Genomic DNA, 101228 nt, shown 5'->3' on the forward strand with positions numbered 1-101228 from the left:
GGAATGCTTTGATGGTGTTTCCTGCTTGGCAGGGGGTTGGACTGGATGGCCCTTGTGGTCTCTTCCAACTCTAGGATTCTACGATTCTATGATTCTATTTGTATGATTTCCCATACCCTGTGCCGATCCATGACGTATCCCTGTGATTCCCCCACTCCACCCAGAGTGGCTGGGGCAACCCAGTCAGAGCGACGGGGTACAAATAATTAAATTACTAATTGCAGTAGCATTTAAAAGGGTATAGAAATAGCCTGGCTGAAAGGGAACCTTTTCACTTGGCAGCTAAAGAGAGCAGAGTCCAAGGAAAAGGGAGAAATTGGGGGTTTCGGAGTGGCTACGGAAGAGACCCATTTCTCTCTGGGAGACCCCCCTCCTCTGATATCTGGAGGGGTCGGTGGGTGGGTGGGTGGAGACCACCACCACCTGCAGGTTTCAAATAAGGGGCCTGGCCTGGCTGTGTGGCTAGTGGTTAGAGCGTCAGAGACCAGGGTTCAAATTCTAAGGCTTGGCCAGCATGCTGCCTCTCTGCTATTGTTGTGGGGAGGAAAACTTTGTACTGCCCTCCTCGAGCTCTTCGTTGGCGTAGAAATAAAATCGATAAGAGGGAAATAAGAAAAGGTGTCACATCAGCAATAAGTTTCTGGTGGTGAGAGCCGACTTTCCTTCCTTGGAGGCTTTTCGGCAGGGGTCAGGTGACCCTCTGTCTTCGATGCTGCAATGGAGATTCCTGCATTGTGGGGTGGGGGGTTGAACTGGATGACCCTTGGGTGCCCCTTCCACCTCTATGGTTCTATAACAATATGAATCATAATCGGGGGCCTCCCAAGCCCAAAAGGCCTGGGCACGACTGCAAGTGCCGTGTTGGGCCCAGCCTACCTCGCAGAGTCTCGGGGGAGGGGGAGGAGGACGTGGACGAGGGTGCAACCAGCAAATGGTTGGCCTGGAAACGATGCCTTATGAGGAACGGCTTAGGGAGCTGGGTATGTTTAGCCTGGAGAAGAGAAGGTTAAGGGGTGATATGATAGCCATGTTCAAATATATAAAAGGATGCCATATAGAGGAGGGAGAAAGGTTGTTTTCTGCTGCTCCAGAGAAGCAGACACGGAGCTATGGATTCAAAGTACAAGAAGGAAGATTCCACCTCAACATTAGGAATAACTTCCTGACAGGTGTGCATGCACACAAAAGCTCATACCAAAATAAAAACTTAGTTGGTCTTTAAGGTGCTACTGAAGGAATTTTTTTATTTAACTTCCTGACAGTAAGAGCTGTTCGGCAGTGGAATTCGCTACCAAGGAGTGTGGTGGAGTCTCCTTCCTTGGAGGTCTTTAAGCAGAGGCTTGACAGGCATATGTCAAGAATGCTTTGATGGTGTTTCCTGCTTGGCAGGGGGTTGGACTGGATGGCCCTTGTGGTCTCTTCCAACTCTATGAAATGCAGAAATAAATTTAGGAACAATGAGCAACGTGAAGGGCAGAGGCGGGTTGCTGGCGAGGGAGGGAAGAGGGAGCCCGGGAGGGGCGGGTGTTGCTGCTGCTGCTGCTGCTGCTGCTTTAACTGTCACTCAGAGATGAGTAAGAAGATTGCATTTCCTGAAGCCGGTCTTAGCAGTGCGTCTCTAAGTGTCTGTGAAGGTCAATTCTGGGTCCACGTGTCCTTCCCCAGTGGGGACAAAGGTTTCCGGGCGGGAGCGTAACACGCGGAGGGTTTGCCAAGGGTGCCTTCTTCTGCTGGGCGCGTTTCTCCAGTTCGAGCACATTCAAAGTCCACGACACCGTTGGCAGAGGCTGTTCTCCAGTCGGAGCGCACGGGGGCCAGGAGATTCCCACATTTGCCTTGGCACAGGGCGGCGGCGGCGGCTGCTGCAGCAACTGCACCCCTACGCAGCTGTCCTGGGAGCCGAAGGAACTTCCCCTTGCAGGATAGGGAAAGGTGAGACCGGGTGGGGATCGGGCCCACGGGGTGGGGGTGGGGGGCTCCAAGCAGCAGGAAGCGGCGGCGGCTGTGGGGGATTTGGGGAGGGGGCGCGGGCCGGGCTGGCATCCCATTCTGGCGCCCAGACGCCTGGGTCCTTTGTATATTATTATTATTTTGGGGGGTGGGGAGGTGGCTGGTGGCGCACAGCGCAAGGTGGGAGTTGGGGGTGCAGGCGGAGACCCCCCGCCCGTATTTCTTCCTCTTCCCTCCCCCCTCCCTTTTCATCCTTCCTCGCCCTCCTCCATCTTCGCTCGTCTCCATCTCTCCATCCTCTCGGCCTGGCGCGCCCCTCCCTCCCCGGTCTTAAGAGCAGGGATGGGCTGCGGGGAGAGGAGGGAGGGGGCTCAGGTTGCAAGGCGGGAGGGGGAGGGACAGGTGGGGCTGGGGGGGGTTGCGATTCCAAGGTGGAAGGAATTGGGGGGAGGGGGTCAAAGGGAGAACGCATCGGATGAGAAAGCCACCACAATCTGTTCTCTCTCTCTCTGCGCGTCTTGCCTCCTCCCCACCCCCCACCGGCAATGGCGTCGCTCCATAAGGCACCCGGAGGGCAGCGGGGGGATCTTTTGGCAGGCAGGGGGGCACGAGGAGATTGCAAGGTGGCAGGGGCCAAAATCTCAGGGGGTCTTGAGCTTCTCTCGTTTCTAGAAGCGCTATCAAATGTTGCACAAAATTGTCTTCATTTAACTTAGGCTCCTGATGAATAGTGGGCAGATTCATGGACATAGAGCAGCTCCCTTTCCTATGAGAAACCACTCTTTTATATATATAAAAGTAAACACCGCACTTCAAGCGTAGTCTGAGATAATGCTGCTTCCTTAACGCTGATTAAGGGTTATGAAAGGCTGATGATGCATTACAGTTTTTTAGCATTGTTTCATTTGCCTTTCTTAAAAATTTGGAACACATGGAGGGCAGGAGAGAATGTAGGAGATGTTAAAATAAGAGCAGGTCTTGATTGATGTCTGCAATATTCCTTTCTTCTTCTCTTGAGCTTGCAAAGGAGGAAGGAAACCTACTTGGTGTGAGGGCGGCGGCGGCGGCAGGATGAAGCCCCTCTGATATCCAGTCTCCTTTTCCTGCGCCTTGCAAGGTCTTCTCCTCCCTGCCCCCTTCCTTTACCCCTCCTCCCTGCCCCCTTCCTTTACCCCTTCCTTTACCCACCCTCCAACCCAGCCCTTTCCTGGGTTGGAGGGTGGGACAATTTGCAGAGACAGGGGCGTGGAGTGGGGGTGGGGGAACCCTCTGCAATTTGTGCCCCTGCGGGGGGGGGCAGCATAGAATGGGTGGGTGGGGTGCTATTACATGTGGGGCTGTGAGACTGCAAGCCGAGAGAGGCCCAAATAAAACAGGCAGGGGTCGCAGAATGAAGCTCATTCCATCTCTCCTTCTTTTCTCTCTTGCAGCGCCTCCCTCCTGAGCCTCTTGCGCTGCTGCGCCCCTCAACAGGATGCCTCTGCCCCCCTCGCCCCTCCCCCGCCGCCTCCTCCGTGGGTGGGCCCCGCTGCTGCTGTGTGGGGCGTCGGCCCTTTCGCTGGGGGTCCTCTTCCTGGCCGGTGGGGGGCATGAGGCGCTGCTGTCGCGCTCGCTGCCCTACCTGCTTCCTTCCAGCAGGGGGCGCCCTTTCTCCTCCTCCTCCTCCAGCTGCGCCCCCCTCCTGCCCTCACCCGAGGCCTTCCTGCTGGCGCCCGTGGGGAACCCCTGCGCCCTCCGCTCGCCCTTCCTTCTGGTCCTGGTGCCCAGTGCGCCAGACCACGCCGCCCAGCGCCAGGCCGTGCGGGAGACCTGGGGAGGGGTGCTGTGGGCCGACGGGCGCCCCACAAGGACCCTCTTCGCCCTGGGGGTGCCCTCCGAGCCCTCCCAGCAGGCCGCCCTGGAGCGGGAGGCGGCACAGCACGGAGACCTCATCCAGGGGCGCTTCCTGGACACTTACGCCAACCTGACGCTCAAGACGCTGGCACTCCTTGGCTGGGCGGCCACATGCTGCCCGGGCGCCTCCTTCGTGGTCAAGGCTGACGACGACGTCTTCCTCAACCTGCCTGCCCTGGCGCGCCACCTGGGTGCCCTGCCCAGCCCCCCGCCGCCCTACCTTGGCCGCATCCACTGGTGGGTGCGCCCCAACCGCGACCCTCGAAGCCGCCACCACCTCCCTGCCCCACTCTACCCAGACGACACCTTCCCCCCCTACTGCAGCGGCACCGCTTACGTTCTCTCGGGGGAAGCCGTGCCAGCCCTGCTGGGGGCAGCGCGCCATGTCCCCCTGGTGCCCCTGGAGGACGTCTTTGTGGGGCTGTGTGCCCGCCAGGCCGGCCTGACCCCCCAGCACCTGCCCCACATGGCCGGCTCGCAGCACTTCCCGCCAGACACCTGCTGCTACAGGGAGGTCTTGTTCAGCGTCCATGGCGTGGCGCCCGCTGCGATGATGGCCGTTTGGGAGGAGGTTGGCACCCACGAGAGGGCATGCAGCGCCTGGCAGAGGGCCCTGGGGCTTGTCCGCTGCAAGGCCCTTGCGTGGCTGGCAGCGTGAGGAACGCCAGACCCGCAGGAAGGCAATCCGCGCCCACTGGGCTCTGCCAGAGAAGCGCCAGCCAAGCCTCAGAAGCTTGGCCACCAGGAGCAGCGCCCGCCAAGCTCATATTACTGTGAGCTGAAGGGGCAACTGGTTTTGCAGCATCAGAGGTGGGGACCCCAAGGGGTCATCTAGCCCCACCCTCTGTCTTCGACGCAGCAACTGATTTATTAAGCAACGTACAAAGTCAGCAGCCATTCTCCAAGGACATGCCCAGGTGCAGCAAGAAGCAGACAGAATTGGACAATGAGATGGGACCCTCAAGGGTCATCCAGCCTGCAACGCTGGAATCTTAGCCAAGACTCCTTTTGCAGCAGGACTTCTGCCATTGGATTTGGGGACCTGGGACATTCCACCACCTTCCCTGGATGCTTTTCAGTTTCAAAACAACAGACATGTTACTAGCCCTCATGGATTTGGAAGCAATATCCGAAAAACATGGGTTTTGGGGGGGCAGCCTGGGCTGTGGGCGTCACCCTCATGGCGGAGGTGTCAGGGTGGGGATCGGATGCCCACCAGCCCCAGCGGTTGTCTTCACTGACGGGCAGCCGCTTTCTCTAGGCTCCGTCAGAGGAGGGCCATTCCTTCTCAGCCTTATTATCCTCCATCAATTCACCTGCTATGGCATGCTCTGGTCCATGGGGTCACAAAGAGTCGGACACGACTAAACAACAATTCACCTGCTCGTCTTTGCAAGCCAGCCATCGCTGCCTCCAGTGGGAGGGAGTTCCATAGGAAAAGTGCCTGCTGGATCAGGCCAGCGGGGACCCATCCAGCCCACCCTCAGAGAGAGAGAGACATATTATGGGAAGCCCATATGAAAGGCTGGCGATGGCCTTGATATGGAAAATTGCCCCTAAAATGCGCAGCCTTTTAGGAAGGACAGACGCGGGTCGGAAGCTCCAAAATTGGCACTAAGTTCAGCTCCGCCGGGAAATGACAGAGACCACACGATCCTGTCAGGAAAAACAAACTGATCCTTTTATTACAGAAAAGAAAGAACTACAGCTGTAGGGTCCCTGCCTCAAAGAATGTAGGAAGGACCCCGGGAAATGGTGAGGCTCCCTCTTATACCCTCCTGTCCCCACGTGAAAATCCTTTTACTGGGAGGGAGGGGAAGGACAAGGAGGATGGGTGGTGATGGGATTAACTGGGTGCAGAGACGACTATTTCTTCATATGGTGAAATGTCCATTGTTCTCCTCCGTTGCTGAAGGGTTTCCCTTTGTTTGATCGGTCTAGATGGGAGTTGAGGTGGGGCCGTTCCTGGCGATTGCCGAGGAGTTGGGGTCCATCCGGCAGGTGTTTCCCCCCAGGTCACGCAAAGATGATCCCTGGGATTATGCAAAAGGTGACACTTCTGGAGGTTTGAATAAACTGTCCCAGTTAATCCATCTTTGTCCATGGGCGTCTTTTGAATCAGGGTGGCGATGGGGCAAGGTTCAGGTGGGCTGGGGTCACGCACGGTTCATGCAGCATTTCCTTTTACAGGAGACATCTCCAATACAGAGAATTCTATGCAAAAGGTAGTAGTCCTGATATATAAAGGTTCCGAGACATAAATCAGCAATTCTAATACAGAGAGAATCTAGCATAACTTAAGGCAAAAGGTTCTGTGGTGATAATCTAAAGGAGTCTGGGGTGGAGGGGAAGGTGGAGAAGGGAAATGTGTGAGTTTATGCTAACTGTTGTGCATATGCAGATCCTTAAGCCTTCCTTCAGGGAGGGTCTCGTCCAAGCAGGAGGGGTGAAGGTCTTTGAAGCAGAGCGGAGACTGGGAAGATGGCATTGAACAGGATTCTGGGTAGTTGCAGCTGTCAAATTCTGTCACCCCTCTCTGTTCATTGATAATGGTGTCCTGCTCCCCCTCCCATATAATTTTTATAACAGCCTCATAACTCTTCCCAGTTTGACGGCCACCAACAACTGCTCTTCTAAGAGCACATTGTGTCGTCTTTCCTCCTCAGCATTCTGTTAAAACTCACCTGAAAGCTCAGGGTCAATTAAGCAAGGGCATTTGATCCCTCTTCAAATATCTCAAGGTCTGACTCTGACACAGGGAGCAAGCCTCTTCTCTCCTGCTCCGGAGGGTAGGACTCGAACCCATGGCTTCAAGTTACATGAACTCAACATACAGGGAAAAAACCATTCTGACAGCAAGAGCTGTTCTCACAGTGGAAAGGTCTCCCTTAGGAGGTTGTGGGCTCACTTTTTTGGAGGTTTTTAAGCAGAGGTCTGTCGTGGATGATTTGGCTTTGATTCCTGCATTGCAGAGGGCTGGACTAGATGACCCTGGGGGGTCCCTTCCAACTCTACGATTCCCTGAATAGCAGCACCTATCTGCTTCTCAGCTTGTTAATTCTCATGGAAGCAGTCAGGCTGAACTTAGTTTTTCGCACACAAGTTTCCCGTTTGGCTTTATTTGTCTAAGGGCCTCACGCGTTCTCCAAGATTTCTCAAAGATAATAGACAAAGGTTACATCTGCAAGCTCCTTTAGTCCCCTTGGGTGCAGCCCATCAGGCCCTGGAGATCTGAACTCCTTCAAAGTAGCGCCGTGTTTATCTCTATTCCTATCTTGGGCTGCAATAACAATACCTTTATTGTCAATGTAAAACCTGTGTACAATGAAATTAACAAGCCTCCCTCCCTCCCCACCCACACTCAACCGCATTGCACTCTGTGTGCTTGTTGCACAACCATTCAGCAGCCTAACAGCCCATGTGTAAACAAAATAAAAAAAAATCCTTCCAGCAGCACCTAAGAGACCAACGAGGTTTGTCATAGGTATGAGCTTTCGCGTGCATGCACACTTCTTCACATACACTGAAAGAGAAGTCACCAGACCCTTATGTATAGTCAGAGGGTGGGTGGGTGATAGGAGTGGTAAACCTGTGGATGACTGTTAACGACTGCAATTGGTCTTGCAGGAAAAAGCAAGGGGTGAGATGACTAAAAATAGCTCTATCATGTATAATGAGTTAAGAATCCAATGAGACCTGGTCTGAATAAAGACATTGGATTCTTATCTAATTATACATGATAAAGCTTGTTGTTGTTGTTTAGTCATTTACTCGTGTCCGACTCTTCGTGACCCCATGGACCATAGCACGCCAGGCACTCCTGTCTTGCACTGCCTCCCGCAGTTTGGTCAAACTCAGGTTTGTAGCTTCGTGTTTAATGTTTAATGGATTATTGTGTTGTATTTTTCTGTTGGAAGCCGCCCAGAGTGGCTGGGGAGACCCGGCCAGATGGGCGGGGTATAGATAATAAATTATTATTATATTATTATAATAATGTATTTTAATCTGTATTTTAATTAATTGCTTTTTATGTTTTATTGGTGTTAGCCGCCCTGAGCCCGGTTTTGACTGGGGAGGGCGGGGTATAAATAAATTATTATTATTATTATTATTATTATTATTATTATTAGAACACTGTCCAACCATCTCACCCTCTGCTGTCCCCTTTTCCTTGTGCCCTCCATCTTTCCCAGCCTCAGGGTCTATTCCAGGGAGTCTTCTCTTCTCATGAGGTGGCCAAAGTATTGGAGCCTCAGCTTCAGGATCTGTCCTTCCAGTGAGCACTCAGGGCTGATTTCCTTCAGAATGGATAGGTTTGATTTTCTTGCAGTCCATGGGACTCCCAAGAGTCTCCTCCAGCACCATAATTCAAAAGCATCAAAAGCATTTTATGATAAAGCTATTTTTAGCCATCTCACCCCTTGCTTTTTCCTGTAAGACCAATTGCAGTCGTTAACAGTCGTTCACAGGTTCACCACTCCTATCAGCCAATCACCCATTCCCACCCCCCTTCTGAGTAATACCCCTCCCCACCCTCTGACTATACATAAGGGTCTGGTGACCTCTGTTCCATGTATCGGAAGAAGTGTGCATGCACACGAAAGCTCCTACCTATGACCAAAAAAATAATAATAAAATAAAAATTTATTAAAAAACTGCGTCAGACCAACACGGCTACCTATCTGTAACATACCTATGACAAACTACTGGAAGGATTTTTTTATTTTGTTTTGAATACCTTTATTGTCAATGTAAAACCTGTGTACAATGAACTTAACCGAGCCTCCCTCCCCACCCACATTGCACTCTGTGTCCTTGTTGCACAACACACCAATCCCAAAAGTCTTATTGGTATGGCTGATTATTCTTTTATATTTCCTGCCGGAGGGTAGAAGATTAAAGAGGTGCTGGCCGGGGTGTGAATCGCCCGATAATTTTTCTCGCTCTCTTAAGGCAACGATCCCTTGCGATGTCATCTAGCGCAGCGTTTATCAACCGGTGTTCCGCGGCACAGTAGTGTGCCGCGAGACACCGGCTGGTGTGCCGCGACGTGCGGCGAGGAAAAGGGCGCTTTGCATTGCTGACGGACTTCCGGCGAGGCAAGATGGCGCGCGGCACGGCAGCGCGAAGCTCCAGAGAGCGACCAGCGTGCCCGTGCCGCCAGCCTAGCCTCCGGAACCGCCGCCGTGAACCCGGCGGATCGACCGGGGAACCGCTGGAGGCCCCCCCCCCGCGACCCCACCGGAGCGACACCGAAAGCGCCCGGCTGGAGGATCGACAGACCCCTGGGCTCCGCGGCAGCCGTGTGGGCGTCGGAATCGCCCGGCGGATCAAGCGGGGAGCCGCTAAAGTCCCCCAGCGAGCCCGCCTGTGGCCGGGAAAAGCTCCGAAGCCCGGGACCTCCCACCACGTGAGGGCCCTGCCTCGTCGCCGCAGCCGTCGCCACCCCAGCCGCCCCAGGAGAAGAGGAAAAGGAGGGAGGCCCCCCCTAGGTGAAGGAAAAAGGGAAAGATAGGGAGGCGAGGGCCCCTCGCCACCCCCCAACCCATGGTGTGCTGCGGGATTTTTTTTCATTGAACAAGTGTGCCGTGGCCCCAAAAAGGTTGAGAAACACTGATCTAGCGGACTCAGGGAACAGCCCATATTATCATGCGCTGTGTTTGCCACCCTCTGTAAATACTTTCTGTCCATGGCTGTCACGAGTTGTTGCTCACCTGAGGTTGTACTTACCTAATTTTAAGAGCTGCTAAGGAATCATAGAATCCTAGAGTTGGAAGAGACCACAAGGGCCATCCAGTCCAACCCCCTGCCAAGCAGGAAACACCATCAAAGCATTCTTGACATATGGCTGTCAAGCCTCCGCTTAAAGACCTTCAAAGAAGGAGACTCCACCACACTCCTTGGTAGCAAATTCCACTGCCGAACAGCTCTTACTGTCAGGAAGTTCTTCCTAATGTTTAGGTGAAATCGTCTTTCTTGAAGTTTGAATCCATTGCTCCGTGTCCGCTTCTCTGGAGCAGCAGAAAACAATCTTTCTCCCTCCTCTATATGACATCCTTTCACATATTTGAACATGGCTATCATATCACCCCTTAACCTTCTCTTCTCCAGGCTAAACATACCCAGCTCCCTAAGCCGTTCCTCATAAGGCATCGTTTCCAGGCCTTTGACCATTTTGGTTGCCCTCTTCTGGACACATTCCAGCTTGTCAGTATCCTTCTTGAACTGTGGTGCCCAGAACTGGACACAGTACTCCAGGTGAGGTCTGACCAGAGCAGAATACAGTGGTACTATTACTTCCCTAGATCTAGATGCTATACTCCTCTTGATGCAGCCCAGAATTGCATTGGCTTTTTGAGCTGCTGCATCACACTGCTGACTCATGTCAAGTTTGTGGTCTACCAAGACTCCTAGGTCCTTTTCACATGTACTGCTCTCAAGCCAGGGGTCTCCCATCCTGTATTTGTGCCTTTCATTTTTTTTTGCCCAAGTGTAGTACATTACATTTCTCCTTGTTAAAATTCTGCTAAGGAACAGGTGACCGTTCTTATTTCCTCATATGTAAAACCATAGAATTTAAAGAGGCTGTACGTTATTTCCCCCACAACTGTATATATATTTGGGGGGGGGGCAAAATCCTCTAAGCGCTTAGGGCAGACACCCCCAACTTTCAGCCCTCCAGATGTTTTGGACTACAATTCCCATCATCCCCGACCACTGGTCCTGTTAGCTAGGGATCATGGGAGTTGTAGGCCAAAACATCTGGAGGGCTGCAGTTTGGGGATGCCTGGTTTAGGGCCTCACAAGGTCTTTATCCGGTGCTCCCCATAAACAGGATTCGAACCCAAGATCCTTCTCCCCAAAGCCGTCCTGTGGCAGGGAGTTCCACAGTTTAACTCTGCATTGTGTGAATGTCCTTGTAAAAATATCTGCCCTGGGTCTTCCTTGGATGCCCACCATCTAGCGTCTGGCAAGAGAGGGAAACAACAGATTTCTCCCTCCGCTTTCCCCAGGCCAGGCAGAACTTTATATAAACTGCAATCACATCACCCCCTTCTCCGAACTGAAAAAGCCCCCAGCGCCACAGCCTTCCCTTGCAGGGGAGTCGCTTCTCCCCCTGGACCGTTTGGGAAGATTCGGGGCATGTAAAATCCCTTCTTCCTGCAGCGGAAACTGTGGAACTCCCTCCCACAGGATGGCTTCAATAAACGCGGCCAACTGGGGTGGTTTTACGAGCAGCATCACGCCAATTTGTGGAGGAGGAAAAGGTGACCAATGGCTACCAATACTAGCCACAACCCTCATTGGTAGAAACCGCAGGAGGGGAGAGAGCTCTTGGGTTCAAATCCTGATTGCAGGTTTCCCAATAGGGACATCAGGCTATGAGGATTCCCCCCCCTTTCGGCCTGGTCCAGCAGGTTCTTTTCATGTCCATGTGGAGCCTCCAGGTGGAGGGGCAGTCTACCTTGATCCCAAGGATATTAGGTGCCTGTGTGAAGACCGGACACTGGACTAGGTGGGTCCCTGGCCTGATCCAGCAGATACTCTCCTTACGTTCCGATAGCTGGCAGCTGCTCAGAACGGCAGGGTTGGTGGCGACCCCCAATGGGGCATCTTGCCAAAGGGGATCTCTGCCCCGATGGATGTGCCGTTGGGGCGAAGAGCCTGCCGGCAGGGCCTGAACCCCAAAATCCTTCCCAGCAAACTGGACTCATCCGGTGGCATTCACTGCCTCCAACGGCAGAGTCACAGCATAGCCATCGCGGCCAGTTATACAGTCGTGTTAATAAATAATTTTTATTTATTATAAATAAATAAAATAGTAAGAAATGTACCTAGGCGCAAAATAATAGAAGAATGGAAGTATGCGCAAAACTATCTGGAAAAAGAAAACATAGAAAATAATTTAGTAACGTGTCTAGAATAAAGATATAAAAGGAGAGGAGGGAAATACAGTCAATAGAAAAGAATATAAATAAAGGAGTAGAGAGATATAGCAGAAAAAGCGATTAGGAGAAGGAAAGCGTGCCGTAAATAGTAGGAAGAATTTCTTTTTTGTTTCTATTTTTGTCTTTGCTTTTTTAATGTGTTTTCCTTACTTTTTTCCTTTTTTCTTATTTTTCTTTATGTAAGCCAATTTTGTACTTATTAGTTATAATAGGTCGGATGACTGGTTTTGAAACATTTATGATTTATATGATTTATTCAATTTTTATGTTGAATGAATGGATTTGATATATATGATTTATATGATTTAGTAAACATTTTAAAGATCAATAAAGTAATTTTTTTCCAAAAAATTTTTTTAAAAAAAATTTCATTATTTGTACCCCTCCTATTTGTACCCCTCCTATTGCGCGCAGAACAAACCCAATGAGACTTTTCCAGGAAGGGTTTTATATTTTATTTTACAAAAAGAGAGAGAGCACAGGTCCTTCGCGGGAGAAGCCCAAAGGCCATCTAGGGAGAACCGGAAGGGCGGGGGGCATTGGGAGGGGTTTCAACCCCACAGTGCCCCCATCTCTTCCTCGCAGAGGGAACGCCAGCAGGTCCTGCCGCTGAGCGGGGGGCCAAGAGGGTCCCTTCCACCCCATGGGAAATGGGGGGCTTCTTCTCTTCCGGCCAGGCAGCCCCACGCCCTGTTTCTACTTCTGGAAGCGGTCTAAGGCCGACCTCTGACCTTGGGGGGCTTTGGGGGCCTGCGGACACGGCGGCCGCCGCTCTCCTTGGCGCTGAGAGACGCTCTTCCGAATGGCAGCCTGGGCAGAAAGGAGAAGAGGAGGGGGAGACGGGGGTCATGGGCGAAGGAGGAGGCAGAGGGGATTCTGGGAAAGAGAACCAGAGGGGATTCTGGGAGGCACTTACGCGCTGCTCCTCGGCGGCCACCTTCTTCCGGCGCCTGAGTCTCCCCACGGCAGAGTCGCGGCCTTTCGTCCGCTTCCGGGGGCAGAACTTGACCTTGGCTTGGGGGTCGTAGCCCTGGAGAAAGTCGGAAAGACAGGGGTACCTTAAATCCGTTCCGGAAGTCCGTTCCAAAACCAAAGCGTTCCAAAACCGAGGCCCGCTTTCCCATAGAGAGGAATGCAAAACGGATTAATCCGTCCGGCAAGTCGAAAGAGTGCGGAGGGAAGTGTAGGGGGGGGAGGGGGAGGGGGAGGGAAAGGGCGGGTAAAGGGAATTTTGTATTTATGTACGTGATTGATTTTATCATTGTTTAAATTTGTTTTTCTTTTTGCTGTATATTTTAAAGATTCGAAATATTAATATTTAAAAAAAAATCCATTCCGGAAGTCCGCTCCAAAACCAAAGCGTTCCAAAACCGAGGCCCGCTTTCCCATAGAAAGGAATGCAAAACGGATTAATCCGTCCCAGACTTTTAAAAACAACCCCAAAAACAGCAATTCAACATGATTTTTACTACCTAACGAGGCCATTGATCCATAAGATGAAAGCAATAAGCAATGTACTGCGGCCACACAATCAATCGATCAGTAGCTGAACTGGGTTCCACAAAGTCACAAAAACCAAAACCAAAAGGAGCCGGAAAAACGAAAAATAAGTAGCAAAAACAGACAGACCTCAACGTAACACTCAAATTGGAGCACGTTCGACTTCCAAAAAAAAGTTCACAAACTGGAACACTTCCTTCCGTGTTCACAGGGTTTGGGTTCCAAGTTGTTTGAGTAACAAGGTGTTTGAGAACCAAGGGACCACTGTACCCGTTATTAAATATACAAAAGAAACAGCACATGGACAAGAACGAGAACGTACAACGGGTATTGACAAAGGACACGGGAAAGCAGGCTCCGCTCACTGGCTCCACATCTCCCAACTTTATTTACTGGAAAACTCTTATTATTATTTTGATCTTTTAAATCTGTATACAGTGGGACCTCGCAAGACGAATGCCCTGCAAGACAAATTTTCTGCAAGACGAACGCGTCTTGCGATCTGATGGTGACTCGCAAGATGAATTCGTTTTGCAAAAAATTCGTATTGCGAATCGCAGTTTCCCATAGGAATGCATTGAAATTTAATTAACGCGTTCCTATGGGCAAAAAAAGAAATTTCAATGCATTCCTAGGGGAAACCGCAATTCGCAAGACGAATTTTTTGCAAAACGAATTGACTCGCGGAACGAACTAAATTCGCCTTGCGATACACCACTGTACTGCCCTTCATCCAAAAATCTCAGGGCATAAAAATACAGAATATAAACACAAAATGCTGCAAACCCTCTCACTATCATGTACAGTGGTACTTCGGCTCTCGAACGGAATCCGTTCCGGAAGACTGTTTTGAGGCCCAAAACGTTCGAAAACTGAGGGGCTGTTTGCAAATTCAATTGAGAAAATAGAAAAAAAAAGGCAGTGGCTTTCTGAGGCGCGTTCAAAAACAGAAGCCGTTTTCGGGGTTCGGTTTCCGAAATGTTCACCAACAGGGACGTTCGGAAACCGAGGAATCGCTGCACTGTAAAATGCGCCTATTTACAGGTGAAACTCGGAAAATTAGAATATCGTCCAAAAGTCCATTTATTTCAGCAATGCAACTTAAAAGGTGAAACCAATATATGAGATAGATGCATGGCAGGCAAAGCAACATAATGTCAAGCCTTTATTTGCTGTCACTGTAATTATTTGTCGTTAGGGCAAGTCAATTATAAATGGAATGTAATTTATGAAATGTCATAGCGATGTTTATTTTTGCATTATTGTCACTATTTGTTTTATTACTGTGGAATTTCCAAAAGAAAGCATTTGTAAAAATTAAAAGAAAAAATAACAAGTTGCATTACTGAAATAATTGCACTTTTGGACAATATTCTAACTTTCTGAGTTTCATCTGTAAACATAAAAATATGTTTAGCATTTTACCCCCTTTTGCGGTTAGTCACGTTGTATTTCATGATTGACACGTGTACAGTCTCATAACACACATACACACACATGTACAGTGGTGCCTCGCTAGACGAAATTAATTCGTTCCACGGGTCTTTTCTTACAGCGAATCCCATAGGAATGCATTGACTTTTTTTTTGCCCATAGGAACGCATTAATTGAATTTCGATGCATTCCTATGGGAAACCGCGATTCGCTAGACGAATTTTTCGTAAAACGCATTCGTCTAGCGAGGCAACCTCCGCTCGAAAAATCCTTTCGTTAAGCGGAAATTTCATTAAGCAGGGCATTCGTTAAGCGAGGCACCACTGTATAGTTTTTTGAAAAGGGGTCTCAAAGCCGCCAGGTTTTGGGCCAGCCTCCCGCCCCCCAATTCCCAGCCTGTCCTCCGCTCTCAGGCTCCCCAGTCCCCCAGGACAGACCCCCACCCCAAATCCCCCCTCGCCCTGGAAGACTCACCAGCCTCTCGGCACGCTCCTTCTGCCGCTGCTCCAGGGAGACCCGGTCCACGGTGCCCAGCTGGCCGGGATCCAGCGAGATCAGCTCGTGCGGGATCTGTCGGAGGGAGGAAAGGAGAGAGTGAGAAGAGGCGAGGGCCCTTGCTTTGCTTAATCTGCGGAACTCCCTGCCACAGGGCTAGCGGCTGCAAAACAGTCGGGGGAAATGGAGCCTCTGAGTTCAGAGGCAGCCTATCGGAGTCACGGCAGGAAGAGCTGTGAGAACAGGGCCCCGATCCTCCTCGGGTACCTTCTCCAAGAGAGCCTTGACCTCCCACTCCTGGCGCTGCTTCCGACTCCGGAAAGGGTTGCTCTCCAGGGCGTCAAAATTGGGCTCCCCGGCTCCTGCGAGGCGAGAAAAGAGGGGGTGAGTCAGGAGGAAAAGCTGAGGGGAGGTGACTCATTACCCCCTCTAAGGCAGTGGGGCAGACCCAGCCCACCTGCTCCACCCTTCCCCTTGGGCCAATCACAGGTGCACTGCAGGGGGTTGAGCTGGATGACCCCTGGGGTCCCCCTCCAACTCTGCAATTCTAGCATTCTACCATTCTTTCATAGAATCATAGAATCCTAGAGTTGGAAGAGACCCCAAGGGCCATCCAGTCCAACCCCCTGCCAAGCAGGAAACACCATCAAAGCATTCTTGACATATGCCTGTCAAGCCTCTGCTTAAAGACCTCCAAAGAAAGAGACTCCACCACACTCCTTGGCAGCAAATTCCACTGCCGAACAGCTCTTACTGTCAGGAAGTTCTTCCTAATGTTGAGGTGGAATCTTCTTTCTTGAAGTTTGAATCCATTGCTCCGTGTCCGCTTCTCTGGAGCAGCAGAAAACAACCTTTCTCCCTCCTCTATATGACATCCTTTTATATATTTGAACATGGCTATCATATCACCCCTTAACCTTCTCTTCTCCAGGCTAAACATACCCAGCTCCCTAAGCCATTCCTCATAAGGCATTCTTTGGCGGTCAGGCGGACATCTGCCAGGGATCCCCTAGCTGAGATTCCTTCCTTGCAGGGGGTTGGGCTGGATGACCCTCAGGGCTCCCCCTCCCACCCCCACCCCTTACCTGGCACCAGGAGGCTGGCAAAGCCTTCTCCGTGGCCAGCGCCCAGCACGTCCTCAAAGGGGCAGAAGCGCAGGGCATGAGCTGGGCGCGGAAGGGAGTGGCACAGGTAAGGCTTGGTGGGCGGGCAGGAGACAATGTCCTTGTACACCTGGAAAGGGAGAGAAAAAACAGATTTGGGGTGGCTGCTATGGACTCCTGGGCTCTATGGGGGATGGAGCGACGCCCCTGCGAGGAACGTCGGCAGCTTTCCAGTCAGGGCGAGTGGCGAGCGAAGAGGAAACTTGAACAATTACACCAGGCAAGGAGAAAGTGGAGAGATAAATCCCCCCTCTGGTGCAGCACTCGAACTCGTGCCCATCCCAGGAAGCTGAACATTGGGAGATTTCGGGACAGGTTAAGAGAAAGTCCTCTGTGCGGTTAAACTGTGGAACTCCCTCCCACTAGAGGCAGAGAGAGAAAAACACCAACTCGGATGGTTTCGAAAGAGGATTGGAAAGATCTGTGCAGAAGCCTGTTGATGGCTGCTGGCCAGGGTAGTCCTGATCTTGAGTTCGAATCCTGATTCGGGGGCATCTAGGTGGCCACTGTGAGAAGAGGGGGCAGGACCAGGTAGGCCTGATCTAGCAGGCTGTGACTTTTGAGATTCTGGCTTTACCTCCATCTGATCCAAAAAAAGCCCCTTTTCAAAGCATTTGCAAAAGCGCAAAACTCAGCTGAATCACAGAATGGGAAGGGGACACTGGAGGGTCATCCAGCCCACCCCGCTCAGGGCAGGATCCTGCAACTTGCTGTAACCCTGATGATCACTTAGGACACCTTGATGGTGATGAAGATTTATTAAACTGTATGCCACCCTACCCCTGTGAGTCCCAGGGCAGTCACAACATAAAATCACAAAATACACCATAAAAACCCACAATACCCCCCCCCTTAAAAAACACAATTACTTCTGCACACTACTGCCTGGCCAAGAGGATTCCGGCTGTATGAAAACAGGCCGTACTAAGGAACACAAAAATAAACCAGGCCAGTCTTGTCTGCATAGGAGCCAAATACCCCCAGGAACAGAGGAATCAAGGTATACTGCTCCTAGACCAGGAGGCTCCACAAGGACATAGGAAGAGCCTGCTGCGTTATGCTCCAAAGCGACAGGCTGTCTCCGCCTTGCCTGAATTAGAACCCGGTGCCGGATGTGGGGCAGGGGGCTGACATTAAGCAGGGAAAGTGTTGCTTTAGAAAAATTCAAGAAACCCCTCAGGCTTGAGGATTTGCGGGAGATGGAGCTGTGAAGCCCACCAAGCTAGGAGGAAATTTGGGGGGGGAGTTCCCCCCTGCCCCCCGCCCAGTTACCTGGACGATCTCCTGGCATGCGGCCCCCAGGAGCCCCCGCTGGCTGAAATCTAGCTGCCCGGCCCCGGTGGGCAGCAGGAGGGAGTGGAGGCGGCGGTAGGAGCGGAGGTCGTAGATGTGGAGCTTCCGGTCCAGCCCAGAGGTGGCCATGTAGCTGCAGGGAGAGGAAGCGGAGAGTTTGTGGGGCAGGAAGGGAGCCCCAGGGGTCCTCTAGTCCAGCCCCCCAAAAGAGGACAAATAGAAAGTCAAGGCTGGGGGGAAATGGGGGAGAAACGTACGTTGGAAACGTCTATAAGAGTAAAAGAAAATTATTAGCAAAGGGAGATAACAGAAATCACTGGGTTAAAGCTGACCAAAAGTCCAGACAAAATAAAAAAAATTCCTTCCAGTAGCACCTTAGAGACCAACTAAGTTTGTCATAGGTATGAGCTTTTGTGTCCATGCACACTTCTTCAGATACACTGAAACAGAAGTCACCAGACCCTTATGTATAGTGGGAGGGTGGGGGGTGGGGGTGATGGGAATGGGTGATGGGCTGATAGGAGTGGTAAACCTGTTGACGACTGTTAACAACTGCAATTGGTCTTGCAGGAAAAAGCAAGGGGTGAGATGGCTAAAGAAAGCTTGATCATGTATAATGAGATAAGAATCCAATGTCCTTATTCAGACAGGTCTCTCCATGGTTTTAAGCTTGGTAATGAGTTGCAATTCAGCAACTTCTATTTCCAGTCTGTTTCTGAATTTTTTCTGTAATAAAACAGCTACTTTGAGATCTTGTATAGAATGTCCTGGGAGATTGGAGTGTTTCTCTGTCTTGTGATTCCTGATGTCAGATTTATGTCCATTTGGAACCATAGAATCATAGAGTTGGAAGAGATCACAAGGGCCATCCAGTCCAACCCCCTGCTGAGCAGGAAACACCATCAAAGCATTCTTGACATATGCCTGTCAAGCCTCTGCTTAAAGACCTCCAAAGAAGGAGACTCCACCACACTCCATTGGCGTAGGGTTTGGCCTGTTTGTCCAATATAGAGAGCTGAAGGGCACTGTTGGCATTTGATGGCATACACAATGTTAGAAGATGAGCAATTAAATAGTCCTGAGATGGTATGTTGGATGTTGTTGGGGCCAGTAATGATGTTGTCCGGGTGTATGTGGCAGCAAAGTTGGCATCTGGGTTTATTGCAGGCTCTGGTACCAGTGTCCATGTTAAGTCTGGTGGTTGTATTATTGTGGGTGAGGAGTTGTTTAAGATTGGGTGGCTGTCTGTAGGCAATGAAAGGTCTTCCTCCCAGAGCTTGAGAAAGGGAGCTGTCATTGTCCAGGAGAGGCTGTAGATCTCTGATGATGCGTTGTACTGTTTTAACTTGGGAGCTGTATGTGATGACTAGTGGTGTTCTGTTATTTTCTTTTTGGGGTCTGTCTTGCAGCAGGTTCTCCCTAGGTATCAGTCTGGCTCTATTGATCTGTTGTTTAACTTCATTGGGTGGATATTTTAGTTCTAAAAAGGTTTGCTGTAGGTCTCTTAGGTGAGAGTCAATGTGTCGCAGGGACAAGAGAGGTTTGAGTGGGTAGGAGTTTAGGAAACGTCGTTCTAAATCCACCATGACGAGGTAGCACTATTATCAATTTAGGATGGGGTGGGAGGTTCACAGGCTATGAAGGACTTGCTCCTAAAATTATTGGCAGCTGTGCGAATTATTATAGCCAGGAAATGGAAGCGGCAAGCAGAATATAAAGCGGAAGAACGGTATAAAGAGGTGTGGGATATAGCTAGGAATGATAAATTGACATGTGCCATTAAGGTAAGACAGAGAATACCGTCTGCAGGAAGAAAGATTTTGAGGAGGAGAACTTTGCCGTGTGTTTCAGCCTGTTTTCGGTTTACTCCTTCAGCTGCCGCCGATTCCATTTTTTGCTATCATTATTTATTGCATTTGCACACACACAAACACCATTTGCTGTCATCGTTGATTGAATCTGCACTCCGGAGATCGCGGGGCAGTTCGCAAAACGCAGCAATGCGGGACGAAGCAGAAACGAGGCAAACCCGTAACCCCCCCTCCGCCCGATCCTGCAGAGACATTTAAAAGGATGCCAGAAGGAGACCAACCAACCACCTTAGGGACGCCACTCTCAAATTGTGTAGGGTTTTCAGAAACCACCTCCTTGACTGCGGGACCCCTTCTTGGCCTCGCCAGAGCCTCTCTTCTCACACAGGAGAAGCCCCACCCACCCACCCAGGGTCCGAGACCCATCGGTTGCCTTCACCCGCTTTCGCCGGCCAGTCAAAGCCGTTCCCAGGATCGTGGCCGCTGTCACACGCTGACGGTTCCTGGCAGCCGAGGGCCGAGTGCGGCTGGGGAGACGAAAGGTGCAGAAACCGCCCCAGCCAGACAAGAGCAGGACTCGCCTTTTGCAAATTAAAATAAACGATCCTTTCACTCACGTGCCCGAGCCGTCGACCGCCAACGCCCTGACGGCCCCCTGGTGGCACAGCATCCGAACGAGGGGCTCCTTCACGTTGGGGCTCCAGAGGGTCACTGTGCCTATTTGGGGTGGGAGGGGGAGAGAAGATCAAACCAGGGAGGGTCCTGCCGGCCGCCGGCTCCTTCCCTTTTCGTCAGTGGCTAAACACCAGCTACAAACTGGGGCCCCCCCACCTGCCCCACAAGTCCTGCTTGCAGGATCCCAGAACGGTCGGCTCGGAAGGGACCCCCAGAGGCCATGCAGCCCACCCTGCCGCAATGGGAGCCTCACCGTTGCTGTGTCCCAGGTGGACGATGGCGTTGGAGGGGTTCTGGGCCATGACCCCCAGCCGGCCCCCCTTGGTGCAGATGGTGGCCACCTCCGTCCCCACAGAGATATCCAGGTACTGCAGGAAGCCTGTCTCGCTCTGGGAGGGGGGGCCCCCACAAAAAACAGAGGAGAGAGCTTTGTAATAAACAGACCCTCGGATCCAAGGGGCTTCTCTTTTCCGTGGGCAAAGGCACCCACCCAGGAGAGACCAGGAGCTAGATCAAGTCTGGGGGGGGGGCAGTTCTTATTTAGGAGAGGATCTTGAACCCCCCCCCCAAGATTGGCCAGCCAGACCCACAGCCGCTCCCCCCACCTGGTAACAAATCCGATTGCTCTATATTGGATGTAGAAATTGCAACATCCAATTGAATATTAGAGATTAGGACTTCGGGTTTTTAATTGCATTAAAGCTTCGGAGAGATTGCATCGAGCTTCCAGGCAAGCAGAGATTTAAGAAGGGCTCCTTCTTGGGGGAAGAGTCCGGAAGGCGACCTCCAAGTTAGCATGGTTAGGAGGATATATATCAGGGGTTCCCAAACTAAGGCCCGGGGGCCGGATGTGGCCCAATCGCCTTCTAAATCCGGCCCGCGGACGGTCTGGGAATCAGCATGTTTTTACATGAGTAGAATGTGTCCTTTTATTTAAAATGCACCTCTGGGTTACTTGATCTTCCTGGTTTCCTGGGGCATAGGAATTCATTCGTATTTTTTTTCAAAATATAATCCGGCCCCCCACAAGGTATGAGGGACAGTGGACCGGCCCCCTGCTGAAAAAGTTTGCTGACTCCCGATATATATCATGAATTAAAGAAAATGTTTAACAATACTTTTGTTAAAAAAAAAACCAGCAGCTTTTTCGTTAGGAATACTAGGTGAAGAGATACAGAGGGAGGAAGATAAAAGACTTTTCATGCGTGCAACAACGGCAGCGAGAGATGGAAGGAAGGAGAAGTACCAGGAAAAGAAGAATGGCAGGTGAAACTGATGGAGGATGCGGAGATGGCGAAACTGAAGGGGAGGATCCGAAACCAGGAAGATCAAGTCTTTACGAAAGACTGGAGGAAATTTGTAAATTTTTTAAAAGACCACTGTAAACAGTTACAATCTATGGCAGGGATGGAATGACACGTGTAATGTGGAATTCTTGATGATCATTATGGTGATTTAACACAGTGTTTTTCAACCTTTTTCACTTCTTATTTGTGTTTTCTGTTGGTCAATTAAACGACAGTGGAACCTCGAAAGCCGAATGCCTTTGAACCAGAACGTTTCGGCGCCTGAATTATTGAAACCGCCCTGTGGAATGCCCCCCTCCATCAGATGTCAAAGAAATAAACAACTATAAGGCATTTAAAAGACATCTGAAGGCAGCCCTGCTTAGGGAAGTTTTTAAGGACTGATGTTTTAATGTAGTTTTAATACATTTTAATACATTTAATACGTTTGTTGGAAGCCGCCCAGAGTGGCAGGAGGAACCAGATGGGTGGGGTATAATTATTATTATTATTATTATTATTATTATTATCCCAAAGTGATTGTTCCGATTTTTGAATGCTTTTCAGAAGCTGAACGTCAGGCGTGGCTTCCAATTGGCTGCGCGAACGCTCTTTTAATGTTTGATGGATTTCTGTATTTTAATGTTTTGTTGGAAGCCGCCCAGAGTGGCTGGGGGAACCCGGCCAGATGGGCGGGGTATAAATAATAAATTATTATTATTATTATTATTATCTTGTAGCCAATCAGAAGCCACGTTTTGCAAGCCGAACCAATTCTGTTTGACTTCCAAGCTACGACTGTACTCTTAAAGGGGGGGGAGGGGGAATGCACAGACTGTAAGACCCTGTAATAGAGTAACAGATTTGTAGAGGGAGAAGGGATACCCAAAGGTCCTCTAGCCCAACCCCCTGCAAGGCAGGAATTGCAGGTAAAGCGTCCCTGGCAGATGGTCCCGTCCCCGTCCACCCGGCAACCTCTGATGAACAGTTCTTGCTCTCAGAATCGTATACCTGGAGGGTCAGAAGGGACCCCCTTGGGTCATCCAGTCTGACCCCCTGCAACGCCAAACCTTCCCAGATCAGTCCTTGCCTGGAAGTCCAGAGAGAGGGGATTGTTGGGGGTCAGGAGAGAAAGATAACCCCGCCCTTCCTCACCGCTGTGGCCAGGAGGAAGTGGTAGGGCAGGAACTGCATCCTCTGGACCCCGTGGAAGCGCTTGAGGCAATTGAGCTCCACCCCCTGGTTGTCGTAGACGTAGAGCCACTTCCGCTGCGCCACCGCAAACATGGTCTCCGTGTGGAGCCACCTGGGGAGAAAGGGGGCGTCAGGGGGAAGAATGGGAGGGCTGTTGGGAGGGGGGGACCCCAAGGTCATCTAGCCCAACCCCCAGCAACGGCGCCGCTGCAGCTCAGAAGTGGAAAGAACCATAGAATCGTAGAGTTGGAAGAGACCACAAGGGCCATCCAGTCCAACCCCCTGCCAAGCAGGAAACACCATCAAAGCATTCCTGACAGATGGCTGTCAAGCCTCTGCTTAAAGACCTCCAAAGAAGGAGACTCCACCACACTCCTTGGCAGCAAATTCCACTGACAAACAGCTCTTACTGTCAGGAAGTTCTTCCTAATGTTAACCGGGGGCAGGTGCAAGGCAGCCTGGTTATGGGCAGGAGCTACGAGCCAGAGAAGTGCTGCCCCAAATTAAGTTGTGAACCGCCCTGCAATCTTTGGTTGGACGGCAGTATGCAAATGTAACAAATCATCATCATCCTATATAATAAAGTGCAAGTGTCTCTGCGTCCAGATTCCCTGTGTCCGCGCTACTGCGCATGTGCCCCACGGACACAGGGATTGGATGCAGAGACTGCACGCACACACACACACGCTCTCCCCACCCCCCCACCTACCGTTTCCCTGCGGCCGCCAACCGCTGCTCCCAGCCGGACTGAGCGTTGGCGGGGGGGGGGGGGAGAGAGCGTGTGCGTCCAGCAAGGACAGACCCCGGGGTTCGGAGAAGCGCTGTGCAAGCACTTCTCCGAACCCCGGGATGTCTCCTTCCTATCGTTCCTGTCCCCCTGCCGCCGACAACAAGGACAGGTCCCGGGGTTCGGAGAAGAGCTGCGCAAGCGCTTCTCCGAACCCCGGGATGTTCTAGCGCCCGTTTATTCAACGGGCTGAATTACACTAGTAATGATAATAATAAAGAAATTTCATGGGCTGGGCAGCTTCCCTAGCTGACTATGCATTCGACTTCCAAAATGTTCAGAAACCAAGGCGCGGCTTCTGATTGGCTGCAGGAAGCCAATCGGAAGCCGCGCCGGACGTTCCGAGATCCAGGGTACGACTGGACTCGTTTCAAACGCACGTTTTGAGATTTTCATCACTGAGCTGGGGGGAGGCAGCTACAACCTGGCCTGGAAGGTGGGAAGCCCTTGCCCTATGTCTGCAATGGGGAGACAGGAATGCCTCACAAGGCTGTCGCAGGTATTTGCCGATGGCAAAGTGTTTAAACCGTGGAGGAAGCGGCTTGGGAGGAGAGACGAGGGAAATGGGGTGGGAGGATCATAGAATCCTAGAGTTGGAAGAGACCACAAGGGCCATCCAGTCCAACCCCCTGCCAAGCAGGAAACACCATCAAAGCATTCTTGACATATGCCTGTCAAGCCTCTGTTTAGATAAGAAACTGCTCTGAGATCTACAGATAAAGGGCAGTATACAAAATAAATAAATTATTATTATTATTATTTTATTTATACTCCGCCCTTCCCAGTCAAGACCGGGCTCAGGGCGGCTAACAACAAAAATATCAAAGCAAACATAAAAGAAACAATTCAATTAAAATTCAGATTAAATACAATGTTAAAATTCAATTTTAAAATTAGGAATCTACAAGTGGAACCTCATTGAAATATCTGTAGGATAAAACCTTAGGGGAGGGTAACCCCGGGGTCAGACTGAGTCAGTCCAAAGGCCAAGCTGGGCCCTAGTCTCCTGAGAGAGAGCATTCCACCAGGTCGGGGCCAGTACTGAGAAGGCCCTGGTCCTGGTCGAGGCCAGTCTAACTACCTTGTGACTTGGGATCTCCAGTATGTTATTATTTGTGGACCCTCATGTCCTCTGCGGGGCATACCGGGAGAGGCAGCCCCGCAGGTACAAGGCTCCTAAGCCGCATAAGGCTTTAAAGGTCAAAACCAGCACCTTAAACCTGATCCTGTACTCCACCGGGAGCCAGTGCAGCTGGTAAAGCAGTGGATGAATGTGATCCCGCGGCCGGGACCCCGTAAGGAGCCTCGCCGCGGCATTCTGCACCCGCTGGAGTTTCTGGGTCAGTTTCAAGGGCAGCCCCGCGTAGAGCGAGTTACGATAATCAAGCCTGGAGGTGACCTAGATAATAGATGTGAAATTCCTGCTAGCCCCCCCCAAAAAAACTCAACACGGCACCCCCACGCGTTTGCGACTCACGCCACGTCTGTAACGGACTCCATGACGTTGATCTCGCACATCAAGGCCTTTGTGTGCCAGTCGAGGGCCGCCACGTGGCCCCTTCGGCCCCCCAGGAGGAGATGCCTGCGAAGAAGAAGAGGAGTTTGGATTTGATATCCCGCTTTATCCCAACCCGAAGGAGTCTCAAAGCAGCTAACATTCTCCTTTCCCTTTGTCCCCCACAACAAACACTCTGTGAGGTGAGTGAGGCTGAGAGACTTCAGAGAAGTGGGACTAGCCCAAGGTCACCCAGCAGCTGCATGTGGAGGAGCGGAGACTCGAACCCGGTTCAACAGATTATGAGACTACCGCTCTTAACCAATACACCACACTGTGAAGGAGGAAGAGGAATCATAGAATCGGAAGAGACCCCAAGGGCCATCCAGTCCAATCCCCTGCCAAGCAGGAAACACCATCAAAGAATTCCTGACAGATGGCTGTCAAGCCTCCGCTTAAAGGCCTCCAAAGAAGGAGACTCCACCACACTCCTTGGCAGCAAATTCCACTGCCAAACAGCTCTTACTGTCAGGAAGTTCTTCCTAATGTTGAGGTAGAATCTTCTTTATTGTAGTTTGAATCCATTGCTCCGTGTCCGCTTCTCTGGAGCAGCAGAAAACAATCTTTCTCCCTCCTCTATATGACATCCTTTTATATATTTGAACATGGCTATCATATCACCCCTTAACCTTCTCTTCTCCAGGCTAAACATACCCAGCTCCCTAAGCCGTTCCTCATAAGGCATCGTTTCCAGGCCTTTGACCATTTTGGTTGCCCTCTTCTGGACACGTTCCAGCTTGTCAGTATCCTTCTTGAACTGTGGTGCCCAGAACTGGACAACAGTACTCCAGGTGAGGTCTGACCAGAGCAGAATACTGTGGTAGTATTACCGGTACTTCCCTTGATCTAGGTGCTATACTCCTATTGATGCAGCCCAGAATTGCATTGGCTTTTTGAGCTGCTGCATCACACTGCTGACTCATGTCAAGTCATAGAATCATAGAATCATAGAGTTGGAAGAGACCCCAAGGGCCATCCAGTCCAACCCCCTGCCAAGCAGGAAAGTCAAGATTCCTCAAGGCAGGAATCTCAGCTCAATCCTACAAGGCAGAGGGCCGCCCAAGGAGGGAGACCGTTCCGCCGCCAAACAGCTCTTGCTCACTCACCTGCCGTTGCGCGTGTAGTCCACCCGGTATGGGCCAAACTGGTTCAGCCGCAGCTCAAAATGCTGGTGAGAGGAAAGCAGGCCGGGGTCAGGCCCTGGGAGGAGATCCCCACATTTTCCCCCTTCCTCAAAACCCCTTCCTCATTTCCCCTTCCCCGCCTACCTTTGCGCCGGCGGCCAGGTCTACGGCCTCCGCGATGTCGGCCTGGGCGATGGTGCAGGTGTCCTCCCCCTCATCTCCTTCCAGGAACCTGGCGGGGCAGAGAGAGGAGAAAGGGAGGCAGGGTTAAACCCCGGAGGTAACAGCCCCCGGGAGTCATGATGCCGGACCTCTCAGGAAATGAAGGTTTATTGGAAGAAATTTGATGAATATAAAGCAAAAATTGTGGAAAATGCTGATCTTTTAGCAGACAGGTGAAGGGCGGAGTAAAAATATATAAAAGGAATTTAATATGGAAAAGGCACGCAAAAAGAAATTTGGATATGTAAACCGAACCAGAGAATAGGCTGGAAGTTAGCACAGGGTGGAGGGTGAGAAAGGGTGGCTAAGGGGTATGTTTTCTTTTGTAAGCAGTTTTATTTTTTTCAGTAGCACCTTAAAGACCAACTAAGTTTTTATTTTGGTATGAGCTTTCGTGTGCATGCACACTTCTTCAGATACCACGAAAGCTCATACCAAAATAAAAACTTAGTTGGTCTTTAAGGTGCTACTGAAGGGATTTTTTTTATTTTGCTTCGACTCAGACCAACACGGCTACCGACCTGTAACTAGTTTTATTTTTGTTAGCAATAGTCTGCTATTTGAATCTGTACTTCTTTTTGAGTTTGTATTTTGTAAATGAATTTGATCTGAGTTTAAATTTGAATTTTGTAAATTAATGAAGATTATTGGGCAAGGGATATTGGGCAAGGGATATTGAAAGGCGTGCATGGGAGAGACTGTGGAAGGAGGATTAAAAACCTGCGGCATGTTATAAACCAGGAATGTCCAACAGGTAGATCGTGATCCACCGGTAGATCACTGGAGGTCTGTAGTAGATCACCGGCTCCCTCCGAAGAAGCTCAACAACTTCGGCTCCCCTAAAAAGAAGCTCAACATCTTTGTCCTGCACCTCAAAAAACAGGACTTTCCTCCTCCCTAAAAATGCTCAACAACTTTGACCTGCACCCCCAAAAAACAGGGCTTTCCTTTCTAAAAGTACTCAACATCTTTGCCCTGCCCCCCCAAAATGGGGGTAGATCACTGCCAGTTTCTAACTGTGAGTAGATCGCAGTCTCTTGAGAGTTGGCCACCCCTGTTATAAACTAAAAGAGAACTATATTCAAAGTGTTGGTGCTGACCTTTAAAACCCTAAACAGCCTCGGCCCAGTATACCTGAAGGAGCTTCTCCCTCCTCCCCATCATTCTGCCCGGACACTGAGATCCAGCACCGAGGGCCTTCTGGCGGTTCCCTCCCTGCGAGAAGCGAGGTTACAGGGAATCAGGCAGAGGGCCTTCTCGGTGGTGGCGCCCGCCCTGAGGAATGCCCTCCCATCAGATGTCAAAGAAAACCATGGGTAGACAAACTAAGGCCCAGGGGCTGGATTCGGCGCAATCGCCTTCTAAATCCGGCCCACGGATGGTCCGGGAAGCAGCGTGTTTTCACATGAGTAGAAGGTGTCCTTTTATTTAAAATGCACCTCTGGGTTACTTGTGGGGCCTGCCTGGTGTTTCTACATGAGTAGAATGTGTGCTTCTATTTAAAATGCATCTCTGGGTTATTTGTGGGGCATAGGAATTTGTTCACCCCCCCAGAAAAAATAGTCTGGCCCCCCACAAGGTCTGAGAGACAGTGGACTGGCCCCCTGCTGAATGTTTGCTGACCCCTGAAATAAACTATCTGACTTTTTGAAAAAATCTGAAGGCAACCCTGCTTAGGGAAGCTTTTAATATTTGATGAATCATTGTACTTTAACAGTAAGAGCTGTTCGACAGTGGAATTTGCTGCCAAGCAGGAAACACCATCAAAGCATTCTTGACATATGCCTGTCAAGCCTCTGCTTAAAGACCTCCAAAGAAGGAGACTCCACCACACTCCTTGGCAGCAAATTCCACTGCTGAACAGCTCTTACTGTCAGGAAGTTCTTTCAAATGTTGAGGTGGAATCTTCTTTAAAACAATAAAGGAAATGTTTTTTAAAAAAAACAAGGAAATGAAGATTCCTTGGCACCATTTGCCTGAATTGAACCAAGGCTCACCCACCACCCACCTGCCTCTTAAATGCAGGTGTAGAAACTACATTACCCAGCATCCTCCAGGAGGAGCATCTCCATCCGGGCCGCCTGCTGGGCTGCTGCCTGGGTCTTCTGCTCCTGCCTGGCCAGCTGGCGCTTCAGGCGCTTATCGGACACCGTCCCCTGTGGGATATGGGAAAGGGGGGGTCAAAGATGATGGTGGCACGCAGCTCCCCCCCCTAGACACCTAGGGAGAACATCAGCCCCCCCCCCAGGAAGGCCAAAGCGCCTCACCAGCTTGCCCCCGGCTCCTCGCTGGAACTTGCGCACTTGCTCACGGCTGACGGAGGCCGGGCCAGGAAACGGGTCCACCTTCTGAAAAAAAAACCACAGAATCGCAGCGTCAGAAGGGGCCCCCAGGGGCCATCTAGTCCACCCCTCTGCAAGGCAGGTATTGCAGCAAACGCCAAAGGGTGAACCAGGCGGCTATGGAATGGGGGAGATTGGGGGCATGTTGTATCCCCTTCCCCAGACTTCAGACTTCCTGAATTTGAAGGGACCCCCCCACCCAAGGGCCACCTAGCCCCTCCCTCCTGCAATGCAGACCTACTTCCCTACCTCCCCCCCCCCCCGCTTCCCTCCATACCCCTGAGATCCACTTCTTCCTGCCGGGACCCATCGGCTTCCTTGGGGAGGCCTCATCCTGCCACGGCTTCTTGGGATCCCGAGCGCCACTCTCTTCTGTGTCGGCTTGGGGGGCCTCGCCCTCCCAGTATCTCCTGACGACCTTCTTCTTCTTTGGGGTGGGGGAGAGAAAGAGGGAGGTCTGTATGTAAATTACAACCTTGCAAATGACTCTTAAATGCATTTAAAGCACACACACCCCACCCCCACCCTGGGAACTGCAGTTTAAGGGTGCTGGGAACTGCAGGAGATGATAGATAGATAGATAGATAGATAGAAAGAAAAATAGATAGATAGATAGATAGATGGCAGGGCGGTTCACAGCATAGAATATATGAGACAAAAGACGAAAAATGCATAATAAGGACAAGAACAAACCAAACCAATAAATAATAATATAAAAAAATTATTTGTACCCCGCCCTCCCCTGTCAAAACCAGGCTCAGGGCGGCTAACACCAATAAAATTACAATAAGACATAAAAGAAAAGAAAATTAATTAAAATTAATTAAACATTCCCCCCCCCTTCCAAAAAACACATGTAAAAGGACATAGGACAAACTGGCTGGAGAAGGAAAACTACGCTTCCCAGAATCCTTTTCGTGAGGCGGAGGAGAGGATGGGCTTCAAAGGGATGCCTTGTTTGGGGGGGGGGTTTAGGCAGCCAAAATCAATGGATGGGGGGGGGCGATTCCCAGCGGGCCTGGAGCCCCTCTCGAACTGGGACGGATTGGGCTTCGTGCAGAGACAAGCCCCAAGGTCCCAGTCACCATGGAGACCCAGAAGGGTAGAGGCGGAAGGGCCTCCCAAAGGCCATCCAGACCCACCTCTTGAAAGGCAGGAATGACCTGCTAAAGAACCACACGATCCCAGAGCTGGAAGGGACCCCCCAAAGGCCATCGAGGCGACTCTCCCCCTTTGCAAGGCAGGAACCACAAGCTCCACACTCACACAATGGTCTGGGGGCCCCAAAGGGCATCTGTCCCACCCCCTTGGGGGAATCCCGCTCTCCCCCCCTCCCTCCCTCCCCAGGGGCCCCTCTCCTCACCTTCTTCGGGTCTCCTGCGTCCTCCCGCGCCCCCCGCCCAGCTCCCCTCCCTCCTTCCATGGCTGCTGCTGCTGCTGCCGATCTCCTCTCTCTCCCAAACCCACGTGGACGGCCAGGCAGCCGGCTCAATCCTCCCACTTCCGGGTGCTCTCTTCCTGCCGCCCAATCCCTGCTCCCAGAGGGCCCCGCTCTCCTCCAATCCCCTCGTTAGGGGGGCTGTCCCGGAAGTGAAGCCGCTGCGGAGGCCCAGGAGGCGCTCTGGGAAAAGAGGAGAGGCCATGTTGAGTCAGGGCAGCCGCTCCTTCCATGTTTGGAGCGGGAGGAAGGGCCCGTCGCGGCCATCTTGAATGAGGGCAATTTTTGTGCCTCTCTGTTGTCTATCTCTCAAACCTGGCGCTGGTTTGGAGGAAGAGACGTATTTATTCTCCAAGTTGGCTCTGCCCCACGGGGCTTACAGTCCACAGCAGAATCGACACAGAATGGGGAGGGGGCAAGTTTTGGGCTCTGGGGGGGAGGAAGGGGGGCAGGTCCGTGTTCGAGGGGGAATCATAGAATCAGAAGAGACCACAAGGGCCATCCAGTCCAACCCCCTGCCAAGCAGGAAACACCATCAAAGCATTCTTGACATATGCCTGTCAAGCCTCTGCTTAAAGACCTCCAAAGAAGGAGACTCCACCACACTCCTTGGCAGCAAATTCCACTGTTGAACAGCTCTTACTGTCAGGAAGTTCTTCCTAATGTTGAGGTGGAAGCTTCTTTCTTGTAGTTTGAATCCATTGCTCTTCCTAATGTTTAGGTGGAATCTTCTTGAAAAAAGACTGAAAGCTGTTCTGCATGGCCGTCTCTGCAGGGACGTTGTGGTCTGCAAACCTTTCTTTCTCGGATCCCAGAGTGAGCTTTCAAGGATGCTCCCCATATGTGTTGAATGTTTCATCAAGATTCATAGAATAAAAAGTTGAACAATATGTAGCTGTTTCAAAGTACGGATCCATCCAACCCCCCCGGTCTCCCTTGTGGTCAGTCTGGATCAGATGTGGGCTCCCCTCTGGGCAGAGATGGAGGAGGGGGGAGAGAAGGGGAGCAGAAGCAGGAAGGGAGAAGGAGGGGCCGGCTCAGTACTCTTGGCTTTGCAAAGGGTTAAAAGGAGCAGAGCTGCATTCCTAGAAAGGATAGGAAAGGAAGGGGGAGGGGGCAAGGTCCTCCACGGCTAAATCCCCTCCCTCCCTCCCACATCCCTTCCTGCAAGCAGAGAGGAGGCTGCTTGATTCTCTCTCCTTTGCAAAAGCTTCCTGGGTGCCCCTCCTGGAATCCGGTGAGTCTCCCCTCTCTCTCTTCCCCTGAGGGTGCCATGGGGAGAAAGGGGTCCCAGGGGTGCAGGGAGGGTGAATGGGGGTCTCTGTTCAGATCATGCCTGGTGGGGGGAGACCCCCAAGTCAGGGAGCAGAGGGTCCTCCCTTGTCCTCTCTGCCAAGCCAGGGAGGGGGCCAGTTCGCGAGAGGTCTGCATCTCTGCTCTTCCTTTGGGTCCAGATGCTGCCTTCCTTTTGGGGGAGGGGGCTAACTGGGCATGCAAATGAACCCCCTTCAGATGGAGGGATAAGTCACATTTGCTAACAGAGGGTGAAGACAGATGGGAACATTTCCACATGGGAGGAGGAGCACAGGGATGTTATGGAAAATCCCGGGTTGAGAGACTACTCAACAGTCCAGCTCGTGGGGTACAAGTCCCTGCGGTCAGTAAAAGAAGGAAATTCCAGCCAAGCAATTTGGAGCCAAACAAGTTAAACATTAGGAAGAACTTCCTGACAGTAAGAGCTGTTCGGCAGTGGAATTTGCTACCAAGGAGTGTGGTGGAGTCTCCTTCTTTGGAGGTCTTTAAGTGGAGGCTTGACAGCCATCTGTCAGGAATGCTTTGATGGTGTTTCCTGCTCGGCAGGGGGTTGGACTGGATGGCCCTTGGGGTCTCTTCCAACTCTACGATTCTATGATTCTATAAGTGTCAGTAGACTTAGATCCCTTATTGTTGGGCAACAGGTTCAAACAGCAGCAAGTGAACCTAGAGCATGGGGTGACATTCACTTTTAAATCTTTCCCACCATGTCCCAGAATACAGTTCGCACAGCATCGTCGACACATCATCTTTACAAGCAAAATAAGAAAATTCCTTCCAGCAGCACATTAAAGACCAACTAAGTTTTTATTTTTGTATGAGCTTTCATGTGCATGCACACTTCTTCCTTCCAGCAGCACCTTAGAGACCAGCTAAGTTTTTTTTATTTTGGTATACCAAAATAAAAAACTTAGTTGGTCTCTAAGGTGCTGCTGGAAGGATTTTTATTATTATTTTGTTATGTCCAGGCAAGTCCTTGGTACAAGATTAACATAAGCAGACACATCAGGGCAAGACCCAGGTATAACAAGAGAAGAAGAAGAGTTTGGATTTGATATCCCGCTTTATCACTTCTCTAAGGTGTCTCAAAGCGGCTAACATTCTCCTTTCTCCCCCCCCCCACAACAAACACCCTGTGAGATGAGTGGGGCTCAGAGACTTCAGAGAAGTGTGACTAGCCCAAGGTCACCCAGCAGCTGCATGTGGAGGAGCGGAGACTCGAACCCGGTTCCCCAGATTATGAGTCTTAACCACTACAGCATAGGCAAACACCTTCTGAAATCCCACCACCCAAAGTACAATAGAACGTCCCTTGCATCTGGACCCCTAGGCAATAATAATAATAATAATAATTTATTATTTGTACCCCACCCAGGTTGGGCTTCTGCAGTGCTTGCCAGAGGTTTCTTTTGCTTGCAGGGCAGATTCTGTTAGGAATCAGCTACTTGGGGTTGTAAAGATTCCTTCCACAGTGGTACCTTGGGTTACAAACACCTCGGCTTACAAACACTTCAGGTTACAAACTCCGCTAACCCGGAAGTAGTACCTCGGGTTGAGAACTCAACCTCAGGATGAGAACAGAAATTGCGCGCCGATGGCAGTAGCGGGAGACCCCATTAGCAAAAGGGCACCTCAGGTTAAGAACAGATTGAATAAGTCTTGCATTGTATAGTAAACATATATAAACTCAAATGTTTCTATCTCATTTTTTTCCTTTCCCTTTTTTCTTTCTTGTTCCAAGGAAGATTTAAGAAAACAACTCAAAAGCAGGATACCGTATCCTATATAATAAAGTCCAAGTTGTCCCTGCGTCCAAGTTGTCCCGTGTGTCCCTGGGGTACTGCGCATGTGCGCCAGGAACACAGGGATTGGACAGCAGAGACTGCATGTGCGCACTCTCCCCCCCCCCGCCTCCTCCAACCGCCGCTCCCGGCCAGAACGTCAGGGAAGCGAGGGTGGAGGCCGGCGGAGACCTCCTCCTCACAACCCTCCCTGGCCCGTGAGAGGAGCGGCGGGAGGCCGCGAAGCAGCGGCGGCGAGGTAGGGGTTTGTGTCCCGCGTCCTTCCTGTCAGCGGCTGCGGGAGAGGAAGGAAGGAGGAGAAAGCAGCGCTTTCTCCTCCTCCGTTCCTGTCCTCCTGCCGCCGACAGCAAGGACAGGTCCCAGGGTTCGGAAAAGCGCTGCGCAAGCGCTTCTCCGAACCCTGGGATGTCTCCTTGCTGTCGGCGGCTGCGGGAGAGGAACGGAGAAGAAGAAAGCAGCGCCGCCGACAGGTCCCAGGGTTCTGAGAAGTGCTTGCACAGCCGTTATGGAACGGGCTGAAATACACTAGTCAAATATAACAAGTGTGATTTAGTCTTTTCTTGAGAGCGATCAGAAGTCTTTTTAAAGCTCTTTTTAATTGTATTCTCTTTTTGCCTTTTTTCTGTTGTAAGAGAAGGAATACAAAATGTAATTTAAAGTTGTAAAGTTGTATAGGTTTTTAAAGTATGTATAATAAAATTATTATTATTTTATTAATAATACTAATGCTATGGTCCATGGGGTCACGAAGAGTCGGACACGACTAAACGACTAAACAACAACTAAAAGAACAGTTTCAGGTTAAGAATGGACCTCCAGAACGAATTAATTTCTTAACCCGAGGTACCACTGTATACTACTGGTACGGAGCCTAAGAAGAGTCACTCTCTGCATCACATCCACTATTATCATTGTTGCTGCTATTTAGTCGTTCAGTCGTGTCCAACTCTTCGTGACCCCCTGGACCAGAGCACGCCAGGCACTCCTGTCTTGCACTGCCTCCCGCAGTTTGGTCAAACTCATGTTCGTAGCTTCGAGAACACTGTCCAACCATCTTGTCCTCTGTCGTCCCCTTCTCCTAGTGCCTGTCAAGCCTCTGCTTAAAGACCTCCAAAGAAGGAGACTCCACCACACTCCTTGGCAGCAAATTCCACTGCCAAACAGCTCTTACTGTCAGGAAGTTCTTCCTAATGTTGAGGTGGAATCTTCTTTCTTGTAGCTTGAATCCATTGCTCCGTGTCCGCTTCTCTGGAGCAGCAGAAAACAACCTTTCTCCCTCCTCCATATGACATCCTTTCATATATTTATCATATCACCCCTTAACCTTCTCTTCTCCAGGCTAAACATACCCAGCTCCCTAAGCCGTTCCTCATAAGGCATCGTTTCCAGGCCTTTGACCATTTTGGTTGCCCTCCTCTGGACACATTCCAGCTTGTCAGTATCCTTCTTGAATTGCATTGGCTTTTTTAGTTCATAACTAAATCCTTTCCTTTTACAATTGTATAAAGTTACATTTAGTTGGAAATATTGTTGTTGTTTAGTCGTTTAGTCGTGTCCGACTCTTCGTGACCCCATGGACCATAGCACGCCAGGCACTCCTGTCTTCCACTGCCTCCCGCAGTTTGGTCAGACTCATGTTGGTAGCTTCGAGAACACTGTCCAACCATCTTGTCCTCTGACGTCCCCTTCTCCTAGTGCCCTCAATCTTTCCCAACATCAGGGTCTTTTCCAAGGATTCTTCTCTTCTCATGAGGTGGCCAAAGTATTGGAGCCTCAGCTTCACGATCTGTCCTTCCAGGGAGCACTCAGGGCTGATTTCCCTAAGAATGGATAGGTTTGATCTTCTTGCAGTCCATGGGACTCTCAAGAGTCTCCTCCAGCACCATAATTCAAAAGCATCAATTCTTCGGCGATCAGCCTTCTTTATGGTCCAGCTCTCACTTCCATACATCACTACTGGGAAAACCATAGCTTTAACTATACGGACCTTTGTCGGCAAGGTGATGTCTCTGCTTTTTAAGATGCTGTCTAGGTTTGTCATTGCTTTTCTCCCAAGAAGCAGGCGTCTTTTAATTTCGTGACTGCTGTCACCATCTGCAGTGATCAAGGAGCCCAGGAAAGTAAAATCTCTCACTGCCTCCATTTCTTCCCCTTCTATTTGCCAGGAGGTGATGGGACCAGTGGCCATGATCTTGGTTTTTTTGATGTTGAGCTTCAGACCATAATTTGCGCTCTCCTCTTTCACCCTCATTAAAAGGTTCTTTAATTCCTCCTCGCTTTCTGCCATCAAGGTTGTGTCATCTGCATATCTGAGGTTGTTGATATTTCTTCCAGCAATCTTAATTCCGGCTTGGGATTCATCTAGTCCAGCCTTTCGCATGATGAATTCTGCATATAAGTTAAATAAGCAGGGAGACAATATACAACCTTGTCGTACTCCTTTCCCAATTTTGAACCACTCAGTTGTTCCATATCCAGTTCTAACTGTAGCTTCTTGTCCCACATAGAGATTTCTCAGGAGACAGATGAGGTGATCAGGCACTCCCATTTCTTTAAGAACTTGCCATAGTTTGCTGTGGTCGACACAGTCAAAGGCTTTTGCATAGTCAATGAAGCAGAAGTAGACGTTTTTCTGGAACTCTCTAGCTTTCTCCATAATCCAGCGCATGTTTGCTATTTGGTCTCTGGTTCCTCTGCCCTTTCGAAATCCAGCTTGCACTTCTGGGAGTTCTCGGTCCACATACTGCCTAAGCCTGCCTTGTAGAATTTTAAGCATAACCTTGCTAGCGTGTGAAATGAGCACAATTGTGCGGTAGTTGGAGCATTCTTTGGCACTGCCCTTCTTTGGAATTGGGATGTAGACTGATCTTCTCCAATCCTCTGGCCATTGCTGAGTTTTCCAAACTTGTTGGCATATTGGGTGTAGCACCTTAACGGCATCATCTTTTAAAATTTTAAATAGTTCAGCTGGAATATCATCACTTCTATTTTCCCGTCTATTTTCTCTTACTTCTTCAATGTCTTTTAATTTTAATTGGTTGTCGATTTCTGTTAACAGCTCTCTCTATATGGCTGCCAATTTATCTTTATATTTACTTTTTTCTAAGATATTGCTTCTAATGGGGAAAGCCACCGTGGTGTTTTCTGTTCTAATAAATCTTTATATTTCTCCCAAACTTTAAGAATCAAGTTTTTATGATTACAAAAACTTTTATGAACATTTGCCTTATAACCATAGATAAGCATGCCTCGTGTTGTAGGTAAAAAGGTAAAGGAACCCCTGACCATTAGGTCCAGTCGTGACCGACTCTGGGGTTGCGCGCTCATCTCGCATTATTGGCCGAGGGAGCCGGCGTATAGCTTCCAGGTCATGTGACCAGCATGACAAAGCTGCTTCTGGCAAACCAGAGCAGCACATGGAAACGCCGTTTACCTTCCCGCTGGAGTGGTTCCTATTTATCTACTTGCATTTTGACGTGCTTTCGAACTGCTAGGTTGGCAGGAGCTGGGACAAAGCAACGGGAGCTCACCCCGTCACAGGGATTCGAACCACCGACCTTCTGATCAGCAAGCCCTAGGCTCAGTGGTTTAACCACAACGCCACCTGGGTGTTGTAGGAGCTTCTTGTTTATTTTCTGCCCATGCTCTGGGGTTGCAGTTTTCAGGCTTGGGGACAAGATGGTGACTCGCTTTGGCACCAAGTTCTGTCCATAAGCCCCACTGAGTTCAAGGGGATCTATTCTCGGGTCACTACTGTGTAGACCATGCCAGCCTTACAAAGTGGGGTGAGGAGCAAACATGAAATTAGAACCACTGGAGATGTTTAGAAATGGGGCTTCTGTTGGGAAGGGGCTGCCCCATTTGGGCAGGAGAATATCTAGGGCAGGAGAATCCCTGCAGGGCCTCTGAGGCTCCCTTTGCTTCTTCCTCTCTCCCAGGACCCTGAAGCTTGTTTGGGCTCTTCAACTCCTCAGGAAGTATGAAAGAGACAGATCCTGCAAACCTAACAAGGATGGAAGGGGGACGATGGACTGTTGACCTGGTCAGGTTGCCTCCTGCATCCCTCCCCACAACCTCTGAGTGTTCCCTCCCTGGGACCTGCGAGAGATCTGGTGAGTCCCAGGGGAGTGGAGATGGGGACGTGGAGGGATGGAGCCGAAGAGGTATTGGGGCATCCTCATCTTGGGGGGTGGGGGGAGGCAGGCAGGCGGATGGAGATGGAGAAGGGGAGCACGTTTTCGGGCTCCTCCACCTGCCTGCCTGCCTCTGCCTTTGTCCTCTTCAGGCAATCTGAGCTAGGAATACATCACAGCTCCCCGGCCACCCCAATGTATTGGCAGCTCAAAAGGTCTAAGACCAGTACCGTGATCTGAATGCCCAGACAACGCACTGATCCATCGCGCAGCACTAGAAGGCACGACTCCTTAAAATACCAGTAACCTGATTCTGCTTTGCAGTTTGAACGCAGATGGGGCCTCCGCGTGATGCCTTTTTATTTTATTTTCGGAATAACCTTCTATTTCCTTTTAAAAACAAGGAACATAGGAATAATAAATAATGCAAACATGTAAACCATGTCCTCTCATGTTATTTGTATATATAACAGCAGAATAAATTTGCCGGAATATCTATAACATATGGTTCATCAATAGTGACACAGAGCAATGGATTCAAACTACAAGAAAGAAGCTTCCACCTAAATATTAGGAAGAACTTCCTGACATCTATGATTCTATGATTCTAGGTTGATAAGAATAGATATCCCCTTCATGGATCAATGCCTTGTCGTGGCGAAGGGGCTTGAATAACTCAGAGAAGCTATGAGCTATGCCATGCAGGGCCACCCAAGATGGACAGGTCCATCTTATATGCAGAATTCATCATGCGAAAGGCTGGACTAGATGAATCCCAAGCAGGAATTAAGATTGCCGGAAGAAATATCAACAACCTCAGGTATGCAGATGACACAACCTTGATGGCAGAAAGTGAGGAGGGATTAAAGAACCTTTTAATGAGGGTGAAAGAGGAGAGCGCAAAATATGGTCTGAAGCTCAACATCAAAAAAGAACTTACTAATATCACCAAAATAAAATAAAAAAATTAAAAGCAACAAGCAGAATGAAAAGCCATTCAACCATAAAGAGAAAAAATAAATAAATAAACACCAATAAAAAACCCCTATACTTCTTCCCAAATTCTTGTTTTAATATTGCCTTGCCTAGTCAACACCTTATAGATCAGTATATCTATTCTTGTTGTTGTTGTTTAGTCATTTAGTCGTGTCTGACTCTTCGTGACCCCATGGACCAGAGCACGCCAGGCACTCCTGTCTTGCACTGCCTCCCGCAGTTTGGTCAGACTCATGTTTGTAGCTTCGAGAACACTGTCCAACCATCTCATCCTCTGTCGTCCCCTTCTCCTTGTGATCTTTCCCAACATCAGGGTCTTTTCCAGGGAGTCTTCTCTTCTCATGAGGTAGCCAAAGTACTGGAGCCTCAGCTTCAGGATCTGTCCTTCCAGTGAGCACTCAGGGCTGATTTCCTTCGGAATGGATAGGTTTGATCTTCTTCAAAAGCATCAATTCTTCAGCGATCAGCCTTCTTTATGGTCCAGCTCTCACTTCCATACATCACTACTGGGAAAACCATACCTTTAACTATACGAACCTTTGTCAGCAAGGTGATGTATCTGCTTTTTAAGATGCTGTCTGGGTTTGTCATTGCTTTTCTCCTAAGAAACAGGCGTCTTTTAATTTTGTGACTGCTGTCACCATCTGCAGTGATCATTGAACCCAAGAAAGTACAATCTCTCACTGCCTCCATTTCTTCCCCTTCTATTTGCCAGGAGGTGATGGGACCAGTGGCCATGATCTTGGTTTTTTTGATGTTGAGCTTCAGACCATATTTTGCGCTCTCCTCTTTCACCCTCATTAAAAGGTTCTTTAATTCCTCCTCACTTTCTGCCATCAAGGTTGTGTCATCTGCATATCTGAGGTTGTTGATATTTCTTCCGGCAATCTTAATTCCGGCTTGGGACTCATCTAGTCCAGCCTTTCGCATGATGAATTCTGCATATAAGTTAAATAAGCAGGGAGACAATATACAACCTTGTCGTACTCCTTTCCCAATTTTGAACCAATCAGTTGTTCCATATCCAGTTCTAACTGTAGTTCTTCGTTTAGTCATCCCTTTTTAAACAATGACCAGGCTTGTCTGAACCACCCAGGCCTTCTTAAATGCGGGCTTCAGAGTTTTTAGGGAAATTGAGGTACCTTCTGTCAGGTTTGTTGTTTTGGCATCTGTTCGCATTTGATTGACCAAAGAGGTGCAATATGTCAGTTAATACCAGCCAACAAAGGCAGTGAATAGTAAGGCCTCACATATAACCTTCTTCAGTTCTTCCTCTCTCACAAGCATTCATTAACTTTGTTCAATAATGGATGTGAACCATGTATGTCCCCTTCGCTTTGAGTAGGGTTAGGGTCCGGGGCAGCGATGCAGAGTTAGCAAGATGTACGCTAACATGGCAGTGCAATTGCTTGGGGGGGGGTCCAGGTGGTGGGTTTGATGGTTCTGTTTCAGCTGTGTCCCAGTCACAGTATGCTGGCAGTGGCGTCCCGCTGGTTTCAAGAGAGTCGGGCGCCCCACAGGTGTGCTCAAATGCTGGCGGGTCAAAGACACCACACATTGAAAATGATATGAGGTTAGACTTCAAGGAGGTTGAAACGAAGCACTCTCAAGTCTTGCAGTGAGGTGGGGGGGGACTTTGTTCAATAATCTGGAGCTCCATTTATTCCTGAGGCTCTAATTGGCTTCTCTCTTTATTGCAGATGGTGATGAATTGGAAGGGAAGAACAAGGGGGAAGGGAAGAACAGAATCCCCATAGTGGAGAAGTCCTATAAATATTCAGAGTGTGGAGAGAACATCCGTCAGAGCTCCCAGTCCACGTCCCATCAAAGAAAGAGCTTCATTCGGAGGGATAGCTTTAATTCACATGAAAGAACACAGAGTAGGAAGAAATTGTATCAGTGCAGAGAATGTGGAAAGAGCTTCAGTTTCAAGAACAATCTCACTTCCCATCAAAGAATTCATACAGGGGAGAAACCCTATCAGTGCTTGGAGTGTGGAAAGAGCTTCAGTCGGACGGATCATCTCACTTCCCATCAAAGAATTCATACTGGGGAGAAACCCTATCGGTGCTTGGAGTGTGGAAAGAGCTTCAATCGGAAGGAACATCTCACTTCCCATCAAAGAATTCATACTGGGGAGAAACCCTATCGGTGCTTCGAATGTGGAAAGAGTTTCAGCAGGGGGATCTATCTCACTTCACATCAAAGAATTCATACAGGGGAGAAACCATATCAATGCCTGGAAAGTGGAAAGAGCTTCAGTGACAGGCTGATTCTCACTTCACATAAGGAAAATCATTCAGGGGAGAACCCCTATCAGTGCTTGGAATGTGGAAAGAGCTTCACTAATAGCTCCCATTTCACTTCCCATCACAGAATTCATACAGGGGATAAACCCTATCAGTGCGTGGAATGTGGAAAGAGCTTCAGTCAAAGTCACCATCTCACTTCCCATCAAAGAATTCATACAGGGGAGAAACCCTACCAGTGCGTGGAATGTGGAAAGAGCTTCAGTCTCAAGCACAATCTCAATTCCCATCAAAGAATTCATATAGGGGAGAAACCCTATCAGTGCTTGGAATGTGGAAAGAGCTTCAATCAAAGCAGCGCTCTCACTTCCCATCAAAGAATTCATACAGGGGAGAAACCCTATCAGTGTGTGGAATGTGGAAAGAGCTTCAATCAAAGCAGCTCTCTCACTTCCCATCAAAGAATTCATACAGGGGAGAAACCCTATCAGTGCTTGGAATGTGGAAAGAGCTTCAATCAAAGCAGCTCTCTCACTTCCCATCAAAGAATTCATACAGGGGAGAAAACCTATCAGTGCTTTGAATGTGGGAAAAGCTTCCGTGAGGGGACTGAGCTCTCTTCCCATCACAGAATTCATACAGGGGAGAAACCCTATCAGTGCTTGGAATGTGGGAAGGGCTTCACTAAAAGCTCCAATCTCTCTTCACATCAAAGAATTCATACAGAGGGAAAACCAAATAAGAAAAGTAATAAAGCAAAAATTATTAAACAACCCTTATAAAACCCAATTGCATAGAAAATAGGAAGTGGGGGAGAATAATTAAAAATACCCTTTATCACTTTTGTATCATATATCATATGATTTGTCAACACATAGGAAGGCAAGCTCCCCAGCTCTCCCCTGGGTGCCCCCTTCTTCTCCCCATCTCCCACCCTGAGAGATCCTTCCTTCCCTGTGTTCCTTGCAGGTCCCTCCCACCTCCAACACTCCTCTTCCTATGTGTGTCCTCCTTAATTCAAAATAAAGGAATCTTAACATTAAAAATATAAAAAGTAGATGAAAAGGAAACTCCCGTCTCCATCTGAAAATCATCTGTTGCAACATTTATTCAGAATATGCACTCCAAAATAAACCCAGTTGTATTTAGTATCCAGCCTTTTCCCCTCCCCTTCAGCAAGATGACCCTTTTCCTACATTTCCCTCCCTAGCCCAGCCTTCAAATCTTAACCACTCAGACAGTGCAATATGACTCTTATAATGATTGTCTCATAATCCACATTAGTATTTATCCAGTTTCTAGGGCCAGTTTCTATGAAGCCTTTTTAAAACCGTTCCAACAAATCTCAGGCAAGTCACAATACAAAATTATTGTCTCTTTGAATGTTCATCCAATCCTGCTTCCTTTTCTTTCTTTTCCTAATCTTTGGACACTTTAATCCACTGGGGATGGGGAAGAAGGCATCTTAATTCCCTTTCCTCAGAGTTTCCCTCTACAAGACCATAGCTTGCTTTGTGAACAGTTCTGCCTCTCCCACGGACTCCTTTCCAACGACATCCCCCTCTGTCTCTTTTTCTGGGACCCGTCTGTTGAAGATTCATTCCCAGGGTCTGCAGTCATGGGATTGTTGTCTATCACATGACGGTGTATGTTTTTCATTCCACAGTGTGGGAAGTGACGGAGGCAGGATGTTTGTGATACTGTGATCAATGAAGTGGGACTATTATCCTTTGTTCTTTCTCTTTGTTGAGAGAGGGAGCCATGTTGCAGTGCTCAGAGTGTATTATATGTAAATAATGTAATTAGCCAAAAGGCTGAGTTGCTGAGGCCTGTTAAGCAAACTGTGAAGACTTTGCGGATCCCTAAGTGTGCTGATGTCTCCAAGGCATGAGTCGCTGTGATGTCCAGGTTCGAAAAAGCTTTTGAAGCTCTCGATCGATTAACCAGGAGGGAGAGAACATGCCAGTCGGAAATATGTCTTTACCAAGGTCATACTCATGTGTGGGGACACTCCTGTAACACCGTCTTGGTCTTCAATGTGAAGGCGCTTCATGTCTGGATGGAGAACAGAGCTGCAGAAGCTTCTTTGGAGTGGATGCATCTGGTTCTCAATAAATCACGCAGAGGGAGGCAAAGTTCATTGGCAAAAGAAGAACTTTCTACTGCAAATTTTTCAGCTTTGTTACTGATAAAAACTTCAGGAAACTTAGCAGACATGAAAGTAAAAAAGAGAAACCAGCCCACTGAGCTGACAGATTTATCTTTCTGGCTCAGCGTGGTCTTGAGATAACAAAAGGCAAATCATAATATATCCAGCTGCCTCAGCAGAAAATAACAGAACCTTCCGGAAGGAACCAGTATTTTCCAGCATTTTCTGGTTTCCGCCCTCAAGACTTTAGCCATGACATTTTGTCCCATTGCCAGAAAAACATATTTAGCTCCCTAGTTTCTATGGCAACACTTTTGGGGATGTGGCTCTTTCAGGCCCATTTGTTTTTCAATAAAGGCCTATCTTTCCACTTGGAGACTTCCTCCTTCTCTTGAGGGTTTCTGTGGGTAACCTCCAGTCTAGAAACCACATTTTGAATTTCCCCTACATATACATGACTGAATTTTTAAAATAATTCTAATAGTGATTTATAATGAGACTGAAACACTAAAATTATTGGTAGAAACAACTCTACTGTGAAGTTCAGGTTACAGATGGTTTGGGGGGCGGGGACAACATGCCGAAGCAGAGCCCATCTTTTTCACAGGATTCTTTTTAAACTTGGGAATCTCTGGATGTGATCCCATCTCTACAGCTCCCATAAACACCACGGAGAAGGTGGCCGGAGCCTGAAAGGCGAAATCCTTGGCCTCGAACGCAGGCCTCAGGGATGCTCCCCCCGTTTCCCCCATGGAGACCTGGGACCCCTTCTCCTTCTGAAGGGACCTCCGAGGAGGAAGCCAGGGCAGATCAGTCCCTGGACCTTGGAGGCGATTCCTAGACTCATCTGGAAAGTGCCATATCATGTTCCTTTCCCCATTTGCCAGGAGCCTATTTGGGGTTCCTCCTTCCACACCCCAAGGTTCCTCCAAGGCCCTGGGGAAGGAAACTGAGGCAGACGTAGCGATGGCAAGAGGAAGAGCTCTGGTTGATCCCCAGGGTGGATCTGGCCATTGCAGCTCCCAGGAAGCCTTGAAAAAAGGCAGGAGACCCTCAGCAGAGAACAGCCAAGTTTGGTTCTCCACAATGGCTTCCATTGGAGAGCCAGTGTGGTGTAGTGGTTAAGAGCTCGTAATCTGGTGAACTGGGTTCGCATCTCCGCTCCTCCACATGCAGCTGCTGGGTGACCTTGGGCTAGTCCCACTTCTTTGAAGTCTCTCAGCCCCACTCACCTCACAGAGTGTTTGTTGTTGGGGGGGGGGAGAAAGGAGAATGTTAGCCGCTTTGAGGACATCCTGAGCAAGTTTGCAGATGACACCAAATTGGGAGGGATGACTAATACCCCAGAGGACAGGATCACACTTCAAAATGACCTTAACAGATTAGACAACTGGGCCAAAGCAAACAAGATGAATTTTAACAGGGAGAAATGTAAAGTACTACATTTGGCCAAAAAAAAAAATGAAAGGCACAAATACAGGATGGGAGACACCTGGCTTGAGAGCAGTACATGTGAAAAGGATCAAGGAGTCCTGGTAGACCACAAACTTGACATGAGTCAACAGTGTGATGCAGCAGCTCAAAAAGCTAATGCAATTCTGGGCTGCATCAATAGGAGTATAGCATCTAGATCAAGGGAAGTAATAGTACCACTGTATTCTGCTCTGGTCAGACCTCACCTGGAGTACTGTGTCCAGTTCTGGACACCACAGTTCAAGAAGGATACTGACAAGCTGGAACGTGTCCAGAAGAGGGCAACCAAAATGGTCAAAGGCCTGGAAACGATGCCTTATGAGGAATGGCTTAGGGAACTGGGTATGTTTAGCCTGGAGAAGAAAAGGTTAAGGGGTGATATGATAGCCTTGTTCAAATATATAAAAGGATGTCATATAGAGGAGGGAGAAAGGTTGTTTTCTGCTGCTCCAGAGAAGCGGACACGGAGCAATGGATTTAAACTTCAAGAAAGAAGATTCCACCTAAACATTAGGAAGAACTTCCTGACAGTAAGAGCTGTTTGACAGTGGAATTTGCTGCCAAGGAGTGTGGTGGAGTCTCCTTCTTTGGAGGTCTTTAAGCAGAGGCTTGACAGGCATATATCAAGAATGCTTTGATGGTGTTTCTTGCTTGGCAAGGGGTTGGACTGGATGGCCCTCGTGGTCTCTTCCAATTCTATGAGACTCCTTCGGGAAGTGATAAAGCGGGATATCCAATCCAAACTCTTCTTCCTCTTCTGAGAGCTCCCTCTCTTTCTTGTCTGGGCTGGACTGAAAGGGCCCCAGTTCAGCCGGTTCCCCAGAGTCTCCCCACTGGGCTCCAGTGTCCTCATGAGGCCCACAGGGATCAGGAGTGGGAGCGATTTCTCCTGTTGATCTACTGCCTGAGGCGGAGGAACAGATGTCTTGGCCCATTTGGGTGGTAAGCGAGGGCCATCCAAATAGGGCTCCTGGGGCCCCGAGGGCCAGAAGGGGAGTCTCCAGCCTCATCTGGGGAAGAGCCCCGCCTTTCCCCTTGGCCTTGTCTTAGCATTGACTCTTGGGGTGACCAAGGAAGCTGGTCCGGAGTTTAAACTCCCCTGAGGGAACCCTCCACCTCTGAGGAGATGAAGCCATTATTATTATTATTATTATTATTCTCCTTCTTGGGCCTCCGAGACAGAGAGGGCCTTTCCCTCCTGGCCCCCTTCGCCTGTCCTGGCCCAGAACCTGGCGGATCCCCCAAGGCTGCTTGCCTGGCATCTCCCAATGGAGAGAGAGGCCTCCTCTGTTGGGCCATCATGACAGGAAGGCGGCTGAGGACCCAAAGGTGCCGCCCTCCTTCAGCCGGGAGGAGAGAGAGACCCCAAGAGTGTGGGACCCACGGGGCCCACAGGGGAGCCATGGCGTCTCTGGGAGCGGCTGAGGCCTCCGGATGAAACAAGATGGCGTTCCCGCCTTTTTCGAAAAAAGGCGGGAAACACTGCCGTCTGGCCCTGCTGCCTCCGTGGGCTCCTCCTGGGCCTGCCTGGCCATAGGGGGGGAATCTAGCTACCCCCCAAATAATGGGGGGGGAGGAAGAGGAGGAAGGAGAAATGAAGGAGAAGCCGGGAGGGGGAGCAGCCAAGAGAAAACTCAGGGGGGAAACTCCCTCAGGAAACCGGGCGAAGGAGAGGAGGAATCTGAACGGGGATTGGCCAGCTGTGCAATGGAGAGGCTTCTGATTGGTCCATCCCTGCTCTGGGGTGGGAAATGGGGTCATATGGTTCTGGGAGCCCCGTATAAACTGGGTTTCTGCCTGGAGAAACAGGGAAAGGATGGCAGGGGAGGGGTCCCTCTTGCTTTGAACTGGGGAGAGTCCCAGAGGGAGGGGCCGCCCCCCTGAGCAACATGCGCCCCCTCCCCCTCTGCCCACTTGTGGGCTTATCCTTTCCTGCCTGTGGGGCTTTTACGGGGGGGCCTTCCACATCTGCCCCCCTTGAACCCCCCCCCCCCCCAGGATCGCATGTGCGTTTCATTCCTCGCATGGGACACTTTCTCTTCTGTCTCTTGACCTGGGATGAAAAGAACCAGAAGCGGGGGAAATGCTCGGCAGGGGGAGAGATTGCTTAAGGGAGGGGAGGGGAGGGATCTCCTGGCTCTGAAGCCCCCCCTCCATTCCTCACCCCCTCGCTGAACTGGAGGGGTTTTTACAGGGGGTATCTTGACGGAGCCATTTCTGAGCCCAAGGCACCTCCTGCCACTAGGCAGACTTTCCCCTCTTCTCCATCCCAGCCTTTCCTTGGGATCCAGGAGCCTCTATATTGGCGGAGGGGAAGAGGCAAGGTAACCCCCCCCCCCCGTCTCCCTTGCGGTTAGTTTGGTTAGATGTGGGCTCCTTGGGGCAGAGTCCTTGACACAGAGGGAGGAAGTGGGAGGGAAGGGGAGGGCAGCCCCTTGAGCGCAGGCGCAGAAGCAAGAAATCTGCAGGCAGGGAGAGGGAGGGGCGGGTTCGGTGCCCTGGGCTTTGCAAGGGTTAAAAGGAGCCGAGCTGGATTCCTAGAGAGGACAGGAAGTGAAGGGGGAGGAGGCAAGGTCCTCCCTGACTCAATTCCCTCCCCCCCCTCCCGCATCCCTTCCTGCACTTTCTTCTCTCCTTTGCAAAAGCCCCTCCTGGAATCGGGTGAGTCTCCTCTCTCTGCCCCTGAGGCTGCAATGGGGAGAAGGGTGCATGGGGGTCCCTGTTCAGATCATGCATTTGGGGGGGGACCCCCAAGTCAGGGAGCGGAGAGTCATGGCGGGAGGGCAAAGGAGACCCAGCAGCGAAGGGGAGAAACCATTTTGGTTGCCCTCCTCTGGACACGTTCCAGCTTGTCAGTATCCTTCTTGAACTGTGGTGCCCAGAACTGGACACAGTACTCCAGGTGAGGTCTGACCAGAGCAGAATACAGTGGTACTATTGCTTCCCTTGATCTAGAAAGATGCTATACTCCTATTGATGCAGCCCAGGCTTGACAGGCATATGTCAAGAATGCTTTGATGGTGTTTCCTGCTTAGAATCATAGAGATGGAAGAGACCACAAGGGCCATCCAGTCCAGCCCCCTGCGAAGCAGGAAACACCATCAAAGCATTCTTGACATATGCCTGTCAAGCCTCTGCTTAAAGACCTCCAAAGAAGAAGACTCCACCACACTCCTTGGCAGCAAATTCCACTGCCGAACAGCTCTTACTGTCAGGAAGTTCTTCCTACTGTTTAGGTGGAATCTTCTTTCTTGTAGTTTGAATCCATTGCTCTGTGTCCGCTTCTCTGGAGCAGCAGAAGACAACCTTTCTCCGTCCTCTATATGACATATGACATCCTTTTATATATTTGAACATGGCTATCATATCACCCCTTAACCTTCTCTTCTCCCTGCTTGGCAGGGGGTTGGACTGGATGGCCCTTGTGGTCTCTTCCAACTCTATGAGTCTATGATTCTGTCCTTTCTACGTCACGTCCACTCTGTGGGAATGAAAACACATAAAGTCGAATGATAAACAATAATCCTATGACTGCAGGACAGGGAATGAATCTCAACACTCCCTTGTCCTCTCTGCCAAGCCAGGGAGGGGGCGAGTTTGCAAGAGGTCTGCAGCTCTGCTCTTCCTTGGGATCCAGATGCTGCCTTCCTTTTGGGGGAGGGGGCTTTGGGTCAAGGAAAACTGGGCATGAAGATAAACCCTCTTTAGATTGAGGGATAAGTCACATTTGTGAACAGAGGCTGCAGCCAGATGGGAACATTTGCAAATGGGAGAAGAAAGAAAAGCCCTTCTGCATCTGCAGGAGCATAAACCCGACCACTTCCTCTGTCCCAGATGCAACAAAACATGTCTCTCCCCTATTCAGGCTAAACAAGTGGAGGAACTAATGTGAAAGCAAATTTCAGATCTATCCTCAGGAAATGCTAAAGCAAGGATAAAAGACTCCTCCCAACATTCTGGGACAAATGAAGAGTCATCGAGTGGCTTGTCCTAATAACAGGGGACATGGAACACATAAATCCTTTTTGGCTGACTGTAATAAAATTATTACCATCCTGAAAGATACTTGTAAAACCTTATGGAAAAAATATAGCTGAGGGTCTGTGGGGTTTGATAAACAAGAAATGGAAGTTGGTGCTGTCTCAAAATAATCTACTTCTGTCAAGCTACCCTACACCTTTGGGAATCTTGTCAGAAGAGGAGCGTAAAAGCTTTAAAAAAGTTTTTAAAGGGCCTCCATGCCTGGTGTTCTTAAGAACACAGCAGATTTAGGACGTGTGGAAGATCTATACTTTGATGGCTTCCATGGAGACTTCCATGGAGGGCCTTCTCGGTAGTGGCACCCACCCTGTGGAATGCCCTCCCACTAGAGGTCAAAGAGAACAACAATTACCAGACCTTTAGAAGGCATCTCAAGGCAGCCCTGTTTAGGGAAGCTTTTAATGTTTAATGGATTTCTGTATTTTAATGTTTGAGGGATTTCTGTATTTTAGAATTTCTGTTTTGTTGGAAGCCGCCCAGAGTGGCTGGGGGAACCCGGCCAGATGGGCGGGGTAAAGGTAAAGGTAAAGGGACCCCTGACCATTAGGTCCAGTCGTGACCGACTCTGGGGTTGCGCGCTCATCTCGCATTATTGGCCGAGGGAGCCGGCGTTTGTCCGAAGACAGCTTCCAGGTCATGTGGCCAGCATGACAAAGCTGCTTCTGGCGAACCAGAGCAGCACATGGAAACGCCGTTTACCTTCCCGCTGTAGCGGTTCCTATTTATCTACTTGCATTTTGACGTGCTTTCGAACTGCTAGGTTGGAAGCCGCCCAGAGTGGCTGGGGGAACCCGGCCAGATGGGCGGGGTATAAATAATAAATTATTATTATTATTATTATTATTGCTAAGATGGTGTATAAGCACAGGGAGTATCAAAGGAGGAGGGGTGCATTTGTCTCAAGATCATTCAGAAATGTGGCCTCACCAACTCCTCTGCTTCCACATACAGATTTGGTCCCCATGCAACCCCAGACAGAGGCAAATATGGCCACAGCATCTGCCAGGCTTGCCATGAGAGAGCTCAAAGAGCGTCAACAGGGCTCTCCCTACAAAGCACCTAGCATGGGGGCACCTACATGGAAGAGCTACTCGTCTGTTTTCTGCCCATGCTCTGGGGTTGCAGTTTTCAGGCTTGGGGACAAGATGGTGACTGGTTTTGGCACCCAGTTCTGTCCATAAGCCCCACTGAGTTCAAGGGGATCTATTCTCAGGTCACTACTGTGTAGACCATGCCAGCCTTACAAAGTGGGGAGAGGAGCAAACAGAGGAAATTAGAACCACTGGAGATGTTTAGAAATGGGGCTTCTGTTGGGAAGGGGCCGCCCCATTTGGGCAGGGGAATATCTAGGGCAGGAGAATCCCAGCAGGGCCTCTGAGGCTCCCTTTGCTTCTTTCCTCTCTCCCAGGACCCTGCAGCTTCTTTTGGCTCCTCGACTCCTCAGGAAGGATGAAAGAGACGGATTCTGTCAAGCTAGAGGGGATGGAAGAGGGGAGATGGACAGATGACCTGGTCAGGTTGTCCCCCGCATCCTTCCCCACAACCTCTGAGCGTTCCCTCCCAGGGACCTCCGAGAGATCTGGTGAGTCCCAGGGGAGTGGAGATGGGGACATGGAGGGATGGAGCCAGAGAGGTATTGGGACTTCCTCAGCTTGGGGGTGGGGGGAGGCAGGCAGGCGGAGGGAGATGGAGAAGGGGAGCAATTTTCAGGCTCCTCCACCTGCCTACCTGCCTTCACCTTTGTCATCTGTAGGTAATTTGAACCAGGATACATCACAGCTCCCCAGCCAACGCAATGTATTGGCAGCTCAAAAGGTCTAAAACCAGTGCTGTAATCTGAATGCCCTACCAATGCCAGACAACTTTCCGATCCATCGTGCAACACTAGAAGCCACAACTCTTTAAAGTAACCTGATCCTGCTTTGCAGATTGAACGCAGATGGGGCCTCCATGTGTTTCCTTTTTATTTTATTTGTGGAATAACACTTTCTTTGCTTTTAAAAACAAGGAAGATAGGAATAATAATGCTACAAACATGTAGTCCAAGTCTTTGCATGTCTTTTGTACATAAAATAGCAGAATAAATTTGCTGGAATCTCTATAACATGGTTCATCATTAGTGGTCAGTGTATGAGTTCTGGGTTCATGAATTTGTATAAATTGAAACATAAAAGGGTAAACAGCGGAGAACAGAGAACATTCAACATTGCAAAGCCGAATGCCTAGTCAGGATCTCTTGTGGCCATTTTGCTTAGATTAAGTGTGCGTCATAGTCATTTTCCCTCTTCTATCACCAATGAAAGAATACAGAGTTGGTCTCCTCATGAACATGGGAAGGGGTGGGGGGATCAAAATAAAAAAAGAGATTTACGGGGAAAAATAAATTTTGGCCAAATTTAGATTGAGGCAACAGCTGGTGGGGAGTGTGCAGGTGAAGATGTTGCTGTTTCTTTCACAGACGAGATGTGGACGTTGCTGGATCCTGACCAGAGAGCTCTGCATAAGGAAGTCAAGGAGGAGAATTGTGGGATCATGGACCCTCTCGGTAAAACTCCCTGTTGGATCATAAGATCATAGAATCATAGAGTTGGAGGAGAGCACAAGGGCCATCCAGTCCAACCCCCTGCCAAGCAGGAAACACCATCAAAGCATTCTTGACATATGCCTGTCAAGCCTCTGCTTAAAGACCTCCAAAGAAGGAGACTCCACCGCACTCCTCGGCAGCAAATTCCACTGTCAGGAAGTTCTTCCTAATGTTTAGGTGGAGTCTTCTTTCTTGTAGCTTGAATCCATTGCTCCGTGTCCGCTTCTCTGGAGCAGCAGAAAACAATCTTTCTCCCTCCTCCATACGACATCCTTTGATATATTTAAACATGGCTATCATATCACCCCTTAACCTTCTCTTCTCCAAGCTAAACATACCCAGCCCCCTAAGCCGTTCCTCATATAGCATTGTTTCCAGGCCTTTGACCATTTTCGTTGCCCTCTTCTGGACACGTTCCAACTTGTCAGTATCCTTCTTGAACTGTGGTGCCCAGAACTGGACACAGTACTCCAGGTGAGGTCTGACCAGAGCAGAATACAGTGGTACTATTACTTCCCTTGATCTAGATGTTATACTCCTTTTAATGCAGCCCAGAATTGCATTGGCTTTTTTAGCTGCTGCATCACACTGCTGACTCATGTCAAGTTTGTGGTTTACCTAGACTCCTAGATCCTTTTCACATGTACTGTTCTCAACCCAGGTGTCTCTCATCCTGTATTTGTGCTATTCATTTTTTTTGCCCAAGTGTAGTACTTTACATTTCTCCTTGTTAAAATTCATCTTGTTTGCTTTGGCCCAGTTGTCTAATCTGTTAAGGTCATTTTGAAGTGTGATCCTGTCCTCTGGGGTATTAGCCACCCCTCCCAATTTGGTGTCATCTGCAAACTTGCTCAGGATGCCCTCAAGCCCATCATCCAAGTCATTGATAAAGATGTTGAATAAGACTGGGCCCAAGACAGAACCCTGTGGCACCCCACTAGTCACTTCTCTCCAGTAGTGAAGAAAGAGATTTACAAAAAAAAAATTAAATTTAGGCCAAATTTAGATTGAGGCAACAGCTGATGGGGAGTGTGCAGGTGAAGATGTTGCTGTTTCTTTCACAGACGAGACGTGGGCGTTGCTGGATCCTGACCAGAGAGCTCTGCATAAGGAAGTCAAGGAGGAGAATTGTGGGATCATGGACCCTCTCGGTATAACTCCCTCTTGGGTCATAAGATCAGTTTTGAAATTGCAGACATAGCTCTAGTTGATGAACCTCCACTATTTGGATGGAGATGAACGGCATCTGGGATCTCCACCATAAATCCTGAATGGAGGGATATCAACTGTTTCCTCTGTGAATATTCTTCATCTAGTCATGCCTTTTTGCTGTAGCAGAATAAATTTGCAGGAATAACATGTTGTTCATCGTTAGTGGTCAGTGTATGAGTTCTGGGTTCATGAATTTGTATAGATTGAAACATAAAAGGGTAAACAGCGGAGAACAGAGAACATTCAACATCGCAAAGCCGAATGCTTAGTCCGGATCTCTTGTGGCCATTGTGCTTAGATTAAGTGTGAGTCATAGTCATTTCCCCTCTTCTATCACCAATGAAAGAATACAGAGTTGGTCTCCTCATGAACATGGGAGGGGGGGTTCAAAATAAAGAAAGATATTTAGGGGGAAAATTAAATTTAGGCCAAATTTAGATTGAGGCAACAACTGATGGGGAGGTGACGATGTTGCTGTTTCTTTCACAGACGAGACGTGGACGTTGCTGGATCCTGACCAAAGAGTTCAGCATAAGGAAGTCAAGGAGGAGAATTGTGGGATCATGGACCCTCTCGGTAAAACTCCCTGTTGGATCATAAGATCAGTTTTGAAATTCCAGACATAGCTCTATTTGATGAACCTCCACTATTTGGATGGAGATAATAATAATAATAAATTTTTAGTTACAGGTACGGCTGTGTTGGTGTGACGCAGTCAAAATAAAAATAAACAGTCCTTCCAGTAGAACCTTAGAGACCAACTAACTAGATACCTATGACAAACTTAGTTGGTCTCTAAGGTGTTACTGGAAGAATAATTTTTTATTTATACCCCGCCTTCCCCAGTCAAAACCGGGCTCAGGGCGGCTCACACCAATAAAATTACAATAAAACATAAAAAAAACAATTAATTAAAATACAGGTTAAAATACAATATTAAAATGTAAAATGCAGCCTCATTTTAAGTAGTCCATGAATCCAAGCCATGAGGAAGGAAAACACAGGGGTCAGACTAAGTCCAACCCAAAGGCCAGGCGGAACAGCTCCATCTTGCAGGCCCTGCAGAAAGATGACAAATCCCGCAGGGCCCTGGTCTCATGGGAAAGAGTGTTCCACCAAGTTGGGGCCAATACTGAAAAGGCCCTGGCCCTGGTAGAGGCCAATCTAGCCATCTTATGGCTCGGGATCTCCAGAATATTGTTGTTTGTGGACCTTAAGGTCCTCCGCGGGGCATACCAGGAGAGGCGGTCCCGTAGGTACGAGGGTCCCAAGCCACATGGGGCTTTAAAGGTCAAAACCAGCACCTTAAACCTGATCCTGTACTCCACCGGGAGCCAGTGCAGCTGGTAAAGCACTGGATGAATGTGATCCCACGGCCAGGACCCCGTAAGGAGCCTCGCCGCGGCATTCTGCACCCGCTGGAGTTTCTGGGTCAGCTTTAAGGGCAGCCCCGCGTAGAGCGAGTTACAATAGTCAAGCCTGGAGGTGACCGTCGCATGGATCACTGTGGCCAGATCAGGGCGAGAGAGGTAAGGGACCAATTGCTTGATCCCACCTTAGCTGTGGCTGCAACCTGCGTCTCCATGGAAAGGGGGGCGTCGAAGGTTACACCCAAACTCTTGACAGATGAACAGCATCTGGGATCACCACCGTGAACTCTGAATGGAGGGATATCGACTGTTTCCTCTGTGACTGTTCTTCACCCAGTCATGCCTTTTTAAACAATGACCAGACTTGTCTGAACCGCCCAGACCTTCTTAATTGTCGGCTTCAGAGCTTTAAGGGAAGTTGAAGTAACTTCTGTCAGGCTTGTTTTTGCTGTAGCAGAATAAATTTGCAGGAATAACATCATGTTCATCATTAGTGGTCAAGTCAGTGTATGAGTTCTGGGTTCATGAATTTGTATAGATTGAAACAAAAAAAGGGTAAACAGCGGAGAACAGAGAACATTCGACATCGCAAAGCCGAATGCCTAGACAGACACTCTTGTGGCCGTTGTGCTTAGATTAAGTGTGAATAATAGTAATCTTTCCTCTTCTGTTACCAATTAAACAATACAGAGTTGGTCTCCTCATGAAAATGGGAGGGGATTCAAAGTGAAGAAAGAGATTTACGTATAAATTTAAATTTAGACCAACCACATTGAGGTAACTGCTGATGGGGAGTGTGCAGGTGAAGATGTTGCTGTTTCTTTCACAGACGAGACGTGGACGTTGCTGGATCCTGACCAGAGAGCTCTGCATAAGGAAGTCAAGGAGGAGAATTGTGGGATCATGGACCCTCTTGGTAAAACTCCCTGTTGGATCATAAGATCACTTTTGAAATTCCATACATATCTCTATTTCAGGGGTGGCCGACTTCAAAGAGGCTGCAATCTACTCGCAGAATTAAAAACTGGGAGTGATCTCCCCCTGTTTTTTAGGGGTTCAAGTCAAAGTTGTGGAGCTTTTATTAGCAACTCACCAAAGTGCGGGGGGGGGGGAACAGCCTCCAGCCTCTGTCTGTAAACTCCGTCTTCCGTTCTCCAACAATGGAGGGAGGGGCCAGAAGGGGGCCAGTGATCGACCGCAATTCACCAAAACCTCGCAGGGATCTACCAGTAGATCACAATTGACCTGTTGGACATCCCTGCTCTATTTGATGAACCTCCACTATTTGGATGGAGACCAACAACATCTGGGATTCTAACATCCCCACCGTGAACCCTGAATGGAGGGATATCAACTGTTTCCTCTGTGACTGTTCTTCGTCTAGGCATGCCTTTAAACAATGACCAGGCTTGTCTGAACCACCCAGGCCTTCTTAAATGTGGGCTTCAGAGTTCATAGAGTCATAGAGTTGGAAGAGACCACAAGGGCCATCCAGTCCAACCCCCTGCCGAGCAGGAAACACCATCAAAGCATTCTTGACATATGCCTGTCAAGCCTCTGCTTAAAGACCTCCAAAGAAGGAGACTCCACCACACTTCTTGGCAGCAAATTCTACTGCCGAACAGCTCTTACTGTCAGGAAGTTCTTCCTAATGTTTAGGTGGAATCTTGTTTCTTGTAGTTTGAATCCATTGCTCTGTGTCCGCTTCTCTGGAGCAGCAGAAAACAACCTTTCACCCTCCTCTATATGACATCCTTTGATATATTTGAACATGGCTATCATATCACCTCTTAACCTTCTCTTCTCCAGGCTAAACATACCCAGCTCCCTAAGCCGTTCCCCATAAGGCATCGTTTCCAGACCTTTGACCATTTTGGTTGCCCTCCTCTGGACACATTCCAGCTTGTCAGTATCCTTCTTGAACTGTGGTGCCCAGAACTGGACACAGTACTCCAGGTGAGGTCTGACCAGAGCAGAAAACAGTGGTACTATTACTTCCCTAGATCTAGATGCTATACTCCTATTGATGCAGCCCAGAATTGCATTGGCTTTTTTAGCTGCTGCATCACACTATTGACTCATGTCAAGTTTGCGGTCTACCAAGACTCCTAGATCCTTTTCACATGTACTGCTCTCAAGCCAGGTGTCTCCCATCCTGTATTTGTGCCTTTCATTTTTTTTGCCCAAGTGTAGTACTTTACATTTCTCCTTGTTAAAATTCATGTTGTTGAATTAGCTTCTCTCTTCATTGCAGATGGTGATGAATGGGAAGGGAAGAACGAGGGAGACCACAACAGGATCCACATAGTGGAGAAGTCAAATAGATATTCAGAGTGTGGAGAGAACATCCACCAGAGCTCCCAGTCCACCTCCCATCCAAGAAAGAGCTTCGTTTGGAGTGATAGCTTCATTTCACACGAAATAACTCAAAGTGGAGAGAACTTGTATCAGTGCAGAGGATGTGGGGAGAGCTTTAGTCAGAAGGAGAGTCTCACTTCCCATCAAAAAATTCATTCAGGGGAGAAACCCTATCAGTGCTTGGAATGTGGAAAGAGCTTCAGTCAAAGCGCCCATCTCACTACCCATCACAGGATTCATACAGGGGAGAAACCGTATCAGTGTTTGCAGTGTGGAAAGAGCTTCAGTCGGAAGGATCATCTCACTTCCCATCAAAGAATTCATACGGGGGAGAAACCCTATCGGTGCTTCGAATGTGGGAAAAGCTTCAGAAAGAGCTCCCATCTCACTTCCCATCAAAGGATGCATACGGGGGAGAAACCCTATCAGTGCTTTGAATGTGGAAAGAGCTTCAGCCAGGGAAACTTTCTCACTTCCCATCAAAGAATTCATACAGGGGAGAAACCATATCAATGCCTGGAATGTGGAAAGAGCTTCAATTACAGGGCAAATCTCTTTTCCCATAAAAAAGGTCATACAGGGGAGAAACCTTTTCAATGCCAGGAGTGTGGAAAGAGCTTCAGTCACAGGCAGAGTCTCACTTCGCATCAAAAAATTCATTCAGGGGAGAAACCCTATCAGTGTTTAGAATGCGGAAAGAGCTTTGGTCACAGGCAGAGTCTCACTTCCCATCACAGAATTCATACAGGGGAGAAACCATATCAGTGCTTGGAATGCGGAAAGAGCTTCCGGGAGGGGACTAAGCTCTCTTCCCATCAACGAATTCACACAGGGGTGAAACCCTATCACTGCTTAGAATGTGGAAAGAGCTTTAGTCAAAGCGCACATCTCACTTCACATCAACAAATTCATACAGGGGTGAAATCCTATCAGTGCTTAGAATGTGGAAAGAGCTTCATTCTCAGGCAAAGTCTCACTGCCCATCACAGAGTTCATACAGGGGAGAAACCCTATCAGTGCTTGGAATGTGGAAAGAGATTCTTGGAGGGGACTGCACTATCTTCCCATCAAAGAATTCATACAGGGGAGAAACCTTTTCAGTGCCATGAGTGTGGAAAGAGCTTTCGTCACAATTCCAGTCTCGCTACCCATCTAAGAATTCATAGCGGGACGAAACCCTATCCGTGCTTGGAATGTGGGATGAGGTTCAATCGAAAGGACAGTCTCACTTCCCATCAAAGAACTCATACAGGGGAGAAACCCTATCAGTGCTTGGAATGTGGAAAGAGCTTCAGCCAAAGCGCGAATCTCAAGACCCACCAAAGAATTCATACAGGGGAGAAACCCTATCAGTGCGTGGAATGTGGAAAGAGCTTCCGGGAGGGGTCTAAGCTCACTAGCCACCAAAGAATTCATACCCAGGAGAAACCCTTATGGAGGCCTCCCCCTCTGGGTACAGGACAACCGTGAAGTGTTCGGCAGCAGTCCCGTATCTCAGCAACTCATACGAGCACACAAACAGGAGAGAAAACGAAAGCTGAGCTGTTGGAAGTATGTAGCATCGCTATAAATCAAAATAAATCAAAGCAAATCATAATATAAATATAGCAACAGTGTGAGGAGCAGCTCACACAGACCTCCTGTCTGTCTGGGAGACAGAACAAAGAGATGAAAAACCAAAGCACCAAAACGGACGTTCTGTGTCCGGGTTTCTGTTCTCACACTTCCAGAAGGTGTGGAATGTAAATAACGATCACATGATCCAGTAATGGGAAAGTGAAAATACTAACATCCTACCCCTTTTCATGACAACCATTGCTGCATATTTAGCTCATGGGCGGCTTATTTATAAACACAGGCAATTGTTTTTCGTTAACAACTTTTGACAACAAAGCAGCAGGAATTTCTTTGACTGGCATATAGGACACACGAGTCCTTTTTGGATACAATCTCTTGCATGATATAATTTGATCTGCAGGTATTTGGTTCTTTGCTTATATTCTTCAGAATTACGCAAAGCTATGCATGATTTGTTGTCTTGGTAAACCTGTATAGGACAATAAACTTTCATCCACAATTGCAGTAACCATTCAACATCCATGAGTGCAGATGTCAGAGCACTAAGTTCAGCTTCACAGGAACTTAAACTTACAGTATGTAGTTTGCATGACCACTCAGACAGACAGTTATTATAACATACATCTGACGTGCTTTTACCATCTATGGAAGGCATGTCCAAAGTCCATTTCAGGGGCCTAATCCGGCCCGGCGGTCAATTTAATTCGGCCCCCATGGCTCAGAGTGCCAACAACCAGTACGTTTCCGAGCACAATTCAAAGTGTTGGTGCTGACCTTTAAAGCCCTAAACGGCCTCGGTCCAGTGTACCTGAAGGAGCGTCTCCACCTCCATCGCTCTGCCCGGACACTGAGGTCCAGTGCCGAGGGCCTTCTGGCGGTTCCCTCACTACGAGAAGCCAAATTACAGGGAACCAGGCAGAGGGCCTTCTCGGTAGTGGCACCCACCCTGTGGAACGCCCTCCCACCAGAGGTCAAAAAGAAAAACAACTACCAGAATTTTAGAGGACATCTGAAGGCAGCCCTTTTTATGGAAGCTTTTAATCTTTAAGAAAATTTTTAATATTTCTGTTGGAAGCCGCCCAGAGTGGCGGTTGTTATTATTACAGTGGTACCTCTACTTACGAATTTAATGCGTTCCGAACGCACATTTGTAAGTCGAAAAAAATTGTAAGTCAAATTCCATAGGAATGCATTGGGAGAAAAAATTCGTAAGTCGAAGCAACCCAAAATTCGTACGTAGAAAAAATCCTATCTAAACTGCATCCAAGATGGTGGACGGACCTCCATTCGTAAGAGGAAACATTTGTAAGTAGAGTTATTCGTAAGTAGAGGTACCACTGTATTATTATTAAACAGGCGCTCTGTTTGAGACCATACAGAGACTTATTGAGACTGCATACCAGTCCCTGCTTTACCTGGTACTGTACGCTTTGACCTTGAAACTTGAAACTAGAGCTGATGAAGAATGAACCGAAGCAGGGTCTTGTCCTGGATTCCCAAAAACTGGATTGCTACTGGAATTTGTCTTATTATTCTCAACCTAAAACTTTCTAAAAATTAATCTACTCCCTGGCCAGAGCTCTTGGAATCTTCTCATTTGATTTTCTCAACTCTCCAAGGACTCCAATTGATTTAGTACACCGTCAGGCGGTAGCATGTAGATATCCCCATCCAGAGTACCATACAAAAATGCTGTGTTCACAGCGTGATGTGAAACATTCAGACCACCTTCAGCAGCAATTTTAAGCATCAGCCTTAGCGGCCCTTTGTGACCTGCGTGCAATAAGCAAATCTTTCGGATCAGGTTTGGAGAAAACTGTCCTGTAGTGAAAAGTAGTACCTCTAAGTCTGTATCAGACTCATCAGATGGGCTAAGACAGGCATCCCCAAATTTCGGCCCTCCAGTTTAAAAAAAGAGGAAAACTCTTACCTGGTGTGCCTGTCCGATGCCGCCGGATTGAGTGGGGGAGGGGGCGCCGCTGCTCCGCGCGGCCTTCCTCCCTTCTCCCAGCGGAGCAGGGTGCCTGGGCAGGCCGGGCCACAGCGGGTTCCTTCCCGCCAACAGGGCGCTGCGTTTCATTGGTAGAGGTGTTGCCATGTGGCGTCACCTCTACCAATGAAATGCAGCGCCGGGGTGAGGGATGACCCTGCCGTTGCAGAGCGGAACAGGGTCCTAGTGCCCCTGTTCCGCTCGCTTCCCTCCCTGCTCTCGCGGCGCGGCTGGTGGAGGGAAAAGGGAGGCCGCCGCGAAGCTCCCCCACTTGCTGGGGCGCCCCTCAGCACCCCCTGATCGCCCAGGCGCCGTGGTGCATTGCGCCACTAGCGTCAATGGGCGAGCCAGGCCTGATCCCTGACCACTGGTCCTGTTAGCTAGGGATCATGGGAGTTGTAGGCCAAAACATCTGGAGGGCCGCAGTTTGGGGATGCCTGGTCTAAGCAGTGTGTTGGCGCTCTTGTAGTCCGATGTGTCTGCGTCACTAACAGAACCCACAGCAGCACCCTCATCATTGTCAGAACCATGATCCAGCAATGGGAGTGAAAATACTACCGTAAGAACCCTACTGCTTCGAATGCCGAAAGAGCTTTCGTCAGAGAGGGGATCTCGCTTTGCATAGAGAGTCCATACAGAGGAGAAGCCCTATCAGTGCCTGGAACGTGGAAAGAACTTCAGTCGGAAAGACGGTCTCACTTCCCATCAAAGAATTCGTACGGAGGGGAAACCAAAAAAGAAAAGTAGTAAAGCAAAAATTATTAAACAACCCTTACAAAACACAATGTATAGAAAAGAGAAAGGAGGGGGAGAATAACTAAAAATACCCTTTATGACATTTGTATCATGTATATCATATCATTCGTCAACACATAGGAAGGCAGGCTCCCCCACCTCTCCCCTGGGTGCCCCCTTCTTCTCCCCGTCTCCCACCCTGAGAGATCCTTCCTTCTCACCTCCAACACTCCTCTTCCTATGTGTGAACAAGGAATCTTAACATAAAAAATACAAAAAGTAGATGGAAAGGGAACTCCCACCTCCATATGAAAATAATCTGTTGCAACAATTATTCGGAATATGCACTCCATAATAAATCCAGCCTCTTCCCTCCCCTTCAGCAATATGACCCTTTCCCTACATTTCCCTCCCTAGCCCACCCTTTGAATCTTAACCCCTCAGACAGTTCAATATGACTCTTATAATGATCGTCTCATAATCCAAATTAGTGTTTCTCCATCCAGTTTCTATAAAGCCTTTTAAAAAACCATTTCAACAAATCTCAGCCAAATAACAATCCAAAATTATTGTCTCATAGAATCATAGTTGGAAGAGACCACAAGGGCCATCCAGTCCAACCCCCTGCCAAGCCTCTGCTTAAAGACCTCCAAAGAAGGAGACTCCACCACACTCCTTGGCAGCAAATTCCACTGTCAAACAGCTCTTACTGTCAGGAAGTTGTTCCTAATGTTTAGGTGGAATCTTCTTTCATGCAGAAGCAAAGTTCATTAACAAAAGAAGAACTTTCTACTGCAGGTTTTTCAGCTTCGTTACTGTATAAAACTTCAGGAGACTTAGCAGACGTAGTATTTTCGAGTATTTTCTGGTTTCTGCCTTCAAGACTTTAGCTGTGACATTTTGTCCCACTGCCAGAAACGCATCTTCATCTCCCTAGTTTCCGTGGCAACACTTTTTGGGATGTGGCTCTTTCAGGCCCATTTGTTTTTCAATAAAGGCCTATCTTCCCACTCGGAGACCTCCTCCTTTTCTTGTGGGTTTTTGTGGGTAACCTCCAGTCTAGAAACCGCTGTTTGAATTTCTCCTACATATACATGACTGGGTTTAAAAATAAAAAAAATCCTTCAGTAGCACCTTAAAGACCAACTAAGTTTTTATTTTGGTATGAGCTTTCGTGTGCATGCACACTTCGTCAGATACACTGAAAACAGAATCCACCAAACCCTTATGTATATTCAGGGGGTGGGGGTGGGTGGGAATGGGTGATGGGCTGATGGGAGTGGTAAACCTGTAGATGGCTGTAAACGACTGCTGATGACTGCAAATGGTCCTGGGGGGGGGGAAGCAAGGGCTGAGGCGCTAAAGAAAGCTTGATCATGCATAATGAGATAAGAATCCAATGTCTTTGTTCATCCCAGGTGGCTCCATGGTTTTAAGCTTGGTAATGATTTCCAATTCAGCAACTTCTCTTTCCAGTCTGTTCCTGAAATTTCTCTGTAATAAAACAGCTGCTTTGAGATCTTGTATAGAATGTCCTGGGAGATTGAAGTGTTCTCCTACTGGTTTCTCTGTCTTGTGGTTCCTGATGTCAGATTTATGTCCATTTATCCTTTGGCGTAGGGTTTGGCCTGTTTGTCCAATATAGAGAGCTGAAGGGCACTGTTGGCATTTGATGGCATACACAATGTTAGAAGATGAGCACTTGAATAGTCCTGAGATGGTATGTTGGATGTTGTTTTGGGCCAGTAATGATGTTGTCCAGGTGTACGGTATGTGCTGCCACTTGGGAATGTCTGGATGTGATCCCATCTCTACAGCTCCCATAAACACCACGGAGGTGGCCGGAGCCTGAAAGGTGAAAGCCTTGGCCTCGAACGCAGGCCTCAGGGACGCTTCCCCCCCCCCGTTTCCCCCATGGAGACCTGGGACCCCTTCTCCTTCTGAAGGGACCTCCGAGGAGGAAGCCAGGGCGGATGAGTCCCTGGACCTTGGAGTTGATTCCCAGACTCATCTGGAAAGTGCCATATAAGGTTCCTTTCCCCATTTGCCAGGAGCCTATTTGGGGTTCCTCCTTCTACACCCCAAGGTTCCTCCAAGGCCCTGGGGAAGGAAACGGAGGCAGACATAGCCATGGCAAGAGGAAGAGCTCTGGTTGCTCCCCAGGGTGGATCTGCTGGCCATTGCAGCTCCCAGGAAGCCTTGAAAAAAGGCAGGAGACCCTCAGCAGAGAAGAGCCAAGTTCGGTTCTCCACAATGGCTTCCACTGGAGAACCAGTGTGGTGTAATAATAATAATAATAATAATAATAATACATTTTTATTTGTACCCCGCCCTCCCCAGTCAAATCCGGGCTTAGGGTGGCTAACACCAATAAAATTGCAATAAAACATAACAAGCAATTACTTGAAATACAGATTAAAATACAATATTAAAATGTAAAATGCAGCCTCATTTTAAGTAGTCCATGAATCCAAGCCATGAGGGAGGAAAACACAGGGGTCAGACTGACTCCAACCCAAAGGCCAGGCAGAACAGCTCTGTCTTGCAGGCCCTGCGGAAAGAGGACAAATCCCGCAGGGCCCTGGTCTCCTGGGAAAGAGCGTTGCACCAAGTTGGGGCCAATACTGAAAAGGCCCTGGCCCTGGTAGAGGCCAATCTAGCCACCTTATGGCTCGGGATCTCCAGAATATTGTTGTTTGTGGACCTTAAGGTCCTCCGCGAGGCATACCAGGAGAGGCGGTCCCATAGGTACGAGGGTTAAGAGCTGTAGACTCGTAATCTGGGGAACTGGGTTCGAGTCTCCGCTCCTCCACATGCAGCTGCTGGGTGACCTTGGGCTAGTCCCACTTCTCTGAAGTCTCTCAGCCTCACTCACCTCACAGAGTGTTTGTTGTGGGGGAGGAAGGGAAAGGAGATTGTTAGCTGCTTTGAGACTCCTTTGGGTAGTGATAAAGCGGGATATCCAATCCAAACTCTTCTTCCTCTTCTGAGAGCGCCCTCTCTTTCTTGTCTTGGCTGGACTGGAAGGACCCCAGTTCAGCCACTTCCCCCATAGTCCCCCCACTGGGCTCCAGTGGCCCCCCTGAGACCCGCAGGGATCCCGAGTCCTGTTGAACTACTGCCTGAGACGGAGGAACAGATGTCTTGGCCCATTTGGGTGGTAAGCGAGGGCTATCCAGATAGGGCTCCCGAGACCCCAAAGGGCCAGAAGGGGAGTCTCCAGCCTCATCTGGGAAAGAGCCCCCCCCTTTCCCCTTAGCCGCCTCCTAGCGCTGACTCTTGGGGTGACCAAGGAAGCTGGTCCGGAGTTTAAACTCCCCTAAGGGAACCCTCCACCTCTGAGGAGATGAAGCCATTATTATTATTATTATTATTATTATTATTATTATTATTATTATCATCATCATCCTTCTTGGGCCTCCAAGACAGAGAGGGGCTTTCCCTCTTGGCCCCCTTCGCCTGTCCTGGCACAGAACCTGGCGGGTCCCCCAAGGCCGCTTGCCTGGCATCTCCCAATGGGGCCATGGGGGGAAATCTATCTACCCCCAAACAATGGGGGGGGGGATGAAGGAGAAGCTGGGAGGGGAAGCAGCCAAGAGGGAAACTCGGGGGGAAAACTCCCTCAGGAAAGGGGGGTCATAGAATCATGGAGTTGGAAGAGACCATAAAGGCCATCCAGTCCAACCCCCTGCCAAGCAGGAAACACCATCAAAGCATTCCTGACAGATGGCCGTCAAGCCTCCGCATAAAGACCTCCAAAGAAGGAGACTCCACCACACTCCTTGGCAGCAAATTCCGCTGTCGAACAGCTCTTACTGTCAGGAAGTTCTTCCCAATGTTTAGGTGGAATCTTCTTTCTTGTAGTTGGTGAAGGAGAGGATGAGGCCCAGGGGAATCTGAAAGGGGATTGGCCAGCTGTGCAATGGAGAGGCTTCAGATTGGTCAAGCCCTGCTCTGGGGTGGGAAATGGGGGGTCTCCCGCCTCCATGTGGTTCTGGGAGCCCAGTAGAAGCTGGTTTCCTGCCAGGAAACAGAAGGAAAGGACGGCAGGTGTCCCTCTTGCTTTGAACCGGCTGCATCCGTAACAGGGACAGGCCAAGCTCAGCGCCACCTCCGACCCCCTCCCCACTTTAAAATCCTTTTTTTTTTTTTTGAAAAGCAATGACTATCAAATATGAAGAAATCCGCACTTCCACCTGCTCAGCACCTTCTTTCCCCCTTGGTTTTCTGGGAGGGATTTTCTTAGTCCCTCCCCCTCCCCCCAATTCAAAAGAAGGGCAGGCCGGCTGGAGACCCTTCCCCCTGACCACCTTATTGTTATTTAGCGGCATCCCAGTTATATGTCTTATATGACTATCAAACTTTTATTAGGCATTTTACTATATGTCTTATATGTATTCCCCTTTTCCCAAAAGTTGCTCCAGGAAGTTCTCCTTGGCCTTTGACCCACGTTGAGCCTGGAGTGTCCTGGGGAACCTTCTGCCACTGGAGAGTCAGACTCAGTCGCCTTCTCCTAGGCTGCCCATTCAGAAGACACCCCCACAAGGGACGGCTCCCCTTGAGCTAGTTTTCAACTTTTTGTGGCGTTATTATGTTGGTTTTTCTTTTGCTGAAAACCACGGTGGTATATTTTTTCAGATACCACTTCTATCAGTTTAATGATCCATCTTTTGAGGCGGTTTGGGCTGAGAGGCAGGGACTGACTGGCCCCAGGTCCCCTCTGAGCTTCTCTCTCCCCCTTCCCAGGTCCCGCTCTGCGGAAGAGAGCCCATAATCCCAGGATCTCTGAAATGAACAAATAAATGGTCCAGCTTGAACTGTTCCAAGGATATAGGTTTGCAACGTCCAAAATGGAAAGTCAGAGCAGAGCAGAGCAGAGCAGGGTCTTCCAAACAGCCGCAGGGCGTTGGGATCGGGACAGAGCCCACCCACCCGACCCATGAGATCCCAGCTCAGGGCAGTTTCCTGCCCTATTGCAGGGGGTCAGACTAGAGGGCCCCTGGGGGTCCCGCCCAACTCTACAAATTGATCCTCTTTCAGCTGATCCTCACTGGTTCGCGTAAACAAAAACCTCTGCCAAGTTTCCTTTGCTAATGCGATTTATTTCCTTCACGGGTGATTCCTGGGTGATATGTCTTCCTTTTGCAGAGGGGTGCAGAATACCGCCCCCCCCCTTTCTCAGCCTCCGCCAGCATATTTGGGTGTGGGGTGAGCAGCGAACGTCTCCTGAACGGTTGGGACAGGGAGTGGCAGGCAGTTCATGTTGAGCGTGAAGAGAAACTTAGGGCTCTGCCGGCAAGGAGAGGGTGGACTACATTGCCTCTGGGGACCCCTTCCAGCTCCCCCCCCCCATTATAGACTTCTATGGCGGGGGGGGGAACTCAGGAGGATGGAAGCCGCATTAGACCCTTTTGCCTGCAGGAGACGGCCTGCCTCTGAACAGACAGGCAGAACTCTGACCGGTGAAGAAGCAGCTCCCCTGTGTCCTTGGGGCAATAGGAAGGGGTGGAAGGGGACCCCAAAAGCTCATCTAGCCCAACCCCTGAAATTCAAGGAGGGAGGGGTACATCCCACTCCCAGGTTCCTCAAGCTGGGGGGGGGTGCAGTTGCTCCAGGGGCAGGAAGAAGACGAGGGGGGGTGGGCGTCCTTGATGGGGGTCGCAAACAATTATTCCTCGAGGGCGGGGCTGCAGCTCAGCTCTCCCTCCGCCTCTCGCCAGACTTCGTTGCGCCTGTTGAAAATCTCCATGGGGCTGGGGGGGGAGAGAGAGACAGAAAGAGGGGTAGGTGAGCTCCAGGAAGAGGGGGGTCCAGACCCCTTCCCTTGTGCCCCTCCCCTAATCCCAGCAGGAAGCACAATGGCCCCGGGAGGGTTTGAACCCTGTTCTCCTGGGAGACCACTCTAACCACTAGGTCATTCTACGCCAGGCACCCCCAAACTTCAGCCCTCCAGATGTTTTGGACTACAATTCGCATCTTCCCCGACCACTGGTCCTGTTAGCTAGGGATCATGGGAGTTGTAGGGCAAAACATCTGGAGGGCCGCAGCTCGGGGATGCCTGTCCTAGCCCTTCGGTCCTGTTTGCTTTCCCCTCCTCTCAGCCAGCGGGCATTCAGAGGCAGCCCCCCCCCCTTCTAGGACGTGATGCTGGACCGAGATCCCTCTCTCCTCCCTCCTGGCAGCAGGCGCCCGATATCTTGAGGCTGCGAGTTCCGCAGGTCAGCCCACGCAGCCCCACCCCTCCCCTCTCACCTGTTGTAGCCAGCGGTGTAGTGCCGGCCGGCCTGCAGGGGGCGCCCGTGCGCGCTCAGCTGCCCGTCCAGGTACTGCAGCTGCGCCAAGCGGGTGGCGTCCGTCATCCAGCCGCCGAAGACGCGCGCATAGACGCGCAGCTCCGGGAAGCGCTCCACGAAGACCTGGCGCCGAGGAGGGAGGAGGAAAAGCGCAGCTCAGTCTGGAGAGCAGCCGCCACGGCCCGGGGGTCCAGACTGGAGGGGGGTCCAGACTCCTCTGGACAGAATAAGGGAAGCGGGGCGACCCCCCCCTTTGCCTCCCTCTTACCGTCTCCTCGGTGGGGGCGGGCGGGTCCCCCCGAAAGGCCTCCGGCAGCATGAAGTAGATCTCGAACTCGCGGCTCTCAGGGGCGTCCCGGAGTCGGGTCAGCACCGGGCCGGTCATGGGGATGTGGACCCCTTTTTGGAGCGGGGAAGGGGGAGAAAAGTCACAGAGGGAGGGGCCGCCGCCCTGAACAAGCATGCGCCCCTCCCTCCCCAATCCTGAAGGAGCCATTTCTTAGCCTCTTGCCTTGTCCATTCCAGCCTTTCCTTGGGATCCAGGAGCCTGGAGGCACTATATTGGGGGAGGGGGAGAACCAAGGTAACCCCCCCCCCGCGGCCACCCCTTTGTCTCCTCCGCCCCCCAGGTTGTTGCTTAATGGAACCTCCAGTCGCAGAGGCAGTCTATCTCGGAACGAACCAGGCAGTGTTTTGGGGTGTGTGTCTGGCTGGGCCTGCCCTCCGCCGGGGGCTTCTCAGCTTGGGGGGAGCGGAGGCGGCTCCCCCACAGCCGAGCCTTCTGCACACGCCCCGAGGCTCCCTTACCCGCCGCGTTTTTCCCTTGGATGTAGCGGAAGAGCCGCCAGAAGCCCTGGATCAGGGCCGGGAGGTAAGCCGAGCCGTCGTTGACGCGGGTCGCCACCCAGACGGAGGGCTGGTAGATCCGAGCCTGGTAAGGGGGCAGGGGGAGATGGGGGGGGTCAAGATGCAGCCGGGGGTCCGTCCCCCCGACAGAGCAAGGGGGCTGGGGTGGGGGGCGGAGGGGGCCGCTCACCTCATAGCCGGAGCCGTTGCAGACGAGCGTGTAGGAGAAGCACTCGCGGCCTTTCTTGCTGCAGGGAGTCACTTCCCTGGAAAGGGGGGGGGGGTTGAATGTGGGGGGGGGGGAGAGGGGCGATATGATCGCCATGTTCAAATATATAAAAGGATGTCATATAGAGGAGGGAGAAAGGTTGTTTTCTGCTGCTCCAGAGAAGCGGACCTAAACATTGGGAAGAACTTCCTGACAGTAAGAGCTGTTCAACAGTGGAATTTGCTGCCAAGGAGTGTGGTGGAGCCTCCTCCTTTGGAGGTCTTTAAGCGGAGGCTTGACAGGCATATGTCAAGAATGCTTTGATGGCGTTTCCTGCTTGGCAGGGGGTTGGACTGGATGGCCCTTGTGGTCCCTTCCAACTCTAGGATTCTATGCTTCCTGCATTTGTATCCCACCTTTCCGCCAGGTGACAATACATGGTTTCTCCACAACAGCCCTGCGAGGTAGGCTAGGCTGGGAGGGAGAGAGTGGCGGGCCCCCCAAGGAGCTTCATCCTCCCCTTTTTGGGAGCAGAGGCGGAATGGCCATCTTCCAGGGACGCTTGAGCTGAGATCCCTGCCCTGAACGGGTTGGGCTAGATGACCCCCGAGGCCCCCTCCCAACTCTGCCATTCTATGGCCCTAGGAGCAGGGGCTGGAATCCAGGTCCTTGGCAGAAGTTCCCAAAGTAGGTGATAGCGCCCCCTGGCCAGAGGGGGGGCAAGGGACTCTTTGGAAAGCTGGTATCACGAAGCGGGGAGGGGGGGGATGCGATTAGCTGCGCTTCCTGCCTTGCAGGGGGCCGGGCTAGATGACCCAGGGGAGTCCCTTTCAAGGATTCTGGGGGGCAATATGCCAATCCCCCCGCCCCACGCCCAGCTTACCTCTCTTCACAGGCGGCAAACCCCACCAGGAGGAGGAGCAGCAGGGGGGCAACTTTGGTCTTCAGCATTGCTGGGAGGGATGGGGGCTAGAGAGGGAGAGACCCCCCCCCAATGGGTTAGGAGACCCAGCGACGGAGGCACAGAGCCAGAACCCCTTCCTCCCTGAGCAGAGCACACACACCCCAGGCCTCGGTTTGGGAGAGACCTTCCCTGCCCCCCCTGAACCCCGACACACCTTCCCTCGATCTGTGGGGCTTCCAGGCGACGCAGATTCAGGCCGTCAGCTGTCCTTTTCCTCTGGGTCGAAGATGCTCCCATCACACCCACCCCGAATTTAAGGCATTTTGTGGTCCCGCCCCGGGGAGGGGGGTCGGTTACGAAACTCCCCTCCTCCCCCCAGGATCCCCTGGCGCAATCCCAGGAATGCAGCCTTGTGTAACGGGGAGAGTTTTGTAAGCTGGAAAAACAACATGCTTGGCTCGGGCCTGCGCTGGGTTGGCAAGAGGTTGGGGGGCTGTCTGTCCGGGATGCTGTGGCCCAGCTGAGCCCCGATCTGGACAGGGGGAACCTAAATTCGGATGTCTATGCTCCGGTGATCTCTAGGTCGGATTCCTGCAATGTGTTATATATGGGGCTGCCTCTGAAGACAGTTCGGAAACTTCAGCCGGCGCAGAATTGGGCAGGAAGGTTGCACCTCACACCGATTCTGGTCCAACTGCACTGGCTGCCCATTAGTTTAGAATCATAGAGTTGGAAGAGACCCCAAGGGCCATCCAGTCCAACCCCCTGCCGAGCAGGAAACAGCATCAAAGCATTCTTGACATATGCATGTCAAGTCTCTGCTTAAAGACCTCCAAAGAAGGAGACTCCACCACACTCCTTGGCAGCAAATTCCACTGTTGAACAGCTCTTACTGTCAGGAAATTCTGCCTAATGTTTAGGTGGAATCTTCTTTCTTGTAGTTTGAATCCATTGCTCCGTGTCCGCTTCTCTGGAGCAGCAGAAAACAATATTTCTCCCTCCTCTATATGACATCATTTGATATATTTGAGCATGGCTATCATATCACCCCTTAACCTTCTCCTCTCCAGGCTAAACATACCCAGCTCCCTAAGCCATTCCTCATAAGGCATCGCTTCCAGGCCTTTGACCATTTTGGTTGCCCTCTTCTGGACACGTTCCAGCTTGTCAGTATCCTTCTTGAACTGTGGTGCCCAGAACTGGACACAGTACTCCAGGTGAGGTCTGACCAGAGCAGAATAGTGGTACTACGGTATTACTTCCAGGCCCAATTCAAAGTTTTGACCTTAAAGGGTTCAGGACTGCAACACCTCAATGACTGCCTCCCCCCATGTAGAGATGCCAGATTGCCAAAGGAGTTGATTATTATTATTATTTTTTGGTAGAATCTGTCCCCTTCGAAAATGAAGTCTTGGAGCTCTTTTTAAGGAAATTCGCCCAAATCGACGGTTGCCATAAATCTGGATTTCCCCGGACATTTAAGCGATTTCCACCCAGACACTTTTCCCGACAGCCGAATCCCAGCTCTGTCCAGGAAATTCCAGGCATAGGGCAAGCCGACCCCCATATGAACTGACCCGGACGCTGTGACCGTCCTCTGAAGCCCTTCTTCGTTTGCCTCGTCCATGAGAGCTCCAGAGGGCGGCAACTGGAGAACAGGGCCGCCTCTGCAATGGCCCCCCCACTTCTGGGATGATGCTCCCCCCCAGGGAGGTCCACCTGGCGCCTTCATTGTGCCCACATTCCTCTTCAATTAACAGTTTATACCCTTTTCAATGTCTTCGTTGGAGGGGCAGCTACTGTTTTGTTTCATTCTTGTTTTTATTATCTATTTTTGTATTTTCATCTTGTAGCTTTATGCTCCGAACCGCCCAGAGAGGTGCGGATGAAATGCGGTATACAAATTTAATAAATAAGCAAAACAAGTAAAGGATCTCTACGCAGTTGGGTTATTCTTTAGCTGAGAGTCCTGCCTTCATAGAATGGTAGAATTTGGAGGGACTCTACGGGGGTCATCTAGTCCAACCCCCTGCAATGCAAGAATCTTTTGCCAAACGTGGGGCTCAAACCCACAACCCTGAGATTAAGAATCTCTACCTCTACCCATGGGGTTGCGCTAGATGACCCTTGGGGGTCCCTTCCAGCTCTACAATCCTAGGGTTCTATGAACATCAACCTCTTGATGGTGAGGATGGAGGTTCCCGAACGGCAGCAGGGTTGGTGGGGGGGACGGGACGGGACTGGGAAGCTGGCGTAGAAATAGAGAAACCATGGTCGGGGCCACAAAAGAGATCAATAAATATTTATAGAGAAGGTTCAGTTCCTTTGTTTTGTTTCCTTTAAAAAAAAGAAAAAGAGAGACTCAAAGGAAGTTAAGTTACAAAAAATCTCAAAGGTAAATGGAGGCAGTCAGAACAAGATGCGGAACGGGGAGGGGGAGATAAACAGCACAACTCTGGGAAGGGCAATGCAGGGGGAAGTATTCTGCACCCCACGTTCTCCTTAGAGGAGCTATAAAATGGGGGGGCAGATAGAGGCCTCCCCCACCCCACAATTATGACAAAGGTCCTGATCTTCCCCCTTTCCCTGGGGGTACAATTTGAATTTCTCTCTCTCACACACACACACAAACACACAAAGACATGTTGGTCGGTGGTGTTCAGCTCAGAGTTGCCACCTTTTCTGACCGCTGGGTGCTCCTCTGCTGGGTTTCTGGCGGTGGGAGGGGGGTGTCCTTGCTCAGCTGGGGAGCTGAGCCCCCTCCCCACCCCTGCCAGGCGGCCTCTTCGACAAAGCGTCTGCTCTCCTGAGCCACGGATACCCACAGGGCAGGCACAAGGGGGGCGGGGAGAGGAAGGGGGCTGGCTGCTACATGACCCCCCCCCTCCAACTGAGCACATGGAAGGTGAGGGGGGGGGCTATTTAGTGTTCAGTCCCTCAGGGGCGCTAGATAACCACCGAGGTCCCTTCCAACACTACAACTCTATGGTTCCCTCCTTGCAAGGCGCAGACATGGGGGACGACATCGACTGACAATGGAGAAGGGGGGGGCTATTTACAAGGAGCAGGGAGGGGTCCCGATCCTTCCTGGAGGAGACGGAGGCTGCAGAGGAGCCGCTTCGGATGGGGTGGGGGGATCAGTCCACTGGGGGAGTTGCATCAAACTTGTCTGGCTTGGGCTGCCCCCCTGCTCCCCCCCAGGACCCCCCTCACATCTTACTGCTCCCCGCAAAGCCCAGTTCGCTGCGGGGGGACCTCCCGGCGCCCCACTCTGCCTCGGCGCCCATCCGGGAGGGTGACGGCGCCTCCTTCTTGGCGGGCGCCGGGCCGCCCCCTGCGGAAACGCCCGCCCCCCCTCCGAGGCGGTGCCTCCTCTCGCAGTGGCCCTTGTGGCGCATGAAGCTGTCTCGCCACATGAACTTCTTGGCGCAGACGTCGCACTCGTAGGGCTTGAGGCCCGTGTGGGTCTTCATGTGCTCGGTCAGGTGGTGCTTCATCTTGAACTTCTTGTTGCAGACGGGGCAGTCGAAGGGGCGCAGGTTGAGGTGCATGTTGACGTGCCGGTCGCGCATGCTCTTGTGCGAGAAGGCCTTGCCGCAGTGGCACATGAAGATCTTGTTGCCGTCGCCCGAGCCGGCCGCCAGCTGCACCGCCCCGTGCTCCACCGGCGCCTGCGGAGGGAAGACCACGATCTGGTTGCCCTGCATGTCCATGGGCAGGAGGGCGCCGCGCGCCGCAAAGGGGGCGGCCTCCTCCAGGCCCTCGTAGGCCGAGGGGAAGTCCTCCGAGGACTCGCAGAAGTTCACCTGCTCCTCCAACTTGCCCCCCGAGCTGCCCCCCCTGCCGGGCTCCGTCAGGGTACGGACGTCGCTGATGCTGAGCGCCGCCTCGGGCGCCGGCCCGGCCACCTCCACGGGGTCCTCGTCCTCCTCGCAGGTCAGCACCAGGTCCTCCTGGGAGCGCTCCTTCTTGACGAAGACCCACTGCTTCTGGGGCATGATGCTGGGGCGCACGTAGGCCGGGCGCCGGCCCTCGCTGCTGTCGCTGACGTCGTCGTCCGTCTCCAGGACGAACTTGCTGCCGGCGGCGAAGGCGTCCGGGCAGCGCGGGGGGCCTTTTTCGGCCTGGAAGATGACCTCCTCGTCGTGGTCCTCGCGCTCTCCCGCCAGAGCCCCCCGCAGCGGGTGGAACTTGCCGTGTTCGGGGCCCTCGCCCGTGTCGCGGGGGCTGAAGTAGTTGCTGCTGCTGGGCGACTGGTTGTCGCTGGTGCGGCTGGAGTGGGCGCGGAAGGAGGAGGACGAGGAGGACGAGGACGGCCCCAGGAAGGCGCCCCGGCGCTCCTTCAGCAGCTCGGTGCACTTGTCCACGATGTGCCACATCTGCAGGACGCTGCCCACCGTCAGGTAGTTGACGATCTCGTCGGAGGCCATGCTCAGCTTGCCCGTGTAGGCCGAGCCCAGCACCGTCTCGAAGGCCACGGGGTCCATGACGCTGGGCAGCACGATGGACGTCATGTTCTTCAGGAGCACCTGGTCGTGGAAGTAGGGCGAGGAGGCGGCCAGCACGGCCCGGTGGGCCCGGAAGACGCGGCCCTGGACGTGGATGGCGATGTCGCACAGCTTGCCCTCCACCCGCTGCTGGTTGAGATTCTCCAGCAGGGCGCTGGTCACCTCGGGGAAGTCGACGTGGACCACGGGGAGGCCAGAAGAGGCCTCCATGGCGCTGGGGAGGGGGCGGCCGTCTCCTACGCGGAACAGGAAAAAGGACACGGGAAAAGGAGCTTTGGTTAGAAGGCTTGGGAAAGGAAGGCGGCTCCACCGATGGCTCGTAGGGGGAACCAAGAGAACCCCTGGAAGCCACATTGGCAATGGACTTCTCCCTCTGGCTGGCCCCTCCAGCTTTCTGAAGCAGGCAGCAGAAGAGCTAATAATAATAATAATAATAATAATAATAATAATAATAATAATAATAATAATTTATTACTTATACCCCGCCCATCTGGCCGGGTCTCCCCAGCCACTCTGGACGGCTTCCAACAGAAAAAGACAGCACGATAATCTATTAAACATTAAAAGCCTCCCTGAACAGGGCTGCTCAGCATTTATGAAAGCATATTAGAATCATAGGATCGTAGAGTTGGAAGAGACCCCAAGGGCCATCCAGTCCAACCCCCTGCCGAGCAGGAAACACCATCAAAGGATTCTTGACATATGCCTGTCAAGCCTCCGCTTAAAGACCTCCAAAGAAGGAGACTCCACCACACTATTATCCACCCCACTCCCCAGTTAATCCCTACAACAACCCTGTGGGGCAGGCAAAGAGGCTGCGACCGACTCCAAGGTCACCCGGGGAGTTTGAATGGGGATCTGAACCCTGATCTCCCGAGTCCGACCCTCTGAGCACCACACCCCCTGGTTCCCTAGAATTCTTCTGCTATAGGGCAGCTATATGTATTAAGTAGGTAAATAAATAAAGACGAAGAAAGCAAAATGTCACCCAGCGAAGGATCGGAAATAGTTTCCTGTGAGATTAATGTCAACAGGCAGGGAGTTCCAAAGCGTATTGTGTTTCTCCAAAAATAAGACACCGCCTTATATTTATTTTTCCTTTAAAAAACACCCCACTATGGCTTATTTTCAGGGGATGTCTTATTCCCCCCGCCCCCCGCTGCGGCCGGCATTGCTACTGCGCCTATCACTATGTCTTATTTTCGGGGTATGGCTTATATTTCTTGACTGCTTAAAAATCCTGCTATGGCTTATTTTATGACGACGTCTTAAAATAGGGGAAACAGGGTAGTTGATGCCACTCTAAAAGATGGGAGTATTTTGTGTGGTGAGGCGATCACAGAATCGTAGATTTGGAAGGGACCCCCACGGGTCACCCCCCCCTGCAAATCAGGATCTCGTAGGTAAACTGGTCCCAACTTGCTCAGATCTCCGAGCAACAAAGGGTGTCCTAGGCCTCACTCCCGTCAGCAAGTGCACTGCAGCATCCTCCCGAGGCACGAGGGTAGCCCCACAGAAAGCGCCTGGCATGAATGGAGCACGTTTACTCAGAAGTACCGTGTTTCTCATATTTTAAGGCATCCCTAAAAAATAAGGCATGGCAGGATTTTCAAGACCTGGCGAAATATAAGGCATACCCCGAAAATAAGACATGCTAGTACGGGCACGCCGCGCCAAGTCCCGACCCAGCGGGACTCGGCAAGGGCAGAAGCGCGCGCTTTGCGGAGCCCCGACTGACGGTATACACGTAAAAATGGTTTCTTCACTGCTGGGGCGAAGCGCGGCTGGGAAAGCCGTCCGCTTCAGCCTCGGCCCACTTGAAGGGTAGGGCAAAGCGCGCGCTTTGCGGAGCCCCGACTGGCGGGAACCAGGAAAAGCAGCAGCCCGCCGCCGGCAGGAACTCCAACAGAGCGTGCGCTTTGCCGAGCCCTGACTGAGCGGGAACCAGCAAAAGCAGCAGCCCGCTGCCGGCTTGGAGCTCGGCAAAGCGCGCGCTCTGTTGGAGCTCCAAGCCGGCGGCGGGCTGCTGCTTTTGCTGGTTCCCGCTCAGTCAGGGCTCGGCAAAGCGCGCGCTCTGTTGGAGTTCCTGCCGGCGGCAGGAACTGGGGGGTACTAGGTCCACTAGGTCCTCCCCCCACTCCGAACACGTCAGGAAGGCTGAGAGCTGTTATTTACTACGGTAAAAGTTAAACAGTAAAACAGACACGCAACAAGTAGCCAACGGGGGGCGGAGCGGGGTAGTTTTGCCGAGCCCCAATGGAGCATGCGCTGCTGCCTTTGCCGGCTCGAGCTCCAAGTCGGCGGCGGGCTGCTGCCTTTGCTGGTTCCCGCTCAGTCGGGGCTCAGCAAAAAATAAGACACCCCCGAAAATAAGCCATAGGCTTATTTTCTTGAGTTAAAATTAATATAAGACATGTCTTAAAATATGAGAAACACGGTACCCCCCCCCCCACCGCCCCGGTCCATGGTGCTTGTTCCCACTTGCACGTGCAATTGTGATATAACATTATTTTATTGCACGGATTGTGACATAACATTATTTTATGTAAGTGCGGAGGAACCAGAGCTGCTTGACTTTTATAACTCCCTGGGCCAGCAGGAGGCTGTTCAGACTCTTGGCAGGAGAGCCGGTGATTCATTTCGCTGGCAAGAGAGAAGCACTGGGCCTAAGGCCACCCGGAGCTCTTCCTCTCTCCCAGCCGCTGTACCTATTCTATTCAGATAATACCGCCAAAGGGGGTGGGAACTTTGAACCTGCTTCTCAAAATATTTGTGATCGATCCAAGGCCTGTGGAACTCCCTGCCTATTGACATTGCCGGGGTCTTTCTGTGGCCTCCTTTAAGCACAGTTATTTGAGCAAGCCCATCCAGACAGGCAGAAGCCCCACGACTTGAATTTCTTCTTAGTTGCTGTCCATTTCAAATACCTGTTTTTTACCCAGCAATTCTAATATTGCTCCTGAGCAAGTTTGGGGGAGTCATCTGCCTGGGCCTGGCTGGCCTTACCCAGTTGTGCCCACTTGTGTTTCTACCGTGGTACCAGGCTAGACTGGGAGGCCGAGGAGAGGGTGTTGCTCACTACCTCCTTGACCAGGGAGCCTCCTGACCTTGCGATGGAGGAAGGATCAAAGTCTCTTCCAACTCTAGGATTCTGCGGGCTTGAAGGGCCTGGGATGATGCTGCGCCAGATAGACCGGGGGGGGGGGAGTTCTGCTGCTCCCCCCGCCGCCCCCGGTTGCCTGGCAGCACCCCTGATCTGGCTGGCCAAGGCAGTCGCTAAGGGATTCTTGGGGGACCCCCAAAACAATAATCCTGGGTGACTTCAGTAACCAAGCGGAGGGTCCAGAGAGCAGCATCGAGAGGGGGGCCTTTCGGCCCCCTGCCAGCTGCGCTCTGGGATGCCGCTGGGAACTAGATCATCTCCAGTCTACTGTATTTAATATCTACATGAAGCCCTTGCCAGCAGTCATGAGGAATCATAGAAGGCACCCCAGGGGTCATCTAGTCCAGCCCCCTGCAATGCAAGAATCACAGCCAAAGCATCCACGACAGATGGACATTGAACCTCTATTTAAAAGCCTCCAAGGAAGGAGAGTCCACCGCCTCTTGTGGGAGTCTGTTCCCCTTCCGTTGCGTTCAGTCGCAATCTTCTCGCTTGTAACTTGAGGCCACTGGTTCGAGTCCTACCCTCCAGAGCAGGAGAAAACAAACGATCTCCATCTTCCATGGGACAGCCCTTGAGATCATATCTCCTCTCCTTTTCTCCAGGCTAAACACAACCAGCTCCTTCAACCTTTCCCCATAAGGCTTGGTCTCCAGACCCTTCATCCTCTTGGTTGCCCTCCTCTGCATGTGCTCCAGCTTGTCAACATCCTTCTTAAATTGTGGTGCCCAGAATGGGACACAGTATTCCAAGTGTGGTCTGACCAAGGCAGAATAGAGAGGAACTATGACTTCCCTTGATCTGGACACTGGACTGCTGATGCAGCCTAGAATTCTCCATAACATCTGAAGCGGGAGATCCACTGTTTGGACGTAGTGGGGAAATGGATGAGGAAAAGCAAGCTGAGCTTGAATCCTGGCAAGGATTGAATCCTGTGGGCAAGGAGCTCCCAGAAAGGCCTTTGACAAGGTGCCCCATGATATTCTTGTAAAGAAGCTGGTAAAATGCGGGCTAGACAATGCTACCATTCAGTGGATTTGTAACTGGCTTACTGACCGAACCCAAAGGGTGCTCATCAAAGGCTCCTCCTCATCCTGGAGAGTAGTGACTAGTGGGGTGCCACAGGGTTCTGTCTTGGGCCCAGTCTTGTTCAACATCTTTATCAATGACTTGGATGATGGGCTTGAGGGCGTCCTGAGCAATATTGCAGACGACACCAAATTGGGATGGGTGGCTAATACCCCAGAGGACAGGATCACACTTCAGAATGACCTTAACAGATTAGACAACTGGGCCAAAGCAAACAGGATGAATTTTAACAAGGAAAAATGTAAAGTACTACACATGGGCCAAAATAATGAAAGGCACAAATACAGAATGTGTGACACCTGGCTTGAGAGCAGTACATGTGAAAAGGATCTAGGAGTCTTGGTAGACCACAAACTTGACATGAGTCAGCGGTGTGATGCAGCAGCTAAAAAAGCCAATGCAATTCTGGGCTGCATCAATAGGAGTATAGCATCTAGATCAGGCATCCCCAAACTTCGGCCCTCCAGATGTTTTGGACTACAATTCCCATCTTCTCCAACCACTGGTCCTGTTAGCTAGGGATCATGGGAGTTGTAGGCCAAAACATCTGGAGGGCCGCAGTTTGGGGATGCCTGATCTAGATCAAGGGAAGTAATAGTACCACTGTATTCTGCTCTGGTCAGACCTCACCTGGAGTACTGTGTCCAGTTCTGGGCACCACAGTTCAAGAAGGATACTGACAAGCTGGAACGTGTCCAGAAGAGGGCAACCAAAATGGTCAAAGGCCTGGAAACGATGCCTTATGAGGAACGGCTTAGGGAGCTGGGTATGTTTAGCCTGGAGAAGAGAAGGTTAAGGGGTGATATGATAGCCATGTTCAAATATATAAAAGGATGTCATATAGAGGAGGGTGAAAGGTTGTTTTCTGCTGCTCCAGAGAAGCGGACACGGAGCAATGGATTCAAACTACAAGAAATAAGATTCCACCTAAACATTAGGAAGAACTTCCTGACAGTAAGAGCTGTTCGACAGTGGAATTTGCTACCAAGGAGTGTGGTGGAGTCTCCTTCTCTGGAGGTCTTTAAGCAGAGGCTTGACGGCCATGTGTCAGGAATGCTTTGATGGTGTTTCCTGCTTGGCAGGGGGTTGGACTGGATGGCCCTCGTGGTCTCTTCCAACTCTAGGATTCTATGAAATGGTTCAGTTGCCTGGCTGGGCTGAGAGAACAGGTTCACAGCTTGGGTCCTTCTGGATCCAGCCCTGTCCCTGGAGACTCAGGGAGCCCTTGTGACCAGAAGGGCCTCTGAGCAACTGCAAGTGGTTTGGCGGCGGCGACCATTCTTGGCCACAGCTGCTCATGCCCTGGCTACTTCAGGGGTGGATAACTGCAATGCGCTCTCCGTGGGGCTTCCCTTGCAGTTAGTGGAGGATGCTGCAGCACGATTGCTTGCCAGGATATCACCCTTGTGCTCAGAGATATGCCCTGGTCACCCATGGGCTGCCGGGCAGAGTTCAAAATGTTACTACAGTATTAGCATGTAAAGCCCTCAACAGCTTGGGACCAGTTTACCCGAGAGATGGCCTGACCCACAGGCCCCCCCCCCCTCCAATTGATCTGTTTGTTTGGCGGAATTGGCACCTCTGTGTTTGTAAGAACACCATCATAAATAATAATAATAATAATAATAATAATAATAATAATAATAATAATAATAATTTATTATTTATACCCTGCCCATCTGGCTGGGTTTCCCCAGCCACTCTGGGCGGCTTCCAACAGAAATATTAAAACACAATAATCTATTAAACATTAAAAGCTTCCCTGAACAGGGCTGCCTTCAGATGCCTTCTAAAGGTCTGGTAATTGTTATTCTCTTTGACATCTGTAGGGAGGGCATTCCACAGGGCGGGTGCCACTACTGAGAAGGCCCTCTGTCTGGTTCCCTGTAACCGCACATCTCTCAATGAGGGAACCGCCAGAAGGCCCTCGGTGCTGGACCTCAGTGTCCGGGCAGAATGATGGAGGTGGAGACGCTCCTTCAGGTATACTGGACCGAGGCCATTTAGGGCTTTCAAGGTCAGCACCAACACTTTGCATTGTGCATTTAATGCCAAGGTTGCAGCTTTGATGGACGGCTGCCTATTCCTGCCTTGCAGGGGGTTGGGCTGGGTCCCTTCCATCTCTACAAAGTCTATTTGGTGCACTTTGGAACTCCCTGCCTCTTGAGATCTAGCAGGTGCCTCTTGCTCAGCCAAGCCTCAGCCGATTGGGAGAAAGCGGAGGAGATCGTCCCCCGTCTTGGGATCGGAACTCTGGCCCGTTCCGAAGCAGGGCTGCTGCGATTGCTTTCCTCGATGGCGAACCTCCTGCGAATCCCGGACGACCACCGCCCCCCCCCCAGCTGATTCCGTAGCAGAAGCCTCTGGCGGGCAGGTAGACTGCGCCTGCACCTGGAGGCTCCCCCCCCAGCTGCTTCGCCGCCCCTGCCGCTTTGTCTGGCCCCCAACCCCCCCCCGCCCTCTGCACGTGCTCAGGAGCAGCGGGCGCCGAGCCCCGCCCCCCGCGCTCTGCACGCGCTCAGAGGCGCCCTCGCCCCGCTGCCCCCCTTTCCCGACCCCGCCTCGCCCCCCCTTCCCCTCCGCTCACCCTCCTCCTCGCTCGCAGCCGCCGCGGCCTCTTCCTCCTCCGGCTCGGCTTAAAGGCGCAGCGCCCGCCTCCCGCGTCGCCTTTAAGGCGCGCGCATTTGACGGCCGACGCAAAGCGCGCTCGCGGCCGAGGGAGGGAGGGAGGGGCGGCGCATGCGCACCCCAACCTCGGCTCCCGCCCCCGAGTCGCAGGGCGGGGCTTCATTTGCATACGACTCTCCAGCGCAGCCTCTGGAAAACCCGGCGCTGGAGCCGAAACGGGATCCGGGGCTGCATGGAGCTCTTTGGGTCTGCTGGGCCGGCAGCTTGGACGGAAAAGGCAGAAGATCGATAGAAACGGCAGAGGGATTTGGTGCGGGTCTCAAGAACGAGTTCGTATTGTACGGAGTTTTGTTTGTGTATCTGAAGAAGTGTGCATGCACACCAAAACTTATACCCAGGTGGTCTCTATGGTGCCAAAGGGCAATTAAACAAAAAAAGTAGATTTTTTTTGGGAAGGATCTTTCTAAGTGATTTTTTAAAAAAACAGAAAATAATTTTGTGTGTTTTTAAATCGGGTATCTGAAGAAGTGTGCATGCACACCAAAACTTATACCCAGGTGGTCTCCAAGGTGCTACAGGGCAATGAAACAACAAAAAAATAGATATTTTTTTTGGAAGGATCTTTCTGATTAATAAAAACCAGAAAATAGATTTTTAAAGTAAGTTTTTCTAAAAATAATTTTAAAAAAAGTTTGTGTTTTTTTAAAGTTTATACAGGTTACAGTCGCTATTCCTAAGAAACGGAGGCTGGATCCTGGCGAGAAGAAGGGAGGATCCACTTTCCGAGAGTCTGACTGGACTAGATGGCTCTTGGGGATACAACTCCCCAATTCCGCCCTGCGCTTGGCACCCAAAGACCTAAGCGCATTTCCCGCCACGTCAACCACTTCTGGGCCCCACAATGAGCAGGGGGTCTTGGCCCAAGGACTGCCCCCTAGGGACCCCGCAGCAGGGCTTTCTTGGGGGTGGCTCCCTGGCAGGGTCTGGAAGGCGCTCCCTGCCTCCCCTTGCTAGTAACCTCAGGTCAGGCAGAGGGAGAGCTCAGCTAGGAGAGGAGGAGATGCTTCGTCTCAGGGTGGTGGGTTCGAGACCCACGTGGGCTGAAAGATTTCCTCCAGGGGAAACCCAGAACACCCCGTGTGCCGTATGTCTCCCGTTCCTCGGAGTCCCTGGAGTAGAGCAGGATTATAAGCTGTCACCACAGGAACGGGCTAAACCCACTCCCCACTCCCACTTAAGGGGGGGGGAATAATAATAACAACAAATGTGTGTGTGTGTATAGAAAATAAAATAAAAATAAGTTTTCTAATTTAGGCCGCCCATCTGACAGAGTTGTCCCAGCCACTCTGGGCTGCTCCCAACAAAATAGAAAAAGACAAAAAAAAACTCAACGGAAAGCACAGAAACAGGGAACAAATGCCCCCCCCAGGTGTGCTCCCCCCAAACCACCCCTTGTCTTGCTTTAACAGAACTCAGACTCACGGCAGCCTACAGAAAAATATATGCCTATTTTTTTATTAACCCTGCTTTTTTTGTTTTTTGTTTGCAAAATGAGCTCCCAAACAGACAGGACACCCCCCTGCCACCCCCCCATGGCACCCAGAAAAATACAAACACGGCAGTCCCCGTCCTCCGTCCCCTGCCCCCCCTCATGCATCACGCAGAAGCCCCCCCCCGTGAGTCCATGAAGGCAGAATCGCCACCTTCCACCAAGCCAGTATTTCTTTTGGGGGGGGGTCCACCTGTCCTTCTGCTCCCCCCCCCAAGTCTGTGCCAGATTGTGGGGAGGGGGCTAATCCGAATCCGACAGGACGATGATCTCCTCGGGGTCACACTGGGTCGCCACGCTGGCCTGCAGGGGGTGGGGAGAGAAGGGGTTCAGAAGAGGAGGAAATTGGGGCCCGGCACCCCCCTCCCTCCCCAGAGCAGCACCCAAAGGCCTCCGGCTGGCTGCCCCCCCACCCAGCTCACCAGACCAGCTGGGAGGAGGGGTGCAAAGTTTAGGAACTCTCTTCTGGCCTGAAGAGAGGCGTTCGAGGAAGCTCGACACGGGGAGATTTAAGGCGGGCCAAAGAAGGTCCTACTCGGTTGAAGTGCGGAACTCCCTGCCACAGGAGGCAGGCACAGCCATCAAACTGGGTGAATTTAAAAGGAGATTCCTAGGCGTATTTCGCCACTATGAGGAGGGCCACTGGCCCAATCCAGGAGGCTCGGCTCAGGCGCTGAGTCCCAGGGGAAGAAGCAGGAGCTAAGGGCTGGTGCTGGGAGAGGAAGGAAGAGGCCTGGGTGGCCAAGGAGCAATTGGGGGCTCCAGATTGGGGCTCTTGTGCCTGCGGCAAATCCACACCCCCACACCCCACTGCCAAGGTGGCCGTTTAGTACCTTCCAGATGGCTGCAAGGAGGCGGCCCCGATTCTGCGGCTGGGGGCTGCCCTGGGAGCTGGTGACCAGCCCCGAGCCTGGGGAGTCGACGCAGGTGGAGTCGGCCAAGGGGGCCGGGCTGTGTGAGGGGGACAGGCTGAGGCGGCCCCCTCCGTCCTCGTCTTCTTCCTCCTCCTCCTCCTCTGAGCCAGTGCTGGGCACCTCAATGCAGCTGCCAGAGAAGAAACACACATTTTACTGGGCGCTTTCACAGCCTGACTTCTTCCTCGTGGAATTGCAGAGTTGGAGAAGGGACCCCGAGGGGTCACCCAGCCCCTTGCGGCAGCTAGACTGGTGTTTGGGAGCGGCCGCCGAGACCACATAACACCGGTCCTGAAAGACCTACATTGGCTCCCAGTACGTTTCTGAGCACAATTCAAAGTGTTGGTGCTGACCTTTAAAGCCCTAAACGGCCTCGGTCCAGTATACCTGAAGGAGCGTCTCCACCCCCATCGTTCTGCCCGGACACTGAGGTCCAGTGCCAAGGGCCTTCTGGCAGTTCCCTCGTTGCGAGAGGCCAAGTTGCAGGTAACTAGGCAGAGGGCCTTCTCGGTGGTGGCACCCGCCCTGTGGAATGCCCTCCCATCAGATGTCAAAAACAGCTACCAGATTTTTAGAAGACATCTGAAGGCAGCCCTGTTCAGGGAGGCTTTGAATGTTTAATAGATTATTGTGTTTTATTCTTCTGTTGGAAGCTGCCCAGAGTGGCTGGGGAGACCCGGCCAGATGGGCGGGGTATAAATAATAAATTATTATTATTATTATATTATTATTCCGCCTGCCCTGAAGGAATCAGGACAGGCGGAATAATAAAAGGATGTCATATAGAGGAGGGAGAAAGGTTGTTTTCTGCTGCTCCAGAGAAGCGGACACGGAGCAATGGATTCAAACTTCAAGAAAGAAGATTCCACCTACACATTAGGAAGAACTTCCTGACAGTAAGAGCTGTTCGGCAGTGGAATTTGCTGCCAAGGAGCAAATTCTTGACAGGCATATGTCAAGAATGCTTTGATGGTGTTTCCTGCTTGGCAGGGGGTTGGACTGGATGGCCCTTGTGGTCTCTTCCAACTCTAGGATTCTATGATTCTATGAATCACCCCTCAAGCCTCTCCAAGAGTTTCCAAGCGCTCCCACCTGACAGGGACTCCTGCCTTGCAGGGGTTGGGCCTCTTCCTTCTCCGATGCCATGGCCACCTCTCAGGGACTCCACCACATCCCTGGGGAAGGGGGCTGCCCTTCAGCCTCAGGGTCTGGGGGGCTCCCCATCTATAAGAACAGCCCCCCATGGCAGACACACAAATGGCGTCTGAGCAGGACAATGCTGGGAGTCAGCAGGAATCTTACTCTGCTTTGGGGCAGAACTTTGGAAAATGCCCTTTGGGATTTGAACCCCTGGCTCATCCGAAGCTCTGCTTAAAAACCTCCATGGAAGGAGAGCCCGGCTTACTTCTGGACTAAGCTAAAAGATCACACAAGCAAAATCAGTTATGATTGAATGGGCCAAGGATCTGGGTCATAATGTGATGATGTCGGAGTGGGAAAAACTGTGGAAGAAGGGTATGAAATTTACGGCTTGTACGGTGTTGAAGGAAAACTTGATGAAAATGATGTATAGATGGTACCTGACGCCGGTCAAGTTAGCTAAAATGTACCACAAAAGCGACAATAAATGTTGGAAATGTAAGCAGGATGTTGGCTCATTCTACCATATGTGGTGGACATGCCCCAAGATAAAAGGCTTCTGGGAAATGATTTATAATGAATTGAAAAAGATGTTTAAAAACACATTTTTGAAAAAACCGGAAGCCTTTTTGCTTGGAATAATTGGGGAAGAAATTCCCAAGGACGATGTTAATCTGTTCATGTATGCCACCACAGCTGCTAGGATTTTAATAGCAAAATATTGGAAAAAAGAGGAATTGCCTTCGAAGCAGGAATGGCAAATGAAAATGATGGACTATATGGAATTGGCAGAATTGACAGGAAGACTCCGGGACCAGACAAATGACAAAGTTTTTAAAGACTGGAAGAAATTTAAAATGTATATAGGGAATGTATTTGATAATTAGAGTTTGAATATCCAGGAAAATAAAGAGGTTAAGGCATTAGGGAAATAATAGAAGATTAAAAGTTTGAAATTAGGGTAGATGATATGAAGATGAATTACTTTTGAAGTTTTTAAAGGGATTACATGATGGGTAAGAAAGATGATTTAGAAACTGCTATAGAAGTTTATAAAAATGAAAATCAGATAGTAGGGAATTGGGGAAGCCTGAAGACAATGATTATTAAAATGGATGAGAAAGGATATATTTTTCTGTTATATGTTGTTTGATTTTTGTATTTTTGTATTTTGATGTTTTTTGTATTTTGTATGTTTTGTTGATAAAAGATTAATAAAAAATATATTAAAAAATAAAAAATAAAAGATCACACAAGGAGTCAGGGCACATTTCAAAGTATCTGGTTTGCCCCGACAGCAGCCTAGGGGTCGGTCGCCTTTGCACCTGCGTTCCCAAAGGCCTGCCAGGAAAGGAAGGCCGTAATAATAATAATAACAATAGCAATAATAACAATAGCAATAATAACAATACAGTGGTACCTCTACTTATGAATTTAATGCGTTCCGAACGCACATTCGTAAGTAAAAAAAAAATGTAAGTCGAACCCCATAGGAATGCATTGGGAGAAAAAATTCGTAAGTAGAAGCAACCCTATCTAGAAAAAATCCTATCTAAACCGCATCCAAGATGGCGGACGGAGCTCCGTTCATAAGTAGAAACATTAGTAAGAAGAGTTATTCGTAAGTAGAGGTACCACTGTAAAAATAATATTAATAATATGTGGCTCCTGTCCAGGTTTAATTGTCTTACTTTAAATGTTGTGAAACTCCTTTTTTAAAAGGTGGTTTCGGGGAGTGGGGACTTCCTGGGTTGTTGGTTTTTTTATTATGTATTTTGTGGTTCTATATTTTGATTTTATTCTGTGTTACGCCCTGAGACCTCCGGGTATAGGACGGTATATAATTAATAATAATAATAATAATAATAATAATAATAATAATAAACCTTCTGGCAGGACAGCAAGGAAGGAGCCTCTCTTGCCAGGGAATCCCGCACTCTGAGAGCAGTTGCAGAAAAGACCCAGATGCGGAATTTTTTGCAAACTTGCAGATGCAACTTCTCTGCAATTTAGAGTTTGCCGGACATATCGAAGTCAGAAAAGGCAACCATGTTCCTCTTCCCCCAGGCCTCGGGCGCAAATGTGTCAGCGACTGGCATTATGCTTTGGGCCATTATGTTCCGCATTTGCATTTTATGTTGCCAAGTGCCCTGTGCTCTTTGGGTGAAGGAAAGTATATCGATTAGTATTTCTTAAAAGAGGCTCTCCCTCTCAGTTCTGTGCCAGCCATCGCCCTCTCGGGGCTCAGCCCCCAGGCAGGTTCAGGCCAGGACCTATAGATTCCTTCTGGGCCAGCCTGCCCCCCTCAGCCCCCTTGCAATCACAGAATTATAGTTGGACGGGACAGCTAGGGGCCATCTAGCCCCACCTGCTTGCCCTTCCCCTTCCCCAGGGAGTCTCCTCTCCCCCTTACCACCCCCTGCCCCTCCTCCGCTCACCTGTTGGACTCCCGCCTGCTCCGCTTGTTGGGGGGCTGCCCGTTCACCCCACGCAGGGGTCCTCCGCCCGCCCCGTGGAGGCTGCCGTTGTCCTGCGCTCGACTGCGCTTGGCCCCCGGGGGCCTCTGGGGATGTGGCGGCTTCTGACGCGACAGGAAGACCGGGTGCGAGGCCCCCCTGCCCTCCTGGCTCTGGGGCGGGGGGGAGGGGGTGGGGGGCGGCGTCTCGCCCGCCTCCAGCGTCAGGGCCTCCTCAATCTCCAGGAGGAACTGCTGGGAGGGGGAGGTGACCACGGCAGGAGGGGGGTCCACGGGGGCCTGCCCCTCGCGCTGTCCACGGTCCTCTCCTTCGCGCCCCTCCGGGTGGTGCTCTTCCTCATCCTCTTCATCCGAGGAGGACGCCACCAGCTCAGGGGCCTCTAAGTCCATGTGCTGGTCGGCCTCCACTTCCTGGATGCGGGGGTCATCATCTGGGAGGGAGGGAGGGAGAGCAGGGTTATGTCATTTTAATTTATCGTTTGGCCAATTATTTTTATTGATTTACCAAATTACTATAAACCAAACCAAATTTATTCAATTTAATACCATTTTCCTGCCCTCGCTAATATGCCCAAAAGACAGAAGTACTGTTTTTTTGGAGGGGGGACAGGGGGCAGGCGGGTGTGGAGGATTCCCTGGTCCTGAATGGGGTAACTGGGAGCGGCCGCCGAGATGACATAACACCGGTCCTGAGAGACCTACATTGGCTCCCAGTACGTTTCCGAGCACAGTTCAAAGTGTTGGTGCTGACCTTTAAAGTCCTAGTTACAGGTAGGTAGCCGTGTTGGTCTGAGTCGAAGCAAAATAAAAAAATTCCTTCAGTAGCACCTTAAAGACCAACTAAGTTTTTATTTTGGTGTGAGCTTTCGTGTGCATGCACACTTCTTCAGATACACTGAAACAGAATCAACCAGACCCTTATTTATATTCAGAGGGTGGGGGGTGGGGGGTGGGAATGGGTGATGGGCTGATAGGAGTGGTGAATCTGTTGATGGCTGTTAACGACTGCTGATGACTGTACTTGGTCCTGCGGGGGGGGGGGGAAGCAAGGCACTCCCCCCCCGCATGATCTAGCTTTCTTTTGTGCCTTGCTCCCCCCCCCCCCCGGCAGGACCAATTACAGTCATCAGCAGTCGTTAACAGCCATCAACAGGTTCACCACTCCTATCAGCCCATCACCCATTCCCACCCCCTGAATATAAATAAGGGTCTGGTTGATTCTGTTTCAGTGTATCTGACGAAGTGTGCATGCACACAAAAGCTCACACCAAAATAAAAACCTAGTTGGTCTTTAAGGTGCTACTGAAGGAATTTTTTTTATTTTGAAAGCCCTAAACAGCCTCGGTCCAGTATACCTGAAGGAGCGTCTCCACCCCCATCGTTCAGCCCGGACACTGAGGTCCAGCTCCGAGGGCCTTCTGGCGGTTCCCTCGCTGCGAGGTTACAGGGAACCAGGCAGAGGCCCTTCTTGGCAGTGGTGTCTGCCCTGTGGGACGCCCTCCCTTCAGATGTCAAGGAAATAAGCAACCATCAGACTTTTAGAAGACACCTGAAGGCAGCCCTGTTTAGGGAAGTTTTTAAGGTTTGATCTTTTATTGTGTTTTCCTGTTGGAAGCTGCCCAGAGTGGATGGGGAGGCCTGGCCAGATTTATTGATTGAATAATAATAATAATAATAATAATAATAATAATAATAATAATAATATGTATCTGTTCTGCTGCCTCAATTCTCATTTAGTCTCTAGATGACACCACTTTTTCAATCGTACTGCATGCATTCCGCTGCCCCTTCACCACCCCACAAACAGCCAATCGCCCAATGAAACCCTAGAACAGGCATCCCCAAACTGCGGCCCTCCAGATGTTTTGAGACTACAACTCCCATGATCCCTAGCTAGCAGGACCAGTGGTTGGGGAAGATGGGAATTGTAGTCCAAAACATCTGGAGGGCCCAAGTTTGGGGATGCCTGCCCTAGAAGATCTAATCCAGGGATCAGCAAACTCTTTTAGGAGAGGGCCAGTCCACAGTCCCTCAGACCTTGTGGGGCGGCGGATCCCCCCTCCCGAAAGGACCCCCCCCACCCCCACTCACGCCACCACCTCGTCCTCTGCCTTGACCAGGGATCCACGGGCCGCAGAGCCCATGCATCTGGCTGGGGTGGCGGAGGCAGCCTCCCCGCCCCGCCCCCGCCGCTTCCTCCCGCTCGGCTCCTGGCCATACGCTGAGAGGAGGGGGCGTCGCCCAGAGGTGGTCCGCGGCTTCAGATTGGCTAGAGGAGCTTCCCGCAGCCAATCCAAAGCCGTGCCAGCGTCTTGCGGAAGTCAGTCCCCGCGCGCCATGCCGGCTTAGCACGGGGACGCAGGGTCGGCAGTCTGGATTTATGAGCCCGGTGGGCCGCATCCGGCCCCTGGCCCGTAGTTTGCCACCCCCTGATCTAATCCGCAACAGCATGTTTCCAGACTCAGTTCTACTTAGTTTTTTCTCTTTCTGCTCGGGTGTGAAATGGCAGGACCCCCCCACCACAAAAGGCCCCTCTAGGTGGGTCCCCAGGGTCATCCAGCCCAACCCGCTGCAAAGCAGGAATCTCAGCCAAAGCATCCGCGCAGCCAAGACAGCTCAGTCGGTAGAGCCCGAGACTCTTAGGGTTGCGGGTTCGAGCCCCGTGAAACCTCCCCAGGAGGAGGAGCCAGCCCCTTCCAAAGGAGGGACGGACTCCTTCCCAAAGTGGGGGGTCCCTTCTGATGCCACCCCAGCCACCAGCCTACCTGGGCCAGCCCCTTCCTCCTCCTCCTCCTCCTCTTCCTCCTCCAGGCTCTTCCGCAGCTCAGCGTCTATGTCCGACTCGGAGGAGGACTCTTCCTCCTCTTCCTCCTCCTCTTCTTCCTCTTCCGCCCCTGCACTTGCCACACTCAGGCCGGGGCTGCCCTAGTGAGGAGAGACATCGAGGGTCACCCTCCAGTTCTGACCATGCCAGGGATGAGACAGGCACCCCCAGAAAGCTCTCTGGCCCATCAAGATCCCAGAACGGTGCACAGAGCGACCCCTTGCCCTCTAGGGGGGGGTGTCTCAAAGCAACAGCTGCCCCGCCTGCAGGAAGCAAGCCCCCAAACAGCCCCCCCTGCCCACACCTGGATCCGCCCACCAGGGCATCTCACAGGAGGGACCCCAGGAGCCATCTAGTCTACCCCCTGCAAGGCACAAAAAATGCATTTATTCATTTACAACGTTAAGCATGCAGGTGCATAAAGAAAATATCAGAGCCATCGGGGATCTATGTCTGAAGCCTGACCGTTAAGAAGAGAATATTAAGAGAGAAAATTAATGAACGTTTTGTAGCAGAATGGAGGCCTCTTTTGAATGTCTGGAAAAGGACTGCAAACAAATGAAATCATGGGCAGGATTCGAGATGGGGCTTGCGGAAGAAAAACGATAAAGGAACAGTACTAGAGAGATGTTGGTAATAGAGAAGAATTTGAAATAGAATGTAGTAGAAAAGAGTTTGATGGGAGTGAGAAGTCAATACGCAAAACAATCTCTCTATATAATCTGAAGTTGTAAAAATTTGGAAACTCAATGAAAATTACATTTTTTTGGGGGGGGGGAGTGTTACGGTCACAAATCTATTGCAGGAAACTGGTATACTTAATTGCCTGGTGGAATACAGACGTTCTCGGCAAGCATTTGAAGGATGGCTGGAATATGCCTGCTGAATCTCCAGTGGCAGGGAGTTCCACAGGGCTGTGCCATCGACACTGTTGATCGACACAAAAGGCTCTGCTACCCAGCGTTGTCTGGCTGACTTGGGGAATGGACAGTGACGCTCTTGCGGGTGGGCCCAGGTGGGCTGGGAGGGTTCGGGCACAGGCCTTTGTGAATCAACATTGAGGACCTTGAACCCAGCCCAGTGAGAGAGAGAGGGTCCTTTCAAAGGAGGCAGGTGGGGAGAGGCCCCCGGCCAGACAGACCCCCCTCTGCCCCCTGCAGAAAGCCCAGCCTGCCGCGAGGGGTGCCACCCTTTCCGCGCCAAGCCCCCTCACCTCCTGGGGAGAGGCCGGCTCCCCCTGCTGGCACCCGGGGGCATCGCTGGGACCGGGCCCGTCTCTGCCACCCCGCAACTCCCTCCGGCGCCGCAGCCCCTCGTCCTCGCTCCTGTCCTGCAGCTGCGCGAACTGGGCGGTCACCTCCTCCAGGCGCTGCAGGGCTGTCTCCCGGTTCTGGCGCAGGCGCCGGGCCAGCTCAGGGTCCGACAAGGCCGGGTCCGAATCTGCAGGGGAAGAGATGGGCCGGGGGGTTGCAGCGGGTTGGGATGGATGACCCCCCGGGGTCCCGCAAAACTCCACAAGGCCAAGAACCTCCCAAGTCCCTGCCTGGCCTGGAAGCCAGACCCTCCTGCCCCCCCCAGGGAAGCTTCCGGAAAAGGCTGTGGCGGTGGATGAAAGGAGAGAGCCGCCCCCCCCGGGCCGGATCCAGATTTCCTGTCAGCGGCCAAGGCAGAATCCTAGGATTGTAGAGTTGGAAGGGACACCGAGGGTCATCTAGTCCAACCCCCTGCAAGGCCGGCATCGCGCGAAACGCTCTGCTCAGATGCGAGGGCCGGGGAAGGAGACCCAGTTCCCCAAGAAAGGAAAGAACTGCCGTTCTCTGCGAGAGACACTTCCTCTCCCCCAATGTGAAATACACTCAGGGGCCACAATGCTGTTAAGCCGAAAGGTGATGGGGCAGCCGTGGGCCAGAGTCCTGCCCTCCTCCCTCAAAATGGCCTCCTCTGAGGGAAACGCCAACAGCTCCTGCCACTTGTTTCCTTTGTGCATTTCCCTCAGAATGGCCTCCTCTGAGCATAGCTGCCAAGTACCCCGTTTTCCCCGGGAAACCCCGGTTTTTTTGTACCGTTTCCCAGCGGTCCCCCGTATCGGTTCCTCTCCCGTTATTCTCCCTTATTCTGCTCCTTATTCTGCTCCTGCATAGACGCGACTTCCGGCGCCGGCCATTTTCGGTGACCATAGATGGGCAAAGTGACACCGGAAGTTGCGTCTACACAACTTCCGGTGTCACGTGGCTGCCAATCCCGGATTTTGCAGTCCAGGACTTGGCAGGTATGCCTCTGAGGGAGATTTTCAACACTTCACACTATTTTCATGGTGTGTGCACGCTTCTGATCTCTGGAACCTCTTTAAATTCTCCTGGAAATGATGGCCGAGTTTCTCCCCTCAAAATGGTCTCCTTGGAGGGGAATTTGTATTTTGTGTGCCTACGTCCGAACTCTAAGGCACCTGTTCCTGGTGCTATGGGCACAAAATATATGAAAGTGCTGATGAATAAAGTTCACTTTGGGAGAGAAGTTACTAATGAGCAATAAGGATTAAAAGATTTCACACAGCTTTCGTTTAGACTAATCTCAAGATTTCTTAAAACATCAAACTCGACTTGAATTCAATTTGAACCTGAATCTATCCTATGTTGCGATTCAGCTTGATTCTTTAATGGAAGAATGCTACAAATTTCCTCTGGAAGAAAGACCGACTCTCTGAATCTATGCTACTTTTGGAAAATAAATTCTTGATCTTTCAGAGTGTTGAAGACCTCTAACCTAATGGAATTATAATTGTGGACTTATTTTATTAAGAGGTACCAGCTGGTTATAAATCAAGACTAAAAAAAAAGGGGAGGACTATAACAGTCATTGCTAATACTGGACTAAACCAGACTTGAACACAACATTAATATTATCGTTGTGTTCATATTACTCATATGGGATTATATCATTTAAAATCTGTTTTTGTGAGTGAAGGGGAAGGGGGGAGGGAAGAGGCTGTTTTTCTCTAGTGAAATGGCCTTGACAGACCAAAACAATACCTTCCTTGATGGGAAAGGACTTTTTGTTTCAGAATTTAATCTTAAGAGAGGAAGCTGGGAAATGGGGAGAGAATTGGGCCCCCCTTCATCCCAAATGTGCCTTTCATGGCAAGATCTCCCTGCTCAAAATGGCCTCGGAGGGGAATTTCCATTTCCCCGCTTTTATTTGGTGTGCCTATGTCCGAACTCTCAAGGCACCTTATTAAGCCCAACGGAAGTGACAGCAAAGTCTCCTCCGCCCTCAAAAATGGCCTCTTCTGAGGAAAATCTCCAGATTTCCCCGTGATTTCCATTTAATCTGTCCGTTTGATGGCCAAGCCTCCTTCAGAACAGTTGCCTCTCAGAGAAATATTCAATATTCCTCACCATTTCCTGAGGCACCTTTAAAGCCCTGCGGAGATCTGCTGCTCCAGAGAAGCGGACATGGAGCAATGGATTCAAAGTACAAGAAAGAAGATTCCACCTCAACATTAGGAAGAACTTCCTGACAGTAAGGGCTGTTCGGCAGTGGAATTTGCTGCCAAGGAGTGTGGTGGAGTCTCCTTCTTTGGAGGTCTTTAAGCAGAGGCTTGACAGGCATATGTCAAGAATGCTTTGATGGTGTTTCCTGCTTGGCAGGGGGTTGGACTGGATGGCCCTTGTGGTCTCTTCCAACTCTAGGATTCTAGGATTCAAAGCTTGCCCTCCTCTGAGGGCAACGCCAGATTTCCCACCATTTCAGTTTTGTGTGTGCATTGGACGGCAACGTCTCCCCGCTCAAAACGGGTCTCTGCCGAGGGGAATTTCCACTTCCCTGCTATTTTTATGATGTCTGCCTATGTCTGAACTCTGAGGCACCCGTGTGTGTCCATAGCCGGCCGGGGAACATGGCGGCCGGCCTACTTCGCCCCCTGCGCACCGCCCCCCCAGCCTCCCGCCGGTGCCCCCCGTGCGCTCACTGGGCCGGTACTGGTCGGTGAGGTGGCTGCCGAAGTTGTAGACGAGGTCGAGGTGGCGGCGCTCCTGGAGGCGGTTGCCCACCTCGCGGAAGGCCTCGGCCGCCATGCTCTCCATCTGGCGCTTGGGCAGGCCCAGGCTGTGGCGGGCGCTGGCCTTCTGCACGGCCTTGAGGATGTCGGCGTAGTCGGGAAAGGCCTCGGGGCGGTTGATGAGGCGCTCGATGCGCCGGTTGACCTCCGGGTAGCGGGTGCCGCGGTAGGGGATGCGCTGCTCAATGACGCGCCCCGTCAGGCTGCTGCAGTCCTTCAGCTGGCAGAGGCGCTGGAAGATGTGCACCATGCGCCGCTTCAGCCGGCTCTCCTGCAGGTACGTCGAGTCCTCGCTGTCCAGCTCCTCCAGGTCCAGCTCCCGCTCCTGCAGCTTCCGGATCTCCTCCTCGTGGAGCCGCAGGAGGTTCTCCAGGTGGCGGATCTGCCGTTTGGCGCCCTCGCCCGGAGCCTTCGCAGCGGGGCCCGGAGGTTTTGCGGCGCCCGCAGGGGCAGCACTGGGCCCGGGGGCCTCCGGCGCCGGCAAGGGCGGCTTCTTCTTCTGGCTGTGGGCCCGGAAGACGGTGCAGAGCTCGTTGATGTAGACGTAGACCTTGCTGCTGCGCGCCTGCACCCGCGCCAGGCAGCGGCCCAGGACGTTGCGGAACTCCACCGAGGAGAGGAAGGCGGGCGCTGCCTTCTGGTGCCGCCCCGACAGGTAGGGGATCACCTCCGGGTGGTCGGTCGTGTGCAAGGTGCAGAAGGCCACAAACTGCGGAGAAAGGAGGGGAGAGGGTCAGGGGCGCAGGGAGCAGGAGCCCACCCTCCGACCCAAGCTTGCGCCCACGGGAGTCCCCGCCAGGGACTAGAAACTTGGAAAGGCTCCCTGAAACCGGCCAAGAAAGTCGACTGCGCCTGGGACTTTCTGGTAGGCAGAAAAGGCAGCGCGATGGAAGAAAGCAGGGAGAGAAAACATTTCTTCTCTCTCATAACACTCGAACTCGTGGACCTCCAAGGAAGCCGAATGTCGGGCGATTGGGGCAGATCAAAGAAAGGACTTATCCGCACAGCACATTGTTAAACTGTGGGACTCCCTCCCACAGGAGGCAGGCAGGCAAGGCCACCCGTATTTCCCCCTACAATGCTGCCCGAGTTTTGTGATCTTCAGGCAAGGTCTCGGGCACCTTGGAATAGAAGGTAACAAAATGCATTGAGGACGGGGCCTGCCAGGGAGCGGCCCCTGGAAGACCCCAGTGTGGCTTTTAGAGAAGGCGGAGGGAATGCACAACGGAGGGGGGGGGAGGCCTTGCCTGGGGCGCATCCACGCTCTTCCAGCCAACTGCCAGCCAAAGGGGGTTGGACACAAGACACCAAGGGGGGCAGCTTCCAATTCACAGAGTGGCCATCTAGTCCAGCCCCCTGCAGTGCAGGAATCTCCGCTCAAGCATCAAGGGCAGGTGGCCGGGCAACCTCTGCTTAAAAACCTCCAAGGAAGGAGAGTTGGCTACCTTCCTGTCCTGTGCCCCCAGAGGAGGCGGCAGGGAGTCCTGGAAGGGACCTGGTTTCATTTCCCCAGAATCAGCCTCCAAAAGTGGCTTCGCCAGGACCCGGAAAGCTGTCAGCTCCCTTGGCCTGAAAGTGAGATGAGCACTGCACCCCAAAGTTGCACTGGACTGGACTTAACCGTCCCAGGGGTCCATTACCTTTTTACCTATAGGCTGACTGGCTCCCTCCCTTTCATGCTCTGCTCAATTGTAGACTTTGGGATACTGGGAGGGGTCAGCAAACTTTTTCAACAGGGGGCCAGTCCACTGTCCCTCAGACATTGTGGGGGGTCGGACTATACGTTGCCATGATTATTAGCAAAAACCCTTATTGGGACCAACCCCAACATTGCCCAAAAGCCTCCCCAACATTGCCCAAAAGGTTTTTTTTTGCGAGGGGGGTGTTCCCTCATACCCACGCTGCTTCCTTTGCGTTTTACACATTGACAGTTATTATTTCGATTGTAATGCGCGGGGGGGGGGGCTGAGGTAAGTGTGCCACTCCTGTCAGCCCTGGAGACCGTGTGCGCATGCATGGGTGAAGGGGAAAGCCATTGGCCATGCTAAATCCAGCCAGTGCCACTCAAGCAAAAACACTCTTTCCCTCTCATGATGGAAGACAAGGCGATGGCGGCCATTTCCCTTTCCATGGATCGCTCCGTGTAGCTAAGGAGCGCCCCCCCCCAGCAAAGCCCAGAATTGCTTCGGCGTGCAGCTGCCCAGGCGCTCCCCGCTTCCTCAGGTGAGGCGCCCCCAAGCCCCTGCCACTGCCCTTCCTGAGGTCAGTCACCGGCAGCTCCATGGTGGAAATCCGAACTGTGGCTCCTCTTCCCTCTTCCCCACCCCCCACCCAGGAAGAAAAGATTGCAGCGTGTGCGCACGACGGACAAAAAAGGGGCTTGTTTCGAGCAGCCACCCGCCTCACTTTTGACCCCCGAGCCTGGTTGAGTCAGGAAAAAAAACATCATGCGCGCTGTGCCGGCTGCCTGGATTCCCAGACCGTCCGTGCGCCAGATCTAGAAGGCAATTGGGCCAGCTGAGGCCTTGCCACAGTGTTAGAAACTCATATACAGTATACAGCCACACCTCGGGTTACAGGCGCTTCAGGTTGCGTCTTTTGGGGTTGCGCTCCGCGTCAAACCCGGAAATACCAGAACGGGTTACTTCTAGGTTTCGGTGCGCGCACATGCGCAGAAGTGCTAAATTGCGCTTTGCGCACAAACGCCGAATTGCAACCCGCTCGTGCGCAGACGCGGGTTGTGAACGCCGCAGGTCGCGACCGTGCCTCCCGCACGGATCTCATTTGCAACCCGAGTATTAGCAAACCACCAAATGCCACCTTAAACCTAGGTTACAGTTGCCACAACGAAACACCTAGGCACCTTTGTTAATAATAATAATAATAATAATGCCTTTCTAAATGTCTGGGCAGGTTCATCGGCACAGAAATTCTTTGAGCAGAGCCAAAAACGCAACACTCCTGATATCAACAGAACGGGAATTCCAGAGCCGCCGCTAAAAGACCAGTTTCTGACAAATGCGGAAGAGGCGTTCTGCGTCACCTGCAACATGGCCACCCTAAGAAGGCCTGAGGACTTCTTGGGACCACGAGGGCTGGATGCCCGGCTGCCCACGATGGAGTCTGAACCTGCAGACGACACACACCATTCCTCCCCAGGCGGCTTCAGCTGAACCACCGTCAGGAGCCCAGACAGACCAGCTCCCCAACTGGAAAGGCCACTCTGCCCAGGGCGAGAAAGAGAGGGGTGGGGTGGGGGGGACAAGAAGACCCCCCCCCTGCTCCATCCCCAGGCGGAGAAGAGGATCTGGGGGGTCCCCACATTCTCCTGAACTCACCTCCGCAAAGAGCCGCTCGTTCTCCACCTTGAGGCTGGCGGGGTCCTTCCCTGGGACGGGGGCTTTCTGCGCCGCTCGGCCAGCAGCCTGGGATGGAGGCTGCTGCGGCGGCGGTGGCGGCGTTGCAAGGGGGGCTTCCCTGCCCCCGGGGCTAGGGCTCTGCGGGGCCTCCTCCTCCCCCGTGGCAGCGGGGGGCTCCTCGTCCTCATCCAGGATGATGATGCTGCCGCTGGGGGAAGCCATGGCGGCGCCCGCAGGTGGGGGGTCAGTGGCAGGATGGGCAGGAAGAGAGGGGGCCAAGCAGCCCAGGTGGAGGGGCAGGATCCGGCGTCACCTGCGGGGAAGGAAAGAGGAAGTTATTCACCTGCTATCAATACTAGACTATAGGCTGTTCTTTGGGGGGGGGGCTCTCCCCTCCCCCACCCCCCACGCCAAGGGGGCCCTAGACTCCCCCCTCCCCCACCTGATCATAACAATAGGGGCAATTGTATCATTTCTACCCGTCTCAAAACAAAGACCTCGGCCAAGGTCCAGCCCCGAGGGCTTCCCGAGCCAGGGCCGCCGCCAGCTGCAGACCTTCCCTCTCGGCGCCCCCCTCGCCCGCCCGCCCCCCTCGGGCTTTGCTTTCCTTTCCTTTCCCTCCTCCGCGGCCAGCCCAGAAGAAATGCCTCCCTTCCTCCCTGCCCACTGCGCAGGACCGGAAGTGCCCGCCTAATCCCGCCAGCGGCGCCATCTTTCCGTACGGCAGGCAGCGAGGCGCCGCAGGAGGCTTTCCCGCGCTCCCTCTACGGCGCTTGGCGGCCCTGCTGAAGCCGAGCGTCGGACGCTTCGCCCGCGTCGCCGTGGGGCAACCGGGCTCCCTGCCTTTCTCCTTCCCGCCCCGAACGGGAGGCCTCTGGGCGCCGCCATCTTGCCGTATGGTATGGAGTCGACTCTTCCGGCCACGTGATTCTGTCGTCACCCGCCCGCGATTTAAACTCTAAAGGAGCCGTTAGGTTCGGCAGGCCACGCCCCCGGACTGTCCCATTCCCACCGAAGAGCGGGAAGGACGACGCCGGGACGCTGCCATGACGTCTTGCCTTATCTAAAGAGGTCCGCTCGCCCTCCGCTTCCCGCGGCCCCGAAGCCGAACACGGTGAGTTCCCGCCATTCCGCGGGAATGAATTACTTTGCCCCTCCCTATTGGCTCTGAGATGCCCCGCGCATGCGCCCCGCTCCCTCTTCCTCTAGTTTTCTATTGGCTGTGGAGGGAATCGTCAGAGGTTGCCCTCCGCCCGTTGTTTCTGCGCATGCTCATTTGTTCTCCCCGCTTCATGGAGGCAGCCATCATGTTGTACGTGAAACGGAATCATAGAATCACAAGAGACCACGAGGGCCATCCAGTCCAACCCCCTGCCAAGCAGGAAACACCATCAAATCATTCCTGACAGATGGCTGTCAAGCCTCTGCTTAACGATTAAATCTTCTTTCTTGTAGTTTGAATCCATTGCTCCGTGTCCGCTTCTCTGGAGCAGCAGAAAACAACCTTTCTCCCTCCTCTATATGACATCCTTTTATATATTTGAACATGGCTATCACATCCTTTTATATATTTGAACATGGCTTCTTAATATACTGTACTCTGGTTGGCCTCTGTTATTTTCTCTTACCAATAGGAAACCCACGTAAGGACTCTATACGGGCTCCGGAATAAACGCATAAAGGAAAGGGAGCAGTTTTTTTCTGGATATATATATATAGTTGTTGTTTAGTCGTATCCGACTCTTCGTGACCCCATGGACCAGAGCACGCCAGGCACTCCTGTCTTCACATATATAGTAGTACCAGTAGTTAAAATTGAAATTGCTGCCTATGCTTAGGAGTCAGAATGGTTTGTCCAAAGCAGTGTCCGTAAGCAGCCAGAACCTTGCCATCAGCAACTATGTTCTTTAATAGATAATAGTTACCACAAACAAGGAGAACTGCCAAGGACAAGTTGGGGAGGGAAAGACAAGAAGCCCAAACCCGCTGAAAAGACACGGGATAACGAGAGTTTCTAAGTGGAAACAATTCCAAATATGGTGTGCCCAATTGGAAGGCCGGGTAGAGGGTCCATGAGCTGTTCACGCATTGCTTTAGCCAATAATTTTGCAAAAATGATAAGGGCACGAGGATTGCATGGATTTACCTGATAGAGTAGTATATAAGAGCCTAAGGGCATCATATACTGAGCCTACCCTGTGTACCTGACTCCTCTTTCCTTGGAGGCTTTCAGCTGTCTGCTCCAAGGAAGGAACCCTAGGAATTTCCCTAACAACTGAAAAGACCCCAACGCTGCAAATGAGCAAGTAGAATCATAGAATCGTAGAGTTGGAAGAGACCACAAGGGCCATCCAGTCCAACCCCCTGCCAAGCAGGAAACACCATCAAAGCATTCTTGACATATGCCTGTCAAGCCTCTGCTTAAAGACCTCCAAAGAAGGAGACTCCACTACACTCCTTGGCAGCAAATTCCACTGCCGAACAGCTCTTATTGTCAGGAAGTTCTTCCTAATGTTTAGGTGGAATCTTCTTTCTTGAAGTTTGAATCCATTGCTCCGTGTCCGCTTCTCTGGAACAGCAGAAAACAATCTTTCTCCCTCCTCTATATGACATCCTTTCATATATTTATCTATCATATCACCCCTTAACCTTCTCTTCTCCAGGCTAAACATACCCAACTCCCTAAGCCGTTCCTCATAAGGCATCGTTTCCAGGCCTTTGACCATTTTGGTTGCCCTCCTATGGACACGTTCCAGCTTGTCAGTATCCTTCTTGAACTGTGGTGCCCAGAACTGGACACAGTACTCCAGGTGAGGTCTGACCAGAGCAGAATACAGTGGTACTATTACTTCCTTAAGAATGGATAGGTTTGATCTTCTTGCAGTCCATGGGACTCTCAAGAGTCTCAGACCTCCAAAGAAGGAGACTGACCACACTCCTTGGTAGCAAATTCCACTGACGAACGGCTCTTACTGTCAGGAAGTTCTTCCTAAATCTTCTTTCTTGTACAGTAGTTTGAATCCATTGCTTCATGTCCGCTTCTCTGGAGCAGCAGAAAACAACCTTTCTCCCTCCTCTATATGACATCTTTTTATATATTTGAACATGGCTATAATATATTTATATATCATATCACCCCTTAACCTTCTCTTCTCCAGGCTAAACATACCCAGCTCCCTAAGCCGTTCCTCATAAGGCATCGTTTCCAGGCCTTTGACCATTTTGGTTGCCCTCCTCTGGACACGTTCCAGCTTGTCAGTATCCTTCTTGAACTGTGGTGCCCAGAACTGGACACAGTACTCCAGGTGAGGTCTGACCAGAGCAGAATACAGTGGTCATATTACTTCCCTTGATCTAGATGCTATACTCCTATTGATGCAGCCCAGAATTGCATTGGCTTTTTTAGCTGCTGCATCACACTGCTGACTCATGTCAAGTTTGTGGTCTACCAAGACTCCTAGATCCTTTTCACATGTACTGCTATCAAGCCAGATGTCTCCCATCCTGTATTTGTGCCTTTCATTTTTATTTTTTGCCCAAGTGTAGTACTTTACATTTCTCCTTGTTAAAATTCATCTTGTTTACTTTGGCCCAGTTGTCTAATCTGTTAAGGTCATTCTGAAGTGTGATCCTGTCCTCTGGGGTATTAGCCACCGCTCCCAATTTGGTGTCGTCTGCAAACTTGCTCAGCCCATCAGACTTGCCCTCAAGCCCATCATCCAAGTGTGTGTGCACCCCATGGGCACATGGAATCTGGAGTCCTTGAAGTAGCTACTTTACGCTGCTTAAAAAAACATCAACGCTGGCGATCACCGGTGCATCTTGTGGCAGCAAATCCCACAGTGGCCCTTCCCGCAGTCTGCCTGAAATCTCCCGCCTCTCAGCTTTGCCGGGTGCCCTCCTGCCAGGGATGCCCTTTGAAAGGGCTCAGAAAATCTCACTGGCCCAAACTGCTGCAGACAAATTGCTGACCAGGTCTGGTTAGAGGGAACACGCGCCTCTTGCTAGAACAGCTCTGGGCACAAACCAAAGGGCTGGCTATCACCTATAAAGATCTCCAGGAGAGGTCCTTGCTTGGAAGTGCCACGACCCCAAACAGGCTACTGGCCATCAGACCCACAAGATGGGGGAGGAACCTGGGCTTGCTGTTTCTCCGCCTGCTGCCCCCACCCAGTTGCAGACAGATCAGTGCTTTGCAGTATCTCCTCCCTGGCCTGAAAGCGAGACGAGTTGCGCAACCCCATAGTTGCCTTTGAGTGGACGTAACCATCCCGGGGTCCTTTGCCTTTTTATCTTCTCCTTGGCATCTGCAGGTGAAGCAGTGGTTGCGCTGGACTCAAGAACGGACTGGATGAGAACCAAGCAACGGAAGCGCCATCCAGATAAGACTGAGGTCCCCGAGAGCGGATGGCTGGGGCGTGGCCTGCTCTTGATGGGGGTCACGCTCTCTCAGAAGGAGCGGGGACATAGCTTAGGGTTCTCCTGGATCCATGGCTGCCCCCTTGAGGCTCCCTTGGACTCTGCATTCACTATCCAAGGCCCTTCTTTGTGTGCCTCCTCCGTGAGAGATCCAGGGGGTGGCAACACAAGAGCAGGGCCTTTTCTGCAGTGGCTCCCCATTTGCAGGATGCTCTTCCCGGGGAGGCCTGCCTGGTGCCTTCATAATACACCTTTGGGCACCAGGCGGAAACGTCCCTCTTCAAGCAGGCCTTGGGCTGATTGCACAAACTGTGGTCTTTTAAAGTGTGCGTTAGAGTGGGGGGGGGGCTATTGTTTTGTTATTATGGTATGCATTTGTGTGTTTTGGGGGACAGGAGGCAGGCAGGTGTGGAGGAGTCCCTGGTTCTGAATGGGGTAACTGTGCCCCTGAGAGACCAGGTGCACAGCCTGGGAGTCATTTTGGACTCACGGCTGTCCATGGAGGCGCAGGTCAATTCTGTGTCCAGGGCAGCTCCATCTGGTACGCAGGATGAGACCCTACCTGCCCGCCGACTGTCTCACCAGAGTGGTGCATGCTCTAGTTATCTCTCGCTTGGACTACTGCAATGCGCTCTAGGTGGGGCTACCTTTGAAGGTGACCCGGAAACCACAACTAATCCAGAATGCAGCAGCTAGACTGGTGACTGGGAGTGGCCGCCGAGACCACATAACACCGGTCTTGAATCATCTACATTG

General features: G+C 51.1%; 7 protein-coding genes across 22 annotated transcripts; 3 read left to right on the forward strand and 4 right to left on the reverse strand.

Annotated features, from left to right (window-relative positions):
* Nucleotides 1–3404: 3404 nt before the first annotated feature.
* B3GALT4 (beta-1,3-galactosyltransferase 4) lies at nt 3405–38432 on the forward strand. 2 transcript variants are annotated; one of them, XM_088664188.1, is made up of 3 exons: nt 3405–5598; nt 5785–5893; nt 38102–38432. In XM_088664188.1, the coding sequence occupies exon 1, from the start codon at nt 3425–3427 to the stop codon at nt 4499–4501; it is 1077 nt and encodes a 358-aa protein (XP_088520314.1). In that variant the 5' UTR covers nt 3405–3424; the 3' UTR covers nt 4502–5598; nt 5785–5893; nt 38102–38432. The 2 variants fall into 2 exon arrangements, with proteins under 2 accessions (XP_088520314.1, XP_088520313.1); XM_088664187.1 differs by lacking the exon at nt 38102–38432 and having other exon boundaries at nt 5785–5932.
* WDR46 (WD repeat domain 46) lies at nt 12224–30170 on the reverse strand. 2 transcript variants are annotated; one of them, XM_060271134.2, is made up of 16 exons: nt 30037–30170; nt 28951–29100; nt 28599–28679; nt 28375–28487; nt 26254–26341; nt 26092–26153; nt 24908–25012; nt 22605–22755; nt 20417–20552; nt 20106–20205; nt 17657–17810; nt 16307–16454; nt 15489–15583; nt 15201–15296; nt 12709–12822; nt 12224–12602 (listed from the first exon to the last, which is right to left on the reverse strand). In XM_060271134.2, the coding sequence occupies exons 1-16, from the start codon at nt 30094–30096 to the stop codon at nt 12489–12491; spliced, it is 1767 nt and encodes a 588-aa protein (XP_060127117.2). In that variant the 5' UTR covers nt 30097–30170; the 3' UTR covers nt 12224–12488. The 2 variants fall into 2 exon arrangements, with proteins under 2 accessions (XP_060127117.2, XP_088520069.1); XM_088663943.1 differs by having other exon boundaries at nt 28951–29097; nt 30037–30108.
* LOC118078035 (uncharacterized) lies at nt 31051–43124 on the forward strand. 2 transcript variants are annotated; one of them, XM_060271148.2, is made up of 3 exons: nt 31051–31348; nt 37166–37339; nt 40057–43124. In XM_060271148.2, exons 2-3 carry the CDS (start codon nt 37207–37209, stop codon nt 41385–41387), a joined length of 1464 nt encoding a protein of 487 aa, XP_060127131.2. In that variant the 5' UTR covers nt 31051–31348; nt 37166–37206; the 3' UTR covers nt 41388–43124. The 2 variants fall into 2 exon arrangements, with proteins under 2 accessions (XP_060127131.2, XP_088520223.1); XM_088664097.1 differs by lacking the exon at nt 31051–31348 and adding an exon at nt 32122–32240.
* A 2896-nt stretch (nt 43125–46020) lies between these two features.
* Nucleotides 46021–58948, forward strand: LOC148687248 (uncharacterized). Of its 11 annotated transcripts, none has more exons than XM_088663772.1 (7): nt 46021–46551; nt 49677–49850; nt 50727–50813; nt 51917–52003; nt 52554–52640; nt 54264–54350; nt 55689–58948. In XM_088663772.1, exons 2-7 carry the CDS (start codon nt 49718–49720, stop codon nt 57260–57262), a joined length of 2055 nt encoding a protein of 684 aa, XP_088519898.1. In that variant the 5' UTR covers nt 46021–46551; nt 49677–49717; the 3' UTR covers nt 57263–58948. The 11 variants fall into 11 exon arrangements, with proteins under 11 accessions (XP_088519898.1, XP_088519889.1, XP_088519890.1 ...); XM_088663763.1 differs by lacking the exon at nt 46021–46551 and adding an exon at nt 46768–46888; XM_088663771.1 differs by lacking the exon at nt 46021–46551 and adding an exon at nt 46896–47129.
* A 6228-nt stretch (nt 58949–65176) lies between these two features.
* On the reverse strand, nt 65177–68749 carry LOC118078036 (heme-binding protein 2). 2 transcript variants are annotated; one of them, XM_060271105.2, is made up of 7 exons: nt 68561–68620; nt 68326–68411; nt 67425–67500; nt 67196–67319; nt 66657–66787; nt 66348–66511; nt 65177–65848 (listed from the first exon to the last, which is right to left on the reverse strand). In XM_060271105.2, exons 2-7 carry the CDS (start codon nt 68391–68393, stop codon nt 65764–65766), a joined length of 648 nt encoding a protein of 215 aa, XP_060127088.2. In that variant the 5' UTR covers nt 68394–68411; nt 68561–68620; the 3' UTR covers nt 65177–65763. The 2 variants fall into 2 exon arrangements, with proteins under 2 accessions (XP_060127088.2, XP_088518884.1); XM_088662758.1 differs by lacking the exon at nt 68326–68411 and having other exon boundaries at nt 68561–68749.
* Nucleotides 68750–70633: 1884 nt separating this feature from the next.
* Nucleotides 70634–79820, reverse strand: ZBTB22 (zinc finger and BTB domain containing 22). The gene is made up of 2 exons (XM_035101746.3): nt 79694–79820; nt 70634–73090 (listed from the first exon to the last, which is right to left on the reverse strand). Exon 2 carries the CDS (start codon nt 73062–73064, stop codon nt 71556–71558), a length of 1509 nt encoding a protein of 502 aa, XP_034957637.2. The 5' UTR covers nt 73065–73090; nt 79694–79820; the 3' UTR covers nt 70634–71555.
* Nucleotides 79821–81464: 1644 nt separating this feature from the next.
* DAXX (death domain associated protein) lies at nt 81465–96714 on the reverse strand. 2 transcript variants are annotated; one of them, XM_088664306.1, is made up of 8 exons: nt 96551–96714; nt 96033–96366; nt 92605–93403; nt 89851–90077; nt 88579–88738; nt 85776–86244; nt 82117–82327; nt 81465–81586 (listed from the first exon to the last, which is right to left on the reverse strand). In XM_088664306.1, the coding sequence occupies exons 2-8, from the start codon at nt 96273–96275 to the stop codon at nt 81527–81529; spliced, it is 2169 nt and encodes a 722-aa protein (XP_088520432.1). In that variant the 5' UTR covers nt 96276–96366; nt 96551–96714; the 3' UTR covers nt 81465–81526. The 2 variants fall into 2 exon arrangements, with proteins under 2 accessions (XP_088520432.1, XP_088520431.1); XM_088664305.1 differs by having other exon boundaries at nt 96533–96697.
* Nucleotides 96715–101228: the final 4514 nt, after the last annotated feature.

The sequence above is a fragment of the Zootoca vivipara genome, chromosome 2 (assembly GCF_965207765.1).
Source record: "Zootoca vivipara chromosome 2, rZooViv2.hap1.1, whole genome shotgun sequence".
NCBI classification, from domain to species: domain Eukaryota; kingdom Metazoa; phylum Chordata; class Lepidosauria; order Squamata; family Lacertidae; genus Zootoca; species Zootoca vivipara.

What these genes read in the sequence shown, in the direction of transcription:
- DAXX (XM_088664306.1), bottom strand. Translation starts at nt 96,275, where the DNA reads ATGGCTTCCCCCAGCGGCAGCATCATCATCCTGGATGAGGACGAGGAG. An exon ending in CACCGACCAGTACCGGCCCA is followed by an intron (nt 90,078 to 92,604) that starts GTGAGCGCACGG and finishes CTTCCCCTGCAG; the next exon opens with ATTCGGACCCGGCCTTGTCG. An exon ending in TCCTTGCAGCCATCTGGAAG is followed by an intron (nt 81,587 to 82,116) that starts GTACTAAACGGC and finishes CACCCCCTGCAG; the next exon opens with GCCAGCGTGGCGACCCAGTG.
- LOC118078036 (XM_088662758.1), bottom strand. Translation starts at nt 68,643, where the DNA reads ATGGGAGCATCTTCGACCCAGAGGAAAAGGACAGCTGACGGCCTGAAT. An exon ending in GCAACGGCTCCGGCTATGAG is followed by an intron (nt 67,320 to 67,424) that starts GTGAGCGGCCCC and finishes CCCCCTTACCAG; the next exon opens with GCTCGGATCTACCAGCCCTC. An exon ending in TACACCGCTGGCTACAACAG is followed by an intron (nt 65,849 to 66,347) that starts GTGAGAGGGGAG and finishes CTCCCCCCCCAG; the next exon opens with CCCCATGGAGATTTTCAACA.
- WDR46 (XM_060271134.2), bottom strand. Translation starts at nt 30,096, where the DNA reads ATGGAAGGAGGGAGGGGAGCTGGGCGGGGGGCGCGGGAGGACGCAGGA. An exon ending in GAGGAGCCGGGGGCAAGCTG is followed by an intron (nt 28,488 to 28,598) that starts GTGAGGCGCTTT and finishes CATATCCCACAG; the next exon opens with GGGACGGTGTCCGATAAGCG. An exon ending in TGGCCGCCGAGGAGCAGCGC is followed by an intron (nt 12,603 to 12,708) that starts GTAAGTGCCTCC and finishes CTTTCTGCCCAG; the next exon opens with GCTGCCATTCGGAAGAGCGT.
- LOC118078035 (XM_060271148.2), top strand. Translation starts at nt 37,207, where the DNA reads ATGAAAGAGACAGATCCTGCAAACCTAACAAGGATGGAAGGGGGACGA. An exon ending in TGGGACCTGCGAGAGATCTG is followed by an intron (nt 37,340 to 40,056) that starts GTGAGTCCCAGG and finishes TCTTTATTGCAG; the next exon opens with ATGGTGATGAATTGGAAGGG.
- LOC148687248 (XM_088663772.1), top strand. Translation starts at nt 49,718, where the DNA reads ATGAAAGAGACGGATTCTGTCAAGCTAGAGGGGATGGAAGAGGGGAGA. An exon ending in TGGGATCATGGACCCTCTCG is followed by an intron (nt 50,814 to 51,916) that starts GTAAAACTCCCT and finishes TTTCTTTCACAG; the next exon opens with ACGAGACGTGGGCGTTGCTG. An exon ending in TGGGATCATGGACCCTCTTG is followed by an intron (nt 54,351 to 55,688) that starts GTAAAACTCCCT and finishes TCTTCATTGCAG; the next exon opens with ATGGTGATGAATGGGAAGGG.
- ZBTB22 (XM_035101746.3), bottom strand. Translation starts at nt 73,064, where the DNA reads ATGGAGGCCTCTTCTGGCCTCCCCGTGGTCCACGTCGACTTCCCCGAG.
- B3GALT4 (XM_088664188.1), top strand. Translation starts at nt 3,425, where the DNA reads ATGCCTCTGCCCCCCTCGCCCCTCCCCCGCCGCCTCCTCCGTGGGTGG.